Source organism: Tachysurus fulvidraco, chromosome 18 (assembly GCF_022655615.1).
Source record: "Tachysurus fulvidraco isolate hzauxx_2018 chromosome 18, HZAU_PFXX_2.0, whole genome shotgun sequence".
Classification (NCBI taxonomy): Eukaryota; Metazoa; Chordata; class Actinopteri; order Siluriformes; family Bagridae; genus Tachysurus; species Tachysurus fulvidraco.
In genome coordinates, this window is record NC_062535.1 from 7,835,164 (window position 1) to 7,979,342 (window position 144,179).

A 144,179-nucleotide genomic window follows, 5' to 3' on the forward strand; every position below is an offset into this window, starting at 1 on the left:
TGTAAACACAGATGTATACTGAATATGTGTGTGCGTGTGTGCGTGTGTGTGTGTGTGTGTGTGTGTGTGTGTGTGTGTGTGTGTGTGTGTGTGTGTGTGTGTGTTCAGTGCTGAGTGTCGAGGAGTCTGATGGCTTGGGGAAAGAAACTGACACAGTCTGGTTGTGAAGGCCCGGGGTGCTTCGGTACCTTTTCCCAGATGGCAGAAGGGTAAAGAGTGTGTGTGAGAGGTGTGTGGGGTCATCCAATGTTTTTGGCTTTGCGCATGCTACATTTGGTGCATGTCTGTGATAGAGGGAAGACAGACTCCGATGATCTTCTCATCTGTCCTTACTATCTACTGCAGGATCTTGCAATCTGAGACGTTGCAATTCCCAAACCAGGCAGTGATGCAGCTGCTCAGGATGCTCTCGATGTTTCCTCTGTAAAACGTGGTCAGAATGGGTGGTGAGAGGTGGGCTTTCCTCAGCCTACGTAAACATTAGAGACACTGCTGGGCTTAAGTTGATACAGTGCTTACTTAAGATGAATGAATGATTTGTGAGGATGGGATACTAGTCCATTCACAAGCATTCACAGCCTGGGGCACTTCAGTGGAGCCAATCTAATGGCATGTGTTGTGAAGCTGAAGGAAGCCAGAGAACCCAGAAAAAACAATAGACATGGGGTGATCTGATGTATGTGCAAGTCTGCCAAATGCACCACTATTATCCTTTTGCAACAGTAATGGTAGATTCAGCGCCACACGATTTAATTTACTTCATCCTTGCACAGTGTGAACATGTTAGCTGGCTGAATTTTTAAGTCTTGTGTAAAAGCTACTGTTTGCTATGTATTTCATTGCCCGCTCAAAAAACGCAGATGTCTCTGTGGGGGACAAAGCAATTGGGAGACAATTGTACTCCTGGAAGAATGAAACACATTAGTGAATATTTAACCCCTACAGGGAGTAAAATGGTGGATGGGTGTTTAGGCTACTTGTGTCATTTGTTGCACTTACACACATGTCAGCATGTATGAACAATTAGACAATATTCATTGACTTTTTTTTCATAAAAATCCAGTCTAAGAGAGAAAATGAAGAAAAAACAAAGCAAAGCATGTCTAAAACACTCATAGATAGCAGATAGAACATTTCGATCAAGTGGTGATCACAGATAAGTTAACAAACCAAAGTGACATAAGTTACATAGCAAAAAGTAAATTATATGTATGAACAAGAGCATATTCTAGTTCATTTCAATCACTGGCTTTATTGAAGTCAACCTTTTAATTAACCTTTTACAGTAAAACGTAATAGCTATTTTAAGTTTTAACTGTCAAGACAAGATTTGGATATTTAACTCAAGTCAGCTAAATACTACTTATAAAGGTTTTAAAAAATAAACTTAAATCCATCGATAAAACAACATTTTCAGTTTACTCACATTTTAAAGCCAGCGGGTGAATTTTAATTTAAACTTATTGAACCAAGAAGCTTTATTTAGCCAAGATTAGCCATTGTTAAATGTCTTAGTGTGGTCATTATAAGTGAAATGAGTCTCTAAGACATAATAAGCATAATAACAATGATCCAAAAAAAAATAGAAGCCAATTTTTCATAATTACATTAATGAAAATGGTTAGTTTTGATAAAGACATCAGAAAGTTGGAAAAGCATTTATACATAACTTCTACAGGTTTGACACATTTGGGAATTATTTTAATTCAGAAGAGTGAGAGAGGTCTAGAGTGATCATCTCTATCTGCAGTTTGCCCAGTACTACACCATAGCCTATTAATTTTTTTAATACCAATATCTCAGTATTCTGTCTTAGTAACTGGGGAAACTCACGGCTGATTACATGCTTGTCTCTCTCACTAATCTTTTGTGATGAGATTATATCTTAATATGGATGATGTGACTATATTCTCAGTGGTAAAGCTTTATCTAAAGATATATTTAACCACATTTTTAAGAGCTTTCTGACCCTAGTGATGCCCATATTCAAACAGCCATCCTATTATAGTAACATTCCAAAAGAAGAAGATTAAATCAAGGAACTGACTTCAAACTGGCTTTAAATTTCTTTCTTTTTTTTGCTGGAGGCCTTGTTAGTGGGGTGCCTTAAAACACACAATTAGTTCCTAAAAGGTCTTTGATGGCTTTAATTCAGACGTTAAGTGGGTCGGTATTGTTTAAAGAAAGGCGATACCCCGCGGATGTATAGTTAAACGTCTGAAAGCGTGGTCCTTGTGTCTTGAGTGGGGAGAATGGAACCCACGCTGCGCACACGCATTGGACGGGAAACACCCGCGCCGTCCCGCAATGCACTTTGTGCGCGTAAATGTGAACGAATAATAAACATGGCGACTAAACGCCTCAAGGCAGAGCTCATTAACCGACACCAAAGTTCACCTGCTCATCCACTGGATTGTTAGTAAGTGTATGTCATCTTTGCCCCCTGTGGTGTGCACTACTCTAAGGGCAAGCCGACACGGGGTGGATAAATGGTCTCATAAATATGACGGCTGGCGACAAGGAGGGGTGTAAAGCCCAGTATACATAATATATATCCATATACTATGTCTGTATTACAAGGAACAATAATAACAAAACCTTGTAACAGTAAGGATTGTACAGCAGTGTTTTATGACATGTGACAGAAGTTGGAGCAAAAACCCGCCCCATTTGCCGGCACTTAATACTTTGCATAATAATATACAAGGTTTCATAAAATAAACAACAAAAAAGGTCTTCATTCATTCATTCATTCATTCATTCATCAATTCATCCATTCATTCATTTTCAGTAGGAAAGTTATACTGCTCAGCATACACCCTGACTTTTCACCAATGTTTACTTCAATCAAATAAAAACCACACATTTCCTTTGCCTTCCGGGGCATTTAAAGTCATCTTGAAGGTGTGACTCGGTGTGTTGTCATTATTAGATCCACTTACGCGCATTTACAAAAATATTAATACTAACTAATAGGCGATTTCAGAATAGCATACGGATTTGGACCTAATCTTTGCTTTTGTCGGGCGGAAAGAAAAGTGCCCCTTTTTCTAGCTATTCTATAAAGACGTCATGAATATGTCCGCGTGAGGCCTTTCATGTATAAAAAGCGAAGGGGTTATTCATGCAGTAATGACCCACTGGCCTCAGAGAGCCGTGGCAATAAAACGCGCGTTATTGTTCCTGTTGTTGACACGGTGCATTACTGATTTTACGCTCCATCTTGACCAGGGTTCCCTATTGGAACATGTGGACAGAGGGAGAGTGTGTGTGTGCAAGAGGGAGAGTTGCCCCAAGATCTCAGTCCATCTGCCGAAAAAATGGTTCCCATCGCATGGAGCGCGATTTGCATAAGTCCATTCAGTCGTGCAGTTTTCACGAAGCTATTTAGGTCACAGAGGAAACGCAAACGAAGCAAATCGAAGTTAATCCCTCATCATCTGAACAGCAGCAAGTTTATAAGATTTATTATGACTTCTTTCTACCTGGCTTTAAGCATACACACGCACGCGCATACGCACACGCACACACACACACACACACACACACACACACACACACACACACACACACACACACACACACACACAGAGAGAGAGAGAGAGAGAGAGAGAGAGAGAGAGAGAGAGAGAGAGAGAGAGAGAGAGAGAGAGAGAGAGAGAGAGAGAGAGAGTCCATAGTCCAGTCTGCCATCCTGAAAATGTGTCTTGTTCAATTTATAAGCCTTGGTCTGGGATTGTGGATGAACTTTACAGCAGGGCGGCTTTAATAAATACTACTCTGGCCTACATATGCGTCTTAAATTCACAGAATTCAGCAATTTTGTGAGGACATAAAAATTAGACCAAATGAAATTCACAGCATTAGCAAATAACCGATGCAGTTTTGTGCAACATTACGTCAGGTATAGTCGCTAGACGGTATGAAGTGAGGACATTCATCAGGGATGGAGAGCTACATGTTCATGATCTACTACTGATCTGAAAGAGAGAGAAACGTGTAAGGGAACAAATCAAAGTCATGCTTTAACCTGGATAAATTTTTATTAATCCTTTGTGTGGAAAGAAAAGTGTTACAGCAGCAAGTGTTGCAGGGCAGGAATATAAATTTACATATTACAGCAGTAGTGTCAAGAATACAAAATGAATAGTAGCAGCATGGTATGTAGGGCAGTAAAAAAAAAAAGGCAAGCTAAATAAGAAAATGTGCAAAATATAGAATGTGCAGCAGGATTGTCTATGTGCAAAAACAAATATGCCACAGTAGCATGATTATTGCCTATACAATGAAGGACTAATGCAATATGTCCATACATGCAAAAATGACATATGCTTATTATTGTAAATTCTGATTCACTGCGTTAGTTTTGATACTTAAGCCTAAATTAGGCCAAGAGTTATTAAGAAGGACTCATCTATTGAGAAGGAGTCGTCTATTCATGACAGAGTTTTGGATTTTGTCTTGTATGCTACCATCGCGCCTCTAAAGTGCGAGAGACTATAGGCGACGGGGCAGTAGTAGACAAAAAACATGGATTCAAAGGCCTTGTCAAAGAGTGAAAAGATATGAGAAGGCAACGAGACCTCCCTTAAATCATCATTGGAAAGTCATTAGTGATCTGGCGGGGAGGACCGCACAGCTTGCGGTGCATCACACAATACGCGTCGCTCTTTACGCATAAAGCCGCAAATGAAGCGAAAAAGAGGAGGGAGTGGTTGTGGGACAGCTTCCTTGGGGCACAGCAAGCACATAAAGTTTCCTGCGCATTCGCATGTGTAAAGTTATATTCATGAGTTGTTAACTGTTTTGTCCCTTAATGGGGAATTTATTCAAAGTGTTCTTTGGTCTGCTGGAATGCCCAGATGGCTGCGAAACATTTTATGTCTAAACCTAAAGTTTGCTGGGGTTTTATCCAATAAGAAGAATCACAGCGTTGTAATAGTCCCACTGAGCAATAGTGTCAACATTAAAATATGTTCAGTAGGGGATAGCTTAAAATTTGATATGACCTCTAATGGTTCTGAAATAATAAGAATTTCAGAAACATTAACAGGTCACTCAAGATGAATTCTAAGCCTATTCTTTAATTAGTACCAAGGTATAATTGAGGTTAATTGTATTGTGGGTGACTAAAGAGTACACCCTATTATTTAATTATTTGGAGAAGCTTTTGAACATAGGTCACATGTCAGGAGCTGTTGATTAAGCAGAGCTAAACTACTGAGAATGCTTGAGAGGAGGGGAAGCATAAGCTCCCCAGGCTTTTCATTTATCTCCAAACTGTGCCAAATGTCTTCAATCCAACAGATTTCTTTACTGTAATGGTGGAGGGGAGCGTTACGAAGGCTCTGAAACAGTGAATGTCGGACTGATGACTTGTGAATTGTGTTAAGGAGCAATTAGTGGATGGAGTGATGGCACGCGAGTTAAAAGGAGGTTACGGATAGGTGCGTGCGCGCGTAAGTCAGAGTAAGGACGAGAAACCTCGTGGGCGCGCGGACACCCGCCTCCTCACACACACACGCACGCACGCACGCACGCACGCATGCACACGCACACACTCCTGATATAGGGTGTCTCGCTCCCCCATTCCCAGTTCCAAAACGTTGGTGACAGAGGCCAAATCTCCTCGTTATCATACCAAAAGAGTTAAGCCCTTGCTCAAAAAAAACGACTCATACGACCAACTTCACACAACAACGACCAGGCGTTCATGAGAACAAATGCAATCACAATGGCACGGCCACTCTGCTTTCCTCCCGCGCCTTTTAGCAAATGCAAATAACAGCTCACCGAGATGGGATTTTTGCAGCTCTCACTAATTCCACCATTGTTCAGCTCGCGTGCAGGCGGCGAGATTGACACGCAGGTCACGTGAGGGTCCACGGTTAATTCTTCTTATATTTCGATAAAAGGGGTTTAGAATAGATTTGCAATTGTCAAAAGGGTATGACAGCCTGGAGAACCTCTAAAAACACCACAGTCTGTTAGGTGCAGTGCTGAGCATCTCATTCAAGGATCTTTTTGACGTCATCTAAGCCTCGTGAATGTAAGTCAGATGGACGGCGTATAGTGAAGCGTAAAGTTAAAAAAAATATGCCAGATGATCGCATGGAGTGAAGTGAAATATCTCTTTAAGCTACATTTTTTAGTGTCTACACTAATACTAAACTAATGAGTGTTTGTTTACATACGTTAAATCATTGTAAAGACACACATAGATGAACTAGGCATATTAAATGTACAGATGTACCCTCGAGGGTGCCACCCTAGAAACTTGGGCAATGGTGGTTCTCTTCAGGGTGCAGTATGTCCTGCCTTTTAATATGAAACGTTCATCTATGGAGTTAAGATAAATGGATTGTGATTAGTTTTTCTAGTAGCCTACAGCTTAAAAGGTAACCTGCATCTTTCCAAGAAAAAGTGTCTACTGGAGCGACAAGGTAAAAGTTGAATAGCTTTTAATCTGACAGTGCAGCAAATAACCTAATAGCTGGGTTACAACCACTCGCCATAACCGAAATAACTTTTATAAAGTTGCTATTAGATGTTTGGGACTAGAGTGGTGAGACTATATACACACAGAGGAATGTAAAACGTTCTTGTCTATAACGTTATGGTGGCAGATGGATTCAACTCCTTTTGTCCTTCTGTTCAACTGCAAGTGTTTGTCCTGCGGATGGCAAAGTGCAGAAAAGGAGTTGAGAGCAACAAAATCTCTTAAATACCCATGACGAACCTGATCGCTCCCTAAACGCATTTTAATATGAAGCACACCAACCCCCTTCAAAAAGCCCTGGCCGATTCATCGACCATCTTGGTTTTAGTGAAAAGAGTTATATCGGTGATCGTGGCAGACACAAAGGAGCGCATGTGGAGCTGCTTCATTATGGTCCACTTAGGCGCGGTTGTGTGTGTGTGTGTGTGTGTGTGTGTGTGTGTGTGTGTGTGTGTGTGTGTGTGTGTGTGTGTGTGTGTGTGTGTGTGTGTGTGTGTGTGTGTGTGTGTGTGTGTGTGTGTGTGAAAGCGCTGCTGGGTGTCTAATGCCTCCAATGGGAAACCCTGCCATGCCATTATATCCACGGCGTTAACGAGGCCTTCATATGCCTTTGATATAATCTGACTATAGAGATCTTTTCTAAATCTTTTGGGCGCTTGGCCTAAATCCTATTGGTAACGGGGTTTTTGTTCACCTGGCATAGCAGGCGAATGGGTAAGGGAAGGAGGAGGCGCGCAGCCAGTGACATGCATCATGCATGCTAAACGAACACGAGTACAGAGATTTCAGTGGAATTACGATTCAGCTCACACGACATCTCGTGAGCTAAGGGTTTATAGGAAAAAATCATTTTATAGGAAATCTCGTGGCTTATCTGTGTTTGATCAACGATAAACAGCACAACTTTAAACCGCCGCGCATTCGTACACTTAAAGAAGCGAACGTATTTATTACTTCATCCCTGAAACATATTGGGAAACTCGTTCTCCAAAAACAAACAAACAAACAAACAAACAAAAAACAGCATTTCTTCAGCTAAACCAGGACTGAGTCCGTATTTCCCTGTTATTTAAACCCACACAAGAACTTGACCAAAAGTGATACGGTGTATTTTAAAGAAAGCTGGAGAAAAAGTACAGTATGCTAAATTAACTAATTCATGCTGTTTTGCCATCTCCTTTGCATAAAGCAATTTCTAAATAGGCTTAGGTGTCTTTTAAAAGTCCCCTTTTCTCTATTCAAGGCTGGGATTGGTCACACTAGAGCTCATTTGCATGCGCGCGTCTATAAACGTGGCCGCCACTGCAGTTTTCTCGAGTTGCTTTTTTAAAAGCGGGCGCCGTTGTGGAGCGCGCAGAGGAGAGACACTTTGTCCTCTCTGGGTTCAAGAGCCTAATGTTAAGACAATAGGATAGAAAATAAGACTTAATTCGTGTTTTTTTGTGCTTTTCACACATTTTGATAAAGTGAAGTGACAGATCAGACACTATGGGTGGGAATGCAGGCTGTCACCGGTGGATGTTCTTTTTCACCTTGTTGTCATTGCCTCTGCTGCCAGCGCGAGCAGCGGGAAGAACCATGAAATATGAAACGTACGAAGAGGACGCACCGGGCACTATTATCGGAAACCTGGCCAAGGACATGTCTTTAAGTCCGTCCGTCGGCTCCAAGACTAATTTCAGGATGATGAAGCAGGTCAACGCTTCTTTTGTTCGGCTTAGAGAAAGCGACGGGCAGCTCACTGTAGGAGAGAAGATTGACAGAGAGAGAATTTGCAAGCACTCTCATCAGTGTGTTATTGCCTTCGATGTGGTGAGTTTTACTAAAGACCAATTCAAACTGATACATGTCGAGGTGGAGGTGAAGGACATTAATGACAATGCGCCCGAGTTCCCCAGGAAGGAGTCTACACTGGAGATTTCTGAAAACACAGCAGCCGGTACCAGAATACCCCTAGATGTGGCTGTGGATGAAGACGTGGGCACGAACTACATACAAAGCTACCAGATCTCAGTGAATAGTCACTTTAGTATTGACGTGTTGAGCAGAGCGGATGGGGTTAAATATGCGGAGCTGGTGCTAATGAAAGAGCTGGACAGGGAGACACAGGCTTTATACGCGCTGGAGCTCGTGGCGACGGACGGTGGAAGTCCGCCCAGGTCCGGTATAACCAAGATCAATGTCAAGGTGAAGGACTACAATGACAACAGTCCTATTTTCGAGCGCAACCACTTTTCATTAGAAATACCAGAGGACGCTCCAGTGGGATTTTTGCTTTTGGATCTCAACGCAGAAGATCCTGATGAAGGTTTGAACGGTGAAGTTGTGTACGGGCTCGGTAACCAAGTGCCCTCAGAGATCAAGCAACTTTTCCGCGTAGACCGGAAAAGCGGGCGCGTCACGCTCGAGAGCCCGATGGATTACGAGAGCAAGACGACGTACGAGTTCGATGTTCAGGCGTCTGACCTGGGTCAGAGTCCGAGTCCGCCGGCCATCTGTAAAGTGGTCATACAGGTGAAAGACGTGAACGACAACGCGCCTGAGATCACCATCACGCCGATGACGTCCATGGCGGCGGGAGTTGCGCATGTGACCGAGGCAGCCGCCAAGGACACTTTCGTGGCTCTTATCAGTACTTCAGACCGGGACTCAGGAGTCAACGGCCAGGTACACTGCACCCTCTATGGGCATGATCACTTCCGTCTCCAGCAGGCGTACGAAGACAGCTATATGATTGTCACCACATCGCCGCTGGATAGGGAAAAAATAGCCGAGTATAACCTGACAGTCGTGGCCGAAGACCTCGGCTCACCACCGTTCCGCACCATCACACAATACACCGTTAGACTGACTGATGAAAATGACAACGCGCCCATATTCAGCAAAGCCACCTATGAAGTGTCACTTATAGAAAACAACGCACCGGGCGCGTACATCACCACGGTAGTGGCGCGCGACTCGGATATGGGACAAAACAGTAAAGTGGGCTATAAGCTCGCGGAAACCTACGTGATGGGCTCGCCCGTGTCAACATTTGTCTCTCTAGACCCCGCCACTGGCTCTCTTTACGCGCTGAGAAGTTTTAACTACGAAGTTCTCAAGCAGCTCGAGCTGCGCGTCCACGCGAGTGACTCTGGCGCGCCACCGTTGCACGGTACCGCCACCATCAACCTCAGACTAGTCGATCAGAACGACAACGCGCCCGTTATCGTACATCCAGTGCTCACTAACGGCTCTGCGGACATTCTTCTGCCTAAAGATGCCCCGTCAGGTTACGTTACCACGCAAATAAAGGCGCGAGACGCCGACGAGGGCATTAACGCTGAGCTGTCCTACCAAATGATCTCGTCCGAAGCCAGCATGCTTTCTATCAATAAAGTGAGCGGGGAGATCTACGTGAACCGTGAAGGTGTTTATGACCTGGGCGAGACGTTTAAAGCCACGGTAACCGTGAGCGACCACGGTAAACCTTCTCTCACGTCCACAGCCACAATCCGCTTCACGGTAGTTGCAGGGGCTCCCAAAGGTGACCGCAACCTCCTCAGAAACACTGGCAATGATGATGAAGTTCACGAGTGGGATATGTCCGTAGTGATCATCGTCGTTCTGGCAGGAAGCTGCACGCTGTTGCTTTTAGCCATCATTTTAATAGCGACCACATGCAATAAGCGCAAACTAGACAAGCGGCACGACGGATTCGGAGATGACAAGGAGGACGACGTGAATCTTGATGTAGAGAAAAATAACAGTGACCCACTGATCCCAGTTCAATGTGAAAACGTGTTTGACGTACAGCCTTACTCAAACAAACCTGCTTTTAACGGATCCGTTCAAGCGCCTAATGATGAGTGCTGCAGCTCCGAAGACGGAATCGACGCCGCGTATGAGACAGAGGACAAAAGCCACGGAGCAAAATTAGACGTAAGTCTTTTTTCCACGGTTACGCTGTTATAACCTTGTTTTCCCGCACAGTTGGTTGCTTTTTCTTTCCTAACTGTGAAATCAGCCTAACTGTGCTTGAACCTGAGATATGGATCTGTACATGATGGCTTACTTTATGGTTTTTTTGTTTTTGTTTGTTTAAACAGGGATATTTAACACTGCCTGGCTATGGCAAAGAAGCTGTAAGGCCAATCACAATATGGAAGGGCAACTCCTATACAACCATTTCAGCACGAGATCCTCAGTTCAGTGGGAAAGACAGTGGTAAAGGGGACAGCGACTTCAACGACAGCGATTCAGACATAAGCGGAGATGGCCTGAAAAAGGATGGACACCAAAACAGCACCCAAGATGGTAAAACCAATGATCTTTAATACATTCATTCAATTCAATTAATCAAGTCCTCAAGGTGATCCATCCATATCTATATTTTTTCCCACCTGACACACCTGAACCAGGTAAATCACCATTCCCTGGCTTAGATTTGTGCTAGAGTGGAATAGAAATATAGATGGATGAGATATCCCATGGATTAGATTGAAAACTGTTTGGCTATACAGATTTTTATTGTGACTATATTTAAAAAATAATAATAATAATAATTGCTAACCAAGATTTTGTGGTGTTTATTTCAGCTCTGTGGGCATGCACAAGCGAGTGTAGGATCCTCGGCCATTCCGACCGCTGCTGGAGTCCAAACGCCACCAGGATGAACAGCAACTCCAGACAGCATCTGTCTACATTTGCTAAGACAGGCTCACTTCCAAGGGACACACTCAGAAGAGAGAACTATTACCAGGCACACATTCCCAAAACAGTGGGCTTGCAGAGTGTTTATGAAAGAGTGTTACACCAAGAGTATGTCATCGTTCCCCCACCTCAGCCGAGCAGAGTGCAAGATATCAGTGATGTCTCAATCCCTGTGTATTCTCCCACTACAGCACGTTGTTCCACAAATGAAGTCTAAGAAGTCTAAAAAAAATCTATATGGCTAGAAAATGTATATGTATAAATATTTGACTATTTAAAAAACATTTTCAGTCAGTGTTGATCTCAATTTTATGCCAATTTTAGGCAATCATCTGATCTTGTTGGAATTCTTGTATATTATAATGCAAGTTTGTAAATACAGAGTCTATTTTTATATTATTGATAAGTAAAAGGTTATTGGAGATTATATACTTTATATTAAAAGCATGTCCTTTATTTAAAAAAAAGACCCTTTTCATGGTCAAATGCCCTATCAAGTTGATAAATGTGCAAACACTGAACGTGAGATGTAACTTTTTGATTTATTTCTCTCACTGTGTTATAAAAATAAACATTGAAAATCGATTTCTTGCGTCCCTTTCAGGCTCCCTGAAATAAACCCATTTAAAAAAATAAAGAAATAAATCTCAGAAGTATGTTTAGGGACAGAGGATGGCGCTGTTTGTATGATGTGAGGGCAAGAGCACGCTGGATTTGGAAGCAGGGGGCTGAAATAATCTTTATAGCACAAACACCATTCTATTTTCAGTAATGTAAATGTCACAAAGGTAAGGTCAGCAAGGTTTAACTAAGGTAAGCTGTCTGTCTCTCTCTCTGTCTCTCCTCTCTCTCTCTCTCTCTCTCTCTCTCTCTTTCTCTCTCTCTCTCTCTCTCCTTGTCTTTTTCTCTCTGTTGCTCTCTCTCTCTCTCTCTCTCTCTCTCTCTCTCTCTCTCTCTCTTTCTCTCTCTCTCTCCTTGTCTTTTTCTCTCTGTTGCTCTCTCTCTCCTTGTCTTTCTCTCTCTCTCTCTCTCTCTCTCTCTCTCTCTCTCTCTCTCTCTCTCTCTGTTGCTCTCTGTCCGTCTCTCTGTCTTTCTGTCTCTCTGTCTCTCTCTCTCTGTTGCTCTCTGTCCGTTTCTCTCTCTCTCTCTCTCTCTCTCTCTCTCTCTCTCTCTCTCTCTCTCTCTCTCTCTCTCTCTCTCTCTCTCTCTGTAAAGAATCAATATTTCATTCGCACACACAAGCATTATTCTTGTTATGTCCTCTGATGTATGATATGTGGAAAGGTAAGATAAGAGGTAATGTGTTTGACCTTGGACATCTGTGCATGCTGGAAAGGCATAACAGTCAAATTTCTCTCGACCTTCATTTCCATTAAACATAAGGACAGCGGCCAAATTATCATTATCATAACCACTGGAGATGGCTACACAGTGTTTACAAATCTTACTAGACATAGTTAATGCTATGAGATAATTCAGCACTGTATGAGTTCATGTTAATTCAGTGTTTATTCTGAGTAGGTTATAAATATAGCTTATTATTATTATAAAGGGTATCTTGTTCCACTTATGCACTCAAACAGGACATGGATATTTTTTTATATTTCATGTAGTCCATTAGCTAACAAAAGTACACGTGCATTAACATTCTGCATGTTTTTAAAAAGGTTTTGATATTGTTTCAGAGATGGAACCATTAAACGCGCATCCACTAATGTAACACTTACAGCTTAGTGAAATCTTTTCTTCTTCTTCTTTTTTTTCTTTAGCTTTTTAGAGATCTAGTTCTGTACTGTGTAAGCACTTCCATCACAGGGAAATATATAATAATATAATATACATTCGACTATAGACACAAATTAACAGTGTAATCATTTACTTAGACGACTGACTTTCGCCATAAATAAACAAAACCCTCTTTTTTACACTGCCTTCAAACATGTCATTATGTCTTGCAAGAGGACCTTCCCAGTCACCTGTAATCTTACACCCTCACGTCACGAGCCTCATACCAACCTTTTCCCCTTTTCTTGCTAAAACCGAACAAGCGAGCACTGTGACAGAAGTCTACAACCAGCCATGGAGGAGACCTCAGAGAAAATCCCCATTGCTTTGGCTGGACCTGAGGATTTACAACAATTCATGCCACCTGTAAGTCCATAATGCAATAATAACTTCATGCCTTATGCCTAATAAATATGTTTCAGGGAAGGGGCAAGTGCAAAGTTTGCGCAATTGCGCAATTGGTTTGCGCCGTTACTAACGCGTTCCTGTTCGTAATTAATGTGCAGTTACTTATACATTGAATTTGTCTACTAGACATTTTATAGTATATAGTGCATGTGGAGCTTTATATATGTTGTATGGTATTGCAGGCGTATGCTGCTGTCGCCGTGAAGCCCTCGAGCTCTGTGCGCGCTCTCAAGATCGCCGTGGGTGCGCTAAGCATCGGGGCCGCGCTCCTGCTTCTCGGAGCCGTGGGTGCCTTTTACTTTTGGAACGGCAACGACAAGCAGGTAAGACTTTCAAGTCATCCCTCCATATGCTTTCTTCTTCTTCTTCTTCTTCTTCTTCTTCTTCTTCTTCTTCTTCTTCTTCTTCTTCTTCTTCTTCTTCTTCTTCTAATCTACCAGGGTCTAATATATGACTGTATATTGACTGTATCAGTGGAAGGAGGTCTACTTGATGCCCAAGGACCGAGAGGTGGAGGATATTTAGGATTTTACACGTTGTAATATTTACGTTTGAGTTTTCAAAATAGATAAAGGTCACTAAGTAACACTGATACCTATAAAGGTACGTTTAGTGTTCTTAGTTCTGATCTCTTACAGTTTTGCATCAACTGTGTCAAAGCTTTTAGAGCTGAATCAACTTAGAGTCGATTCTTAAAGCACTGAATGAATTCGTTATGAAGTTAAGACTGAAGGAAAAACTCTACAGATAAATAGGGCAATAAAAAGCAGATATCACAACCAGTGTTTGATAGTAGACTGCTAATTATTTTTATTTTTTTATTTTTGTATTAAATTTTTTTTTGTATTCACAGTAAATAAAAAATTTACCCATGCCAGATTTTAAATGTTTCTTTCACTGTAAACAAGCTATTTTTAAAAAAAGCCATTTATTTGTAGTTTTAGGAAGAATATGTCGTGCACTGTTATGAATAAGCTTCTTGTTTGAGAAATTAGTCTGCAATAAACTTCTAAGTTTATAAAACCGATATGAAATACGTCATAATGACACATAAGTTGATGTTTATATCAGGAAGCAAATGTCATGATTGTGTTAAGTGGGCGGAGTTAAACCCTTCATCCAGTTTGCTAATTTTTTAATAATGGAGTGGCTGAGAGTTTAGGAGAGAGAGAGAGAGAGAGAGAGAGAGAGAGAGAGAGAGAGAGAGAGAGAGAGAGAGAGAGAGAGAGAGAGAGAGAGATTAGAGTTACATTATACAGTTTTGATATTTTATATAAGTAAATACAGTTTAAGAATAAACATGCTATATGTGTATTTAATCCTAAAATCTACAAAATAATGGACAAGGCTAAAATAGCCATTTCTGATCTGTAGTATCTTCGATTGAATTTGATTAACCTCCACAGTGTTCACTTCACCCTTACAGCCTTCATTTGTGTCCTTCTGGATTTCCATCTAATCACCGTGGTGCTAACTCAGCGCAGAGAGTCACCTTTACCATTATCTTGACCATTATCCAGCTTCAGAATGTTTTGCTTTCTGCTAATATTTTAACAAGAAAATATTGATTTACTTCATGGCTTTTAGCAGGCTTCCATGTTGTATCCATGCCAGCAAATAATGGCATGATAATTTTATTGGCAACAAGTTTTATCTAGGAAGCAACCATCTGCAATTCTTGCTATATATCATATGGTTGGTGTGAAAGGACCCTTTTATGTAACTACCGCCATCCGTTGAAATAACACATATGCCACCCTGCCAAGAAAAAGGAAATAGACTTCATTCAGTGAAGTTCTAAAATTATAGCATTGATTTTCAAACTTTGGTCAGGAAAGTAGACCGTTTTTAATGACTTTGCTTTACAGTGTTAAAAGCATTCGAACTAAAGATCGTTACCTGTATAATACAGATTGTACACAACATTTCAATTAATGTGATGAAACGAGGAGTGAAATACTGCAACTTTTAACGGAAGCCAATAACCGTTATTTACTCATTAACCTCTGCTTGCGTTGTTTGATTTTGAAGTGTAGAAATCAAGCATGTCTATGTTAATACGCAACAATAACAATTTCAGCATGGAGTTAGCAAATACATAAAACGTGGATAAGCAGCATTTTATGCATTTGCTAATTCCATGCTGAAATTGCTATTGTTGCAAAATTTCATGCTAAAAACCTCAACCCTGTTACTCGTTTAAGAGCGAAATTCAGCCATTTCTAGCAATGAAATCTATGACAGCATGACATTCTAATCATTTATCTAAAATAAATTGTTTATACTGCTAATACATTTTTAATAAAAATGAACATTTTGGTTAGGGTGGTGTCACAGTGACTTGTAGTGGTGAACACCTGAGGGGTTGGGGGTCGGATTCCCTTGCACAGAGTTTGCATGTTCTCCCCCAGTCCAAAGACATGTGTTGTAGCTTGACAGGCATCTCCAAATTGTCTGTCATGTTTGAATGGGTGTGTGCTTGTGCCCTGAGTCCACTGGGATATGAGCCTGGAGCCTGGCCCTCCTTAGATGGATGGATGGGTTGATGGATTGATTTAAAATTTGATCACAATGACATCACCAATTAATATCTCAATATCACTGAAAGCTCACTCTACCGTTTCCGATGTGACTCGGGGAATATTCCAAATAATTTCACAGGAGTAGATGTGTTGAGAGAACACTGTGGAACACTAAAATGTGTAGTTTTTATGAATTTTATGTAGTTTTTATGATTCATGTAACAATGCAAAAAAATGTTATTGAATAAAAGGTTTTTAATAATTATATTTCGTAGAAGGTAGTTGGGGGGGGGGGCACGGTGGCTTAGTGGTTAGCACTTTTGCCTCACACCTCCAGGGTCAGGGTTCGATTAACGCCTCCGCCTTGTGTGTGTGGAGTTTGCATGTTCTCCCCGTGCCTCGGGGGTTTCCTCCGGGTACTCCGGTTTCCTCCCCCGGTCCAAAGACATGCATGGTAGGTTGATTGGCATCTCTGGAAAATTGTCCGTAGTGTGTGTGTGAGTGAATGAGTGTGTGTGTGTGCCCTGTGATGGGTTGGCACTCCGTCCAGGGTGTATCCTGCCTCGATGCCCAATGACGCCTGAGATAGGCACAGGCTCCCCGTGACCCGAGAAGTTCGGATAAGCGGTAGAAAATGAGTGAGAGAGATGAGATGAGTGAGAAAGTAGTTATAGTGGACTAGGATAATAGATCTGTTCTGTTGAAATGTTTTCTTTATGTTTTTACTAATGGATTAGTAAACATAGGTTCTGGAGGAAAAAAACTTGACCTCTTTTATCTCCACCTCTTATTTACCTCTTTTAGGTGTACAGTGTCCACTATAGCATGAGCATTGATGGAAAAATGGAGAAGGGCTCCATGGAGATTGACACACTGAACAACTTGGAGAGGTTCACAACAGGAAGCACAAATGAAGCGGTTGAGGTCTACGATTTTCAGATTGTAAGTTTTCACAAATGCTTTCAGCTTTTTTCTTTAATGCACACAAACGCAATTGAAACTCTCTGAAGCATCTTCGTCACCTACATGAACCCTATTGATTTAAATAGACACAATTCTTTTCTTAAACATTACTCCCATCACACTGAGAACACTATCCTCACAGCGAAGCATGGTGGTGGTAGAGTCACCTCGAAAATGACACCTTGGGAGTCATTCCTTTTCTAGTCACTGACTTTAGATGGCCAACTGCCTCTATGTAGAGTCACGTTTCGTGGATTAAATGACGCTCCAAAAGATTTAGATTAGGATGATACGTTTGGATCAGACTTGCTCATCGGGGATAAATACAAACACATTCAAATAGATGTGCACTGGAAATACTTTGAGCAGTGGAAATACTTATTGACTGTCAAAATCCACATGAAGTCTATGTGAGATCGGTTTGGAATAAAAACTTTCCAATGCTAATCAGTGTCTATCTCATTCTCAGGGAATTACCGGTGTCCGTTTCACCGGAGGAGAGAAATGCTACATCAAGTCTGAGGCCAAAGGTCACCTTCCAGATCTGGAATCCCTGAATAAGGAATCTCTGACATTTGACTTGGTAAATTGAGCCACCAAACATCACATCTGCAATTTCCCTCCATTTGTATTACTTTATCGATCGGTGCACCGTCATCAAGTGTCTGCTTTAGCGTCTTATTTCTAAAGAAGACTCAGTAATGATTCACAAGAAAATCCTTTAATTGGTTTGCAAGACCTTTACGCATGTTCCACCATTATGGGATCAAACCTCCAGAATTGTGCTCCAATCCTACTAATAATAATGGAAATGGTAGAACATTTGTGAATAGGAGATGAAGAATATACACCACTCAAAGGACTGACCGAACCCACAATCGGCATGGATTTCTGTTGGCATGATCCATATGTTATTTTTTTTGTTGGATGAGAAAGACATGAGTAAAAATTGAAGTGATTGAGTACACACATGGCTATCGTTTTTGGCAGCGCGCACCCTTGTATCGGCAGTTAGCGATTCTGCCTGAGGCGCTTTCATCCAGTTTTTCAAACATGAACAAGTCCACAGCTCGGGAGACCCCTAAAAAGCCGCTCACAACTCAATATTTTGGGAGCGCTGCCAAGACCGGGCTCCAAATTAGAGTGCCAGTGCCCCCTCACCTCACATCTGCAGCATTCATTTTGCATGATGAATTTAAAGACGATACTCTCGAAACAGCCGTGACTGTGAAGTTGTGCCGTTCTTTTTTCTTTCAAGCACGCATCCATCTTTAAATGATTTAATGCAAATGGCCACTTGAATATTCATGCGGCGTATGTGTTTTACAACGTGCTTGCTGGGCTGCACTGATAAGGGTGGTCCTGTCAAAAGCGATGCTTTGCAGCATCTTAGAGCTTTATGTGTGCGGCTGAGAGGAAAATATGAAACGGATGGGACACAGCCGACGAAACGAATGAGAGACGACGTGCAACTGTGAGCTACTATTTGCGGTGCTAGACACATCCATTTTAGTCCTTTTGAATACTGAAAGAGAAGAGTTACACAGCATGGTCAAATCTATACAGTCTTACAAACCAGTACTTACTTTCAAAAGTAGGGAGTTAAATAGCAACTAGGGATGCACTGATGCTATGTTTCTTTCGTACCTGTCGATACTCTGATACGAAAATGAGTCATCTATTCATTAATAGTCAATCAGAGCCATAATGTTTAGCAATAAAGCAGCCAAAAAATTGCATCCTTTCAAAGGTACTTACTATTAGCTGCTACTTCTAGATTCTATTACTATCAATCAAGAACTGGTAGCCACTGAAACCGGGCAGGTGAAGGTAATAAATTGGACCGTGAGTGTACCGTAGGACGACGCTATAGTATATTAAGCAAACATCACACATTATTACATCGTATCAGATGTTGATATGATAGCATTTGAAGAATCTGTGAGTATAAGGAAACCTGAGACCCTGCAGGTTTGTGTTGTTTTGTTGAAGCACGAAGAGAAAGACACCTAAAATAGTAAACCCAAATGTAGAATTAATCACATGTATATTTGGATTCCCACACAGGAAGATGAAGTCATGCCTGTCAAGTTTGAAGAAGACTCGCTAATCTGGGTCGCAGCCGATGAGCCTCTGAAAGACAACAGCTTCCTGAGTGACAAAATATTGGACCTCTGCAAAGACGTGCCCATCTTCTGGATGCGTCCTACCTACCTGAAAAGTAGAACTGTCTCTTATTGCTCTGCTTGTTTGTCTGTCCTTTACTCAGTCTATTTTTAGTTTTATTTAGGGTAGAAAAAGACCTGGAAAAAATACAGGACATAAAATATAAAAAGGAGATCCATCGATGTTAAATAATATTACATATGAGAGTGCTATAAAAACTGCTGCCTTGCTCACAAGTGAAGGTTTCTCTCATTGTTTAAACTGCTTAAGGATGTTATCAGTACAGCATAACATTGACTATTTATATATTTAAGCTTTCTTTGTAACTGTACAGTGGGGGGCATGGTAGCTTAGTGGTTAGCACGTTCGCCTCACACCTCCAGGGTCTGGGTTCGATTCCCGCCTCCACCTTGTGTGTGTGTGTGTGTGTGTGGAGTTTGCATGTTCTCCCCGTGCCTCGGGGGTTTCCTCTGGGTACTCCGGTTTCCTCCCTCGGTCCAAAGACATGCATGGTAGTTTGATTGGTATCTCTGGAAAATTGTCCGTAGTGTGTGAGTGTGTGAGTGAATGAGAGTGTGTGTGCCCTGCGATGGGTTGGCACTCCGTCCAGGGTGTATCCTGCATTGATGGCCGATGACGCCTGAGATAGGCACAGGCTCCCCGTGACCCGAGAAGTTCGGATAAGCGGTAGAAAATGAGTGAGAGAGTGAGAGAGAGTGTGAGTGTAACTGTACAATGTCATGACTCCATAAGTCTACTTCAGGCTATGCAATAAATCGCAGCTATTAGGTATATATGCTGCCATAAACGATCGAGGATGCCGAAGCACGGGAAGTTACGTTTATAATCTTGCCCTAAAATGACCTGAGGAACACACGAGAGAACTTAAATGGAGTGTTGAGGAACTACATGCTCACAAAAATGACAAGACAACAGTCCCATTAGTCAGCATTATGAGGCAGAATTGACAACAGGCCATTAATCATTCAACACTGTCTGTCATTTTTACTTAATGTAGAAAGATGATGACAATAAGCCATTGCAGTGGCAGGTCAAGTAGCAAACTATGTGGCTAAAGAAAGCACTAAAATGTTACTAGAATATTATGACTGTTCCTATGAGAAGGACAACGCAATAAAATGAGCGTATCAAGAAGGTTTGTCTTAAAGCTAGCACTACGCTCCGTGCCACTCAACAGCACTACGGTATAATATCATTCATTCATTCATTCACTACCGCTTATCCGAACTTCTCGGGTAACAGGGAGCCTGTACCTATCTCAGGCGTCATCGTGCATTGAGGCAGGATACACCCTGGACGGAGTGCCAACCCATCGCAGGGCAGACACACACTCTCATTGGTATAATATCATCCCACTCCTTATTAACATGACTCACGATGGAACAGCCAGGCTGAACTGTATAATCAGCATGCCGTTTGTCCATAACAATATTCTTAAAATGAAAGAACAATAACACGATCGGTTTAATCGCTGTTTGGGAATGAATCGTGTTCACTGTCTATTCCAGAAGAGCAGAAGAAACCAATCCCGAGAGCCAGACGACAGGCTCCGGAAGACAACCTTCCATTCAACCCCAACAACCCTTACCATGTGAGTGCCATTTGGTTCGAAAAGTTTTCACATCGGTTGTATTCATACAGATGAACGATGACAGAGTGAAAGAGAAAACTGAATTAACATGCTGAAGTCACTTTGGATTTCAAAGAGGGACCCTCGAATGATTGACAGCTCCGATAACAATAACAGTAGCTCTAACGCCTGCAGACATACTTAACATGGCAGTAATTTCAATAAAATGCGAATATCCATTTGGCAAAAATGTCCATCCCAATTGTAATCACTTTGACCCTCGAGGCGCAGCAATATTTCAGGACTGTCAATTCAGAGCTTGCCAGTCGATATTTGTCTACATCAGTTGTGGACCAACAGCCAGCTATTTTTTTTTGGCCTATTTTTGGCCTGTGGTTGTTTTTTCCTTTCTTTAGCAAGAAAAAAAAAAATCATCATGTTGAGAATTGTTCTATTTTTTTTTTTGTATGTGTGTGTTTTTATTTTACAACTGTATATACACACACCACAGTTATTTGGTGTGTTATTTTGTCATAGAATTTCCATACCAACTCCTTGTAACCGCTTTCCTATTGTTATAAAGTAGAAGGCAACGTGCACAGATGCGAGCATGGGCAGATGTTAGGGTCACTGTAGGAGGCCATGCCTGTCACCCTGGATCTAATCTCACAGACCTCTTTCTAAAGAGAGTACCAGAATACCTCTATTGACCCTCTCCTTCGCCCCAAAAAATCCCTTTGTCCAGCCTGCTTCCAAAAAAAAACTAAAAAACATAGCGGTGCATATAGACTCGGTCTTAGAAGTGCTAATTTTCTATGAATGTAAACCTCAGCTTTTTAGCATCCAGATGGTGCACAGCTGCATGATATTATTGTGGAAACTGTGCAAAATGTCGTCAGTATAAATGACACGACGGTTTGTCTTGTACTTACAAAACCGCAGTATTCTTTACACCTGTGAAATACTGTAGGTGTGTTTACTTATGCAAAGTATAGCATTGTTTGCATAAAACCATGGTTTGTTTCACCCTTGGTGTTTAAGTGCATCTGAGCAAGGAAGTCTCCCTGTTGCCAAAAAAAATGCTAGGTATTGTTAAAACTGTTATTTATTTATTTATTTATTTATTTAATTATCCGTCTTGTAGCCATCATTAGATTTCTGACCAAAAGGGTAAAACAAAGCATACCAAAGAGCAAAAGAAAGAGGGTTAGGGTGAAATATCCTAGGGTTAACCACAAATCTCTTATCCTGGGTGAAATACAGGGGACACGGTGCTTATTAGTTTGATTCCCTGCTATATCCCGAGTGTGTGGAGTTTATGTGTGAGTTTATCAGGGATTTCCTCCACCCTGTCTCAAGAGGTGCTTTGTAAGCTGATTGGCATCTTTAAATTTTGTTTGTGTTCGCATTTGTACCCCGCAACGTGTTGGCAAACCATCCAGCGTGTCCCCCAGCTTGTCCCCCAAGACCCCTGGTTTTTAGGCTTCAGGCTGTGTAGAATAAGTGGCACAGAAAATAGAATTCTGATGGTTTGCCAAATTGGTGTGAAACCCAAGTGATCTGCACGGAGCGCTTTCATCAACACATTGCAAAATCTGGTGGATAGCATTTTAGTAGTCTTTTAGTCATTTTGAGCGCCGTCCACAGACACCGTTAAATATTTCACATTCGTTTGTGGATTGACTGTGAAAAGCTATTCATTGTTTAGTGACAGGATGCAAGCACAGCTGGTAGCCCTTAAGTGTCCTGAGATCAGGCTAGCATCTGTGTAGATTCTTCTTGTGTAGGTTTATAAGTTGTTTTGTTAATGATAAATCATGACGATAATCACAATGGTACGTTTATCCATGACTAATGTGCTTGGCCCATTTGCAGCACCGTGAGGAGGGTGAAGAAAGCCCAATGACGACTGACACCATGCTGGACCACACCGGTGCGTGTTGCTCAGAGTGTCGCCGTGGATATACATACTGCGTGCGTATCTGTGAGCCTTTGGGTGGCTACGAACCATGGCCATACAACTACAAAGGATGTAGGAAAGTGTGCCGTCTCATCATGCCATGCAATTGGTGGGTGGCTCGCATCATGGGCCTCGTCTAAAAGGCGCCGCGGTGGACGACGAAAGCTGGTTTCCAACACAAAAGCTTCATAACGAGCGTCACATTGTGCAAAAAAACCCCCAAAAAAACATACCATTTATTATAAGTGTGATAAAGTATCAGATACTGGTTGTACTCAGTATCCAAGTCTGTTATTGAAGGAGGTCAGCATTTCCGGGGAGCAGTATGAAGGAAAACGTTTGGTTCTCGTATCATAAAATATGAACAATGTACATTTAAAGGAATAGTTATGTGGAAAGAATTGGAATCAATAGATCTAGGCAAGAAACATTTCTCCCAAAATGTACTGGTGCTATTTAAGCTAATGAGTAATGAGTGTCTTTCCAACAATAAATGACATGTGAACTCAAGTATAATATTCTTTTCCTTTTGATGTAAATGTGTTTCAAAGCGCAACAGACAAATCTTTGAATAACAACAAAGTAGAAACCGTTACACGAGATATTTAAGATGTACTCGATAGCTTTAAAACCATTTTATTTCTTTGGATGTTGCTATGGATGCAACACGAAACAATCCTGGCCTTTTTATGTTGACTTTAGACAAGGATTGCTGCTTTTAAAGTGCCTTCTCGATACGAGGCCGAAGTGCAATAAAGGTCTTTTTCTACATTAGAAATCTGTGTTAAGCTGTTTTTGTTTCGTGTCGTTCGGTGGTGAAATGCAGAATAAGAAAACAAATGGGAAAAATCTCTAGTTCATAAACCTAGCAGATTTTTATTAGTCTTAATAAAAGCTTAGTGCTTTCGTGGCTTGAGATTATACCCATAATGCAAATGGTTGAGTTCCTTTTGAAGTCTGAGTAGAAGCTTAATAAAAGCAGAGAGGAAATGACTTAAGAATTTACGCTAGAGCTATAAAAGGTTCCTGTTTGATTAGTTTCGGAGATGAATCTTGTGCTGCGAAGATATCATTTAATGTGTTACTAACGAGGTTTAAATGAATGACTTTGTCAGATTCAAATGAAATATTTGCACAACATGACTGCCAAGAAAAGTTATTTTTTTTATTTACAGCATGTTTTGATAATATTCAAGGAAAACACAATTCATGATGCATTGTAAGAATTTGTATACTGATGCACGGCTACTTGACGATTGATGAGTGATATTCCAGAAAGTTGAATGATGTCAGACTGAGACGAGATGATCTAAACAGCTGTTCTTCAGGCAATATGAAAGCAAAGAAAAACCGCAGGTGTAGGACATGTTTAAACGATCAGAAAGTGGTCCTTCGGTGATCTTCGGTGTCGCTGGTGAACGACTATGAGCGATAAACAAGTGCTCACCGTGACTGTTAGTCGTAGCGTGTGATTATGCATTTGGGTCTGAAGTTCAGGGTGAATGTGAAGAGGAGATAATGTGAACATAACAGAGTGAAGGACAAGGCTGTGAGGTGATTATGGAACTGTACGGCTGATGAGAGCAGCGGGACGAGTTCCTTCAATATTGTTTATATTCCAAATTATCGGGGGGATTAACATCTACTTTTCGTTTTCCCACGTCTGTCCAGTTAGTACTGAGAACTGTGCCTCCTGATTCCATCTGTGTAGAGAGTAAGAAGGGATTAAACTCTCAGCAAACTACGTTAAACAAGCCACTGGTTTTCACGAGCACAAGAATCCAGTCAAATCTAAGTAATAAAAAAAATTCTGCAATAAAATCAGATCAAATCAGACCATGAATACACACACACACACATATATATATACACATACATACACATACATATATATATGTTTATGGTCTCATTGAATGGAAACATTGCTTAGCTTCCTCTGAGAAAGTGAACGTGGTCTGATTAAAGGTCTATATATATATATATATATATATATTACACACTAAGTAGGCTAAAATGAATAGCTAAGGTGTTTGGATTCTAGCCTACTTCATTATCTGAAGCTTTCTGGAGATAAAAACCGAAATCTTATGTTAGCAATCCAAAGAGATTGTATAGAACTTAAGCAGCAGATTTGGGGAAAGTATGTGTTGTGTATTGAGACAGTGTTTTTCTAACACTTACTACCCAGCGACGTTTAAAGGTTAATGCAAAACAATGAAAGGTGTTTGTATTCCGAGCCAGTACTTACAAAGGACTTGTTCATGGCTCTCTTGACCTCGTCGGAGCCGTCGGAGTAGATCTGCTGAAACAGCTTGTTCAGTGCTGCATCTCCCTCTAGCTTCTCATTCTTCTCTTCCTCCTTAATGTCACCCACCAACCTGTCCCAGTTGCGGGTGTAGTGGGAGGATGACGGGTATTGGTCTGAAACGAGAACAGGAATAACAGAGGAAAGCAGAAGTTGAGAGCGGGGGATTGTCAAGCCGGCACTATTTCAGAAGAGGAGATATGTGGCTTCTTGATACTGACTCGGCGAGGGAGAAAAGTGCTTCAAGTTGGGAAGGATGCCTTCGCCTTCCAGCTTTTCCCATCGGATGGCTTCCGTCTTTTTCATTTTTATCTCGACCTGTGGGGGGGTGGGAATGAGAGACCAAAGACAGACAATGAGCTATTGTCAAATCCAGCCACCTTGACTTGTTGCCTAAGCATGTAAAATGATCGGGCTTCCCGAAAAGCTTCACAGACACTACAATTCTGCAAACGTGATAGCGGCACATTCCTCAGAAACAGTGGAGCGTGACAGATCTGTGCGTTGTGATGACCAAAAGAAAAGATTGCAAATGAAAGAAGCCGTACCGCGCGGACAACTAGGTGCAAACACCTGATAGGGATTGTTTTTTTACAAAAAGGTCAGCAGAAGATTTAGTGCACACAATTGGAAAAAGAGGGTAGTTTTTGTTTGTTGAAGAAATGGTGAAGAATAAAAATGCTCAAACCCGCTGACACGCACTGACTTTATTTGGAGGTTATTTCCCAGGTGAAATGGCTTGGCCAATATATTCTCTTATAACAGAGCTTCATTATCACCAAGCATCCGTTAAGACCAGGAAAGGAAAATAAATGGGAGTGAATTAAATCAGTTCCAATGGTGCAGCTAAAGCATCAAAGTGCCTTAAATAGTGATTTAGGTGAAGGCAATCAAGCTGTAAATTAAAACCTCTGGCATGGCGGAAAAAAGTCAAGTAAAAATGTGAAAAAAGATGCAGCAGAAAAAAAAAAAAAATAGACAAAACAAATAAGGGTCCTCGGTGAAACAGAGAGAAATTGCCCTCTGAACATCAGGTGAACATTTTTACACTTCTCTTGCTTTTTGCAGCTTTGAGCGGTTGCCATGGATGATGACTTGTGAGGACTGGCTCATTTCCCCCCCTTCACTCTTTGGGCTATGCAACATTAATCTCCTTCCCATATCTGTTGGGGCTGGGTGTAAGGGGAGGTGACAGGCGCTGCACAACTGCTGAGAATCCTGACGGGCACCAGCGAAGCTGCCTGACAGTGCCATTAGGACCCTGAGGGGTGGCAGGGAAAAAAAATAATAAAAAAATTCTACATGCTACCTAAAAACTGCCTGCCTGTCATTGTCACAGCCATTAGAGCAGCCGGTGGCCATCCTTGGCATGTCACATATCCTGAGCTTCTTAAACTCACACCACCCAAAATACCCAAAAGAAGGGGGTTCGTGGGTTCTTACAAAGTGTCAGTGTACAAGACACTGATGTCTGGGCTGTGGATGAGAAGACATCTCATTAAAAAGAAACAAACAATCCAACAGAGACAGATATGGAAATTAAAAAGGAATGAATCTGATTATTTGTGTGTCAGGAAATGATTCGCAATAACACAACAGCTTCAGATCGGGTCCTTAGCCTTTCCCTTCCTTTCTCGTTCGTCCTTTCTGTCCGTTAAGGCAGCTAGTAATTGCTTCTCCCCGTCCCAGCATAGCAAGCAAGGTCAGGCACGTTCACTGAGGAAATTGTCTCTTTTTAGGGGTTAAGACAGTCAGTTTCTTGGGGGGTTGAAACACACTTGCACAAAAAAACACATATGGAAAAATGTCATGGAAAAAACGTATTCTTGCATTAACAAGATTAAGTACAAAAGTCCAACTTTTGACATTCTAATTCACCTCCTTCTCGAGATGCCTTAGGCTCTCTGTTTTTCAGACGGAAAAAAAAAAAAAACAATTTTCCAACGCAGAATTCCATGTTGACATTTCATTTGAGAACATGCACGACTGAAAGTGAAAACCAACCCCAAGGCGCTTTATTAAAAAAAAAAACCTTTTGCTTTAAGAGCCTAGGGCTTCCATCCATTTCCAAGTTCCTGAGCCCCAGAGAACCACTGACTGAGATCAAGGACTAATTACACAGCTGATACACATAATTTACTGTTCGGTGCCAACAAAATCTTGATAGATACCAAAGTCTGGCACTCTGAACGCTGTAGCCAGCAATTTATATTTACTGCTTCTGGGATATTCGGGAGCATGCGGCAGAAGCCTATGAATATATTCCTATAAACTCCTTAGACAAACATAATGCGTTATACTTCCACATACGGCTCTAAACATTTATTGTATGCTGTATAACAAGAAGGTCAATTAGTCAAACTAATTAAATTGTGGTGTACACCGCATCAGTAAGCAACCCGGGCTTCCACAAATAATGAAGTGTTGGGTCAGTCACCTAGAGGTCTGACAACTGCTCCGGTCTGCAGCCGACTCGATCGGTTCGTTCTGCGGGCTCTGTGGGTCTACTGAAATCTACACGGAGTGCAAAGTAAGGAAAAAAAACGGTATGGAGAATATTTCAAGGTTAGAAGGCTGCTGCATTTTGATAAACGAGGCATGCACTTCTAGAGACTGCTTGTTGTTCGTGTTTTAGTGTGAAAATAAAAACACAATATAGGATCTGAGGAAGCAACCGTGTGGCAAAATCTCGAGTAGTCGACAACATCTTTGGGGAAACCGCATAACAATGAAGGCAGAAGGAAGATTTGGATTCGCGGCATGTGCCGTGTTTGATGATAGTGCCGAGCGACATGCCGTGCCAGAGTGTTCGCTAAAACCAGGTGCTCCAGTGGGGCCCAGCAGACCCACGGACAAGTGGGGCTTTGTGAAGACTCAGGTCCAGGGTCCAGGACTGTGTGGGTGTGTGTGTGTGTGTGTGTGAGAGAGAGAGAGAGAGAGAGAGAGAGAGGGGTGGGGAAGGAGGGGTGTTGGTTACACCTCCCTCTACTCTTCCTCACGTTTAAACAGGGCTCTTGTTACACTAGCCTATACAGGAACCCCGGTATGTGTTTCTTTCCACCGTTGCCATGGTGCAAGGTGCAGGGTGGAAGTGAGGTGAATCTGGTGGAGACAGTCGCATATTTAACATGCGTGTGTGTGTCTGCGCTCGCACCAAAACAATCATTTGCTTGCTATTGACCAGGCTTTGCAATGTGTTTGCTCTACAAAGGCTAGAAATTCAACAGCGGGGCAACAACAATGGCTGCCTGTCTGATACCCGCCCAAAACAAGGACAGCAAATATCCAGGTTTCAGTCACTAATTCGGTTTAGAAATTCTATATCCGCATTCAAGCCTTTTTTTTTCCTCCTCCTAAAAGATAGAACAGGATATAGGAGTGTCTATTTGCGGCTAATTGTCTGTTTCGCCAGCTAGTGTTTGCTTTTGTTGTGAGTAGAACTGAACCTACATGGTGCTTCTCAAATCACAAAGAAAACATTTGAATGTAATTAAATCGAGCGCCATTTTAAATCAAGCTAAAAACAAAACCCTGTTAAAAAATTATTTACAAAGTACATGTGATGTGACATTTATAGACCAAAATCTGCTATTTTACCCACCGATAATGTGTTCAATAGAATCAAGAACATTTTCTAATGACGACTGACAGGTTATAGAGTAAACAGCACACAGCCGTGGACAAATCGTACATTTATTAGCTAGCCCACCAGTTTTGTTTCCGCAGAAACTAAAGGCTAAAATGCTATATGTTCATTTGCTCACATAAAACATTTACATAGAGTGAATAAGTCTGCTAAATGAGTGCATTACGATCAACTAAGAAAAATGGGGTAAAGCTGTTGCATTCCAAATAAAAGCGGTAACTTGTCATTTCTATCGTCTGAATAAAAAGCTTAAAGAAAATGTCCCCGACAAACACGGGAAATCTAGACCGTCTAATCACACTCAAGTTAAACAAGTGACATCAATACAATAGCCATATTCAGAGCTGCTCACAACATTAGCAGTAAATAATGTGTAAAACCTGTGTAAATGTGAGCGGTGCCGCATTTCCTTTAGACCAATTAACAACAGACATTTGCTTCTTAAAGGCAGGGTCTCAGATTTTTGAGAAATGCTTCAGAAAACTGTCGGGCCGAATAATAAACAAAAATCAAAACAAATGTTCAGCCAATGAGCAGAAAGGGGCGGGGCTTGTCAATACGGGCGAAGAGTGTGTTCAGTGCGCATGTGTAACGTTAGCAGAAAGCGTTTTTAACATTGACATGGAGGATAAAAACAAAGAAAGAAAGTGAAGAAAGGCTTACGATAAGGCAAGAAGTAGGACGTGTTAATATAGGATCAGCTTTCCAGCGCTGGAGAGAACTGAAGGAGCAGGAAGTTGGTGCATATTCACAGTTTTCCGAGTCAATAACTCCTGAGCTAAACGCTGTTACTACACAAATAACATCTCTTTTCTATCGTAACAGCGTTTAGCTCAGGAGTTACTGACTCGGGAAATGCAACTTTACTTAACTTTTTTCCTTCTCGATAGGTGAGTAACGTTGGTTTTGCTTTGTTACACAGAACTAATATATGCCTTTGTCCTTTGCATGATTATGCTTGTGTGTCATTTTTGCTTGTTTGTTTATCTGCAATCGTATTGTTCTTCCCTTCAGCTATGATAAAGACACATTTCTTTCCATTATTTGCCTGGGTTACGTATGTATGTGTGGGCGGAGCTATCAATACAGGGGTGGGACCCATTTGGGTTAGGGGCGTGTTTGTTTTGGTGATTTCAAATGTCGAAATTGGCTTTCAAAAATCGGAGACCCAGCCTTTAACTCCAACACTGCCACTTGATCTAGTGTATACATACACATACACACACACACACACACACACACACACACACACACACACACACACACACACATAACTCTGAGTTAGCTGGCTAGTTCGTTGCTAACTACTTGAATGTCAGGTCATCGGTTTGTCCAACTGTGTAGCCTGAATGAGGTCAAAAATGATTTCTAAGAGGAGTCGAAAAACATTGTGATTATTCTCACCTTAATAAAAAAAGTTTCTAGTGTAGCGCATCATCTTCCATGGACAAAGTCAACCATCTGATGGGCAATGCATGACATTATCATCATTAGTGAAGATTACCCAATGCTAGCGTTGTCGTATGCTTTCAATATAGTGACAGCGATGTAGTACACTGGAGTGTTATATAATGGCTTTGTGCTGGATTTATTTTACTCCCTTTTGTCAGCGCTTCCTCATACCCACATGCTAATGATTCAGAAAAGATTTGTGGTGAAGGTTTCTCATCCATGGGTGAAGGTGTCACACATGCACGCTAAATTAATCCATCTAGCAAAAAGCGTTCTGCCGTTGGGATGTGACAATACGCCATGAGATGATGCAATCGTCGTGCATAAACGCAATGATTTGAATTGTGCAAATGTGTGATAACTGCATTCTATTAATTATACATCTCCTGCAATTTCATTGTTTGAACACGAGAGGTCCCAATCTGTGCAACCGACAGTACGCTGGTCACTTTATCGCGTACATTTGTGGAGAACACGCGAATCATCTGAAAGCAAGACAAATAGCCTGACGGGGGGTGGGGTGGGGGGTGGGTGGGTGGAGTAAACCGCATCAGCGACAGACCAACAGTACAGTTGTGTGTCAAGCTGCAGACTACACAATGGCAGGGTTAGGGGTTACTATTTAGTACACGTATATTAGTATTGGATTTCCATTACATACATTTGAAATAAAATAATTAAGTCATAATTCTTTCATACATTTTTAAAAATCATCATTTTAATAAATTTTAACAAACCCTTATATTAATATTAATTAGTGTAGGCCTAATTAATATTTAATAAATCGCTATAACTATGGGATTATAGTATTAGATTTCAAACCCAATATAGATGGAGGATTTTAATTCGCAGTAGGGATCTCTGTGGAATTTAGTGGATTTATAATGTCTTGATTAATCCAATTCAATTCAAAATAGTTACTCTACAAAGAAAAAGTGTTAGTCGGTCAATAATAAATATTAAGAAAAATAAAGAAGTAAAAACATCTGGATTTAACTAAGCAAATATTCAAGAGCCTTCCATTGGGAAATTACTGCTGTGATTCAAGAGTTTCATCTGGCAACAAGTTACTAAAGCTGATGTGGTGACTAGTTCGTCGTTTCTTAAGACCATGTCGAAGGACATAAACTGTGGTTGTGGAAAAGATGTTATTCTGTTTGAGAAGGTTCAGACCGAGGGATTGGGATTAAACAGATGTGTTGCCTTAAGAAAACCTGCCTTAAGACTGATCGGGAAAAAAAAAAGTGCTTCAAATTGCCATAATGGAACATTGGGAAGAAGGTCATGTGGTCTGACGAGACCAGATTTGCTCTATTCCAGAGTGATGAGCGCATCAGGGTGAGAAGAGAGGCAGGGGAAGTGCCTAGTATTGTGATCTGAGCTTATTGTCAGAATTCATCCGGATCAAATCGTGACAGAGCATGAGGCACCACTTTCACACACAGGCCACCACAGAGTCCCTTAGCTGCATTAAGAATGTTTACGTTTTGCTGGAGAAGACTTCATGCAGCGGTCCGGCTCTCCCGTCGTCGATACGAGCTCTAGCAGAGAAACTTGTGCCATGCTAATCAAAGCAAAAGAAATATTTCGGACTTTTTTTTTTGCCCATGCAGCGTACAGCATCGCTATAGAATGTGTCATTTCAAATATTTGATGTTTGACTCGATATAGCTGAACTCTCCTGCTACTGAGCACTTTACTGCAGCTTTAGGAGACGCCAAGCCTCGCTACTTGTTCAGAAAGAGTGACATTACATGCAAGCTGCCCATAATACAGGTACCGCATACACACAATACTTCTGCAAACCTCTACATCTAATTCGACAAGAAAACTGTGTGTTCGAACACGATGCCAATTTATTTAAGGGGTAAGAAAGTTACTCAGGAGACAGGCTTTACAAATGCTATCAGCTATAAATCTTTTGAAGTAGTTAAGTCAAATCTTCCTTATCAACACGCACAAGCTAACAAGTTTTTCTAACACCGGCCTCGTCGTATTGTAGCCCTGTTAATGAACAGCAGAACTACAGCACATCTCTTCATCCCCTACACTTAATATACAGAAACGAAGCAGAAAAGCAGACGATGACATACTGATAACTTGGTTTATAGCACAAGACGCTGCTTAGGAATCCACCGTCTGCGTTTCCCTGTGGCGGCGGCACTGGGACCGGCACTAAGCCGATTCGTGACACCGACAATTACTACAAACTACACGGTTATTGATTATGTTGTTAATTATGACAGATTTATTTTTTAGCAGAATTCCATTGATGATTGATTTTATTATGAACAACAGTTCCCGACAACAATCTCTTACAAGAGTCTAAAGTTATTTTATATAGAAAAATGCAAAAGGTTCATGACGTACCTTGGTGGAGAAGATCTTGTATGTGCTCTGCTCGGGAACCACAGGGTGTAGCAGGTGGATATTTAGGCAGTAATCCTCTCCAGATGGAAGTTTCAACGATGCTTTCAACTGTGGAAAGGGGCAAAAATAATTTAACTCGGCAAAAAATTAATTAATTAATTAATTGATATATTTCTAAAAAAAAATAAATAGATAAAAAAAAAATATATTAACATTTATTTATTTATTTAGTTGGTTATTAATAATAAAAATAAAAAAAAAATCACATCTTGTTTTCATTTTGTCCGGCTGGACTAAAACATCTCGAGTTAAAAACATTTTCTCTAATGTGAATCAATGATTTGAAGATTAATATTCAGCAAGACAGGAGGAGAACTTAATATGAACATCTGGCTAAATCCAGGCAAACGTTTAATAAATAAAAATACAAAAAAAAAATTAGTAACTGGCTTTGCTGGCCAAAGACACCGCTGCTGATAAGATCTGCTAAATTATGTAGATCATGAAACTTTGTTCTACTAAGGCGTAGCTGCAGGTGTGGTGAGGGAGAAGCCTGGGGGCAGGTTTGATGCCCTGGAGTGAATCACACAGTGGAAAGAAGGCAGGAAGAGATGGAAGCTCCCCGTTCCCTGAAACTTCTCCTAAGGCTTAGCTTTGAGGCTCACTTCAACTCCAAGTCTCCTGATTATGCCTCCTTTCCTCTCTTCTTCCCTTTCTCTCCTCATCCTCCGCTCCCCACACATATACCAGAGTTTGTGTGCTTTAGAGGAGGATGCTTTGAGCTGGCGAGGACTTCTCATTAATGCCACGCAGACTGCTGGTATATCCCGACGGGAGTCGCGAAAACAGCCTGCGGGCAGGTTCCCCTGATAGCGCTGCATCCATATTTTATCTCATCTCTAGCTCGTTTGCAACCAAATTATTACACTATACTCACATTATACGTAATTAATTTATAGGATCCACATCAAACAAGGGCGAAACTTTGATTTTCTTTCTTTTTTTTTTTTTTAAAAGAAGAGAAAAGATAAGAGAGAGAGAGGGGGAGGCCCTGTACAGATTTTTTCCACACTTTTAATCTGAATGCTTTGTGAAAGGACATGAACAGTTGTTTATCACGCCAGCAGCTCTGACAACACGTCAATATGCCTGTTATACTTTCTGTAACTCTTAATAATAGACTCAACACGTGCTTTTCATTAAAAAATGGTAAATTCTAGATGAACACTGCACTTCCGAAACATGTAAACATCGTGATTGGGAACGAGACCGGATAGATAAGAATGCTGTTATTAAGCATTATGAACACTAAAATACGTTAACATGTACGTTCCACCTAAGATCTGGTGGTTACCTCTTTTTCCTTAAATGTGATGCTGACGTCCTCCTTCTTGACATTTTTTACCATTAGGGTGATGGTGACTTGAGATTCCGTCTGGTACCAGTCGTGTCTGGGGAAAATAGAAAGAGTTGAGCGACCAAATACTAACCACTGGCTCCGTAATAGCCAAATAATAAAAAACAACCGTTTCTTCAAAAGCTCACACAAAATCTTCTCACCCCACGGTGGGACCGTGTTTGGAGCCATTACAAGAGCATTATGTGGTATTTCAATGCATAAGTCAGTAATTCTCCTGCACTTACTTGACATGTGGAGCTGCAGTTTGCTGTCGACATTGAGAAATGTGCGTGTGCGTCCCACATGAACCGAAGGGAAAGACAAACAAGTCACAGATCAATGAAAATACAGCAGAAAATAGCTATGCCATTAATAACCCACTGTATCTGATGTCTTGTGGAGGTATTGTGAAGTGAGCAACAGTGCCCCCAACTGGGCGGATTTATTATTATTTTCTTTTTTTCTTTTACAAAGGCAATTTACACACAAAGAATTTTCTCTAGAGGACGACGATGTAGAGCCAAATAGAACTCGGCTGCTACTCCACCCGTGATAACTTTCGTTTCATGTAACAAAACTAAAAAAAAAAAAAAAAAAGTAAGTAAGTAAATTAAAGTAGACACCATGATGCATAACCTCGACCAAAAAGTGTGCAATCCTGAAGTTAAAGCCATTCGTGTGTTGATGGTGATGTTAGCTGAATTAATTAGGCTCTAATGCAATATTAAAGGCAGGAGTAATTACAAGGGACAGTTTAAAAGCGTACATACCAAATTTGAGGTTCCGTTTTGGTCTTGTGCTGTAAGAACGAAGCAGAAAGTACAAAGCATCAATTAGATAAACCATCTGCAGACTGTGAGCTAAATATAACCTCGCTGTCTACGAAGTCATACTGCATCTGAATGCGAACGGATACCTAATTAAACTAGAAGTCTTCCACGATAAATGGTTGATAAAATAATGCACGTCTGCAGTACGTACGATTGGAAACGCAGAAGTAAATGTGACGCCGTTAGACGTGCTTTAAATCTAGATAACCCACAAAGTTTAAACACTCGTATGAAGGCAAATCTTTACAACAAAACTATAGACTGTAAAACATTTCCCCGCTGGACATAATTCTATAGTTTGAGAGCTGTTTATCATTCCAAGTGGATTTTGTGGCACCATAAATGAGAGCCTAAAAGGTCCCCCAACCATATTACGCTGTTATGTTTCATAAATTATTAAATATTTTCATAAGCAGTATGAGATGGAGCTCGCAAGCAACCGACAGTTCACTAATGGCTATTAAATTGAGGTCGCATTTCAAAAGAAGGAGGAAAATAAGGGGGAGAGATTCGAAGTGGGGAAAAGAAAGAAAGAATGAAAAAATTTAATCTAGTTGTGAGTTTTCTCTATTTCTGTTCTATAGACAAGAGCCAGAGGGCTGCGAAGGAGGATTAAAAAAAGCTAAAGAGCAGACAGATATAGCAAATGTCCCTCGCGACATAAAAGGTCTGTGTAACACTTCCAAAACAAAAGCACCATTTCGATACAGAAGAGAGGAAGACAACCTTGATCGGTCTAGACGCTCCGTGCTACAAACACACCCACAAAGGATAAAGTGCGAAACAACGCAAATGTTTTTTTATTCTTGACAGCTTCTAATTCAAACATTGTAAATATGATTTCGCATCAGAAGTGACAGTGACAGCCAAAGGACAGCATGCTGCTTGATTCTTGAATCATCAAAAAGAAAAGACGCTGCTTTTTAAAAACACCCGTGCGGCTCCCAGCATGTGCTGCGCTGTGTTTTCCTAAACGCACAAACACACACACTTTACTTCTGCTGGTGGCAAGTTCAACAGGGTTGTTTATCATGTACATCAGTGCATTAACAGTTATTTGTTGCCCTCAGGCATTCAATTCAGCATGCTGGGTCTAAGAATAGTCTGTTTTAAATATTGTATGAGTGAGTGAGCTGTTAATGGAGATCTTGGGCCAATAAGCTGACTTTTGACACGTTTAACTAAGGGTCCTTACGACGCAGCAGACGCTGTACTGATAATTATTCTGCCGGCATATTTGCCAGCTGTGTTCAATCCTACTCTCAGAGATCTACAAAGCTAAAATATATCTGAATATCAGGGTTAAGTACATTAGATCACTGCAGAAAAATAGATAATTGCAGTTAATTATTAGTTAATCCTTCCAGTGTGAAGGATACGAACGAAACGATGCACGGCAAATGAAGGACGACTATTAAACGCAGAATATTTCTTAAACCATTTCTGTTCAGGTGATTAGACCTTTTTACATAATGTTCTAGCTAAGAGAAAAGGATGTTGCATAATCAGCATTTCTATTTCTACTATGAGCAAATGTGAGGATTGCTTAAAGCACATCTAAGGAGAATGCAATGTTCGCAATGTTTACAGGCACAGAAAAATACTGTGTGGAAGAAGAATGGAAAAACCTTTGCTCGATCGCTTAGAAATCAGAGCAATCTGCACTGAAAGCAACTCCAAAATGAATTCAGATGTGATTTCCATTAACAGCATCCCACAGAATCGTTAATATGGTGCTCATAATTTGGACCTTTTAGCATGTTGCTCTGGACGTACATTAGACGGTCCTCCAGTATATACTGATCATTCCTTCATCTACATTACCTGCTTTATTCAAGGTGGAACGCAACCCATCATTTACAATCGCACACACATTCCTACTCAATCACCTACATTGACCCAATTGACCCCCATAAAAATATGTATTTTGTAAATATTCTGATTTCAGTTATAGAGCTTACAATTTATTTATTCAGACTGCAATCATCCGATTTGCATCCAAGCAAATGCACTCTGACAAATACGTGCCCCGTTCCAAAGACGTACTTAGTAGGCTAAACCTCATCTCTAAATTGTATGTCGTGCGTGAGTGTATATGCGATTTGGCACTGTACATAGTGTCCCCTGCCTTGTGGCAAAAGTCCCTTGGGAAAGTCTTCAGATTTCCAGTCAAAGATAAAAAGTACAGAAATTCGATGGACGGACTGTGCGGTTTTCCGCGAGCTTTTCCCTTTGTGTTGAAAGGTTAGAATTTGTACACGTCTGCAATCGTACCTTCTCCAAAATCGAAATTTCTTTGACTTGACATTACAAACATTACAGGCTGCTCCGAATGAAGGTCTACGCGCTACCACGCTCGAGTCATCACATCATCTGTGTATGTTACACACTACTGCTGCGGCATATTGTACAAAAAGCATAATATTGCACAATATTCTTATTTGCACTTTACACACTTTATGTACATAACTGATCTGTCGTATATTATGTATTCATATTTAATACTCATACTGTCTATTGTATCACATCTACATTGTCTTGTATAGTACAGTGTTATTTATGTCTGGACTTTTGAGAGTCACAAACAGCTGGAACCAAATTCCTTGTGTGTGAACACAATTTCCCAATAAACCCGATTCTGATAACGTGGCAAACAAGAATTTTAAGATAGTGATGGGTATTCACTGTGTTTCTAACTTGTCCAGAAGGCTTTATTTAAAAAGCTGCTTTTTTTTTTTATTTCACTGCTTCGCGTTCAATCAGCAGGAAGCCTAATGTCCTCATGGGGATTTACCGAAAACGGGGGAAAAAAAAAAAAAATGCTGCAGGCGAATAAATGAGCCACGGCCCAGAGGCAACCCGAAGCATGGTGGTTGGAAACCTGATCTATGATTTCAAACACAGCAAAGTCACATAGGGCAAATTAGAAGTGAAAATACTACATGGTTCAAAACCAATTCTATAAACTCTGGGCTACATTATTTAGCCGGTCTGCTACACTACGACTGAGAAAAAGCTTCCCATCTGATTTCCTGTTTCTATATAAACACAGTACAGACCAAACGTTTGGACACACCTTCTCATTCCTTCAAGAGTTTTCTTTATTTTCATGACTATGAAAATTGTAGATTCACACTGAAGGCATCAAAACTATGAATTAACACATGTGGAATTATATACATAACAAAAAAAGTGTGAAAAAATGACCCCAAACACACCTCCAGGCTGTGTAAGGGCTATTTGACCATGAAGGAGAGAGATGGGGTGCTGCGAGAAATGACCTGGCCTCCACAGTCACCGGACCTGAACCCAATCGAGATGGTTTGGGGTGAGCTGGACCGCAGAGTGAAGGCAAAAAGGCCAACAAGTGCTAAGCATCTCTGGGAACTCCTTCAAGACTGTTGGAAGACCATTTCAGGCGACTACCTCTTGAAGCTCATCAAGAGAATGCCAAGAGTGTGCAAAGCAGTAATCAAAGCAAAAGGTGGCTACTTTGAAGAACCTAGAATATGACATATTTTCAGTTGTTTCACACTTTTTTGTTATGAACTAAATGTTTTCTTTGAATGAGAAGGTGTGTCCAAACTTATATATATATATATATATATATTAACTCTCACCATATATTTTATTAAGCACATCTAGACACCTTCATGCAGTTTTTTTTTTAAATCAGCTAATCATGTGGAAGTAATGCAGTGACACTTAATGTTCACGTCAAATGTCAGAATAAACATTTCTGAAGCTGCAGATCTCCTGGGATTGGGAGCAAACCTCACTGTGATTATTGGCTTAAATAACCACTCTTTACTACATGAGCAGAAATGCATCTCAGCACTGGCTAAAACATTGCCAAAAATCTAGAGGTTGAAAAGCTACAACATCAGAAGCCATCAGAAACTGGACTCAAATCCTGTAAGACACGAGCAGGAATCTGAAGCACAGACTCACTGAAACTGGACAGTGAAGACTGAAGACAAACCAAACCTGGTGTCGGATCCCAGGTGATCGGCAGTTCCTGAAACTCAAAACTGTCCGATTCTGTTTAATTTCAGCGTGAACTTAAGCTCTTGACTTGTATCTGCATGACTTTTTCTTTCGCACTGCAGCCAAACGATTGGGAACAGAATCAGAAAACTGCAGGTGATCCTAATAAAACATGTTTATATGATATATGATATATGAACTCGCTGCCCAGTTTATAGGGATGATGTACAGTAGCGTGGAAAGGGTTGTTGGTTCAATGCAATGTCAAATAGACGACTGAACAAATCGATGACTGAACATTGTTAAAATGTAAAAATTACTAAGTCTAAACTTACTTGCCATTTTCTCTTCACATTTCTTGATCCACGTTTGAAAGTCTTCATTAGCACCTGTGGAAAATATTAACTGTAAAAGTAAACTGGAACAAACCAATTGCGTAAACATCTACAAAGTGTTGGCGGTTTGTTGTTTTTCATGCCGACGACCAGATATGAAGCTCGCGTAAAAATTGGCCACGCTGCTTGACATAGGAATGTGTTCAATGGCAGGTTTTCAATTTTGGGGAACAGAACCCACTACGTTCTTTAGTATACTGAGAACAAGTATAAACAAATCAGTAAAACTGGATGCCAACAGGAATGCCTCAGACACCAAAAGGTCCAATGCTTTTTTTTTCTTTTCTTTTTTTATTAACCTGTATTTCTGAAATCCTCTTAAATTGGACTTCAATCAGAAAGAAGTGTGTTGAAGAAAAACAATTTCAGCCAGTTGACCTTGACCCTGTTCGTTCAAAAGTGTAATAATCTCGAATGGAGAGATTAACTGAAAACATAATGCTTAAACCATAAAAAAAAGTTGGTGAAAAAAAAAAAGTAGTACTCATTAAAATAAAATTATATATATGTATATTACTCATTAACAACGATGTTTCGGTTGCCTTCGCACATAAACTGGCTCACCTTCAACTCCTTTTCCAGCTGTGAAGGCCTGGTGGGCAGCACTGATGTTGTTAAGATGATATTCTGCAATTCTACGAAACGAGAAAAAGAAGCAGATGCAATAAAATCTAATCGAGTAACTTTGGCGAAATAAAGCCGACACGGCAGCAGTTACATAACAGAACTGTAGGAGGTGGACTGCTGCTGTTCTTTCTCCATGCGACAATGTTTCAAAAAGACCAATTAATATTCAAATGTATGTGAATAACACATGACAATTTGAAATAACACGATCAATCAGTACTCAGTATTTAACAAACAGCCATGGAGGGTATGTGGGTGATCACGTTGTGTAGGAACTCACCCTGTTCTCAAAAATGCAAGCGTCATACCAGGCTGAAGCTCCTGTGCTTTCTTAGCATCATCAACTGCTCCTAAAAAAATGTTTTATAGAAAATTAATAACTAGGATCAAAAGGTCCTTAACCAGGGCACCTGGGAATAGCACATTTGTGACCAAGTTTAGTTAGGTTTTTTTGTTAGTATAACAATAATAGGAAGAAAACAAATGCTATTTTCTAATAAGTTTTTCCCCCCATGTGGTTCTCTCATACAGTCGAGCGATATGATAATCCGGCATTCACTAAATTCCAGGGGTTTCGTCACCACGTCGTAAAGGGGTCCTATTTCTGGAGGTCTTGGAAAAATGCCCTCTTTCAAAAAAAAATAAATAAATAAATAAAAAAATAAGAGCGTAATAATGAAGGACAAAACAGTCATACAGGTAGATTTTATATCTATTTTGCTTTATTATCTTACAGTCAAGCTGTTTTCGAAAACAAATAAACACCCAAAAATTACGGTTAGGGTTAGATTATTAAATAGGCCACGCCTACCTGATGACACAATATCTGTTACGCTGTTCTGAAATCCCTGGATATAAGTGCATCCCATGATGTGCCCATACACCCAAATCGCACCACCTGCTATGCCACACCCACTGGGCAATTAGACTAATTTGACAGCATTTGACTAATCAGAGGTCTGCACTATATTTTACACACACATGCATGTCCCAGCACATAACAGTATATAGAGTATAACAGCTCGGTTGGCATTGGTAAAAGCAGTAATGGGTGGAATCACAGCAATTTCATCAAGCCTAGCTGCAAAATGTAGTGAAAAATGGACTACAAACTAAAAAACAGCTAGACAGAGTCCACATTAGCACACTTTGTGAAACAAGGTCTATTGCAACTGCGTCACAATGTTACTGACGAGTCAAAAAAAAAAAACATTACTTCAATGTTATTATTTCATCTGAATTGTATTTCATAATTTTACGAATGAGCCCAAAAGTGAGCACGTCCATCCTTTCAGAGTAAAGAGAGCGTTGCAATACCACTGAGTCATAATCAGCTGAAAGTCTATAGCAGCAACGGCTGTGAAAAGATTAGGTGCACTTCGCAGGAATGCTCAGTAAACTGTATCTATTTTAGATCAAAACCCTTTTACAGATCGCTTGTCTAAGATCCACATAAGCACCATTTCCTGTTATTCTGCTGCTCAAAGTGTTTAAACATGTTTGCAAATTTAAACTCAATCGCTTCATTTGAAATCTCACATTTCACTGGAATCTTTTAAAGGCAAAACGAATATTTTTCGTTTAACAGTGAATTTTTTAGTGGAAACTAATAAATACAGTCAACTGACAATAAATATATACCTGTCAAATGTTAGCTAAATCGAATCCACACTGAAAGATTTTTTTCTTATATTAACAAACTAAAAACTTTTTCCATTTACAGCTTAGCCCATGGATCCACAAACCAGTGAGCTGGAGGAAAGGGGACGAGGCATCCAGGCCGTGTCAGGTCATATCAGAGCATTTAAAACACCTGCACCAAATCATTAATGATTCATATCTCATATTTATTCGGTGGGAAAAGATTAGTGGCATGGCATCATGCATGTTTGATATCGACTGGGAAACTAGGACTCTTTCGGTGAGTATTCCATGTGAGAAGATACTTACAGTAGAATGTACTGCATGTAGTGTAGTACGTCATTTTGTACACAACTGTAGTTATGTTCCAGACAATATAAGTTATCAGTCACAGCTGTCATCCTGCTATATTTGAAGTACTTCACTGCATCCAATCCAAGCATTTCGAATAAGACAACAAAGATCTACTGTCCAGGCTAACAAACATCAGCATTAAAACACCCATTAAAACCTGTTTAAATAAACCTTTGGAGCACCCAACATCATTCTGGAAGAACATGAGCAAAAGGACTTTAATAATAACAACATGAGACTTAGAGAACACACAATCACTTACTGTTATAGTCTTTGAGCAAGATATGTGCATATGCTCGTTGGCACAGCCATTCCGCATGGTCCGCCTTCTCACCTAAAGCCACGTTCAGCTCCTGGGAAAAAAGCAGAAAATAGATACATGATCGATATCGATAAAAAAATGTGTTCGATAAAACGCTAAGTTTAAGAGAAAGGTTAAGTTTAAAATAAAATTGTTTAAATGTAGTATATTTTTTCTCCTGGTCCTTATTTTAAATGGGTCATAAAAAAAATCAATAATCTATATCAACCGATATGAAACACTGATATCGTGATACAGTTTTCAGCCATATCGCCCAGCCCTAATACTGCAGAGGCTAAATATTGCAGTAATAAGAAAAAAAAATAAAGTGGATAGGGTAGAAAGCGGAGGTGGATAAGGAGACAGGCAGATAAGCACAGGGAAAGATACTAGGGTGTCTCGGCAGGAAAAACATAAAACGACAGAATGAGGCGATTAAAACCATGGCTTTAATTATGAATAATTAATGAATAAGACATGACAGGGCCTGTTGTTATAGGAATATAATCATTGATGGAGGGTTGCAGTGTGGCCTGTTACAAAGCAGAGTTAATTATAACACTTTGAAGTTGATTGGTTTTCCCTTTAATTCTGAAGAGTTTTATTCCTCTTATACCACAAAAAGTAATCAACGGATAAATGAACAGCAAAGCCTACTTTTTAACAAAAAATACTGCAAGGTTTTACCAAAGAAACGCATGTCAGATAATAATTTGCATAACTGATAGAGAGGTACAAACCCAATTTCCAGTGACCAACTAGCTCTGTGTGTGTGTGTGTGTGTGTGTGGCAACAACGTATAGCAATGGTCTGTTTACACAAACAATAACAGTTAATATGTATGTCCTTTACTAAAGCCTTTCTGGTGGCAACATGTCAACAGATAACAGATGTATACAATGGATCAAAATCAATGGAATAAGGACACTTACTCTGAATAAGAATATGAGAGTTTTCCACAGATATCAAAACTTTTATAGAAGTGACATCCTGATGACATCCTGATGCATTATTTCCTTTTCCATTAAGTGCACGGTTTGGAGTGTTATTCCGCTTACAATACGGCAACTTGCCATCGATTACAACGTTTATGAACGAACAGCATGTTGTGAACTGTAATGGTTTATAGTTAGATTTCGTGTTACCTCTGAGAGACTAGTCTTCCCATCCACACTTACATATTACAGAAACAATCATTCCCTCCCACACGTCTCATTTTCTTTCTATCTCCACTTGATCACATCTCGCTTCTTCGTATTCGTCTTCTCCTCTCAAAAAGCGAAGCTTGTCATTTTTATAAATCAAGCTTAAAATTCACTTTCCTGAAGACTTTCCTGTGCTGATAAAACTTTGCACAGCACTTTACAAAGCACTGTTACAAAGCACACAAACCAGAGACTCCTATAATAAAGGTTAAATAAACAGCCCACAACAAAACAGTCCAACATATCAACAAGTGTTTTACATTGTTAAACATAATTTTTAAAATCTGGTCATTATTAGTCTCAAATTATTAAGTGATAATAGGAGCTTTTTATTTATTTATTTGTTTAATTTTTAATGATGCTCTATAGCATTAAACACAACTATAAATGATTAAAAAGCACAATGTGGCCCAGCCAGTGTCGTATATTATCTCTAACTTAAACAGATCCATCTGTACGTTAAATCATTTCAAGCACATAACCTAGCAACACGGCTAGTTAGCTACCACACAGCTGTGCTAAGCTAACTTAGCATATCACATCATTTATATTAGCTTAGCTAACTAGCATTCTAGAGTTTGTCATTATATGGTTAACATCTTAAAATCTAAGCTGATTAGAAAGCAAATGACCGTCACGTTATCTTGTCAATGAGGACATATTAGTGTGTAGACGTCAGCTGTTAAGAGAGTTAGCTAATTCTAATAGCACCCCAAAGCTAACTGTTAGCTAATAGCATTACCTCAAGAGCTCGCGCTGGGTCCGCGTCTATAAAGCTGTCAGTAAAACTCCTGCAACGAGAAGATGTCTGTATTACTAATATACCTTTAAAAAAAACACACTTTTAACACAAAACATTTCACTTTAGGATGCACGCACTTGTCGCTTGCCATTACCCCGCTGTCTCTTCGAGAATGTCTAGAACGTTCTGGATGTGAGCTAGTGATATTTCCCCCTACCTGTATTCCGTAAAGCCCGCCCTCTTGCGCTACGATTGGCTGACTTGTGAGGAGATTGTGTTAAAGGCCAATCGTAGCGCAGGGAACTGTTTCCCTTTATGTAAATCTACAGTAGGAGGAACGTTTGACCGAAAACGGGTGGTTTTAACATATTGTTCATCGTAGAGACGGCAGTTGCTTGGCTTCCGTGTAAACACGAGGAACCGAAAGCGTGAACATTTCGGCTGTAATAAAACAACGAGGAAACTCTTGACCAAATAAGTGCTTTTATATACAGCTTATATGTGTAAATAACTATTTTAAGGTCTTGGTGTCTAAAGTTGTTGGTGTTTAAAAAAAAGTATCCCCTTTATATATATATATATATTTAAAATATATATATATAAAATAATCTAAACTAATAAAAGTCATTATCTCACCACAGATATAATGTAACTTATCCACCAGACAACCATTTCATTAAAAAAAAATCAACATAGCAAATATGAGGTTTGTAATAAGGCATTAACATAAATAAATATTATGGTAAAACATATACAATATGTATAGTTATCTGACCACCATATTACATCTACAATAGAAAACCTTTTATTTCTTTCTTTTTAATTTAGCTGAAAATGGCTGAAAAACATGTCTTCTATAAAAGGAAGCTGATAATAAAGCTAATTCAAAGAAGAATAAAATGCACAAGACCAAGTGCAAGGTTTACTGGTTACACCCTGTGGTCACATGCCTATGTCATGACACAGCTATAAACGCTACAGTACAGCATTCATGTTATATTCATAGCAGTATTCATGTCCCGTCCTATAAATAGCATATAACCTATATACAATTTCTACTTTGTTAATTGAATTAAATGCTCATAAGATATTACAAATGTTACTGTTAATGATGTCTGTTTCTCTCTCTGATTCAGTTTTATTTTCCCCATTGTTTTTCACTTGAATTCTGTTGGTTGCTCTATTACATTAAATGTGGGGGGAAAAAAGATCTCACCGTTAATGAAATTTTTTACAGCATTAAAATTTTAACAGGGGTGTGTAGACTTTATATCCACTGTTATGGAGATTATGTAGTATGATGCTGAGTAAATCAAAAAGCAAAGTAAATCCAGCACCCAGCTGATAGATAGATAGATAGATAGATAGATAGATAGACAGATAGATAGATAGACAGATAGATAGATAGATAGATAGATAGATAGATAGATAGATAGATAGATAGATAGATAGATAGATCCCATATCACATTATTCCAAGTGGTCAAAGTAAAAAGTGAAAAAAAAAAAGGTATTTTATCATTACAAATTATAAAAACATTTAGGGCCAACATTAATCCAACGATTTAAGGGTATAAAAGACTTTCAGCTTCAAATCAACTTTGCTAACATGAACAATCACGTGAATGCTTTGCTGAAGGTAAGTCTTTCATTTAAAATGGCCTTTATTCATCAACAGACGAAGCGTATTCCACATTTTTATACCCAAAAAAATCTCCTGAATGTAAAATAAAAAATATGGTCAAGAATATATGTATAACTTGCCAATAACAAGACAAACCAATACGGTATTCTTGAGGTTTCTTTAATCATGTCAAAGAAATTCATCTAAAAAAAAATTCCTACTGAAAGCAAAATAATTAAGGAAAATTGAAGCCATTTTCAATTGTATTTAATTAGAGACATCAAACAGTATGGCTTTGATATCCAGAAGCATTGTACAGGCTTTTTCAATAAAAAAAATGTAATAAAAAATTGGGAGTCACATTCAACCAGAACAGTTATCAGTCCACGGAACACAGAAGGAACAAAAACAAAAGCGCAAGATTATAGATTAAACAGCTGGCATATACAGAAAAAAAAAAAAAAGACGATCCAATATTAGCAGGTCATGCCGGAAGAGGAATTCATCTTCTTTTCAGCCAACATAGGCTCAATTATTGGCTAGTTATGTCAAAAAAGCTTTAAACTACAGCATTTCTGATCATCGGTTTGAAACATGAAGTCATTGTAATCAAAAATTTGGATGGAACAAAAGACGCCATGTTAAATAGCTTAAAAAAAGAGTTGAAACATGCATAAACAAATCCATCTATGCTTCCACAGAGTTCCAGATCAGGTTCCTTGTTTTTGAAATCTAAATATCGAGCCCAAAGTTTTAAAACCCAATTTTTAAATTCCCATTTTAACACAATGCTAGAAAAGTTCCTAGGTAATGAATGCATATAGAGGCACACTTGTTTTTCCTCTCTCAAATATAATTAATCTCAAACCAGGCTACAGTGCATCATTAAACTCTTTTGAATATAACGTACATATATTCTGAATAAAAGTAATATGAAATGATTGTCACTTGGACACAACACCTGATTTTTCAGCTTCTTTTTCGGTCACATATATTTCTCAAACAACATTAACAGCAATACAGTCAACAGCACAGGATAGGCTTTTTAAAACATACAGTATTTTTTAAGTAAAGATATTTATTTGGTCAATAAAAATACAGCATATTTTGTTAATATTTATAACCAAGTCACACATTTGATCCAGGTATGAATAAGGTTAAATATGAACGAGAGGTGTTTGTAAAATACAGATTTAACCATCGTCACGATGTGCATCTTTACCAAGGACATACGAATTACATACAGTATCACTAACTCATCATATCTTTTATGCTTTAGTAATAGATTTGCTAAGGATGAAGTCCCTATCCATGAGATCTCTCCTGTGAATGATAAAGTGGTTGTGGTTGGCCTTCTGTTTCATAGCGACATCACTGACACATTACCAGTTGTGTCAGAACCCTGAGGAACATTGTTGAAGTATATGATTTAGGGCACTTAAGTAAGGAAAATAGGACTTAAGCTCAGAATAAGCTGCATAAGAATCATTGGTCCTCCTAAAAAATAATAATATTTAAATGGCATAGCAAGGCAAAGCTGGTGCAAAACATAAGACACAAAGAAAAAGGAGTGCCTGTAAATTCCAGTGCATGTGCAAGTCCCAAAGGAATGTGATGAGTAAGGCTTTAATGGCATTCGACAATCTGAGGTTTCAGTCTAGCCTGAGTTTAGTCAGACAACTCTGTGGACTCGTTGGAGGTGTAACCCACCAAGGGGTCATTAAAGATGACCACACTTAAGGGCTCCACCTTTATTTCCGACAGGTTCTTCTTATCCATGTCTGGACTTTGTGGGACATCATGGGAGTATGTTAGAGCTTCGCAGACCTCTTTGTGGTCTGGGTCACTTATCTGACCTGATATCTTTGGTTCTGTCGCGGTGACTACAGAATGGATAACGGTACCAGAAGGTTGAGAAACCAACTGTTGCCCACCAGACATTGTCACTACTGAGGCACTACTTGACGCAGTACTGGAGACGATGGATCCTTCGAATTCTTCCTTGACATCGACTTGGCAAGGATCAGAAGAAGCCTTGTCCAAGGTGACGTTCTGTACTACGAGGGTTAGCTCCTCCGAGATGGTCTCTGGAATGGCTTGCATGATGAACTGAGGTGAAGTTACGGACCCATCCATTCCTTCTTCGGTGGAAGACACAGGTACCAGTTGAAGCGTAACAATCTGAGGTGCCTCCAGCTGTTCCTTTGTCTCCAAGGTCTCTTGCTTGTCACGGAGGCTTTCTAACAGCTGAGCTGTGCGGAAAACCGACCCGTGCTGGCCTGGTTGGAGAGACTGGACATTCTGAAGAGTTTTAAGCACCTCTGCTGAAACAATGGGTAGATGCTGCTGCTGGATGAGACCTAACGGGCGGGCTGATTTGTTGTCTCCTGTAACCTCGCCGGGGTTGTTAGCTGGCTTCCGTTGGCTTCCGTTCACTGCCTTACGGACTTTGGTGACCATTGGTGTTTTGGAAGTGAGCATTTTTGACTGAGAAGATGGGGTAAAGCTTAAGGATGTTAGTTCATTGAAGGATGTCTCATTGGAGTGATCATCATCATCTTCATTTGAAATGTTGATGTTATTGCCACCTGGGCTGTCGTTGTCATCACCTATGTAGACGATGTTCTTTGGCATCTCTGCAAACTGATACACGAGTCTCTGACCCTCGACTTTATTCAGGATACCACGCTGGTAGTAGTATCTGTTAGAAGGGACAATGAGGCAAATCATTAAAAGCATGAATATACTCAACTGGAGTGAAGCATGGCAAGAAAACTTACCGAAGTGCTCTTCCCATTGTTTCGTAGTTCATGTCCGGTTTGTTTTTGTGTTTGCCCCATAATTGAGACACAGCCTTGGAGTCCACAAGCTTGAATATGCCCTTTTCCCAGTTGGTCCACTTGATGTATCTAGGACAAGCATTCCTGTCCTGCAGCAAAGCAATCAAAAACTCCCAAAGGTACAATGTATTTCCTGCAGGCAAATAGATAAGTGAGGAAGATTAGAGTCATGAGCTGAACAATCTATAAAAATATCATTAGTGCAGGAAAATGTCTCTCACCTTTGCTGTCCTTGCTCTTCTTAATAGTTATGTCAGGCATTGGGGAATGTTCCCTTGGTCGCTTGGGTCTTCTACCTGAGGGTCATAAAAAGTACCGAAGAACAATGAATATAATTTTACAATCCAGTTCAGGAAGAGAGTTAACTATATATTATGTGCCATGTGTTTGGCTCACCCTTTTTAACCTTTGGTTTGTCTTCTTGTAAAGATCCTTTTGGAAGTTGAATCCATTGTTGCTGTCCAACAACACCGTCCATTAAAAACTGGTTCCCTTCTAACAGAGACGACGTCAAAAAAAACATGTGAGCTATAAGATTGGAGGGAAAGCAAAAAACATCGAATAAAGAATGGCTGTTTGGAGTGAATAATAATGCAGTCATTGTGACATGCAGGCATTAGAATGGTCATGGTTTGCAGAATGGAGACAAGCTTGAACATTTAAGGAAATTAAAAAAAAAAGGAAAAAAAAAAAAAAGACTAGCGTCGTAGTGGTTTGGTCTCTCAAATAGTACGATTAGGCTGTTACCTGATTAACATACAGTTCTAACTATTACCATCTACCCTGTCATATTTAACCACGTTCCTTGTTCTAGTGGTTCTCATTCCTTTCGTTGTGTAACGTTCCCTAACCTCCGACATCCTGACTCCTTTTAAATAATACTAAAGCATAATACCCCCATTTCTCCGTGCAGGGGAGGCAGACTGCACTGAAAGCTCTTTGCTCTCTAATTTTCTACTGTGTAAACATTACATTGCCACTTCTGCCATTCCTAGCATACTTTATTATACACAATAGCTATCAACCACACCAGAACTGGCCAGAACTAAATGAAACTGTCTATTTTTGGTTATGCAGCACTGCACACTGCTCCACCTTACACTTCTGCAATGCAACTTCTCTCTTTGATTGGAATGGCATTATAACACCCGACACCCCCCCACACACACAAACACACACACACACTATATATATAGCCAAAGGTTTGTGGCTTACACCAACATGCGCTTATTGAACATCCCAGTCCAGATTTGAAGATCAGCCCACTTTGCTGTTATTACAAGCTTTACTTTTCTGTCAAGCATTAATGAGGTCAGACACTGATGCCAGGCGAGGAGGTCTGGGGTGCAGGAGGTCAGTGTTCCAGTTTATCCAAAAGGTGGGGTTCAGTGAGGCCCATTTTAATCACAACAAAAATCCTTTCTGTGAACTGGTACTTTTAATTCCCACAATGCACCACCAAAACCAGGGAACATCAATGTACACTGTGTTCAGTTACCGGAAATGATGTCACAAAAAAAAAAAAATTTGCTAACAAATGTTCTACAAATGTTGCATGTTCTCCCCGTGCCACGGGGGTTTCCTCCCCCGTTCCAAAGACATGCATGGTAGGTTGATTGCCATCTCTGGAAAATTGTCCTTAGTGTGTGTCTGTCAGGATTCAGTCCGGACTTTTGGCCATGTGCCTTTGTTTACCTTCCTCGTCACGTGTCTGCCCCGCCTTCTTCTGCTCCTCCCTGTCTCCACACCTGTTCCTAATCGTGTCTCATTGTCTTTTATATTTAAGTGAGCCGCGTGGAATCATTAGTTACGTCTAGTCCCTGTTAAGTGTCGTCATTTGTCTTTATTATTTATTAAACCCCTTTCATTTGAAGCTATCCTGCATATGGGTCTGTCTCCTTCCATCCTGGTTGTAACAGTGTGTGAGTGAATGACAGTGTGTGTGTGTGTGTGCGCCCTGCAATGGGTTGGAAAGGGTGTATCCTGCCTCGATGCCCGATGACGCCTGAGATAGGCAGAGGCTCCCTGTGACCCGAGAAGTTCGGATAAGCGGTAGAAAATGAATGAATGAATGTGTATATATAAATATATATATATATATATATATATATATATATATATATATATATATATATTAATCTGCTAGTCTACTATTTAGCATAAAGTACCATGACATATAAATTTCCATAAAATATTTAAAACCTATGAAATGTAATGTCAGGTATATCAGTCTTGCCTGTTGTTGATAAATGCCCGTGGTAATGATTTACAATGCTTAGTCATGTTGCCAGATGTCTCAATGTATTGTGAGCCAGGGTCTTTACCAGTGCTCCAACTTATGTACATGTTATACTGATTCACGGCCTAGGGAGCTAGAGAGCTGATTGAGAGACACACCCATTGTCGTGCTTGAACAGGTTTGCACCCCATAGCTCTAGTTAAGTAAAATTCTAACACTACAGCATACAAAGACTTACATTTTGTTATCTTTTGAGGCTGTGATGATCATGTGTCCACAAATGTTTCATGACTGCGAAGATTTACCCCTATTTTTATGATCGTCAATTAATACCAATAAGAGCACGAAACTTTAATGTTTCCCCATCAAGTTATCAGACTGTAAAAATCTCAAACCCTTTCTAGGGATGCATCAAGTCATCATTCATCACTGGCGTGACCTGATGGGTTGTACCATATTGCTCAATGACTTATTTCTTCTTCTAGTTCACACCTGTAACAGTGTGCATAATGTGAACAGAATCGAGCGGAAAGTCAGCCTTATCTATACACTGCAGACACTTACGTATCTGTTTGTCATCTAGTGCAAGTGGAGTGGAGGAATCGATGTTCATCAGCGCTTCAGCTGCTTCTGCACTCTCCATCATGACATCTTCATTACCACTCTGATAAGCGTCCACTGAAAGACAAACAAAAACATTACATCAGCTATCCATCTTTCTGCATTATTCATTAATCTGTTTTTGTATTTATTTAATTATTTTATATAATTTTTGCACGTACATAGTCTCTCTGTTTTCCTTCTGTCCATTGTATTTTAAATCTCACACAATACCCTAGCCTTTATATTTATTTGCTGTTACTGTATGTTTACATATATGCTGTTCATGTTTACATATTTTTTTATATCTATCTATCTATCTATCTATCTATCTATCTATCTATCTATATATACATACATACACACACATTTACATACATATCTATGTATATTACATGATATATGTTTACACACACAATATTTATATTTATATTACATGCTGTACATATATTTACATGTTTATCTGCACTTGTCTATTTGCACAATTGCTATCTGTCTTTGTGCATTATTCATTAATCTGTTTTTGTATTTATTTAATTATTTTATATACTTTTTGCACGTACAAAGTCTCTGTTTTCCTTCTGTTCACTGTATTTTAAATCTCGCACAATACCCTAGCCTTTATATTTATTTACTGTACATATATCTCTATATATATTACATGCTGTACATATGTTTACATATATCTATATATCTATCTATGATATATGTTTACATGTATATAACACATGCTGTTCATGTTTACATATATTTTTTTATTTATAATGTAAACATGCTATACATATGTTTACATATATATCGATATATATGCAAACATATGTAATATGTATGTGTGTGTGTGTGTGTATATATATATATATATATATATATATATATATATATATACACACACACACACACACATATTACATATGTTTACATATATATCGATATATCTATGTATATTACATGCTACACATATGTTTACATATATATATTACATGCTGTACATATGTTTACATGTTTATTTGCACAATTGCTACTCTTTGCACTTCTGGTAGATGCCATCCATCTACATCCATCTACATCCATCCATCCATCCATCCATCCATCTAATAAACAGTACAGTAGGTAGTTTTAAGCTTTTAGAATGAGATAAGTATCAGCTAAGTGGCTAACAAATATTAGCCCACTTTAGTCAACAACAGCAAAAGTTCCCTGTATGTTTTATAAAGCAGTTAAATGACAGCTACACTTACTAAGAGTACTTTTAATGGCTAATGTGGCGTTACATGACGTGACACGACACAAACATTCAAGCATAACACATATTTACACCAAACTACTCGCTCTGAATTTTACTCACTTTTCTGAAACACTTAAGTGCGTATGGCGTGAGTTCCTGTCCCAAAACTGTAACTTTAAACCTGTATAAACGCTTACATTTTTACACGTTTGGCTTTTTTTTGCGAGTTGTCTAATCTGTCTGTCGGGCAGCAGCGCAGACGTCAACATTACGCTCCTGGCTGCGTCCTTGTTAGCCGTTCACGTGAGAACTTGGCCTGGGGTGGGGCCTGGTGCCGTGTCCCAAATATACTCTTCATTATCTAAGTAGTGCACTAGATAGCGTGCGGCCTGATGGCTTTAACACCTTTTGAAGTGTACTAGGCGGCAAAAGGGAGCCGTTTTGGATTGAGCGATAGAGTCGTAATACAATCGACTCACTGGCTGACTCGTATTGTTTACTATGTTGTAGTTGTAGGATTAAGTGTTTTTTCTGAAACATCTCAACAGCAAAATCCAACATAAAATTAAAAAAAGACAAGCTTTTTACACAAACAAACAAACAAATAAATAATTACATACTGAAAAAATATGACATGAAGGCTAACTATTATTATTATTATTATTATTGTTGTTGTTGTTGTTGTTGTTGTTGTTGTTGTTGTTTATTATTATTATTATTATTATTATAAAATTTATTTATCTAAATTTTTTTAAAGAACAACACATTTTTAATCTTTTTAAATATATAGATGTCCCCCCCATACAAGTCCCTGTGTTAACTGTTGCTATAGAAAGCAAACATCGTTAGAACAAGCGTATTAATATAAACCTGTGAACTAATGTGTTTCATTGTTCCTGATATAAAAATTAATCAACAATCTAGACCAATCAAAACTGATCATTCATTGTGTGTGTGTGTGTGTGTGTGTGTGTGTGTGTGTGTGTGTGTGTGTGTGTGTGTGTGTGTGTGTGTGTGTGCAGGGCTTTCAAGTATTGAAGACAGGCAAGAGTGAAATTTCCAGTGTGTGTGTGTGTGTGTGTGTGTGTGTGTGTGTGTGTGTGTGTGTGTGTGTGTGTGTGTGAGAGAGAGAGAGAGAGAGAGAGAGAGAGAGAGAGAGAGAGAGAGAGAGAGAGAGAGAGAGAGAGAGAGAGAGAGATTATGACTGGTGTTGTTTATTGTAAGTGTTTGTTGCCTTTTTGGACTCCTTTATCATTTGTAATGTTGCTCACATTTAAAACAGTTCAGCACAAGCCCAGCCATTTTTAGGGTCATGATTGAGGACAATGTCCCGTCCAGAGACAAGCTGTTTCGTGTTGAGGTTTTGTTCAAACCGACCATCGAGAAATACGATCGCTAATGAATATGTTTTTTTTTTCATTGGTTGTTGCGTTAAATCTTACCCATATACAACAGTGCTATTTTCTGATTGGCTATTGTGTAGCCTCTTTTTCTGATTGGTAAGTCAAGGCTCGACGGCGGTGCGGACAGATAAGTTTTGTGCGCTGCGGCATATTAAATATATGATAAATAGTAAGTTTTTCTGCATGAGAAATACAATGTGTGGTGGGAGATCGTGACAAAAGACAAAATACGTGACTTTCACGCTCAATGCGTGACATTTGACAGCCCTGGTGTGTGTGTGTGTGTGTGTGTGTGTGTGTGTGTGTGTGTGTGTGTGTGTGTGTGTGTGTGTGTGTGTGTGTGTGTGTGTGTGTGTGTGTGTGTGCGCGCGCGTGTGCGCGTGTGCGTGTGTGTGTTTGTGTTTCATTTGATGTACTTCCAGTGCACTTCCTATTTGAATGTCTTGTGACTTTGTACTTACTAATATTAAAAAAATGGTGTATCTATAATTATTAAAAAAATGTTTAAAATATGTTTAAAAACACAACATTGATAAGAGAGAAAAAGGATTGTCACCACAAATAGGAAAAAAAAACAGTGCTGTTGATAATTAAACTAAACTACTACTAAACTTTGTTATCTACAGTATGAAAAATGTAGATAGTTCTCTCTCCAGATTAATTTTTTTGAATTAATTATATTATTAAGTATGAAAATTCAGTGTATATATGCATTTTTGTACATATATATGTATATATATATATACATATATATGTACAAAAATGCATACGTATATATATATATATACATTTTTACTTATTTCCCCTCACTGTATAAACCCAGTCTCACTCTTAAAAAAAAACTGAACAAAAAGGGAATGAAAGACCCTTCAAATTTTTGAGGAAACCTGAGTAGGAAATATCTTCTGACCTGTCAGTTGTGCCATGTCATCAACAGTATCGCGATCCAATCCCAGTCTTAATGGCTGGTCACAAGTCAGACCCGAATAATTGAGCATGTGACTATGTGGCATTTGCTCCACGATTACTGCGGGGAAAGATGATGGATCTTCCAACTGGAGGAAAAAGGAGGGAAAAGAAGAAGAAAATTTGTGAATTAGGTGTCGGACAGATCTTCATAAAGCAGTGAGTGACAATCCTCCCTGTCATCAGCATTAGCTTGTTCCATAATAGAAGTGGGTTGAGTGAATCAAGGTCATGGCAGCTTTCATTATGTTGCCCACACAGTGAAGCAGCACATGAATAATTGACAGTGAAATGGGCTTTCAACCCTCTTTTTAAAATGGAAGACAACTAGTTAAGTATCACTTAGAATTTGTGTATATGAAGGCATTGTAAAACCTAGAAAACAGAATACTACTGTACCTGCAACGAATCGTCTTCTTCTTTGCATGCGCCATCCCAGGCGCTCTCGGTCTGCTGAACCACAGCGGCCATGTTAAACACCGATAATGGGCCTAAGAAGTCATCACAGTGAACCTTTTCTGGCTTACAGACGATGGTTTCAGTTCCAAAAAGTTTTAGTTTGACTCAGAGAACACACCAAGCTCTATGAAAAGGCAACACTTTTGAACATCCATGTTTAAATAGCAGCAAAGAGGCACAGGCAAGTTTCACTTCATTGCTGTTTTCAGTGGTTAGGCAGCTGGAAATCTGAAAAAGAGGAAACCAGTAAGTTAGCGCTTCTAACGTTGATATAGATTGAGATTGATGTTTGCCATCATGCTAAGTTGTATTAGCTAAGACATTTCATAGCAATAGCGCATTTCAAGTGAAAACAATCATCCACCACTGATTTTGTCCATATCTATTCAATCAGCAGAGTACAGAGAACGTTACATTACAACTCGGGTTTGCGTCTCGTTCCCTCCGATGCCTTACATCGGCCGTGCTGCTGTAGCAATCTGTAAACAACTTTTTCTCTCGTCCTCCATGACTGCTCTAGCTGCACTCGCTTATCTTTTTTGTAGACACACCACACGAGAAACAGGAAGGAAATGTTCTGCTGACATCACGGCAAGTAAGAGCGGGTTAAAACAGCAGCTGCAAGCGTGATGGTTGAAAATTACTAACCAATACAAACCAAAAGCCCTAGCTTTAAACAGTATTAAAAAAAATAATAATAATAATAATAACTAAAAGTTTATAGTTTATTGCTTGGAGCTTTGGTGATCGTGTTAGATAAACAAACCCCTTTTGTGGCTGAAATAAGAAAGTTCAGTTCCAGTCAGCAGTGCAGAGATGTTCACATAACAGGTGTTAATGACCTTATAAGGAACTAATGAGCAGTGTTTAATAGTATGTACAAAGAATAGTCTAATACTTCACGTAGGAACGATGCAAATGTAGACACATCACCTGATGTAGTACAATGAGTACTCTCAATATTACTCAGCTCATCCAGATGAACAACATACTTTGTTTATTGTAAAACATGACATCCTATGTCCACTAATGAAACATCAGAATACATACAGTCTACATTCATAGGTCGCACACTAATATCATGCTCAAATTTTACACAAAATTAGAGCTAAATCTATTTTATAAATTTGTAAAATATAAATTTATAAATTTGTAAAAATGTACAGTGACTTATTATTATTGGATCTTAGCGTTACCTGCCGTAGAACCGACTGCTTCATTGATGGTTTTGATGGTTTTGTCGCCTTTTCCATGAATGTATTTGTTTACCGGTGGCTACGTGATCACTACATATTGGCTCTGATCTCTCTTTTACCCTTTGTGTAGTGTTAACAGTCTGGAAACACTAGGGCATCAGTAAATGTTTAAGGTTTTACCTGAAAATCCTGTTTCGGGCTACTTCATAGCTGTTGTCCTATGAAAATCGTTTTCTCTCTCTCTCTCTCTCTCTCTCTCTCTCTCTCTCTCTCTCTCTCTCTCTCTCTCTCTCGCTCTCTCTCTCTCTCACTCTCTCTCGCTCTCTCTCACTCACACTCTCGCTCGCATGCATTTCCCCTCCCCCCTTACCTTACCGCTCCCTCATTCGGTGTCATGTTACAGGACGTAAGCATGGTGACAGCACCTTGACAACCGAGGCACACCTGGACTACCGAAGCTGCTTCTAGCTTCAAGGCATTTAACTCCCTAGGGTTATGTTTCTCCCATAGTTCTCCCACCTGTGTCTGTGTCTGTGTGTAAGGCTCACTGTGGTCTAATTATGAATTCTTTGCCTTGTTCTCTGGAAGACCCGTAGACAGAAAATATTTGGTTGTTGTTTTTTTTTTTACATTATAGTAGGAACTAAAGCAAGCAGTAGTGCTCGGAGCAAAGAGGCCTCACGGCGTGAGCCTTCTCATCATTGTCAAAACTATGTAGTGCTCCCTTCTAATGAGCGGCTTTGCTGGAGATTCTACATTCTGCCTTCCTTTATATAATAGACTTTGAACATATTCATTGCGGTGTTTCGTCTAAGTTACGGGGAGCCTACAAGTAAAACAGCCACAAGAAAGGGCAATATTAATAGATAGCACTTTTAATCTATTATTTAATAATAATAAGGGAATACAATTTGTATACTATGATATCGTACTATGAGGCACACGTTAGAACATTTTCTGGCATTCAACATCAAAGACCAACTACTACCACCATCACGTTACTACTATCACCACTACCACCATCACGTTACTACTATCACCACTACCATCACGTTACTACTATCACCACTACCATCACGTTACTACTATCACCACCACCATCACCGTTACTACTATCACCACCACCATCACGTTACTACTATCACCTCCACCATCACGTTACTACTATCACCACCACCATCACCGTTACTACTATCACCACCACCATCACGTTACTACTATCACCTCCACTATCACGTTACTATCACCACCACCATCACCGTTACTACTATCACCACCACCATCACGTTACTACTATCACCTCCACCATCACGTTACTACTATCACCACTACCAACAACATTACTACTATCAACACCACTACCATCACCGTTACTACTATCACCACTACCATCATTGTTACTACTATCACCACCACTACCATCACATTACTATCACCACCACATCACGTTACTACTATCACCACCACATCACGTTACTACTATCACCACCACATCACATTACTATCACCACCACATCACGTTACTACTATCACCACCACATCACGTTACTACTATCACCACCACCATCACAGTTACTACTGTCACCACCACCATCACAGTTACTACTGTCACCACCACCATCCCCGTTACTACTATCACCACTACCATCACGTTACTACTATCACCACTACCATCATGTTACTACTGTCACCACCACCATCACCATTACTACTATCTAAACCACTGATATCAACATTTCTACTGTCCCCACCACTACCAACACCATTACTACTATCAACACCACTACCATCACCGTTACTACTATCACCACTACCATCATTGTTACTACTATCACCACCACTACCATCACATTACTATCACCACCACCATCACGTTACTACTATCACCACCACCATCACGTTACTACTATCACCACTACCATCACCATTACTACTATCACCACCACTACCATCACCGTTACTATTATCACCACTACCATCATTGTTACTACTATCACCACCACTACCATCACATTACTATCACCACCACATCACGTTACTACTATCACCACCACCATCACAGTTACTACTATCACCACTACTATCACGTTGCTACTATCACCACTACCATCACCATTACTACTATCTAAACCACTGATATCAACATTTCTACTGTCCCCACCACTACCAACAACATTACTACTATCAACACCACTACCATCACCGTTACTACTATCACCACTACCATCATTGTTACTACTATCACCAACACTACCATCACATTACTATCACCGCCACCATCACATTACTATCACCACCACCATCACGTTACTACTATCACCACCACCATCCCCGTTACTACTATCACCACCACTACCATCCCCGTTACTACTATCACCACTACCATCACGTTACTACTATCACCACTACCATCATGTTACTACTGTCACCACCACCATCACCATTACTACTATCTAAACCACTGATATCAACGTTTCTACTGTCCCCACCACTACCAACAACATTACTACTATCAACACCACTACCATCACCGTTACTACTATCACCACTACCATCATTGTTACTACTATCACCAACACTACCATCACATTACTATCACCGCCACCATCACATTACTATCACCACCACCATCACGTTACTACTATCACCACCACCATCCCCGTTACTACTATCACCACCACTACCATCCCCGTTACTACTATCACCACTACCATCACGTTACTACTATCACCACTACCATCATGTTACTACTGTCACCACCACCATCACCATTACTACTATCTAAACCACTGATATCAACGTTTCTACTGTCCCCACCACTACCAACAACATTACTACTATCAACACCACTACCATCACCGTTACTACTATCACCACCACTATTACTGCCAGCATTACTACCACCACAACCATAACTAATACTACTACTACCATCACCACTACAACTGTCACTACTACTACCACTACAACCTCTTCCACTACAACTGCTGCCCCACTACATCTACCACCACCAACATTACTATCATTGTTGCTACTATCACCACCACTACCACTACTACTGCCACCATCACTATTACTATCACTGCTACCAGTAGTGGTAGTACAGTAGTGTACATCTACCACTAAAACTTTTACTACCACTACCACAACCAATTAACATTAGCTATTATTACCACCACTGCTACTGTTACCACTACTACTGCTATTATTACTATTACTGCCACTATTACATCTATCACATCAATTTACTCTACTATCTATAGATCACTAGCAGTACCACTACAAAATGTACTGCATGTTGCATTGTGTACTAATAAAATTTCTTATATAATAATAATAATAAGAAGAAGAATAGGAATAATAATAAGAAGATGAAGAAGACGAAGAAGAAGATGGTGCCACAAAAGGTACAAGAAATATATCAGATTTACAAATTTTATTTGGTCGTATAAGTAACGATCGTATAAGTACTTTGCAGTTAGATCTGAAGATTACTGAGTCAAATCAACAAGCATCAGCACTCTACACATTCTCCGAATTTGCTGAACATTTTAAAATAGAAATGCACACTCCAATTATGACCACTAAGAGCTTTCACATCTTGCCACAGTGTAAAATCCCTGCCTCAAGTGTGGAACATTTTTTCATCTTTCTGATTTGCAGTATGTGGAAAAATTATTTTCTGATTGTTTGCAAGTTTACTTGTTTAACTGTATACTGTTAGTAGAAAAAACAAACAAAAAAACAAAACAAAAAAACAAATGGATGCACATCAACCCTTCAAGATTTCTATTCTTGTATCTTGAACATTTATGCCAATAATGTGAAATGTAAAAAAAAAATCAGCATAAACATCAAATAAAACAAAAGCAACACCTCCAGTTGCTAACGGATAAAAGAATGACCTTGAACTGTCCGTACGAAAAATAAAAATCTACATGCTATCAGTAATCATGTTACGATACGTAGGAATAGTGAGAAATGTAGGATATTCGTTCAAGCCTTCAACACATTCAATTCGATTCGATTCGAGTTGATTTGTATAACGCTTTTAACAATTGACATTGTCTCAAAGCAGCTTTATAGAACATGAACATAAAACAAAAGGTTATTATAAAGAATAATATAAAGATGAATAGAATACAAAAATTCAAGATTAATATTAGATATATTTAAATATGTTTGTATTTATCCCCAACGAGCAAGTCGGAAGTTAAATGAGTTCAGTAGGTCTGTTAACAACTTGATCAATATGACTCAAAGAGTCTCCCACAGCCACGTGTAACATTTAGAGGAAGCTGAGAGGGAACTTTTACACTGAAACAAACATAGATGAGGTTTTTGTTAAGTTCCTCCAACCAACTGTAATGTTCAAAAAGAACTCATCTTAATCTTCTGCACTGTAGGAGAGGCGAGTGGAGACGTTATCATCGACATAATTAAAATACGTGTTTTGTAGAGGAAAAGAGTGTATATTTTCTTGTGACAAACAGTTAATTTGTCGTAACGGAAACGGTGGGTGTGAAATGGTCTACAGAGTTTAACCCCTATGTTTCTGTGTCATGTTGAAGCATTTCAGCTCTCTTTAATGCTCGAGTTATTGAAAATTGTGCTTTAGGGAGCTCAGGGATCCACGAATCATGTATATTTAAAGAGGTAATTATTGTGGAACAACTCAAACTCGAGACAAATTGAACCTGTGTTTTGTTAGGATTTAACCCTTAGGATTTAACCCTTAGGATTTAACCCTTAGATATTGTTTATATACTGTATATATATATACAGTCAATTTTGAACCTGCTTAACATGTCTCTATATCAAATTTTAAACCACAGATCTATTTAAGAAGTATAAACAGCCTATATGCCATTAATAAATGGATAATTAATCCTTAATTGATGTTTCATAGAGCAAAAAAGCGTATGTTTTTGTTTATGCTTCAACACTTGTTCATGGAGGAATCTATCAAGCAAATCATCCTTTTTTTATTATGTGGAAACATAACGGATGATAACATAATGATTTAAGTAGATTTTACTGAGAATTAAAATGACAAGAACATTCTGGAACTTTGGGGTTAAAAATAAAATAAAATTATATATATATATATATATATATATATATATATATATATATATATATATATATATATATATATATAACTAAGATTTAATATTAACCACCAAACAAAGCAATAAAATAATTTTAATAAAAGGCTCTCTATAGTCAAAATATTACATTTGTGTACATTTAAATAATGAACCTAATATTTGAATAAATGGATTACGCTTAGGAACGAAATATTCAGTGGGAGTCCATGGATTTTATTTTAGCATTAAATCAAATTCTGGCTAAAAATTGTTAAAGAATCGCTCCTTAAATTAACATGAACAAGTGTGAGGTTACATTCAGGTCAAGTTTTCCTTGGCATTTCCTTGTGAAGTTCAATCTTCTTTATACTATAAATAATTGAAATAATAGAAACAACTCAGAGTATTTTATGATAGGTGATACAACCGCAATGTGATCGATCAGAAGACCCCAGGCAGAGGGATATTTAAGACTCTGAGCAGTGCTGTAAAAAAAAAAAAAATAGGGCAGATCTTAAACAGACTTTGCCCCTGTGCTACTGAAGATCTTGTCTCACATAAATCCTGGTGTTGGATTTTCTCTGCCCTGCCTCTGACATAATGTTTATCAAGTTCTGTCCAAAACTCTTGGCAAGAGGCTGAACTTCTTCTGCCTATCATCACTGGTGTTGTTATGCAGAGCAGTGACTCTTCATCCCCCACCTTACACACACACACACACACACACACACACACACACACACACACACACACACACACACACACACACATACACACACACACACACACACACACGCGCGCACAGAGCCGACGCCACAGTATCCCTCGTGGAAACACATAACAGACACGCCAACGGCATTGCAATACTATACAGTATATCAGTACTGGTTTCTGTCTCGTTATCAACCTTGGCCTATTTTTGGGAAGGGTTGTTGGATGTTTTGATTATGATGTTGAACCTATGCAATAAGTCATCATCCCCCAAGGTGCTGGTTTGATCGAGATTCGTGTCTGGTGATATACATATCAAACACATTCAACGATGCATAGAGGCGAAGCCTTGTCACACAAAATTAGCACTGAAGTATGGCCAGGTGTAGATGATGCATTCTTTCCCTCACTCACACCGCCGGGCCCACTTTCCACCACCCCCACACAAATCGAGAGAGAAATTAAGCCGGTAAGAACTGCATTAGGCCTCTAATTGACTTGGTGTCTCTCTTTATTGATTTCAAATGGGAATCATTACACGTTCATAGTTTTCTTTCTCTTGCACAGAACGTACCGTCTAATCTTATGTAGACTCTATTCCAAGAATTGAAAAAGAATCAAATAAGATGATTAAAAAAATAAGAGCCATAGAGAAGCAAATACTGTACACCATTCAGTACTAAACCGTAGATATGCACCAAAGGTCAGCTAGTATTATGTTTAACAAACACCAAATCGTTTTTTTTTTGTACTCAAGATTTAATCACAATCCTTTAATCCTTCCCTTGACATTTTCTTTGCAAAGTAGCATAAGGTTAGCAATTTTTGAAGGCAGAATAACACAGATTCTTTTAATTCTAACCATTCTACTGTAGTGTGCAGATAATTCAATGGAAACGTAGTGAACCGAGTGCTGAAATTTGAACAACTATTTAGTAACATAGCAAGTTTCAAACTTTAACTTTTATAAAAGCAGCTCTAACTTCGAAACTAATAACAAAAAAAAGCAGCTCTAACTTCGAAACTAACACCAAAAAAAGCAGCTTTAACTTCGAAACTAACAACAGGATTATACTGATTGCTTTCAGTTATATGGCGGATACAGCGGATAAATAAAACTAAATGTAGTCATCGAAATGCTGCAGTTTTCTGCAAGGTGATATTTCTTTACAGAAGGAGTCTCCAGAGTCGGTATTTTGTAAAAAGTCGTTATATTTTCCATCACAGACCAGTCTACAGGTTGGAAGGCTTTGTGCTTTCAGTAACGTGATAACGTGATAACTGCATTTTTTTTTCTTTTTCAATTCAGATATAAGACTGTAAACAACTAAAGTAACAGGAACTTGCTTTGTTGCTCATCCATAAAATGAAACTATAAACAGGTAAAATGTCTGACAAGTTTTGATAAGGAATAAATTTGTTTAGTGTTGGCGACGTGCTAAGTTATAAGAGAGGAAAAAAATACAGAATGTTCTGCTGTTTAGAAAACCTTCAGCAGTAGCTTTTCTTTTTTTTTTGAATACCCCAAGGGTTTTATCCTTAACACAAAAAAAGTTTTAGTAATGCTAAACAATAGTTTTTGTATGAAATGTATCGGTATAGTGAATGTTCAAATCCCAATGTAAGAATCTTAGGTACAGACGTACTGTAATTATATGATCAAACTCTTCCAACTGAATATAACATACTGTACTTCAACTCTAAGCCTGATTTGTTTTCTGAACAAAGAAACTTTTTGCACAATGAATGCTATTCCTTGTCTGTTCAACACTTGTTTTGTCTGTTCAAAATGTGTTGTTTTGTCTCTACGTACCTTGCCCTAGCCTGTTTTGTAGAACGAGAGTAGAGACTGTAGTCACTCATTAACCGTCATGTTTCAGCAGTGGAAAAAAAGGAACCCACTGAATTAACTGACAGCTCAAAATGTCCCCTGTCAACCACAACCTTTGAAGCGCTTTCACTTTCTCCATTATCTTCTCTGGGTCACGGCCATAGACGATTCTGCACTTTTTTAACCTGTAGTTTTCATACCTCAGCATACACATTCTCTTATCTTATTATTTCTTAAGGTTTAACATACCTCAGTATTCGTTTCCACAGAATTTGCGTCCCAACCCCCTGGTCTGTGGTATAAGGCTAACACTTGTTGTAATGCTTGTTTGCATTGTAAGGTGAGGTTCCTCCTTCTGTTGCAGAGAGTCACGCCTACTTCTGCTTTTCTGACTGACGTCAAACAGTTCGGTGAAAACCACATCACCCATGGCAACTGTGAGCTCAGCCCTCATGGTAGAGGAACAGAGATAACATGTTGCTTGTTAACAAGAAGACAAGTGCAAAGAGCATGTTCAAGCAGGGCGTGAAAGACGACCTGAGCTTGTCTCTGCTGACACCCAATGGCTGCTCTAGAGCTCTATGTTAACCAGGTCAATGTAACTGTACTTAAAATGCAAACTATTATTGATAAGAAGACTTCTTCTTCTTCTTTCGGCTTTTCTCTAAACGGGTTTAACTCATATACAGTACCTCAAAAGAAATAAAATCTCATCAAACAAGTGCCAAATATGCTAATAGAAGGCATGCCTGGTTGTATCCAGACCAAATGGTATGTAGAATTAATAAATGAACTAAATAAATTTTCAATAAATTACTGAATTATATGGATAAAAGCACATAAGCAGTAAGATCGATTATTACACCAGCCGTTTATGATAGCTACGGTAGCTTAATGACAATATATAGCAACCATTAACTGAAGTGAGACATTTCAAGCAACAAGAATGCAAAAATGGAGGGATCTTAAAAGCTAATGCCTTATTATGTTGTGCCTTATTGTACCTGTCTAGCCAGTACTTCCACTGTATGACATTCAATGCATCTCTGGGCAGGTTTTGTAATCTGTTTTTTTTTTTTGTTTTTTTTTTTTGATAACATCTCTGGTACAATTTGAAAGCATGTCTAAATACCTCAGGGATCATATGACTATGACTAAACATATTACACTTTGAGTTTCTTTGCCATAACAGGATAATGTGTTAATGAGGACAACTTATTTTGGATTAGACGCATCGCTATATAGCGCACTGTAATATATTTCCAAAATAATAATAATAATAACAATGTATATGTGCTGTTCCTATGAATGACCATCAAGCGGAATTAAAGCCTTTATAATGCGTGTTATTACCACAACAGTACATTCAGAATTGCAGAATTTGGTTGGCTGACAATCTTATATCTAAAAACAGCTCTTATAAGATAAAATTATTATTCACAAAGGGGAAGGATTTGTTGCTATTCATATTTGACGAGTTTTTTGGTGACTAACAGGTGAATTATTAAGAATAGATCTGTCAGACTGCCACAATTGGACCCTTAAACAAGGCACATAACCTTCAACTCTTTCTGTATTTCTGTATAATGACTGACCCTGTGCTCTGATTATAGCTTTCTCTTTTTGTGATCCACATTTTATTGCGTTTTACAATGGGACAGTATACGGATACATTACATGCAGTGGGGTCCAGATGTCTAAGACCACATCTGGGATAAAATCTGGGATTCAATTTTTTATTTAAATTGGAAATGAATAGATGTTTGTAGAATTTTGTTTTTAATGTATAAGAAGAAGGATTCTACACTATTTTTACGTTCATATTTAAAGGTAAGCAGATGTGTTATATTGACCATGTTATCTGCTTTGTATTAAAGGTCAGTTAGGAAGACTTTTCCTCACACCTAATCTCTTCTATTGAAGCGTGTGTTTAGACGATACTCTTCTGAAGGATCTGCTCAAAAATGGATCATGAGGTTTCACACAGAGCTCAAGCATGTCATTAAAGTCATTAAAGCAGAAAAAAGGGGACAAAGCAAATACTCTGAAATTATAACTTTCATGTAAAATATTTCAAAGTCTTGTCAGTAATGTCATTTGTAATGAAAATTGTTATACTAAATAAGAAAATACATGAAAAATACAAGCAATTGTTCTCAGAAAATAACAAATAAACAGAGAGTCCACATGAAAAACCAATGTCGATCCATCAAGTGTTATTACTAATCAATCTCTGTTCCAGTCAATCATATGAAGGATACCAACACTGATGCTGATCACTCATAGGTACTGGTAATAAAGCTTTCTAAGTTCACTGTGGTCCACAGGCCAGGGACACAAATGGTACTAGCTATTTTTTCACCATCTGGAGAGACCCAATAGCTCTCCGGGCTTGTCTCAGGTGGTGAGGGTGCTGTGGAAGGTGGAGACATGGTGTATTGGGAATCTGCACTGGGATTTGGGGGAAATGAGCAATTTAACTCTCTCAAACATTTGTGTTTGATGGATGGACTTTTAAAGGTTGTCTCTGATGAGATACAGTAAGAAATTGAACGAATTCAAATCTATTTGTTTAGTGCTTTTAACAATGGATATCGTCTCAAAGCAGCTTTACAGAACATAAGAAACGTACAGAAAGTTTGATATAATAGAAATTTAAATGCGTTTGTATTTATACCTAATAAACAAGCCTGAGGTGTCTGAAGCAACCGTGGCCAGGAAAAGCTCCATTAGATGGAAGAGGAAGAAACCTTGAGCGGAATCAGACTCAAAAAAAGGAACCCATCCTCATTTGGGTGACACTGGAGGGACTGCAAACAGTAAGTCACATGAAAATGACTACAGTTTTACCAGCCTGATTAGGGTTCTGAAATAAAATCCATTTCATGTTTATTGCATTCCTTATCTTGTTTATACAAAGGTTTTTGTTTCTAATCTGAGAGCAAACATCAGCCAATTTAGTGGCTGTACAATGCACACTATTACAAATGACAACGTTAGTACCAACAATAACCGATAAATGTCAGCATTTAAAAAAAATGAGAGAAATATATTTAATCTGGCAGCAGATCACATAAACCTCCAACCCGTAGTATAGGTAAAATTAGAAAAAATACCCGTATTACCCAAATGAAATCATGGCACTCCAGTAAGAATAAAAAAAAATGATAGATGTGAAACTACTTATATATTGAGCTCGAGTGCACGTCTCAGTTATAAACAGTCTGAATTGAAGCTGCCGAAAGACTCTCAAGTCATCACCGCCATTATTCCATATCGTTGTCATATCATTATGTCATATCACTATGCCATATCATTTGCAACAAGACACTGATATCAATTAGAATTATCTTTATCTATCAGTTGCATTCTCCTGGTTCAAAATGTGTTGCATGACTACATTAGAGCAGTTTATTTTCAGACGATGAATAGAGATGCATGATACGTCATGCAGTCGATAAAGCGAGGGAAAATAGCCTGCAACTATTTTCTTTAAAGCATCAGTTCAGTAGATGGTCCATGTCACTCTTTTATAATCAACTTAGCATATGTTCTAGTGGTCATGTGATCTGCTATAGCTACAGTGCATGAACAATGAGAAATGGCTAATAGGAGCTCCTTTGACAGACAGTCTGCACCATGAATTTACACATTCTGACTAGCAGTGCATCGGTTTGTCAGCTTCGTCTCAACTCAAAGTTAATTGCTTGCAACTCTCTCTCAGCTCTACCCTTGACACCTCTGTGATAAACATCCTTTTAATAAGCAGAGTAAGTCTGTTAGATCTTTCAATGTTTAACCCTGCCTGCAGCTTCAAGCTGAACTGGATGTTGGCAGAATGTGAGAAAATGGCTAGCGTGCTGTGTGTGCTAAGCACCCTTTAGCAATCTGTGCTACTTAGATAAGTGTTTATATGATTGTCTACTTAGGTGTTGTTATAAACCATGCAGTTGATATCATCTATGCCACTTATTTTAAGCTATGGTGCTGAACTAGTTACAATCATGTCATGAGGTTTGGGACATGGCATGTGGTCATATAGCTGCATCTGCTTGAATTTTCTGTGCATAGATCTACAGAACATACTGAGTGTGATTCTTACTGCAACAGCACAGATGTTCACCGACCAACAATCATGTGTCTTAGTCAGATGACTCATAAGGGTGAAGTGCACATAAACACATATCTGGCTGCAGCTATTGGTAAAGTGGTAAACTGGAGCTTCAGAAACACACACAGCTACATTTATAGCTACAGATACAGCTACAACCACATCTAAATATGTAGTAATTAGAGTTACAAATACAGATACTGATGCATTTACAACTACAGCTGCATTTGTACAGTTAAAGTATTAGCCACAGTTACTGTACCACTTCAATATAGCTAAAGCTAAAGATACTGCTACAGATACAATTCCAGATAGAACTGAAATTGTATATACAACTACAGTAACAGATATTGCTATTACAACTGTAGCTACAGACACAGATACTGATACAACTATAGCTACAGCTACAGACACTGACACAACTATAGCTACAGCTACAGACACTGACACAACTATAGCTAAGGTTACAGACACCAATACTGATACAACTATGGCTACAGACACAGACACAGATACTAGTACAAATAAAGCTACAGACACAGACACAACTATAGCTACAGACACAGATACCAACACATCTATAGCTACAGCTACAGACACAGACACTGACACAACTATAGCTACGGTTACAGACACCAATACTGATACTACTACAGCTACAGACACAGACACTGACACAACTATAGCTACGGCTACAGACACCAATACTGATACAACTATAGCTACAGCTACAGACACAGATACAAATACAAATAAAGCTACTGCTACAGACACCGACACAGCTATAGCTACAGCTACAGACACAGATGCCAACACAACTATAGCTACAGACACCAACACAGCTATAGCTACAGCTACAGACACAGATGCCAACACAACTATAGCTACAGACACTGACAAAACTATAGCTACAGCTACAGACACCATTACTGACACAACTATAGCTACAGACACAGATACTGATACAACTATGGCTACTGACACTGACACAACTTTAGCTACAGATACAGACACAGATACTGACACAACTATAGCTACAGCTACAGACACAGATACTGACACAACTATAGCTACAACTACAGACACAGATACTGATACAACTATAGCTACAGCTACAGACATAGATACTAATACAAATAAAGCTACAGCTATAGACACAGATACTGATACAACTATAGCTACAGCTACAGACATAGATACTAATACAAATAAAGCTACAGCTATAGACACAGATACTGATACAACTATAGCTACAGCTACAGACATAGATACTGATACAAATAAAGTTACAGCTACAGCCACAGCCACAGATACAAATGTAGTTACAGACACCACCACAGACTGATACTAATACAAATATTAGAGATTGAGACTTAAGCACTTTTGTACATCGCTGTGGATTAGTGCATCTGCCAAGTGATGTAAAAGGAAATGTAAATATAGTTACAGCTACAGCTACAGACACAGACACAGACACAGATACCGATACAACTGTAGCTACAGCTCCAGTCACAGCTAAAGATACTGCTATAGCTAAAGCTACAGACACAGATACAATTGTAACTACAGACACAGAGACAATTACAGCAGCAGCTGAAGCTCCAATTGTAGTTTACAGATACAGTGGCATTTACAAATACAGCCACAGCATGAAAACACACGCTAAAAAATAACAATATTCTGTGTGCTTAATATTGCAATACAATGTATAACCAAGTATTTACATTGGGATGTACTGACTGTGATGTTGTATGATCATCACAGCATGATTTCAGCCCACCACAACATCACTGTACTGTTAGAGAGCCATTACTACTAAACTTGAGTGTTCAGCTATGTGTTGATAACACCAGCGAGATTTAGCTCATTCTTCAATGCTACATAAATAGAACAATGCAACAGGGCTTCAGGCCGAGGTCTAGCTCTCTCACTTCCTAATGTGACATCTCCTAGATCACTAACAAGCTGTGCTGAGACTCTGCTGTAACTTTGTGCAACACTCTATAACTATGCAATATCGTATGTAACTTTGACTCCGACAGTTGTTGTCTCTACTACTTCTACTTTGGATTTCTCACTAATATGATGTTGAATGGAACAAGAAATTGGTGAATGCAAAACAAACAAACAAACAAAAAAAAACAGAATTGTGTTCTTTCTTGAGTTTTTAGGAGATAAAGAAGACAAACCCTGACCATTATCACTTATGTTAGAGATCAGAGAAATGAATTGAATTAAAGTGCTAGGTTTGTTGGTGAATGTTTTTTATTATTATTATTTAAATAATAATAATATGATTACTTATCCTTCATATTCCATATTCACATTTTATATATTTTATTCATTCTACATCTACATTTTATACTCATTCTGTCCACATTATATCTCATTGTCTGCATTGTTTTCTTGTATAGTAGTATATTTATATCTGTACCTTTGAGAGTCACAGTCTGCCAGAACCAAATTCCTTGTGTATGTCAACACACTTGGCCAATAAATCTGATTCTGATTCTGATTCTGATAATGCACGATAAAAGAGACAGCAGAGGAGATTCCCAAAAACATTTTGGCTCACCCTTGCTTCAGTGGATAATTGAAACAGTCATAATGCTCTATTATCCATGCCTATGAGTCTTGTATTTAGTGATGGAGCATGGAACTGGTTTGCTTGAATTATCAGATGACTTGTAAGAGATCCACATATGCTACTGTACATGCACACTCAACACTGCTGTCCCACAAGTTTCAGTTCCAAGTTCTCTTCTGTTCTCTATCTATCTATATCTACTCTTCAAGTGAGGTCATATCCTCACATGGGTTCTCATAGCACTGCTGTGCTTATGACACTCAACTCAACCTTCTCTTTCCTCCCTCAGACACACGTTTCAGTATGGATCTAAGCATGTCCCGATGGACAACTCATCATGGATGATGGTGTTCCAGCTCATCAGCCGAAACTAAAACCCAACATGATCTCCGTGGATCACTGTTAGATCTCACCATATGTCAAAGCACACATCCCTGGAGTAACCATGGACAACCAACTAGGAAGTATAGGAATAGGAGGTATCTGGTCATTTCAATCCAGAGAGGTCTTGCAGGACATTGTTCAGTCCCTTGTCTTTTCAAAACTGGAATAGAGTCTGCCTCAACGCATCTCTGCAACTGATCCAGGATACAGCAGTTGGTTTCGACCTCCTCAAGTTCTCAAACACCACCCAAGTCATATGCTCCCATAACTAGCTTCCTGTAGAGGCTTGACTTCAAAGCACCTCTTTAAGTTGCACTTGAGAAGGTCAAATATATATAAAAAACAAAGTCCACCAAGTGTACCATTCTGGGCCCCTGGGCAAGGCCCTTAACCCCAATTGCTCAGATGTAAATTTGTATATTTTAAAAAAAAGTAAGTTTTTTTTTATGTCATTATTGGAAATGTTATATTTCAATGTCCATATATCTTGACACACTGTGGCAAATGATATATAAACATGACTTGACCTGATCTAGAGCTAAAGGACCATAGTCTACATTATTGAAAAATAAAAGAAGATCAGATCACAATGCCTTCTGACTGAGCCTTGAATTTTAGAGTTAGAATTTCAGGTCATCTAACGAGTTAAGCTGTTTACTGTATAACACATGGAACTAATGAGTGTAATTCATGGATAAAATTAAGTAATTTAATATGTCTAGGGGAAATAACAGAATCCAGGTAAGAAAAAGAAGCTCAAAAACAGTAACTATATGCAGACTTCATGACATACTAAAAGGGAAAACCTGTTGATTGCCCAGTAGGGGTCACTATGAGATTTGTTCATAACCTAGGGTCCTAGAGGTTCAACATGAGCTTCTGCCTTTTGAAGACCTTGTAATGACATTTTCGATTACATCTCAAACGTGAAAAACGTCAATATTTTTCAACTTTAAGTAAAAATTTGCACCTAATTAGAGAAGGCAGATCTGGATCTGGTCTTTAATTGGGCACAACATAGATTTTTCTTACAGTTGATATTAATAACATAGTCTAGAATGAATGATAAATTACAACAGACTTACAGTAACCAGCTCAATTATTGTTTAACAGTTATAGTCTCATCCCTGAGTCCTTATATCCAAAGATTTCTGTATTTGACATGTGCTTATGTATTGTGTATTTATTATTTAACTAACATAAAAAGTAAAAAAAAAAAAAAAGTGCATGTTGTCTCTCACATATCACCCAAACAGAGGCAAAACTCGTTATACCATCCTTGATGTCGAAACCTTTCGCACTTGTCGTCATCGCTCTCGTTCTGAAGGAATATGTGTTGAAATGTTTTCAGCACCTTTAATGATGGCATGCTTGCAAACCCTTTCCTTCTTGGCCTTTGTCTTGAAACCGTAACAAAAAAGGATCTCACATCTGCGTCAGTTTCACCTTCGGTCTCTTCTGGACTGGCTGACCAGAAGCCAAGAGACATTAAAATCCTCATTTTAAAGGCTTAGTGTATCGTCATTCTGAAATGATTTAATTTTTCATTTACTGTAGCCCTGGGTAGCTGCCGATGAAGCGGATGAATAGAACTCGTTTGCCATGTGTGTAAATCAAGCCAATATACCAAAAAAAAAAAAAAAAAAGAAAGAAAGAAAAAAAATCCAGAAGCTTGTTTTGATTTGATCCTTTTCCATCCATCTGTAAACGGTTTGAGTCTGTCTGTCTCTCACAATCTGTCGTCTAACACCTTTTTTTTCCTGACAGAAGGGAAAAAAAATAAAATGCAGACCTGTATCAGTGGAGAACTCACGTTATTTATGCAGAAATAATATATTTATTTGTTGCATATTATGCATGAGAGCTGTCACAAGAAAAGCAGGGCCTATTTATCATTTGTAGTTTTCCCACCTGATTCCAATTATCCCAGATAACCCATAGCTGCTCATCATTCTTTTAAAATATTGTTGTTGTTGTTGGGTTTTTCTTTGTGTGTGTGTGTGTGTGTGTGTGTGTGTGTGTGTGTGTGTGTGTGTGTGTGTGTGTGTGTGTAACATCCTCTGCCACAACCTTCATAATCTTAAAATATTTTTGTGTTCATGTCGAAGCTGTTGAGATTGTTTTTGTTGCTTTAAGCATTTATTTATCTGAGAAATCTTACAGATGATGCTAATCTTCATCATTTCTATCAAATATACTGTACTAATACAGTGCAGTACATCCCTTTACTGTTGTTATTTTTTTTTTAGAGAATTAACATTTACATTTTTTTTAAAAGTTAATTTAAAAAAAAAATTTAAATTTGTTTTATTATTATTATTTTATTTTAAATGACATTTTTTTTATTTCTTTTTTTTCTATTAAGACCAGACCTACTGCAGAAATTCTTATTGCTTCCGTCCTCAGGTCCTCGGGGAGCTACTGCCTTTTCACCTTTAAAGATATTTTAATAAAATGAAATTGATCTCAGAGCCCTTTCTCTGTGCCCTGAGCACTTTGCAGTCTCCGGTATATGACATTAGAAACACAACTAAAAATAATTTCATTGAAAATGCAGTCAAAATGTCTGATCTGTTTTACCCCAAACTAGACTTATTTTCAAAGCTGAATTATAATAACCAACAACCTGGCTTATCTATATATGTTTACGGATTTAAAAAAAAAAAAAAAAAGGAATAACAAATGAGAGAATGCCATTTCTCTTCTTTCTACTCTTTCATCTGGCAAGCAGAGATAGTGAGTGCACATCCAATTCCTCAGGTTCCTCAAACCTTTCTCTGGCTCTCTTTCTCTTTCCCACCACAGAGCTTTTCATTATTTCAGCATTTTTTTTTCTTTTTCTCCCAAATGTTTGAACGGCTAACCCAGAAGTATGTGCGAACCCATTTTTACTCCCCTTCTGCAAATATTAGTGCAAGTTGAACCGTTTGCTGAACTTTCTTTAACAGAGGTAAACTCTGTAAAGCAATCATTTTGAGAAGATAAAACATATTACACCATGATGTGTCCTCAGGGAATTTCTGCTTCTTTCTCCTTTTCAGATAGATTCTGTTTTGGAAGTTTTTTTATTTATTTTTTTTACAGAAATGAAAACATGACCATGTATTCCATTGTAATGACATTTACAGTTTATGGTCTTACTGATTTTAAACTCTAAAACAGGTAGATGACATGATTTTTCACTGGTCCTCCCTAGTCATAGTCTCATACGAGCACAAAGACTTTCAGTCTTATCTACAAAGGGACAATGTGGCTGTAGGGTTCCAGAAAGCCTGGAGTTTATCCCAGGGGACTCTAAGTGAGGGACATGCTGGTCATGGTGCCAAGCCTTCGTAGGACACGATCTCACACACCCCCGCACTCCCATTCCCACACTATAGGCATGTCTTAGGCATGTCTTAGTCCATAGGCATCTGGGGGGAGGAAAGCGGTGTGCCAAGAGGAAACCCCTGAAAAGGGTGGGATTCACCCCTACAACTATGCTAAACATGTGTGTTATGAACATTTAAACCACTAAGCCAATGGGCAGCACAAACGTGTTCAGTATTTGTTTTACAGCAGAAGACTGGTTTATTATTTTACATGATTAAATGAAAAACAATTCGATCTGTATATGGATTTAGAGCAGAAACACATCTCACATTCTCGCCATGGGTGAGAATGACCCTGAGGAACGGGTGATCTGGTTATATGCTAGCAAAACCTTGACATGAATCAGAGAATGCCATGAGAGAATGGTTGGTGGTTGTGATGGCTCTGTAGCTGAGGTTTTGAGTGACAGATCAGACAGTCGTTTACTCAGGTTTGTAGATAGTGGAGTGGCTGGTAATCTGTCTTCTTTCACTCCACCCTCTCTCTCTCTCGCTTTCTCTCTCTCTCTCTCTCTCTCTCTCTCTCTCTCTCTCTCTCTCTCTCTCTCTCTCTCTCTCTCTCTCTCTCTCTCTCTCTGTCTCTCTCAAGCTACTCCTGACTGAGACACCAGTGATTTTGACCCCTTCCGTCAAAATCATTCCCTGCTACAAAAGGACACCCCCATATATAAAGCATGAACATCACCATCAGTTTATTGTAGATGGAACCAGATAGAAACCATAAAAATGGCTGTGAATCATCATCCTTGGATTAGTGTTAGGCTAAGAACAGTTTGCATTCAAGTCTCCATCGTTGAACAGATAATAACATCAGTTTGATATAATAGATTTTACGTTAAAACTTGAAGCTTATAAGTTCCTTTTTGACAATATCACACACAGATTTAGAAGAGAAATTATTTATAATTGCATTATCCGATGTCACATAGATGAAGATGAGATCTGGTTCCTTTCAAGTTTCCTTCCTCAAATCATCCTTGCTTTGCTTCTAGCTTGTTAATTATTATTATTATTATTATTATTATTATTATTATTATTATTATTATTATTATTATTATTATTATTATTATTATAATAATAATAATAATAATAATAATAATAATAATAAGAAGAAGAAGAAGAAGAAGAAGAAGAAGAAGAAGAATAGAGGCCTTTATTTTGTCACATTATAGCTCAGTGAAATTCTTTCTTTGCATATCCCAAAGTTGGAAGTCGGGGTCTGAGCACAGGGTCAGCTATGGTACAGCAGTGAGGGTTAAGGGCCTTGCTCAAGGGCCCAACAGTGGCAGCTTGGACCCTGATCTGCTGATCAACAAACCAGAGCCTTTACTGCTTGAGCCACCACTATCCACAGAATTTTATAAGTTTAAATATATTATATATTATATTACTAACTTCTCGGGTCACGGGGAGCCAGTGCCTATCTCAGGCGTCATCGGGCATCAAGGCAGGATACACCCTGGACGGAGTGCCAACCCATCGCAGGGCACACACACACACACACTCACACACACACACACACACTACGGACATTTTTTTCAAGAGATGCCAATCAACCTACCATGCATGTCTTTGGACCGGGGGAGGAAACCGGAGTACCCAGAGGAAACCCCCGAGGCACGGGGAGAACATGCAAACTCCACACACACAAGGCGGAGGCGGGAATCGAACCCCCAACCCTGGAGGTGTGAGGCCACTGGAGGTGTAAACACTAAGCCACCATGGCCCCCCTTATAATATATTATATAAAATGTATATATTTCTGTAAAGCTGCTTTGTGACATTGTTTAAAGTGCCAAACAAAGCTCTGTATTGAATTAAATTGAACCGAAGGCTGAAGAGAAATTGAACTGAAGAGTGTTAGCCTTCTTCTCCAATGTAATGCATCATGCTTTATTTTATACTTTAATTACATTTATAAGTATTTATCTTCCAGAATTTGCTTTATATGACTGGGGTCATACAGTAATAGACTGTAAAAGTAACAGGAAGAATCTGAATAAATCTTAGTGTAAATTTGTGGGAATAAATCCTACAGTAAATATTTTAAAGTGTAGGATACAATGATAGAGAACGTGAGTGTGGAGAGAGAGGGAACGTGGGTGAAAATTCTTAGGTTGTTGTTTTGTCTTAAATTTCAGCTAACCTGCGTGGAATCTTGGCTACCCTTTTGAAAAAACAAGCCAACTATTTTCATGTTTTCTTCAGAGGCAGGGAATGCAACACTCGACGCTCCGCCAAAAATCTCCTTTAAAGCTGAACTGTAGTATTTCATTTTTGGCATTACTGTATGACAAATGAGAAAAGATTAAAGACTGGAATTTAATTAAGGAATCCTAATTGACATACTCTATAAACAGTAACAGTTCCTCTAGAATTTCGCATGAAACCAAGCAAACTCGAAAAAGCTTGGAAACAAAGGAGCTTGCTTTTAGATTTTCCACATATTTGGGCCGAGACTCATTGTGTGACATCATCGCAACGCTCATTCACCCAAAGCCCTCTTCTGTTAACGTGAGCATGGCCATCAAACAAAGAAACCGCTGGTAGGAGTTTAAAAGAAGAATCTTGTGCTTGAATTTTCACAATTCACGTAGATTTTTGCAAAAAAGCAGCAAAAATTCTGCAAGATTTGAAATTTTGATGTCAGCCAAAAAATGGAGAAATTTTTCCATAATAATTACAGAAAAAAAAACACAACATCCTGCAGTGACTGATTTATATCCGGTGTTATTTTCTGTATTTGTATTTATTTAGTGCTCAGAATATTTGGATCTGTTTTTGTGTTTTCGGGTTCAAACCAAAAATTCCTTTTCTTTTCTTTTCTTTTTCGTTTTTTTTTTTAGCACTTTAGTGTTTTCCTTTCTTTCTTTCTTTCTTTCTTTCTTTCTTTCTTTCTTTCTTTCTTTCTTTCTTTCTTTCTTTCTTTCTTTCTTTCTTTCTTTCTTTTCTTAGTGTTTTTAGCGCATTAGTGTTTTTCTTTCCTTTACCTTTTTTGTCTTTTCCTTTTTTTCCTTTTGTTTTCTTTTCTTTTCTTTTTTCTTTCAGTGCATAAACATTTTTCTTTTCTTTCCTTTTCCGTTCTTTTCTTTTTTCTTTCCTTTCCTTTTCCTTTCCTTTTCTTTCCTTTTCCTTTCTTTTCCTTTCTTTTCTTTTCTTTTTTATTTTCTTATCTTTTCTTTTTGTTTTCTTTTCTTTCGTTTTCCGTTCTTTTGTTTCTTTTCTTTTCTTTAATTTCTTTTTTTAACTTAATGTAATGACACACAGCATTAAGAAGAAGCTGAACAGTGCAAGTTTTTAAATCAACATCACATTACTGGAACAATACGTCATGAACTAGTATCATTCACATTGTACTGTAACATCCAATTCAAATTCAGTGTCTGCCTGGAACAGCATTGTCCTCCTTTACCACTCTCCTAGAGGTTTATGTTCCCTCATGCAACCTACGTCTAGTGACGACCGATACGTTGTAGTACCTACACAGCAAGAAATCTCCTGAAACTGACTTTCCCTCAGTGGTGGAATCCAAACAAAAGTCCTACGTCTTCCATGAACACTTACAGTAACTGAAAGCCAATCAAACAGGCAAATCCAGCCATTAATAACCAAAAAGTGAGAGATCAAAAACTAAAAAAAGGCTTTTAGTCTAAAAAAGGCTTGTTGTGTGAACATTTAAACACCTTGGAATATGCATGCGTATTGTCAACGTGTATTGTCCTCTGCTTGATATACACTGTAGCTTTGCTTGTGTTTCCTCATTTAATTATTGAAATATATATCATGCATGCATCTTACATTTTCTTTAGTGTAGAATTAATTGTTTCTGCATCTCAGTGGCTGAAACAAGTTTTTTTTTGTATATGTTGAATGTATTGATGTTGAATAGAATGATCAGTGAAGCAAAACAACAGACAAAATAACGCTCAATTTTGGATTTTATTTTGCATTTCTTCATTTTACATGTTTTATAACGAAGAAATATAATTCCACAACATTTTCTATGTAACAAAATAAACATTTATTTAATAGTAAATTTAGACTTTTGGACCTAAATGTAAATGTATTACACCGTGGTGCAATGCCCATGGAAAGTAATCTACTTGGTCATTTAAGGGCCTTTGGCCGTTCTGATTTGACAAGGACCATGAAGGGAGACTGCTGCTGATCAGTAGCACCACTGATGCCAATTTCACAGCCCCTGAGGGAGGACAAAAGTATCCAAGTGAGATTTCACAGCTTTAATGTGCTGTGTGTGACCAGAGAGTTAAACGAAGGAGTCATAAGAAGTGGCAGTTCAGTCCTTCCTTTCTCTCTCTCACATGATGTGAACTGCTTCCTCTGCAAACCGCGTGACCTCTGAATAGACAAAGGCAATAAAAACATGACAAAGATAACACCATTTTGTTAAACCAATTCTGTTGAATCCCAAATTGGCTGCATGTGTGCGTATTCTAGTCGTAACCCAATTGTACATCAGACTACTCGCTTCAAATTCTTTCTATACATATAAACAAAGGCAGAATGTTGAAATCGTTTCAAAGTTTAGTTTGATCGCTTGACAAAAAAACAGTCACTACACTATTCCCTCAGAAGCAGCTTTGCAAAGCTGGAAAACTAAATTACAAAAGTTTATTTTGGTCCAGAAGTAAACACGGAAATGAAGCTGTATGGGTTCAGGCTCGGTTTTCATCAGCAGAGATGAAGTGAGCTTTGCCAACATTGAACCACCTGCTGATACTTTTGTGTCTGACCCAGATCTGTCATGTCTTTACTCAAATTCAGTGCCAGCTACAGGTTAAAGATTAAAGTATTCCACATGCTAACAATAAAATTAACTTTGTGTCATAGCAAATATGTCACGTGTGGCTGTTACAAAATGCCTGTTTATACTTAATATACACTTGATTTTATATAGATTTATATATATGATCAGATAAGATCCCATCCATCCATCCATCCATCCATCCATCCATCCATCCATCCATCCAGCCAGCCAGACAGCCAAACAGCCAGACAGCCAGTCATCCATCCATCCATCCATCCATCCATCCATCCAATTTCTGTACCACTTATCCTTTAAGGGTTACAGGGGCAGTGGTGGCTTAAGTGGGTAAGGATAGGGGTTCAAGCCCCAGCACTGCCAAACTGCCACTGTTGGGCCCTTAACCATCTCTGCTCCAGAGACGCTCTATCATAGCTGCCCCTGTGCTCCGATCCCAACCTCCTCAGTTGGAATATGCGAAAAAAAGAATTGCACTGTGCTGTAATAGATTTATGGCGATAATAAAGGCTTCCAATTAATTCAAATACAAAAAAGCCTGGAGTCAATCCCAATGGTGTCAACACATTGCAGGCCACAATTACACACACTCACAACCTTGTTTACACACAACAGACAATAACAACTCATGTCTTTAGACTGGGGGAGGAAACAGAGCCGGAGGAATCCCCTGACTCACAAGGAGATCAAACCAACCCCAGAGATGCGAAGCAAACACGATGGACAGTTAGAATTGCTGAGTAACACCAATAACCTATATAATATCATATCAAACTTCAAAATACATAACATTCCTGAAAAAAAAAGAAGTAATAACAAAAATATCATAGTGGCTCATTTACATACTGTATGCGATACTAAAGTAAGAGATTAAATAATAACATATTGAAACATGAAACATTTCACACACAAAGCTTTGAATATGCAATGTATAATGTATGAGATGATGTATAAGATATAAGAAATAGTCCTATAGGAACCTATAGGTTGAATATTATATAACTCTTATTGAATATGATTGGTCAGTAGATTTAAATATATCTATATTTCTAATTATAAATAAGGACCTTTTTTGTAGAACAGCAGTTATGACACTAGCTGCAATGTTTATAACAACACCCTCATTAATGACTAGTATGCTTTTATTTGTAAAGTTACAACTTACACTAGAACTATAACGGAAGTATAATTTGTAATAGACAGAAACTGTAAAGCCGTAAAGACATCGCAACAGAAAGATTCGTGGTTTCGATGTAACATTCTATACCTTATATACTGTTACAAGGTCTTATAGATACAAACATTTTTCATCAACATTCCACAACATAAAATTTCACTATGAATGAATAAAATAAATGAAGTGTTTTGAAATAAAATGAATTAATTAAAAAAATTATTAAACAGCGCCGAAATCCTGGAAGGGCTGTGTAATGGTTGGCAAGTTTGCGGTGGTATACGAGATGTGGTAGCTCAGTGGTTAAGGTGTTGGGCTACTGATCAGAAGACCATGGGTTCAACCCCCAGGTCCACCAAGCTGCCACTGCTGGGCCCCTGAGCAAGGCCCTTAACGCTCAGTTGTAAGTCACTCTGGATAAGGCTGTCTGCTAAATGCCATAATGTAAATGTATAAGAGAAATAATCCACTTCGGGATGTGGCGTTATTGGGGAATAATAAATTTTACATGGCTCCACTTTATATCGAGCTTGTCGTTGATAATTTTTCTAGCACAGCACACCCTAAGATGTTCTATCACTTTACCTACAAATACTACTCATTTGTGACATCATTTGTTACATATTTATAACAGCACAGTCACCGAATCCTGCGTGGGATCAACATTGTTAAGATTTGTTCAGATGACAATACTAAAGATCATTCCATCCTCATTTGGGATTATCAAGCCATCTTTCAAGAAAACAGTGACAGAAGCTGTAGTATATGAACGCTTTGGCGGATCATGAGAGCAAGTCAGCATCATGGTGATTGTAACAGCATGGTGTGTTTCATTTGATTTACTCCATACGAATTAGATTTTATTCTGTCATTTTTATATGCAAATAGAGCTGAGAATGTTATTCTCAGCTCTATAAATGTGCTTTGACCGTTAGACAAGACGAAATCATTCCACGCTCTGTCTGTGGCACGACAGAGTACACTTCTAAGCAGCGATTCAAAGTCAGCAAGTGTGAATTACAAATAATATTCTTTGGCTCGGCTGCTGCTGCTTCTGACCCGCGCTCTGCCGATTTGAGCTTCATGCAGGACGGCTGTTCATCCACTGCTAACACCTCAGGAGGCAAACACCAACAACACAAGCAAGACTGGGAACAAAATAAAACAAAAGTTAAAACTTGGACAACAGATCTGTCACAAAGGATAAGTAAGAGGACACTGAAACATCTATTGTGTCACCTACTTTTTTGATCGCTTACTTGATACACATACACTATACATATGGCCCAAGGTTTGTTGACACCACAAAGCTGGAAGCAAATATTCACTGCACTATGGCAGATGCCCTAATCCAGAGCAATTTATATGTTTATCTCATTTTAAACAACTGAGCAATTGAGGGTTTAGGTTCTTGCTCAGGGGGCCAGGTTGGCAGATTGGTTGGCCTGGGATTTAAACTCACAACCTTCCTATGTGTAGTCGGGGTTCAAGTCCCAACACTGCCAAGCTGCCACTATTGGGTCCTTGAACAAGGCCCTTAACCCCTCACTGCTGTAGTGCCCCTTTTCCACCGAGGCAGTTTGAGTGCTGTATCGACAGCCAAAGCACCGGCTCTGAACCAGGAAAAGTGGTAATTAAGTAGCACCAAAACATTGCTGGTCTAGACTTAAGAACCGCTTGCGTCAGGGGCTGTGGGCGGGACTGTTAACGCATTTGATAATGTACGTAAAGTTTACTAATGTTTAATACACTTTTACTTTACAGCAATATGATACATTATCAGCACACATGATAGTAGGTAGCTACATGCTAAGGCTAAATTTGTTTCTGTGTTAATGATAAAATAACGTTATATACTTTCTCGATTACAACCTCCGTTTATACAGATTACATGGAGCTGCACGTACACGTTGGAATCGCCGCGTTTGGATGCTAATGTAGGTTCACAAAGCCATGAGCATTAACAGTAAAGCAACATCCGCCATTGTTGTTGTGTTTGTGTTTGCCGCTGCTGCGCTAACGTCGCTGCGCTGGGTAACCTGAGACGTATACAGTGACGTCAGACTCGGCTCTGTGATGCTCTCTAGCCGGTGGAAAGGCAAACCGGGTCTTAGAAGGTTCGCCAGTGGAACCAACTTTGAACCAGCACCAGCACTAGCTCTGAACCAGCACCCGGTTATTTTTGGTGGAAAAGGGGCATCGGGGTGCTGTATCATGGCTGACCCTTTGCTCTGACACCAACTTTCAAAGTCAGGATATGATAAGGAAAGAATTTCAGTGGGCTGTAATGTATATGTGACAAAATAAAGGCTTCTATTTTTTTCTATTCTATTCTATATTTATTCTAATCTATTCTATTCTATTTTATCAACTACTAACATACCACATCCCCCAAATAATTGTATAAAACGTCTTTGTATGTTGTAGCATTATAGTTTCCTGAGAGGCACAAACCTGTTGCACAAAGCTGAAGAGGAAGAGTGTTAAATCTCACCAATGTTCTTGTAGCTGAGTGAATACAAATCCACACAGCTATGCTCCAAAATCAAGTGGAAAGCCTGAAGTTACAGTAGGAAATTAATCTAAAATGGTATGTTCAAAAAGCACATATGCTGTGTAGGTGAGGTGTCTACATTCCTTTGGCCATATGGTGTACTTACTGTATCTACTCAGTGTACATATAATGGAAAGGCTATTATATGAAAATAGATTATTCTATCCACTAAAACAAGGCTAGTAGGTGGATTGGCTTGTATAAGTTACCCCTAGGTATGAATCATGGATGTATGTATAAAGTAATGAGTTTTCTTACCTTGAAGCAGCTCTTAAACCGTTTGCTGACTATATATAAAGCTATAGGGTTGATGCATGAGTTCACTGAAGCCATGTTGATCCCAATGTAATCAAGGACCAGGAAGAAGCTGGAGAAAACACACCATACACACTTTGATAAAATAGAGAAACGTACTGTATAATTGATATACATACGTGTATTTTTCTATAAAAAGATTTACAGGCATGTTTTTCATTGGCAATAAGAAAATCTGAACAAACATTTCCCAGATTTATTGCATAAAAAGCAATTCATGGAAGTGTTTTCCAGGCTTTTCATAAATGTGTGTCTGGAGCTGCTCGGCTGCTATATGGAAATCAGTGTAATTCAAATCATATCAACTGGTGTGTGTGTGTGTGTGTGTGTGTGTGTGTGTGTGTGTGTGTGTGTGTGTGTATTCGTGGTTTACCTCAGAAGCTCACAGCGGTTTGGATCGTCCTCATTATAAAGGGTGAGCTTGAGAATGCGGCTCAGGTGCAGAGGCAACCAGCACAGAGCAAAGACCAACACCAAGCAGAACACGGTCTTGGCCACCTCACGTCTCTACGGTAGAAAACACCACATTCTGATACCGAAGTTTTCAAAGTAAAATAACTTTCACCATATAAACAAGCACAGAGATGAGTGACTCCATCATAATATGTTTCCCTTTGAGAATTAGTTTGTACCTCAGAGAAATTTTTTGTGGTACCTTTAAACTAAAAGTAGACCTAATGCTGAGAAAAAGCAGATTATGTTTTTCAGCTCGCTAACGGGTAACATAATAACCGCTTCTCCTGCCGTTTCCCCCGCGCTTCCCGCTCCCACAGGAGCATGCGGAGAAACACACAGACGCATGAGACGAGTTAATGAACCAGTGCTTTTCTCGTATATAGAGAGCTGGGAAATGGATGATCATTTGAAGCTATCTCACTCCATTCTCTCCATTAACTGACAATTTATCAAAGTGTGCTATATGCCAAAAAAACTTCACAAACACAAGAAAATCGGCTACATAAAGAGCGTGATTAGCTCAGGCAGGCGAGATCAGAGGGGGCGAAAACACAGAAAAATGAGTTTGGGAGACGTTATACACATAATATACTAACGTTATACTATTTTATGTAATATTATACTACACCACTGTTGGATTTTGTTACGGTGTTAAATAATTTCTGGAACAGCAGCTCAGATAGTAAATTTGGCTGCAAGGTTTTATTTTTTTATTCTATAGTAACAACTTCATAGGAATTTTTTTTATGACATTAAAAAAAATGTTGATATGTTCATGCTTTCAATTTTCCACCATGAAAAAGTCTTATTATCAATTTCAGTAGAGTAAACATGGCTGTTTAAAGCTACTATAATACAAGCTTGTTTGTATGCAACTAGAAATGGATTAATAGTATATGAAGTGAACGTTGATTAATAAAGTATAAGGAGAATAAAGCACTCTGTGAGATGCTGTTATTGGAAATCAATTACTTCACGTCAGTGATTATTTTCTTATAACAGCGTGCCTATTTCATTCCTCTCTCAAATATATCTGAACACTGAATCAGTTGACACTGAATCAAGAAGAGAATCAGTTCTATCATAGATTTTCGTAGCTAGTGCCTGATTAAAATTCGACATCTCATATGGCTATTATTATGTAACACTATTATGTGTATTAAGTGGCCTAAACAATGCTTTGCCCACACAAGGACACTGTGGAAAGAGAAAGAATATTTATTTTAACTCGCTCAATATTTTCAAAGACATAAAGCAAGAGTTGTTGCATCGAACTTCCCCTTCAAAGCTTTAAGACATTAGGATCAAAGATTCAGATTTCATGAACAGTTATAGAGGACACCAACGTGTTTCAAGTGATCGTTCAGAGCAATCTGCACGCTGTCCTTCCTTCGCAGCATTTCACAGGTCATGAGGGAGTAGAAGATGGCGGTGCAGGCCAGTGGCATGCAGAAGTAAAAGCTGAAGAGCCACCAGTCTTTTGCTAACTTATAAAACTAAGAACAGATAAACACCATGTTAATAATGTGCATCAAATGGATATTTGATACGTTTTTTATGTTTACATAATATAAATTTATAGTCAAATTAATTCACCTTGTTACTAAAAAAAAACAAAAAAAAAACAGCAATAATATTTGACCTAAAAAAAATCATGAACTATGAAACTATTTGTAAAATTGTGCAATAAAAGTTTATCAAATGAGTTTATTGTGCATTAAAAACACACGCGTGCACACACACGCACGCACACGCACGCACACGCACGCACACGCACGCACACGCACGCACACGCACGCACGCACACACACGCTGACCTTCATGACCTGGCTCTTTTGCAGGGGATGCAGCAGGCAGATCCTCAAGTGATCTCCTTTATAATCCATAGTGATCATGTCAAAGGCAATGATCTCAGGCACTGCCAGAATGATGGACAACAACCATATCAGTATGATCTCAATGGTCGTGCACCTGGGCACTCCGATTCCTTTGATACGGCTCCACGATGCTACCGCACGGTATCTTGAAGAAGTGAGACAGGTTGATGATGTTTACAAAAAAGTACACCACTACATTCACACTGCACAATAATCATTTGACCTGTACTTATATTTCTCATTCTTCTTTCCATGTGATAACTTATTTATAAATGCTACACTGCACAGTGTGTACGCACAGCATGACAATTACGTTGACTGCTTCGTGCTTTATCTTTATAAAGTGTTGTGCGTTAAATAGAGTCGCAAAGAATTGCGCTCAATTGAGCAACATACTGGACACAGGTTGCTTATACAACATATGTTCATTTGTTCATGCTCATATTTAGGAAACTCTCTGTTCTGGGCAAGATCACTGTATTTAAATTGCTCAGTTGTTTATGTTTAGCCTGTGAATGTTCATTACAAAATACTGCAGACAGATAAGACTATGCCCAAACTGGCTGTTAGTTAAAGGGAGGAAGGGTCAGTGGTTAAGATTAGAGGGGTATGAGTTCAAATCCCAGGCCCACCAAGCTACCACTATTGGGCCCTTGCCTTTCAATTATATGAGATGAATGCAAGTTGCTCTGTATAAGGGTGTCTGCTTAAGGTTACTGGTTGTTTGACTGGACTCACTGATGCTTTATACTACAGCAATACAAATGATCTCATTCATTCTGTGTTACTAAAATTATTATTATATATTACTGGGTAGCTCTGACATATCGGCAAACTCGATATCCTGCTCATCATGTAGTTCTGAGGATATACTAGAGAATACTACAGCATGTCTAATAGTGGTACCGTATGTCAAAATGCCTGCAGTATTCTCCAGTAATTCATGCAACTAATACACAGAAAAACCATTTATAACACAGCACATGCACAAATGGCCAATAATGACACAACCATCCTCAAAATAAAACAATACTCAATTATTTGTGAATGATTTGTATTATTGTACCTGTCTATGCTTAATGCACACAAACTCAAGACTGTGATGCCAACAGAAGCCTTCTGCACAAAAGGAACCAGTTTGCAGACTCCAACACCAAAAGGCCAGTCTTCAGCCAGAAGCTAAAAGAGGCAATTCCAGTTTGCTTGATCAGATTTGACATTATATTATATAACAAATTAAAAAAGATATTTAATTAGTCAATAACATATACAGTGAAATGTTAATAATACCCGCAATTCTATCTGCAGTCTCAGCTTTTATGAGGTAGATACAACTGGGCTGTTGTACTGCAATCGATGACTTCTATCTAATTTCCAAAACTAACTATATTAATTGAACAAATTATGAAATTATGAATTTTGATAAACGTGTTTTTGGGGCACATTCAGAAACATAAAAACAGGGAAATACAAAAATCATAATTTAATATTACTAATTATACAATTCAATAACTAATTATTATTATTATTATTATTATTATTATTATTATTATTATTATTATTAGTAGTAGTAGTAGTAGTAGTAGTAGTAGTAGTAGTAGTATTATCAAAGTATTGGGTATTAATTAATATAATTAACGAATATAAATTACTATATTATTATTATTATTATTATTATTATTATTATTATTATTATTATTATTATTAATGTATTTATTTTTCTTCACTTTTTAAATATTTAATATAATCTTCAGGCATAAATAATTAAAGAGTTATTAACAAATTCAAGGAGGCATTTTTTTTTAAACCAGTAAGAACAATAATGAATAAACGTTTCCTTATCTTGTAGACAACAAGAACAAGGCACATCATTATGTAAGTGGTTAGTGATGAATGATCTCACAGGGAAATCAGTGCTGTTCTCACCTTGTACACGTTAATAGGGATGCCGATTACGATGTGCACGAGGTCACCAAGCGCCAGGCTCGCGATGAGCAGGTTAGGCCCGTTGCGCATGCGCTCATTTGCGTAGATGATGCGCAGTAGTGCGGAGTTCCCCACGAGCCCAGCTACGAACACGACACACGACACGGCAGCGTTTATGTACTTAAACGCGTCCCGAATCTCTGTGGGTCCGGTGCACATGGGCGGCGGCGCGCGCGCATACCGCGCAACCGTGATGTTCAGGTCCTTGGCTTCTGTGCAGGATAACAGCAGCATCACCAGCGCACAAAATACCAACTTAGTCTCCGATGTATTCATTTTATTATTCTTATTTTTTATACATATATTAAAATGATGTAATATTTGTCACTTTAGAATATAATATAATATTAAATAAAATATATTATCCGAACGCCAGCTAGTCAGAGTCTCCAAGTGGATGTGAGAAAAATTGGATATCTGAGGCTGATAAATGTTCTTCGTCGTCCTCGTGTTTCTGTTACCTCTTCTGAAATTAGACATTAATTAAAAAAAAAAAAAAGAAGAAGAAATAAAACAAGCTTCCATGTCCTTTCCTTTCAGGTGAGTTGAAAGGCTCGATCGTCCATCGCTCTTCTTCTTCTTCTTCTTCTTCTTCTTCTTCTTCTTCTTCTTCTTCTTTGTGTTCTTCTTCAGTTCTACTTCTTGATGGCGTTTGTCTTGTGTTATGGAGTCCTCTTACCCAAGTAGTGTTTTAGGTAAGCTCCAACCCACATGGCTGACCACAAACAGTGGCTGCTGAGGGGGAGGAGGACGAGGAGGAGACAAGTCTTAATGTGTTCGACGCCTTACGGAGGTTAGAGGATTTATCATTTCATTAAACAACGTCTTGTAAGAGCTGTGGGTGACTATTAAGGAAGAATATATCGGATATGTTCGTTTAAACGAACTCTGTGTTAAACAAAACAAACAAACAAACAAACAAACAAACAATAAACATAAAACACAAAAATGAGCAAACACAAAAATGAATGAGTTAATATTATCCTACTTGATCTTTATACCAACAAATAGGGCAGGATAGTGACTGTATATCAGTGCCTTGATTTCCGTAAGGTTGTGTAGCTTCTAAAAGCAATGTAGAAATCTGTTTATTTTAAAACTGATACTGAGCCATGGCTTGAAGTGTTTAGATCTGTCTCAATGTGTTTGGTTGATTTTTATAGAAAAGCCAGATCTGGGCTTTTGGCTGCTTAAATCTACAGCACACACTCTTTATTTCTTAAGTCGGCTTTAGACTGCAATTACAGTGGCGTTTTACGATTACTACATGTCACGCTGTGTGGGATGGATGGAATAATATCTTGGCTGAGTTCTATAATTGACTGTGAAACTCATGTCAGATTCTACAGTGAAGATGCTTTAATGATAAATGTAGAATAAAGGAAAGCCCCATAAACAGTTGAGCTTGAGGTTATAAGGATATTTTTCAGTTTAGAATGATTCAATTAGTCATGCCATTGCCAGGGCATTATTTGTGGTTATCCTGTGAATTTCGCATCATCCTGTGCTGCTCTTCTACTGGCTTTAAGACAAGTGACGAAGCAGAGGATTTAAGTTAAATGTTTTTGACATGACCAGAACTTTATCATAAGCTCTCTTTAGTCAAAATGGTATTAAAGCAGCGGCAGGAAGATGTCAGATTATGGCAATCTCCAGTCATGGCCAAATAATTATTTAACAAAACATTTTTTAATTTATTTTTTGCAAAATCAGACCAAAAAAACAGTACAGTATAAAGCTGCCTTTAGTAACAGTAGCATTTACTCTGGTCCTTGATCCTTGCCTTGAACTGCACAGACCATATTAGAAATCATATATTTTAATTAAAATGCAAACAAACAATAAGATAAGCCAGCTAAATCGCATTGGCCATTTTCTTAAAACAAATCAACAGTTCCACTTACTGTTTATCTTGAAAGACTGTTTATCTTGAAATACTGTTTATCTTGAAATACAGTTTATCTTGATGGGATATCTGGAATTCCACCTTGTAGTGTTTATTAAACAAACAAACATAAATAAATAAAAAAAATACTTTTCGAATGACCTTATCTAATACACTTTTTAAATGTGCAGCTGATTAATAAACATCTATAAAGGTTCCTGGATCAGCCGTCTGAGCTTGTGAGACCTCCACGTTCACGTCCACCTGTTCCTGATTTCTCATGGCCTCTTGGATGACATTCCAGGAATGTGCTGTCTTTTCACAAATTCCTCCAAAAGCATCGTTTCCACCACATGTGGCTGAAAAGAGATATTAAATCAGTGGCCCATACGAGCTGTCTTTGCTTTGGACTTTGTTCACTGATTTGCACGCAAAGCCTGGGCTCCATTACCATTGTCTCTTCCTGGTGGGATGTTTTGGCTGCGTTCGCGTGCTCCACCTTATTATTGACCATCGCCAAGGTGATAAAAGAACTTGAAAAGCCCCTTATGTGTTCTTAAACATTATCGGATAGTACACGAAAAGGCAAACAATTGGAGTGAATTATTTTCTTTAATTATAGCCATAATTTAGTCACAGAAATGAGTTGAATAATAATAAAAGAAATGCAGTTTGGGTCTCCATTCATTTAACATTGTTCAAGTGTTTTGTGTTGTTCCTATTGTCTGTTCCTCTAAAATGAAGTTTTATATAACTAATTATGCTAAAAGAAACCATAAACAGTACAAAAAGTTTGTTTTAGTTAGATCGTTCGGCCATTTATTGTCGTCTACTAGCTGGAAAATAGAATAGACGTGACAACAGAGTAAAACTTTGACATAAACTATGGCATAAAATTAACAAAATAATACTGTTTGGCTAAATGTAAGTGGTACAGGATTGGAATATATAAATCTGTACGCTTGTAGACTGATTGAATTACCAAAGTTAAGTGCATAACATAAGTAACTCCCAAAGATTATTCTATTATTATTATAACTCATACTTCAGAGCCAAGTATAAGTACACCATATGACCAAAAGTTTGTGGATAGTTGACAATCACACACAACTCTTTTCCTTTCATAATAACCTCCACTTTTCAAAGAAGGCTTCTTAGAACCTCTAAGTTTCAAGAGCATTAGTGAGCTCATGCACCGATGATGTGTGGACGTCCACACTGAGGAGATCTGGGGTGCAGTCAGCATTCCATTTCATCCCAGAAGTGTTCAGTGGGGAAGAGATCCGGGCTTCTGTACGGCCAAACTTACAGTAGCAAACCATATCTTCATGGAACTCTGACTGTTAGTTACAGTGAATGGAAACAGTAACTCTAATGCAAACAAAGACATCTTAGATAAATGTGTGCTTACAAATATATTACAAGTGTTTGGGGAAGGCATACATACAGTATGGAAGTGAATGTCAGGTGTCCACAACCTTTTGGCCATATTGTGTACAGCATTACTGTAGACACTGCGATTAAAACCTTGGTTTTGGAGTCTGTAAAATGAAAATGGTCTTTTTGTTATGAAGTTGCCACTAATAACACAATGATTTACTCATACTGTCATCACAAACCTAAATAACATCTGGTCGGCTGTAGTCCGGCTTTTATACTTCATCACTGAAAGATGAGAGCAAGAGCAGCAGACAGAATATTCTAGCAAACTCTGAAATGTTATACTGATGCACAAATCTGCACAGCACAACACCCTGTAAGCAGCAGTTTGTTTTTTAATCTATCTCTTTGTATTAACCAGGGCTGTGCTAGCATCCATGTAAACAATGCCTCTGCATGCAGGTCATGATGAGGTTAGACTATCATTTCTGATTATCAGGATATGGTTCAGCCCAGAGAGAATATCAGAAGCTCAGCGCGTTATGAAACACAGGCAGCAATTTGATTATGGGTGTATGGGATGAATTAACTCACTGTTCTCCACCAGTTCTCTCCCTCTGTTCTCCTTTCCTGTTTCAGCACATCTAACACCATCTCTAAACCATCTGGTTTTCTAGTCTACAGCGTACAAGCATGTTTTCAGAAGATGTTTTCTGTCAATGTTTGTATTTCACTGTTACTTCTGCAATATGTGGCCATTACCCAGACTACTATTTACATTGCATCACACCAACATGTCTTTAAATTTTGCTTACAACAACATGAAAAGTTTTTTTCACATCTTATTACGTTGCCCAGGACATTTTAGCTCTCACACCTTGGATGGATATGTGTTGTTTTCAAAACCTCAGGCAATCAGAGAAACATTTCATTCTCAGTAATAAACTGTATGGGGGCACATTGGCTTAGTGGTTAGCACGTTCACCTCACACCTCCAGGGTTGGGGGTTCGATTCCCGCCTCCGCCTTGTGTGTGTGGAGTTTGCATGTTCTCTCCGTGCCTCGGGGGTTTCCTCCGGGTACTCTGGTTTCCTCCCCAGGTGCAAAGACATGCATGGTAGGTTGATTGTCATCTCTGGAAAAGTGTCCGTAGTGTGTGAGTGTGTGAGTGAATGAGAGTGTGTGTGTGCCCTGCGATGGGTTGGCACTCCGTCCAGGGTGTATCCTGCCTCGATGCCCGATGACGCCTGAGATAGGCACAGGCTCCCCGTGACCCGAGGTAATTCGGATAAGCGGTAGAAAATGAATGAATGGATGAATAATAAACTTTATTTCTGTCTTTTAGACATTGCATATCGAACTGCCTAAAATATCATAATAGGTTTAGTTGTCAAGTCTAACTGATGTGTTGCATCTCTGTAGCATGTCCAGCTTTCTAAGATTTACTCTCTTTTATCTACTAATCATCTTTACAAGTATTGACCTCCTAATTGACCCTTCCCTTTTAAAGCTGAGTGTCAACTGTCACCCTTTTAGTGGTTAAACAGAAGTACCTCAGTGTGAGGTCCAGCCTGCAACAGCTTACCTACTCTTGAGCCCACTAATGGTCCATTGTAGAATTAATCTGCCTTCACTTGACATGGTGACACCGTCGAATCCCCTCAAGGCTTCCTAAGAGCTTTAGATGCCACAGCGGTTCCTTTATATTGATCTCAGACCATTTTTTTTTGGTCTTCCTAACAATAGTTTTGCTTAGAGTCTGGTCAGCGGGGCCTGCACTTAGAGCTGGATGAAAGCAGTGACATGTCGGAATGCTGACACGGTGAACATGAGACAAAAAACAGAGTGGATTTGAAGACACTTAGTCTCCTGCAGCCATTGTTCGAGTTAATGATTATGCATGTTGAGACGTGTGGTCACGGTGGTCAATAAGAGTAAATAAGCCAGGTCTTTAGTGAAGTGGAGAGAAGCCCGTAGCCTGTGGCTGTCTTTTTCTCCCTCTTTATCACATTTGAGTGTGAGACACTCAAACAGACCTGGTCTTTATGAGATCAAAGGAGCATTTTTAACAATACCTATGTTTTTTGTGTGTAAATGTATGACTGTGTGGGTGTTTACGTGCAAAGGCTGAGGGTTAGCGACTATGTAAAAGGTTATACTTGTACCCGGTCCTTATAGCAAAAGGCAGACTGGAAGAATTTTGACTAGAAGGATTGTGGCAGACGGATTTTTCCCGCATTAGAGATCAGAATAAAACACAACATAACAATAATCTTTTAACTCCTCGAGGGTGAATATAAGCAGACAGATTGCTTAAAGACAAGTAGGCTTCTTTCCAGCCCTTGTGAAATCCTTTTAAAATAAAAATAGATTTTGAAATGCCCAGCATGTCACAATTTGCCTTCATATATATATATATATATATATATAATTTTGCAATTTATTAAAACCACTTCAGACTAGTGCACGCTCCCAGATCCCTCCAGGGCTTCCTCCTCTGTGGGTAACTAACTAGCGCAAGGATCAAGCTGAGCAGATAACAGTGAAGCGTTCTTATAAGTGGACAATAGCATGAGTTAGGATAGAAAAAAGGAGAAGAAGAGAACAGGATAGAACTCTGTCTTCTATTCAACTCTGTATCATTAGTGCAGGTTTTAGATTTGGGAAAGATATGGTAATTAAAGGATTTCTAGACAAGAACTCGAGTCCAGAATTTTCCCTAGAAAGCCATAGAGAGAGTTTGTTAGGCCAGTTGATGAGCCCATACAGACACTTCTATGTTTTTAATAAAGCACAGAATTTTGTCTCCATGCTTCGTTGACGGCTGGACCGCACGCGTATCATTAATAAAAGTAAAAACAGAATTCGCCACCTTATTTTGTCGCTGTGAGGAAATAGGAGTTAATGGAAGTTTCTGTTTGGTTTTTGTGTTCTGATAATGTTGTGGTGGTTTTTTTTTTTCAGATATCTAGTCATTTTTGCCATGTTATACTTTTTTCAGACACTTAGAAAACTACATAATTGTGTAAAACTAAGCACACCCATCACAATGATCAAACTGAATCACTCATAACCTTTGTGCTCATAACCTTACATCATAGCAGACGGTCCGTTTCTCGACAAGCTTGTGTAAACTGCCTGGATCGTACGTCCTGCTTTCTAAAAATCTGCTTTGTTCCAATGTCTCTTGATTATATGATTATGCTATATGATTAAAATTGAATTGAACTAAAGCTAAAGTGCTCTACAATCTAACTATACTACTCTGATGCTAAGGTTTTAGCAACACCAGCATTGTGAGAGAATGATGGAATAAAGATGGCTATACTGTACATCTTTGGGAGCTTACAACATCAATGTCAGTATTTTTTACAATTTACAGAGAAATCTAAGCTTCTAAGAGACTAATCGCTTCAGACGCTGGATGACTATCGAGTCCAAGTGCTCGGTGACTAATGGTAAATCAGATACCACTAATTACTCATCTCGCAGTGATATTTCGTGACTTGTCTGATCCCTGCTTTTGAGAAACACTGTCTACCTTTGTTGCCTTTTCTTTTTACACCTTCCTATTTTTTTGTTCTTCTTGCACGCTGTCACGTTCTCTCACCCATAAACTCACTTTTATTGTGTGGAAATCCATTAACAAGCAATAATTTAACCGTGAAGCATTTGTGAAAAGGGCACAAGGATTTGTTTACGGTGAGAAAATGATTTAGCTGCCAATTTCCAACCCACACATCCGACAAAACTGTATTTAACTTGACTTCTACAGACATGAGAAACTGACTTTGTGTCTGTGCAGTTGTTCATGTTAGTAACATTTATGAACCGTATGTTGTTGGTAAACAGGTAAGTATACAGTAAACTAATTTCCTTATTATATAGATGGTACAGTTGCCTTCAAAATGGCTTTTTATTGCAATTCATAGAAATCATTAGTCCACATTATGCACTAATACGAACATCTGAACATTTGCTAATTCATGCAGTTCTCCACTCAGGCCGGTCATGTAAACGTTCCCATCGAACATCACTATAATCTTACTGACATGTGACCATGGCATGCTAGTCAGTGTCAGACAGAATAGTTAGAGTGTGTAGAGTTTTATAAGCTATAAAAAGATAAGTTGATGATTTTCAACCGTCCAATTTTTGTGAGTCTCAGCTTCCGCCTCATGTTTCTGTTCTTGGCTGACAAAAGCAGAACCCAGGGTGTTTTTTCTGCTGTTGTTGATCTGCGTTAGTCATCTGACGTGTCAGGTGTTGTAAACCTCGTCCGCTCATACCAGTCTGGCTGTTCTCGTCTGACCTCTTTCATCAACAAAACTGTGGCTCACTTACAGCTAAAACTCTGTGTGATTTCTAAAGGCTGTTACTCTTCTGATATACCTAATTCTGGCACTTACATCCATGTTATCATCAAAGATCCAGAGATCACATTTTACCCTGTTCTGATGTTTGACGGTAATATTAACTAAAGCTCTTGTCTTGTACTTTGTTCCACTGCCACATAATTATCTGCTTAGATAATGATAAGAAGCAGTAAGCCAAAAAAAAAAATAAAAAAATAAAAAATTCATACCACTTAGACCTAATTTTTAATGGGAATCTTACAGTAAGCATGTTATTATATGATTGAATCAATCACAAGTCCGAAAGAGAAAATAGGTTTTGGAGCCAAGTAAATACCTGAACCAGTGAATTCTGTTCTTTGTACCCAGTAGGCAGTATTTTTATTACACTTCTTAAAATAACTGTAATAATGAGACACTGTAATGCATACAATGTAAATCAGCTGATTTGTAAGGCAAAAGTTATATGTTTTATCAGATGACTTTAATTTGTAACCAGTTTTTTTCCCCAGATATACAGTAATGGTCTGTTTGGATTAAGGGGGAAAAAGTTAAAATGATAGAAGTTGGCACGCATATTTTGTACAGTACATTCGTACACCAAGCTTACATCAAGTAATTTGATTCAGAGAAATTGTGTTTTATTTTTTTTTCTGGTTGCCTTCTGACACTATATTAATCACACACTCCCTCCTGCATGCACTGAAAGTAATACACTACATACAGATAGTGGGAGAATGCTGTCCTGCAATCAGCTGCCTCATTTCAAAGAAGCCGAACTGTAATTGCATTAGGGGTTTAGTGGCCTGGCTTTTATTATCCCCTGTACTTGCACCCCGTTACTCCTAACTGCCACTTTTTGCAGTAGCCAGAGAAAAGCTCTTTGCCCCAGTTAATGTGAGCTGATGCCATGCTAATTCACCATTAGTTGCTTAAATACTTGCTTTAATTCACTTTGTCATACATGTTTCTTAATTCTCTCTCTCTCTCTCTCTCTCTCTCTCTCTCTCTCTCTCTCTCTCTCTCTCTCTCTCTCTCTCTCACACACACACACACACACACACACACACACAGACACACACACACACACAGAGCGTCAGTTGAGCTTTTTCATTTATCTTGAATGTGTGTGTGTGTGTGTGTGTGTGTGTGTGTGTGTGTGTGTGTGTGTGTGTGTGTGTGTGTGTGTGTGTGTGTGTGTCTGGGTGTGTTCAAAGTCCTCTGCGTGAAGAAGATGAGTCTTAAAGCACTTCTGCAAGTGTCTTGGTGTGCTCCTACTTGTAAATATTGCAAAAAGAAACAACAAAAAACCCTCAAGTGTTTTATTCATTAGAATGTAAAATATGAAAAATAATAACAGCACTATCTTTTGCACTATTTGTTACTTAGTGAACACTTCTTTCTCTACAAAACAAATGGTAAACATGTTTTTTCTGACATGAAATGCCAGCAAAATTCATTCCTATGGGTCCTAATATTTTACATCTGACTTTTCAAGCTTGCACCTTTCTGTGCTACCAGTGCTGGAGGCTTCATATCGGTTTAAACCTTTAAATAACATTTATGGCTGCACAGTACTGATGAGGAGATTTTGACTCACTTCTACATAGCATGAATTATGTCTTCAGGTTATGCAAAAGCACGAAGCAATTGCCAGAATAAAAAAAATCATTATATTAGAAACAGTTAAGTACTGTTTGGGTTTCTACTATTACAATTTTCAGCATTATTTGTCACTTTGCTTTTACTAATTAAACTCTGTTCTAAGCATTTTGTTAAGAAACACACACATACACAAACACAAACACAAACACACACACACACACACACACACACACACACACACACACACACACACACACACACACACACACACACACACACAGTATATTTACAGGACCGTTGGTCAGAGGCTCAGGGTTTAAGTTCCAGCACTTCAAGCTACAACTGCTGGCCCATTCTGTCAGGACTCAGCCCGGACTTTGGCCACGTGCTTTTGTTGATGTTCTGGGTTCACGTGTCTGCCCCGCCCTGGTCTCTTCCTTCCCGCCTCTACACACCTGTTCCTCATGTGTTAATTGTTGTTATTATTTAGTCGGAATCCTGTTCTTATTTGTCGTGTGTCCTTCATTCATTCATTCATTCATTCATTCATTCATTCATTCATTCATTCATTCATTCATTCATTCATTTAGTTATTCATTCATATTTTGACTGTTATTTATACTCCTTCTAGCAGTAATAGAACTGAATATAATTGAGTTATACTGAATGTAAATTAAATATACTGTTATTTCACAATGAATGTCTATACTGTATGTCTGTATGTACAGTAAATGATTGTTCCATGCTGCATACAGGCTACAGTGGACTCTTACAGGAATATGATCTACCTGTAGGATTAAAAAAAAGTATTGCAATGTAATCATGGTGGCTCACGTTGTTAAGGCTCTGGGATGTTGGCAAAGATCTGGGTTCAATCACCAGCATTGCCAAGCCGCCACTTTTGGGCCCTTGGGCGCTGTATCATGGGCTTCAGGGGCACTGTATCATGGCTGACCTTGTGCTCTGAACCCAACCTCCAAAAGTTAGCATTTGTGAAGAAAGAATTTTTATAAAGTCTTCTATTTTGTTGAATGTTTATATTTTTGTATGTAAAGCCAACCATACCACAAGAACAACAATAGATTCATTAGATTGTGAGAAAATTGTGGGAAAATTGTGGGCTTTCTTTATATAAAGTCTCAAAAGTAATTCTGCATGTAGGTGGGATAATATAAGGTTATTGAGAGGTCTTTACCTCAGTGCTCCAAACATATTCCATTCACTTGAATTTCTTTCTGCAGATGTCACACAGATAAACCCACAGAATCACATATAGTGGATCTCATTAGTCTGTCTTATTCCTGACATTATCTAATCCAAATGTGCAAGATAAGCATTTCTGTTCTACTTTTAGAACACTACATTGCTTTAGGGGATTTCTTCCTCTAATTGATGGTAAAAATTGAACCGTGAACTAACACATCCAATTATAGTTTTTCTCCAAAAATTCACTAGCAGTCCAGCTGCTTCTAGGGTCTGAAGATGGTAGAACAGCACTATTCCGAGGGAGACAGGGAGACTTTTTTTTTTAGTCATGCCGAAGAGTCACAGGGGATTGGGAATCCAGCTCGCAAACAGACAAATGGACATCACACATTTTCTGCAACCCCAAGCCTAAACCCCAGACAATTAATATGTAACTGAACAGCAACGACTGGCCTCTCTGTGAGTTTATTCGGACGACATTTGAGTGTACATGCGTGACCATCGAGTACACTCTAGCACAAAGTTAAATGAAGACTTTTCAGAGTGCAAATAAATTGATACAAACCTATAGAGTACAATTAAACTCCTAAATAGAATTGATTCGATTAATAACCATTTCATAATCTCAAAAAATCTAAAACACTCAAACGGTTTCAGGTGAAAACAAACAAACAAACAAACAAACAAAAAGATAGATAGATAGATAGATAGATAGATAGATAGATAGATAGATATATAGATAGATAGATAGATAGATAGATAGATAGATAGATAGATAATAATAATAATAATAATAATAATAATAATAATAATAAAATAAAAACACTCAACCTATGCGACAAAATATTTTTAATATAGATTTAGAATCTGTCGGTAACATATACGTGTAATGTGTTTTTAAAAAGCAAATGAATCCTGCTGTGAATGAAGAGTCTAGTGGAAAGAGTCAGCTTTTATTTCTAAACACAGCTTTAGAAAAAGTCAGAAGGTGCATTAGAAAGGTCAGATCTCATTTTCTCATTTTCACCGTCACACCCAGGTTTGAACATTTTGTGGGGAATAAAACACGACTGGGCTTGTTGCTATAGGAAAGTAATCCTTACAGGCACGCAAAGGAATAATGTTGAAATGACGTTGAAATGTATCACTTACAAAGCACCACAAACACAGCATATGCAGTGTTTAAAAATGGCCTAAGTGTGTTGTGCTGCCAAAACACAGGATTATACTATGTGTCGTGATAGAAACAAAGCTGCTGCCCCTAGCGGTTGATCTCTGGTATTGCATTCCTCCAATGCATAGCTGTCTTTGTGCTCCTACTTCACAACATACAATATTTTTGCTGCTTATGTCAATGATGCATTAAATATAGAAATACGCTTTTTAAATAATCAGTGTATTCGATTATTTCGACTAATTTCTGCAGCTCTAAAAGATACTGTATTATTCAAACAGTTCAAAATAATTTTTCTTACACTTTGTGGAATATATTCTTCTTACTTTACGTTATAAGTATACAGGTGAATTTTTTTTGTAAATAATTTTTATAATAATAAAAACTGAGTTTTAAAAATGGAATATAAGAATGAAATAAATTAAATTCAATTGAATTAGCTGTACAACAAGAGGAAAAATAAATGGACATCATACTCAATCTTAGACGTATTCAATAAGAATAATTTCCGGAATCTATTATTAATAATCAAAACACCAACACTGAAATCGACAACTACGTTGTTTCCCAATTCCATCTAAATTGTTATTATATGAGCTCCTAAAGAAATGTCTTTCTTAAAGAAATTTGGATGAATTATAAATCATGTCTTAATGTGTTGTGACTCTGAGTGGTTTAGAATAATATCTTACATGGCAGACGCTTCACACCGTTCACAAACACGTGACAAACATCTTGTGACGGTCTAACACAAGCTGAGCGTCACCACCCGTTTATTTTTCTCAGCTCTGTGTTTTTTTTTCCCACCTGTAAAAGTGGGTTATTATTTCACCAAGGGTGAAAACACACAAACATATGCTACTATCTCAGACACACTTCATTACATTTCCAGCATTTAGCAGACGCACTTATCCAGAGCGACTTACATTTTTATCTCATTTTTTTTTATACAACTGAACAATTGAGGGTTAAGGGCCTTGCTCAGGGGCCCAGCAGCGTGTAGCTTGGTGGACGTGGAAATCGAACCCACGATCCAGCATCTTCACCACTAGGCTACGACATTAACTCACTTGTTAGTCAAAGTGGAAGCCAAGCCTAGAGTTTTTATTTTTTTATTTTTTCAGCTTTATTGTTCCCGTCCCTCCTTAATCCTTTTGTTGTGCCTAATTCGCCAAGATTTTTCTCATCTTACAGTTTTCACTTTAATAAAATGGCCTTCTTTGCAGAAGATGAACTGAAATGCCATCATTATCAGATCAATCATACTGTAGAAGCCTGGTGCAATTCTGATCCACCGATATTGAACTTATGATTCCGTGACCTATAGACCTCCACAGACTGCCATAGATCAGAACCAGCAGAATGTGGATTAATATTGAAATGAAATAAAAATCTGCCCGCATATAACCGATTCTCCTGGATGAGTTGCACAAATCTAAAAGGAAATTGACCCTTAATGATGACTTGATCACTTAAGCTGAAGGAGGAGCTCCTTGTCTCTGCTTGAGCTTAGACAAAACTCATTGTATTTTTAACAAACAACTGTTACCTTTGCTCCTTACACTGACCTTTTCTATTAGTAACCTGGCTAGTATGAATATTATCCAAATATTTTGATTTTGACAATTCTAATTAGAATTTTGCCCCTGCAGCTGATTTACGCTGACAATCATTATAAATTCAGCTTCTTCACATCCTCCTCAACGTCATACTCAAAATGATGCGGCAAAAATAAGCAATTTTTTTCAATATGTGTTTTAGGTTTCCATTTTCGTATCGATTAAAACATTCGTCTATACACAGCTACAATAAATATATTTTACTGGGGTTTAGGCTTGGGGTTGCAGAAAATGTGTGATGTCCAGCATGTTAGACTTAGGTGAAGCATGCTTTTTTTTGTTTTGGCCTTTACTTTTAATTGGGATAAATAAGACGCTATCTTAGGGACACGGTGGCTTAGTGGTTAGCACGTTCACCTCACACCTCCAGGGTTGGGGGTTCGATTCCCGCCTCCGCCTTGTGTGTGTGGAGTTTGCATGTTCTCCCCGTGCCTCGGGGGTTTCCTCCGGGTACTCCGGTTTCTTCCCCCGGTCCAAAGACATGCATGGTAGGTTGATTGGCATCTCTGGAAAATTGTCTGTAGTGAATGAAAGTGTGTGTGTGTGCCCTGTGATGGGTTGGCACTCCGTCTAGGGTGTATCCTGCCTTGATGCCCGATGACGCCTGAGATAGGCACAGGCTCCCTGTGACCTGAGAAGTTCGGATAAGCGGCAGAAAATGAATGAATGAATGAATGAATGAAGACGCTATCTTTTGAAATGAGCTTGATTAATATAATCTAATCAGAGATTTATTATAAAGAATGTAGTGACAGGTTGCAGAGTGACTTCTGTGTTGGTCCCAAGCCCAGAAAAATAGAGAGGGTTGCATCAGGAAGGTCATGTGAATCGTCATTGGGAATTACATACCGGTTCGGTCAATGACCGCCAATGACAATGACCGCCACCGGCGCTGTTGACCTACAGGGTGCTGGCAGAAATTGGACTACTGTTGGTCGAGGAAGGAGAGAAAAGGGTTCATAGACAGAGAGAAGAGGAAAGGCAGGAGAATAGGTCTGAGAATAGGGTCGATTCATGTTGGTAAAATGACAGGGAAAGTAGAAAGGTAGATATACTGTGTGTGCTGAGACCAGGTGGAAGGGAAGAAACGTATGTAGTGTTGGGGGGGGGAGGGTACAAACTGTTTTATTATGGTGTGGATAAGAAAAGAAATGGGGTAGGAGTGGTCCTAAGGATGACTGTTTCAGACAGGGTAGTCAGTTTAATCATGGTCATCAGACATTGAATGGGTAATGTTGAATGTTGTCAGTGGTTATGCTCCACATGTAGTGAGTTAGAAGAGAAAGAAGAGATTCTGGAGTGAGTTAGATTAGGTGATAGAGAGTATTCCCAGATGGCAGAGACTAGTGATTGGAGAAGACCTCAACAGGGCATGTTGGTGAGGGACACGGATGTGATGAAGAGGTGATGGGAAGGTTTGGTGTTAAGGAAACAAACCTAGAAGGACAGATTGTGGTGGACTTTGATAACTGAATGGAAATGGCTGTAATTAACACTTATTTCCAGAAGAGAGAGGACCATAGAGTTACCTGTAATCGTGAAGGTAGGAGTACACAGGTAGACTAGATTCTATGTAGACGATGCCATCTGAGAGATATTAGTGACTGCAAAGTCGTGGTAGGAGAGAGTGTTAGCCAGACAGCATTGGATGGTTATGTGTAGGATGTCTCTGCTGGAGGAGAGGAAAGATAGAATAGAAGACCGAGTGGTGGAAGTTGAAAAAGGAAGAATGTTTTGAGGAATTCAGACAGAATCTGAGACAGGCTTTGGTGGTCAGGAAGAGCTTCCAGATGACTGGGAAACTACAGCAGAAGGGATCAGGGAGACAGGTAGGAGGATGCTAGGTGTGTCATCTGGAAGGAGAAAAGAAGATAAGGAAACATGGTGGTGGTACAGGGAAGTACAGGACACCATTCAGAGGAAGAGGATAGCTAAAATGATGTGGCACATAGAAAGGACAGAAGAAAATAGACAGGATCACAAGGGGTGAATAAGGACGTGGCAAAGGCCAAACAGAAAGCATACGATGAGTTGTATGCCAGGTTAGACACAAGGGAAGGGAGAAGGACTTGTACAGATAAGTGTGTGTAAAGATAGAGATGGAAAGGTACTAACAGGTGAGAAGAGTGTGCAGAGAAGATGAAAGGAAAATTTTGAGGAAGACTTGAGGAAGAGGTGAATATTATAGAGCATGGAATAGCAACGATTAGAAAGAATGATTTGAGGAAGGCTCTGAGGTGAATAAAGAGTGGAAAGGCTGTTGGTCCAGATACCTGTAGAGGAAGGTGTAGAAGTGTCTAAGAGACACAGCAAAGGAGTTTCTATCTAGATTGTTCAATGGGATTTTTGAGAGTGAGAAGATGACTGAGGAATAGAGGAGAAGTGTTCTAGCGCTGGTCATTCAGAACAAGGGTGATGTTCAGAGTTGTAGCAACAAAGGTATAAAGTCGATGAGCCACACAATGAAGCTATAGTAAAGAGTAGTAGAAGCAAGGCTAAAAAAGGAAGTATGTCAGAATAGTTCAGGATATGTATGAGAGGATTATGAGTGCAGTGAGATGTGATGTAGGTCACACAGAGGAGTTCGAGGTGGAGGTGGGGATACATCAAGGATCGGCATTGAGTCCCTTTTTGTTTGCTTTGTTGATGGACAGGGTGACAGATAAAGTCAGACAGGCATCTCCGTGGACAATGATGTTTCTAGATGACATTGTGATCTGTTGTGACAGTAGGGAGCAGGTGGAGGAACATCTGGAAAGGTGGAGGTCTGCTTTAAAAAGAAGAGGAATGAAAGTTAGTCATAGTAAGACATAATACTGTACATGTGTATGAACTAGGGCAGAGGTCAAGAAGGTGCAGGCGCTTAAATATTTGGAGTCAACCATCCAGTGTGATGGGGAGTGTGAAAAGAGGTAAAAAGGCAAGTACAGGAGGGTTAAAGTGGGTGGAGAAAAGTGTCAGGACTGTTGTGTGACAGAAGAGTGTCAGCAAGAATCAAAGGAAATGTGTACAAGACAGTAGTGAGAGCAGCTCAGCTGTATGAGTTAGCAGAGTGCAGATAAAGGTAGCAGAGATGAGGATGCTGAGGTTGTCTTTAGGAGTGACGAGGATGGACAGGATTAGGAACGAGCACATCAGAGGGACAGCTCAGGTTGGCTGTTTTGGGGACAAGGTCAGAGAAGCTAGGTTGAGATGGACATGTACAGAGGAGGGAGATGGTTATATTGGTAGAAGGATGTTGGAGATGGAGCTGCAGGGAAGAGGTCAAGAGAAAGGCCAAAGAGGAGATACATGGATATGTTAAAAGAGGATGTGAAGGTAGTTGGTGCGAGAGTAGAGGAGGCTGAAGATAGAGGTAAGGGGAAACAGATGATTCACTGTGGTGACCCCTAACAGGAAAAGCAAAAAGTAGAAGAAGAAGGACATTTTATTATAAAGAGTCTACTTTATTATACAGCTGCATTGTTTTATATGCAAACCAATAGAATCGAAGAGACTTTTATAAAACAATACAAAAAAAAAAATCGCATCACTGTTGTTTAGACGAAAAACCTTTAAAGTAATCCCACTTCATTAGCATTGCCACGGTTTCTTATTGCTGTCTCGTTTAAGAGCCGAATAATAAAAATTCGGTCTAACACGTGACGCTCTATTATTGTTATTGCACATCCACCGAGGACATTGTGTATACCGCCTTGAAGAATAACTGTTCAAATGACGGCAGTCGACCTGATTTTATTTCATTTTTGAAATAAGGCACAAGGGACACGAACAAGTGACAGCTAGTAAATATTTGCCCTTATCAGAATATCAGAGACATGCTTCTCTGTGAGGAAAGCATCAGGAGGCCAACAGCAATCATTTCTCATTCTCCCTGATGTGACTAACAAGATAATAAGCTGTTCATGTTAATAGGCTGTGATTCTCTTGCATCCCGGTAAAAGGCTATCCACCTCCCCCACTCACACAACACGTTCAATTCTCTCTGCTTCCTCTTTTTCTTTAATCTTGTCTTTGCCTGGAGCCTCGCAGCTCCTGATATATCCTCTAGAGTCTTCCCATTTGTTAGTATTTTCCTTCTTGCTCTGCTTCTTTTTACTTTTCTCTTATGCTTCCTCTTATCTTGTTACTTTGCCTCTCCTCCTTCTCGTCCTCTTTGGTCTCGAGTCCTTCGCTCTCATTCCCTTCCCATTTCCCCAGATTACTTTTACTCCTCCTCTTCACCTGTCTGTTTTAATCTATTATTAAGCACTAGCATTATACATTCCACCCCTATTTGTTCACCTTGTTGTGGAGTATGCTCTCTCTCTCTCTCTCTCTCTCTCTCTCTCTCTCTCTCTCTCTCTCTCTCTCTCTCTCTCTCTCTCTCTCTCATGGCAATATCTGCGTTACACACTGAATGTTTAATGCCAAGGAACAATGTCAAGCAATATCGCAAAATTGCTGACTGCTGCTTAAGTAAAAGGTGAACGAATCCTCTTTTGGGTTAAGTTGGCATTTAGCAGGTGGGTTTTGTGTTAGCTTGTGATGACATTTGGTTTCACCAAAAGAACAAGAAGTTGATTATTCAGAAACAGCTATTCCATTACTTAAGAGAAATAGTAAATAGTGTTTACATTTTCACTCAAGAATAAAATAAAGGAATGTGTCCTTTTTCTCTTCACCCTGTTATGTCTTTTCATTTTGTAAAGTCAGTCATGTATTGGATATTAAGTGACGCTTAACGCTAAAAATTGAGCTAAGCCGACGCTAGTGACAGAATAGCAGTAAAAAGTAAAATGCGCACGTTGTGCCGACATACGCTGTCTGTATAACTCAAGTGGGTTTGACTGTTAGGTCTAAAGGGAAGTCACTAATGGAACAAGGAAATGCAGTCATTTGCTCACTTGCTCAGAGGCAATTTAGAGAAGATGAGTTAGTGTAGCGTAGCACTTCATACCGATCACTTAAAAAGCATTATTTACACAGCAGCTTTCGGTCTACATGACATCTCCCTGTATTCAATGAGCCATAAAATTAGACCTGGCTTTGTGTAGCCCTGTACCCTGAACAGCTAAGCTATGCAGTATTGTTTTTAAAAGAGGGTCACTATATTTATTGAATGCAAAACTCTATGATTCGCAGATGAAAGTCAATACTGTAAATGTTAAAAATCATGTCAGTATATGGAAAACGGTCATTTATTGCGATTCAAAAAAACACTGACAGACTATAAATTCATAATGTAACACTGACAGACAGCTATTTCTATACTTTATCACCTTTAATGGTGTAAATATGAACTCATTTTAGATTAATTCGATGGGGTTGCACTATTTTAGTATGAAATTGTAAGATATTTGCTTGCTCTTTATGAATACAACTCTGTCTACACAAACTGCATACGCTGCAGATTCCCTCAGCGTACAAATAAAGTTAATAAATGGAATTAAACATTCATTCATTCACTTTCTACCGCTTATCTGAACTTCTCGGGTCACGGGGAGCCTGTGCCTATCTCAGGCGTCATCGGGCATCGAGGCAGGATACACCCTGGACGGAGTGCCGACCCATCACAGGGCACACACACACTCTCATCCACTCACACACTACAGACAATTTTTCCAGAGATGCCAATCAACCTACCACGCATGTCTTTGGACCAGGGGAGGAAACCAGAGTACCCGGAGGAAACCCCAAAGCACGGGGAGAACATGCAAACTCCATACACACAAGGCGGAGGCGGGAATCGAACCCCAAACCCTGGAGGTGTGAGGCGAACATGCTAACCACTAAGCCACTGTGCCCCCAGCATTAAACAGACTTTGGTTATTTATTTTTAAAGCCTAAACCATTTCTAAAGAATATGACAGGTGCTAGCTACACTTAAATGAATATTTCATACGGTTGTTCAAATCAAATTGCACAAAACATTCAGTAGTATTTTGACAATGAGATAAGAGAAAATATATACCGGACTTTTATTATGAAGGAAAGGCTGAGACAGCTGCTGACTATTACTGACTATTACTATGATGAACCAAACTGGTCTTTCTTCAGTTCTTAAGACTCCTAAACATGAGAATGTCTCACTCTACAGTGGTTAACTTATCCTACATGTTGGCTCAGCATAAGACTTAAGGTTATTCCTTGAGTTTTCTCTCTCTCGACTACAATTACAGTTCCTTTAACTTCAGGATTTATAGCGGATCATTTTAAACACACTGGAAAACTTTGGGATTACTGAGTAAATCCTGTCATCGGTCTTTGCTTACACATGCCACATTCAGCCAATGTTTTTGGGGTATTTGCCCAGATTCTGAAAATATGTCAGTAACAGGAAAATCTAGTGTTTCACAGGGATATTAAAAATCTGTGAAATTCTGGATCAATGCACATACAAGGTTTTATTTGTGATCAGCGATGTTACATGAATTGAGTTGCTCAATGAACATCCCAACAAATTCTGAATCAACGTTTCTGAACATCGCACTTTTATTCTTTTCCCTTATCTTCACATGACAAAGTAATCAAAACGTCTTAGCTGAGAAGCTTCACCTGTTTCTCTTTTTGAAAGTTTAGGACTTTTCTAGACACCATTATATTCTCTTTTTGACATTTCATATTTTCCGTTATACTCAAACTTCGATGTCAAACCTATTTAAAAAATGGGTGTTTCTGGTCCATATCACTGGGTTTTTCTAGCTTGCATTTTTGTCTTCTTCGGAAGACAACATGGCTAAGTTTCTCAGAGCCATCACTCTTCTTTTCTTTTAATCATTTTTAACTCATAGTTACTTAATATGTCCGTTGTTTCATGTCCTAGTTCCATGTCCTGAGCTGGGACATATCTAATCATTACTTAATAGGCTTCAACACAGTGTGGATTCATTCAAAGCTCAGTATCAACGAGCGGTCTGGAAGGCCTTGACCACAGCCTGAACTCCAAGCCATACTAAAGATTATGCAGCAGTTTAAGCTCCATCTACTTCTGAAAAAGCTTGTCAGAATTTATTAAAACTGCTAATACTCCTATTCAATCAGCTCAAAGCTTGTAAAAAAAAAAAAAAAAAAAAAGTCAATAAACGCACCCAAACATCATGTCCCTCTTGTCATGTTAAACTACATTGTTATATCAATAAACAGAGGTGGTGTCTGATACTACACATAGTGCCTTCTCATTTTTGACACACAATAATAGTGCTATCACTGTTTGTCAGAGAAAAAAAAACAGAAAAGGTACAGAAAGGTAGTTAAGGGGTTATATTCAGTGTTTCAGAAAATAAGTGCAATTTTATATTTAGGGAAAAAACTGAAAAGTTTACATATCCACATGCTTTATTGAGGGCAGGTGCAATTATTTAGTGTAAGTGTTAAGCCTATACATTATACCTAAATAAACTACAGCTTGTACTAGCTTGTATCTAAACTGGTCACGAAGTGACATGGTGAGACAAAGGCAAGTGTGGATCCAAACGCAGTATAACCAATTTAATGAACAAAAACGAGAAGCAGACAGGCCAAGTCACAGGCCAAGTCACAGGCCAAGTCACAGGCCAAGTCACAGGCCAAGTCACAGGCCAAGTCACAGGCCAAGTCACAGGCCAAGTCACAGGCCAAGTCACAGGCCAAGTCACAGGCCAAGTCACAGGCCAAGTCACAGGCCAAGTCACAGGCCAAGTCACAGGCCAAGTCACAGGCCAAGTCACAGGCCAAGTCACAGGCCAAGTCACAGGCCAAGTCACAGGCCAAGTCACAGGCCAAGTCACAGGCCAAGTCACTGAACACCAACAACAACTCACAACAGGGAAATGAACAAACAGTGTATATATAGTAAACAGGGACCAATCACAAAGCAGAGACAATCAGAGACAAAGACAAAACACCTGGGGAAGAGATGGAATGCAATTAGTGTCCATGGTAAGGAATGAGTGGGCGGAGCAAACAATTAACATCAGGGAGAGACGGCAGACAGAAACAAGGGGAAACACAGACAGACTCGTTACAAAACTGTTTACTACTTCTAATTTTACTACTTGTACTAAAGTACAATTTACAAAAAACACTACCTTCACCTTCATTTATAAGACCCTTCTCGGCCACTCAACTCCTTACTTAGGTCACTTGCTGCAGCTAAAGCTTGTCACGTATAACACCCGATCCTCACTTCATTTTCAATTAAGCATTCCTAAAAACCAACTCTGTGTTTGGTCTTGCATCTTTTCAATCTGCTGCCACTCGCGACTGGAATGCTTTGCAAAATCCCCTCAAACTGGATAAATGAATTCCAATTTCATCCTTTAAAAATATCATATCATATTTGTTCACGGATATATAGAGTTGCTTCTCTACATAATTTTTTTAAAAATGTATTTATGTAATTGTTAACCTGTATGTATTTTTAATGTTTTGTATTTATTTTAGCCCTACTTCCCTTTCCCTAAGTGGTTATTCCACTTGTCAGGCCACCATCGTACTGTAAATAAGAATCTGTTAAGAACCTTCTTAATGACTTGCCTGTAAAAAAATAAAGGTTAAACAAACTACTCCACGTGTTGAAACTCTAACTCAGTGAGGGTTAAAAACCAATTCTGAAAAATAACAACTCATATACTTATGTTTCAACCTGCATATTTGACCGACAACATGGGAAATTACAATGGATAAAAAATGTCCTTGTGAAAATGGCAAGTTTTTGAGATGTAAAACATTGAATCCAAAATAAAATAAATCATATTAGAACTTTTTCCATCATCAGTGTGAATCTAATTTTGATATTTATTTATTTATTTATTTATTTATTTATTATTATATATATATTTTTTTACAATAACATAGTTTCGTAAGCGTACTTACATTCATAGCAATCTATGGTCAGTGTTATAAATTTTATTATCTAATATGCCATTATGTTATGTAATTCTAATTTAAGCAAATACTTATATGTCATATGTAAGAAAGAGGTATTTTATATTGCAAGCTGAAATGGTAACACATACCGAAGTACTGAGGGCTAAAGAATGGAATAGAATAGAATAGAATAGAATAGAATAGAATAGAATAGAATAGAATAGAATAGAATAGAACGGGGCAAAGAAGCCTTTATTATCGAAACATATACATTACAGTACTGTGGAATTCCTTTCTTCAACTAAGAAGGTTGGGGTCAAGGGTTTTCACATATCCCAGATTATGGGGTCAGAGCGCAGGGTCAAGCCATAGGATGGCGCACCTGGAGCAGGTGAGGTTAGAGACCTTGCTCAAGGACCCAACGTTGATGCCTCAGCAGCTTGTGGACTCGAACCCCGACCTTAACCGCTGGACCATGACGTCCTCACACGTCCTCACATGTGAATTCCCAAGTAGAATTCCAACCAGAATATTTTACAACAAGGCCAACCCAGTCGGGCTCAGCCCTAAATAGCAGTGCAGTGGCCTTTGGGAACATGTAATGTCACATTGCTGGTGGGGCAAAAAGCCTGACTTTGCCTGTGTGATGGAAAGGTATAGGCTAGATATAGTTGGCCTTACATCCACACACAGTATGGGATCTAATACCAAAATTAGGGTAATCTTTCTCCTACTCTGGAGGTCTCACAAGTGAACAGCCTGAGGCAGGTGTGGGGATATTCTGCAGTCCAAGGGTCTTGAGGTGGGCAAGGGGGTTTTCTCTATGAGGAAGAAAGATTTAACTGTCGGTGGTGCAGATGCATCAAATAGCAGTTTGGGTGTTCAACCAAATAGTTTGGAGTATTTAGGAATTAGGAAGAATGGGACAGAGTTATTACTTTTTGTTTTGTTTTTATTATTGTGATGTTAATAGTTATTAGATGTCTGTGAAAGCCACGTATAATCCATTGCAATAGCCAGATATTCAATTGCAAGAATTTTGTTCAAAAGTGGAACATTAGTGCATTTGCTCACAGCCCATTGGGCTAAATTGGACTTAAAAATTTTAATAAAATCATTGTACTTATTTTCAACACTAGGGTAGATAGAGGAACAGAGCTGTTACCTGTTACCCAACTGATTACCACTTGAAGGAGTTGGAGCCATTGTGTTAGCTGCTGGGATGATAAACCCAGGAGAGCCTTGCAGGTTGCTTGGGAGCATTTGTCAGGAGGTGCAGTAAAAAAATTAAAAAGCACTTGTTCTTGTATGGAAGGAAGTTGAGGGTTCTTCTGAATCATCTCAGTATTATAGGAGAGCCAGGAAGGATGCAGTAAAAGCCAAGGAATAGAGGGAGTTTGGAGTGGCCATGGAAAAAGAATATTTGAAGGACCTAAAGATGTTCTGCATAATTGTTCAGCATCGTGAGAGGGAGAGGAGACCACACAAGTTATATAAGTGCTGAGCAAGAATAATGACCTTTACTGGGAATAGGGTTGAGCAGCGGAAAAACCACTTTGAGGAACTCTTTAACCCAGTGAAAATGCCTTCCTGTCAGCAGCCAGTGACAGAAATCTCTGGTGTATTAGAGTCCAACATTGTGGCCAAGGTTACTATGTCAGTTAGCCAAACTTTCATAGCGACAAAGCTACGGGGATATTTGAACACAAGGTTCAAGGTTAAGATAGCTGAGAGATTTCTTCAATGTTGTATGGATAACTGGAGCAGTGTCTTCACTGTATTTATTTATTTATTTATTTATTTATTTATTTGATGTCTATGCCAGGGTTCTGGAGAACTTCTTCCAAAGCAAGTATTAAGGATTGAAAATAAAAAATACTCTTGAATCATTTACAGTTTTGTGAGGGGTATATTGTGTAAAATATGCTAATCCAATGTTATTCTGGATTCGGAGAAGGTCTATGATTATGTACATTTGTAGGAGAAGCTGGAGACATTTAAAACAATCCGTACCTGTAAATGAGAAATGCTAATATACTGTAGCGTGTTAAACCTATTATATTCATTAGCCTGTTGCCGTTATCACAGGCTCAGATCATAATTAGATCATATTTAAATAATTAAATGGAAAATCACATAAAAAAAAAAAATAGTGATGAAGGCAAAAAAAAAAAAAATAGTAATCAACAATCCCTCCTCTCTCTCTCTCTGATCTGGGTGAAATCTTTCAACATCTGCTAGCATCTGTAGTCTTTCTGTAGTCTCAGCCAATGCTTTTGCCAGACAGAACGTGCCAGTGTTGTGAAACTATGGGATTGTACCCATACCCTAGTTTGTAGGACAGCATGAAAATGGAACAGACTTTGTCAAACTTGCTGTGGCATACAGTATTCAGGTTCAGAGGAAGATACCGTGCAATATACTGTAATGCTTATACATACTGTACTGTATATAGAGAATACGATTTAAATCTGGAAGCTTTAAGTTATTCTGGAACTTTTTAATTGCTCTTGCTCAGACCCTACATGGACTACAGGGAATGAGTGCTTTATTAACGGCAGGTAAGCTCATTAAGATAAGCCTAAATATAAAGCACTCATAGACAGCACTAATATTAACTGTACAGTAGAAACACAATCGATTAGCGCCAAATTAGACCGTTAAGGATTTTTGCTTTTTCCAATTATATTAGATATACAGGGTGTTCCAGAAGTTTCCATATCAAGGGGAACTTAACACTTTTTTAGCAAAGGTCTTTCAACAGGTGTTAGATTATATGTGCGTATTTCATATGTACTAAGAATGCCTTCAAGAAAAGAAGAACATATTGAAATCATTTCCATGGCTGGATTTTACAGTTAACATGGCAAGCACATCAAACAAGACATGAGCTGCCAAACCTGTTAACAAATTCATTATGACTGGATGTGCTGAGGACCAACCGAGAAGTGGACGTCTAGGAACATTGTGACTGACATTGTGAAGGCACAACCGACATGGTGCTAGTATACATAATATGCTGTTTATGGAGATGTTTGGGATTGTTCCAATATAATTGTTATTTCTAACGTTTATCAATTCACAAAAAAAATAAATAAATCTGTATTAAAAATGTGTGTTTTTTTTTTAAATATTATTTATTAATAAATAAACCTATTGAGCAAAAACAGTGCCACGGATCAGTGAAACTCAGACTTTTCTGGCAGGCTTTTCACAGCGAGTGCTTCTGAATATGAATTTAAAAAAATTCCAAGCTGGCAAAAGCATACATTTATTGACCCGAACAGATCATAATGTGGATGTGTAATAATTGTTTCTTTCCCACAGAATAATCAGGATTAATAATCAGTAGGGTTTTTTTTTTCTTTATTTTTTTTCCCATTAATTTTTTTTTATATATGATCTTATTATATATAGTTTTCACTGATTAATACAAAAAGCACTAAGGATTCATAGGCCAATTCCCAAGACCTTCTCCAAAAAGAATCTCAGCATTCCAAAAAGAATAGCTGAGAGTTCAAGACCATAGTTTTGAGTCCTCTCCAGGGTAGCCAGTGCACTACAAAGAATCCTTATATAGAAAACTAGGGCTCTTTATCAAAATGGAAGAAGAAGATTTCTTAAAAGCTTTGAATAATTCATAAATCATTGTTTGAGGGGCTGTCTTTTGAAACAAGGCTTGCTCTAGATACGGTGTGTTATTTGCGAAAGTGAACACAAAGCTCCACTCGCTGGCTTGCTATGGCTAACATTTCCCATTAACCACACAAGAAGATTCAGATGACGTCCTGTCAACTTCCATTAAGGGAAGAACATAAGTGACATAAATAAGAAAATTTGTATACAGATATTTCTTAGAAAATACTTTTGGGAGACGTTACGATATGTTACATTTCACATAGTATATATTTTTTTATCTAGTTTATTTCATTTTTTTTATCTAGTTTATTTAGTTTATCTTTTTTATGATAGTTTATTTGGTGAATTATCAAATAAATAAATAAATAAATAAATAAAAGTCACTAATCAATCAAATAGAAGTAAATAGATGAGGAATAATTGCTTTTCTCAAGGACTCAGCAGTGGCTTTCTGAGGATGTGAACTCACACAGTTTTAACCTTGATTGATACTATTCACAAATGTACTTTACTTTGTTTATACTCCTAAAACATGCTTGTTCATTGAAGCCTGCTTTGTAGACAACCGTTCTAGCCAATGTAGAAATCTTTGTGTATCAGTGCCACCTGCAGTCATAGTTGTGTAAAATCAGTATACACTGCAACAACACTGTTACCTCCATCTTATTATATACACCAAATATGTCATGCACTATCATTTGCAAAAGACTGATTTAATATTCTCATTTAATATTTAACGTCATTTTAAGCATGGTGGCTTAGTGGTTAGCACGTTTGCCTCACACTTCCAAGGTTGGGGGTTCGATTCCCGCTTCCGGGAAGGTAAGTCTTTTAAGAATTACATGCTTTTAACGCGATTGAAATTAAAATCTCATTCATGAAATTATAGAATATAGTACATGATACCTCATTATGTCTGGCATAAACTAAATCAGTTATAATTAAATTTAATATATACTGTATCTAGTAACAGGGGGCATGATGCCTTAGTGGTTAGAACATTTGCCTCACACCTCCAGGGTTGGGGGTTCGATTCCCACCTCCGCCTTGTGTGTGTGGAGTTTGCATGTTCTCCCCATGCCTCGGGGGTTTCCTCCGGGTACTCCGGTTTCCTCCCCCGGTCCAAAGACATGCATGGTAGGTTGATTGGCATCTCTGGAAAATTGTCCCTAGTGTGTGAGTGTGTGAGTGAATGAGAGTGTGTGTGTGTGTGTGTGTGCCCTGCGATGGGTTGGCACTCCGTCCAGGGTGTATCCTGCCTTGATGCCCGATGACACCTGAGATAGGCACAGGCTCCCCGTGACCCGAGAAGTTCGGATAAGCGGTAGAAAATGAATGAATGAATGAATTTATCAGATAAATTAGGATATAAGTCAGATAAAGGACTTTATTAGGCTATTTAACAGATAAATTAGGATATACGTCAGCCAGATCTAAACGATTAGCTGTATCTCTGAGAAAGAATTAGACAAACTATTTTGTTATTGTTGTTGTTGTTTATTCTTCTTAACTTTATGGAAACGTAGATGAGATTAATAATGGATGGATTACTCAAGTCTTATAAGCTAGTTTGTATGTAAGACAAAGCAATGAACGTAAAACAGGAAGATATTAAATATACCGTATAAATTATAAATGATAAAGAGGCCAGCAAATTGGCTGTAAAGTACTGTCTGGGCTGGGGAGAGCAAAAACAGTACAGAATGAAAGTACAGATAGAAACTACCTTTCTTTCTTTTGTAGGAATCAGTAATATTCAAGAGTAATTAAAAGTCCTGCTAATTAAAGACCGGATTCTTATAGCTCTGAGAGGATGTTTTTTTCATGCATCGTGTTAAAACGTGAGGGGAAACTTACATTCATAATTAAACGTGGGTGTTTTATTAGTGTTATAAATAAATGGTATGTTTTTTTTTTCAGTCTTGAGTGTAGAGTGTATACTGAGTCATTCCTGTTTGTAAACTATTCATCTGTCAATCATGTTCCTCATAGCCTTTCTTGTTCAAGGCTAGAACTGTTATTCATGTTATTTCAATATTTAAAATATAAGTAGAGAGAAAATGATTTATTTGTAGGCTTTAGGAAAAAGTGATGGACGGATGACAGACATAATGAAGACTACCCAGGTGAAACGTTGCAATGTGCAGGCGTATAAAGCTGCCTGCCACTGATGCCTTCAGATTTCATTTTCTTACAGCTTTTATTTTCCCTCATGTGTGCACACTAAATTGCCTCTTGCTGGGATTTGCACCGCTCTCATTAGGAGAGTGTCGGTGTAACCTGCAAGATTTCTTATCTAATAAATGAGAAATTCGTCACTGATTCAAGTACAGTGATTCTCAGTGCTACTGGGACATGTGTCCGATGTCATTACGTTGTCACAGTCGATAAAATACTAACCAATGAACCAACAAACCCATCCATTCATTTATCCATCCATCCATCCATCCATCCATCCATCCATCCATCCTGTTTCCCAACCATGCATCAATCCAACCATCCATTCTTCTGTTTCTCCATCCATTCATTTATATATCCATTCATTTATCCATCCATCCATCCATCCATCCATCCATCCATCCATCCATCCATCCTGTTTCCCAACCATGCATCAATCCAACCATCCATTCTTCTGTTTCTCCATCCATTCATTTATATATCCATTCATTTATCCATCCATCCATCCATCCATCCATCCATCCATCCATCCATCCATCCATCCATCCATCCATCCATCCTATTTCCCAACCATGCATCAATCCAACCATCCATTCTTCTGTTTCTCCATCCATTCATTTATATATCCATTCATTTATCTATCCATCCATCCATCCATCCATCCATCCATCCATCCATCCATCCCGTTTCCCAACCATGCATCAATCCAACCATCCATTCTTCTGTTCCTCCATCCATCCATCCATCCATCCATCCATCCATCCATCCATCCATCCATCCATCCATTCATTGCTCTCCCACTCCCTCTCTCCCTCCCCTAATTCCAAGCTCCACCAAACCATACCTATCCATCCATCCATCCATCCATCCATCCATCCATCCATCCATTCATCCATCCATCCATACATCCATCCATACATCCATCCATCCATGCATCCATCCCTTTCTTCCTTCTTTCCTATCCTCCCTCCCTCCCTCCCTCCCTCCCTCCCTCTATCCACCCATTCTTCTACCACTGATTACACAATGTTGTTGTTTTTTTGCCAAAAAAACTGAAACTCATTTAATCCCATAGTATGTTTTGATTCCTTGCCTCATCCGCATCAGTGTGATTTGTGAAGTATTACATTACTTACACACTCTACCAGGTTTCTATGTATATATGTAAATCATAGCCTGCAGTAATGGATGTTGTTAACAAGCTGCCCCTGGATGGCTACTAAGCAATTAGAATTCTTATCATATTGCTATTTTACTTAACTAATAAATCTATTTACTGATTACCGACTAACACTGCAGCAGTACTGGATATGTATTATGTAGAACTGGATATAAACATCTCTAAATACAGCCGGTTTAAAATATACAGTGTGAAAGAATTGAAAGACACTTGTTTGCTGAATGTTGCTTCGATTTCTGTGTTATTACAACACTGGAAACTTTTCACACCTGGTGCGTATCGCATATGGTGCATACGGTGTGGGGCACGTCGTGGCCTAATGGTTAGAGAGTCTGACTCGTGATCCTAAGGTTCGAGTCTTGGGCCGGCCACAACTGTGGTGCCCTTGAGCAAGGCACCGAACCCCCCCAACTGCTCCCCGGGTGCCGCAGCATAAATGGCTGCCCACTGCACCGGGTGTGTGTTCACGGTGTGTGTGTGCACTTTGGATGGGTTAAATGCAGAGAACAAATTCTGAGTATGGGTCACCGTACTTAGCCGTATGTCACATCACATCATCATCATATGGTAGCCTAATGGTTAAGGTGTCGGGCTACCAATCGGAAGGATGTGAGTTTGAACCCAGGTACACCAAGCTGCCACTGTTGGGCCCCTGAGCAAGGCCCTTAACCCTCAATTGCTCAGTTGTACAAAAATGAGATAAAGTAAGATGAGGTAAGGATGTCTGCCAAATGCTGTAAATGTTAATATAAGAAAAGATGATCCAACTCTAAAAAGCACCAGATTAAATAGAACCCAGTCTGAGGGTCTTTTATTGGGGACCCAGTACTGGGTGGATATACAAGAATGTTGGCGTGATCATATTGGATTACATACAGAGAACATTGTGTATATAATTGTCTTAAGGTTACAATGTCGATGACATGGAGGTTTAATTGACATTAAATGGTTTACAATTGAGTACACAACGCAGTAAGTTATAAGCTGCTTCACTTAGAGCCTGAAGTCAGCGTCTTTACAACAAAATGCAACGTATTGTGTATAATGAAACCAAAGATATGTTATAGTGCTTTTTAAATTCTGAAGAGATTCACTATATGGTCAAAGGTATGTGGACATCATACTGAATTATTGCGTTTAGGTGTTTCAGCCACATCCACCCTGCTAACCGGAGAGTAAAATTAAGGACAAAGCCATGAAGTCTCCACAGACAAACACTGGCTTTAGTCACACTGAAGAGCTCAGATGCCACCTTTGCTACAAGCCAGTTGGACACTTGGACACCTGTAAGTGCTATTACTGTAAACTGAAAGCATGTACAAGCAACAGCAGAGCTCACAGAGCTTGGCCACCAAATGCTGAAGCACATAGCATATAAAAATTGCCTACCCTCTGTTGCATCACTCACTGTAGACTTCCAAACTGCATCTGAAAGCAATATCAGTACAAGAGCCGTGTGTCATAGGCTTCACGAAATACAGTTCCTATGGCCGAGCAGCTGCACACAAGCTTTAGCTCATTATGCGCAATGCCAAGTGTCAGTCGGAGTGGTGTAAAGCACACCACCGCTGGACTCTCGAGCAGTAGAAACACATTCTCTGATGTGATGAATAACACTTAACTACCTAGCAGTCTAACAGACAAATCTGGGTTTGACAGTTTCCAGGAGAACACTACTTACCAGAACGCATAGTGCCATGGGTAATACTGTATTTGTTGGAGGAAGGATGACGGTATGTGGCTGTATTTCATTGTTCTTAGTTCGTTGTTCTGACCTCAACCCAGGCCTTCTCATCCATCAGTGAACAAAAGGTGAAGGTGTGATGGTCAGGTGTCCATATGTTTCTGGCATTATAGTGTAATATATCTGAATCTGTTTTGTAATGCATTACAGGGTTACACAAACACACACAGATATATATGAATGTACTAGATACATTCAGTCATTTATTCTCGGGTCACGGGGAGCCTGTGTCTATTTCAGGCGTCATCGGGCATCAAGGCAGGATACACCCTGGACGGAGTGCCAACCCATCGCAGGGCACACACACACACACACTCTCATTCACTCACACACTCATTCACTACGGGCAATTTTCCAGAGATGGCAATAAACCTACCATGCATGTCTTTGGACCGGGGGAGGAAACCGGAGTACCCGGAGGAAACCCCCGAGGCATGGGGAGAACATGCAAACTCCACACACACAAGGCGGAGGCGGGAATCGAACCCCCAACCCTGGAGGTGTGAGGCATACGTTCTAACCACTAAGCCACCGTGCCCCCCTGTTACTAGATACAGTATATATTAAATTTAATTATAACTGATTTGGTTTATGCCAGACATAATGAGGTATCATGTACTATATTCTATAATTTCATGAATGAGTTTTTAATTTCAATCGCGTTAAAAGCATGTAATTCTTAAAAGACTTACCTTCTTTTTATGCCTCCACTACTAGGTGAAGAAAGCATTACGATTTCATGTCCATCTCTGCATCTGCCTGTCACTCTGTTACACCATCCACCTGTCTGTGTGTCTGTCTCTCTGTTCTAGTTCTACATGTTTAAGCCTACATTTTGAAATGTGACTGCATTGTCAGCTTATACATTTTCATAGCAATTGCATCATTTTGGGCAAATGAATGGGATCTGTCATCTTTCTATGTCTGGTTTTATTGCACTAGACATAAGACAAGATGCACAAAGCTTTTTTACTCACTGTTATTATATGTTATTATGCCACAGCACCATTGCCATGAAAAGACCATGATAGAATAACTTTTTAGGGACAACTTTTTAGGCTTCTCGGCCATTGTGACATCGTCGTGATTCAAACTCGAGATCTTTTTTAAGATCCCCTGGCAAAACAGCAAATCTGTTGCAGCACCTAATGCTATGTGTTTTAGTACTGTAGATGTACTGCTAACCCGGGTCATAGCACATCGATCACAAACACAATCTGCACAAAAGTTCATACACTAAATAAAATCACACATGAAGCAAAACTTTACAGTTCATCTAAATGTTATAGAAGCTGCCGGTCAACTACATTCCGATTGTTTTATACAGAGATATTATTCTATATACAGTCATCATTTCATTTAAATCAGTTTATTATAGATTGCCATGGGGGGACGGAGGCTTAGTGGTTAGCACATTTGCCTCACACCTCCAGAGTTGGGGGTTCGATTCCCACATCCGCCTTGTGTGTGTGGAGTTTCCTCCGGGTACTCCGGTTTCCTCCTCCGGTCCACAGACATGCATGGTAGGTTGATTGGCATCTCTGGAAAATTGTCTGTAGTGTGTGAGTGAATGAGAGAGTGTGTGTGTGCCCTGCGATGGGTCGGCACTCCGTCCAGGGTGTATCCTGCCTCGATGCCCGATGACGCCTGAGATAGGCACAGGCTCCCAGTGACCCAAACAGTTCGGATAAGCGGTAGAAAATGAATCAATGAATATTAGCCATTTTAATGTCGCGCACACTGTTTAGCGTAAAGACTTTAATTTATCTTTAGTCCAAAGTTTTTAGACTGCTCTATAGTTCACTATATCCACCAGCATTTAAACTGCAGATTGTGCTTCACACATTCGGTTGGTGGTTCGAATGATTAACTACAGTACTGTATGTTATTTTCAGCCACATCAAGTTGTGCTGCGATTATGTTGCACGCCATTTTCAATTCCATGGTGATGTTGCATTTCTCTGAAAGTGCTTCCCTTTTTTAAGCCTAAAAGGATTTTCTGTGGATATTGGCAACTTGACTGCGACTCAGTAGTAAGATTAATCCTGTTTAACAAATCCTCGGTTTGCTTTTGTGAACTGAAACCTAACACATGCTACCAAACAAGCGGCTAATACATGAACTGTTGCGATATATAAAAACGAAATAAAATGAAATAATACAAAAAAATGATGTGATACAAGTCTATAAAGCAACTCTTTTTAACTCAAACATTTTACCCTCAGCATCTAGACACAGACAATTTATATACACAACAGAGATGTAAGGTTATAAACTGCCAGATTATAATATGTACATACAGGATTAAGCCTCGAAATAGAATTGATATTTTCTGCTCTTTTAAAAATTTTACACAAAACTAATAGATACATTAATAATTTACTATAACAGGCAAGTGTTTTAGTCCATGTGATAATCTACGCTAATGCGGAATCTGTGCAGAAACATTTTGGATTTAATGTTGATTTAATGAGCTACGTTTATGTCAGTAAATGAACTTAGTGCCTCTGTTGCTAATGATACGTAAACAAACAAACAAACAAAAAAAAGACTGAGAAAAACAAACTACAGGCAACCTTTGACAAAAATGCTAATGCTATACAGAATACAGGATGTGTAACTTTTTTTTGTGAACACGCAACATAGACTGTGTATTTAAAATACAAATTTGCATTTCGTTACTGCTAATGTGTTCAGGAACATAAACAGATGCATATGAACAAGAGAAAACTAAAAGTAAAACCAGTTATACCGTAACAGATATAGCTTGATAAATGACAAGGAAAAGGTTTTTTTCATGTAGAAATGTAATCAGTCCTGCTGCATCGCTGAAATGTCCTTTTTATAAAGTAAAAATAGTCCATCGCTCCCTAATTTTTTTATATATCTGCACATGAAGTAAGATTGCACTAAGAGACCTAATCACACGGTCGCACTGATTTATAAGACATTAATGTGATCTTTCCCCTTTTCATAAATATAGACATAACATACAGATATGTGCAAAATTCCTCCAAAATACCTGATATCAAAGAATCGTGGTCTTCACTTCTAAAAATGTCACCACTTATTATACACTAAGACCAAAGCTAAAAAATATTTTGTTACTTTTAATTCAGGGGTTTCAAATCAGTCATGTATTTATTTTTCATATAAAGGTGGAATTTTTTGTTAAAACTTTCTCTGCATGCTTAAAAAAAATGAATGAATTGAAAATATGGTGCAGCCAAAAAAAAAGGTCATGGCTGAAGCTGAAAGCGAACTTAAGTAGCCCAAAGTCCAACAGCTTCAGTCGAAAGCCTCTACACCTTCCAGATGATCTGGGATTGGCAGACCTGTTAGAACTGTAAGACATTTGTTCCAGACATTAAATACAGGGCAAACAGGTTGGGTGAAGGTGATATGGAAGGTGTGGAGGTGCTGAGAGCTCACGGCATCGTAGAACGCCAGAGAGCCGACGTCGTAATCCAGGAGCACGCCGACTCGTCTCAGGTGTGGTGAAGGATCAATGGCCATCTCTTTGCTGTTGTGGCGAACCACCCAGGAGTTGTTACAACGACAAAGCACCCACGAAAAAGGGTTCTTCCCAATCCACTCATGCTTGGGTGCTGACTTATAGGCGATGCCCACTGCATACCTGAGACAAATAACAGTCCGGTTTTGTGAAGTCAGGTCAGTTTAAATGGCATTGGTTTATTGTCATTGTCAATCATGCAATTATCCAGTCAACCAATCACGTGGCAGCAAAGCAGCACCAACAGTCATGCAGATACAGGTCAAGAGCTCCAAGTAGAGGTCTTCACGGGTCCACTTAGATCTGAAAACCCGAGGTCCGACCCGAGACCCGAGCGAGTTCGGGTCTAAAAGTGTCACGTGTACCTCGGACACAGGTCGGGTATAATAATAGCGGCATCGGGTCTCGGGTAATTTAAAATGAATGTGTTTTTACCGAACCGACCCGAGAAAACCCGAACTACTGCATCTCACGTGTGTGTGTGCATCGACTCGAGTCCTTTTCCAACCTCTCCTCTGTTTGCCAAGACCGCCTTGAAACAGACCTGTCAATCAATTTTAAATCCACGCTATAGCGGTTACTTTAGTGTAGAGTTATGCAACATTCGGGTTAGTCGGGTTAAAAAAAATTTGCCAACGGGTCGGGTCGGACTCGGGTCTAATTTTTACGGGTTTGTCTCGGGTCGGGTCTTTCTTAAAAAAAATAAATCATGCACGTCGGGTTCAGGTAAAAAGTGATTCGGGTCACTTCGGGTCGGGTACATTTCTTTAGACCCGAGAAGACCTCTAGCTCAGGGTAAAGTTCACTGGGGCTTGATGGTGCCACCGGGGCTAGATTGAGTATTTCAGAAATCTCCTAGGAGTCTCTAATGTTTACACAAAACAGGGTGAGAAACTAAACAACTGGCTGTTCTGAGAATAAAAACATCACACTGATGAGAGAAAACAGAAGAAGAACAGAAGATCGTTATGAACTCAGCACACAATCTACATCTGTGGTGAACAGAAATGTACTACATTTAATTAAGGAATTTATAATAGTTTGCTGACTTGCGTGAACACTGACTGAATGAAACTGAACAGTTGCAGTCTGTGAAAACTCATCAGTATTCTTTTTCCAGTCTTCAGTTTCCATTTAGTCTATAAAGTACTGTACAATTGAAACTTGGCTGAGTTCCTCTCAGGAACATGAAAAATAAGGCTCAGTCCTTCATATTATTATGTTTGTCTATCTATTCCAGTGTAGGCCATATAAAATAATTTAGTCATTGTTACATGGAGTCCGTATCGTATTAACATTCACACAAGTGCACTTTAAGTGTACTTTAAATCACTCAAATGTAAAATAGAATAGCTCACATTTGTCACATCGGCCTTGTGTATTGTGTGTGACGGCTAGGAATCCAACGTAATTACCATACTTCAATTTACAAAGCAACTATTATTCACTACTGAACAGTGTGAACAAAAAACTCTTACTGCTTCGACACATTCATAACTAAGTTTATTTAAAAAACCTTCTAATGCTCTCTTGTTGCGATGCCAGCATTAGAAATATTAAATCCTTCCTACTTTACTTCTGAACAAATCATGCAATGACCTGGTTATAAAGCTCTTTGGTAAATAAGGTGATATTCATATATGCCCCTTTTCCACCGAGGCAGTTTGAGTGCAGGTTTGGAGCCTGATTTAGAACCAGTTCTTTCTTTTTCGACAGCCAAAGCACCGGCTCTGAACCAGGAAAAGTGCTTCTTAAGTAGCACCAAAACGTTGCTGGTCTAGACTTAAGAACCGCTTGTGTCAGGGGCTGTGGGCGGGGCTGTGGGCGAGGCTACGGTTAGCGCATTTGATAATGTACAGTACCTTAAGTATACTAATGTTAATACATTTTTACTTTACTGCAATATGATCAGTTATCAGCACACATGATAGTAGGTAGCTACATGCTAAGGCTAACTTTTTTTCTGTGTTAATGATAAAATAATGTTACAGTATGTACTTTCTCGATTACAACCTCCGTTTATACAGATTACATGGAACTGCACGTACACGTTGGATTCGCTGTGTTTGGATGCCAATGTAGGTTCACAAAGCCATGAGCATTAACAGTAAAGCAATATTGTAGATGTTGTGTTTGTGTTTGCCGCTGCTGCACTAACGTTGCTGTGTAACGTGACACATATACAGTGACGTCACACTCGGCTCTGTGATGCTCTCTAACAGATGGAAAGGCAAACCGGTTCTTTGAAGGATCGCCAGTGGAACCAACTTTGAACCAGCACCAGTGCTAGCTCTGAACCAGCACCCGGTTCTATTTGGTGGAAAAGGGGTAATAGAGGTATTTGATTATCCACTAGTAAGTAATAAAAAATGACTAACCAAGTGCTGCCTCCGATCAGAGCCTCCCAGTAATGGCGTCCACTGTCGATGTAGACGTTTCCTACGACACCGTAGCTGCTATGGCTGCTGAAGCGCTCCTGTCCATGGCTCTTCTTTGAGGATATCTCGTCCCGCTCCACCGTCAGGTTGTCGTGAGACACTTTTAGCTTCCTGTGTGCAGACTTTGGGTCAAGCTTAAATGGCTGACCTGGGGAATCAACAACACAACATATAATAAGAGATCTTATATAATAAGCACTCCTGCTATGACACCTTTGTATTTAAAATGTATGTATTTTCAATTACCTAATGATTAAAAAATAAAGAAATAATAAATAACGTATTTATATTACAGAGAACATATATAAGGCTGGGTTCGGTTGATGATGGTGCATGATCAAATATCAGCTAAATCAAATATATCTTTCTCTGAATAATTAAGAAGGATAATTAAAGGATGACAAAACAAGCGAATGCAGCTTATTATAAATGAGTTAAACAAGACTAAGTCCTCTATCTTTCAAAGATAAAATACATTAGTATTTAAATATAAATATTAAATATTAAAAGTTTTTACGGTGAATTTTGAACTCATCCCCATGACTCTGAGAGGTATAAGATGCAAAATAATGCCAAACAATGTAGGTATACAGTACAGTATGTGTGTATCACAACACTGCCACACCAATAGAGGGTGCTAGACCGCTCCTGTGACTAACAATAAAGATTAGTTTTCTCTTAATTGCGATCGTCAGAATGAAATTGCTGCACAGAGGGAACAACGCTTTTTGTTTGCCAGTTTATTGTCTCACAGATAAAGTTATACACACTTTTTAACATTCTTCTGTTGTTGTTAGCATGATTGTAGAAAGTATTCAAAAGTAAGCGTGAAGCATGAAAAGTGACTAAAAACTGCTGAGCGTAATGTGTTTTAAATTTAGCCGAATGCTAACGGTATGCCGTATTTAATTTAGGTCGCGACTGCAAAATATTAACGTTGTATTAAGTGTATTTAAATATAAACAGCATATGTGTAATGAGTCTGTCTGTGTTTTGCTTTGTTTCTGTCTGCTGTCATTCCCTGCTGTTAATTGTTGGCCCCGCCCACTCATTTGTTACCATGGACATTAATTGCACTCATTCTCTTCCCTCCAGGTGTTTTGTCCTAGTCTTTGATTGTCTCCGCCTTGTGATTGGTTCTTGTTCACTATATCTACTCTGTTTGTTCACTTCCCTGGGGTTAGTCGTTGTTTGGTGTAGTATGTTGGCTGTTTATGTCTCTGTTCTCTGTTCTGCTCAGTGTTTTGCCTGCTTATCCATTTCTTGTTTTTGTTTACTAAAAGTTCTAACTGCATTTGGATCCTCACTCGCCTTTGTCTCATCATGACAATATGATGATATTTTTAGTGTGTTGGTAATTTGTATGTTCATTATTTCGGTGTGTTTTGTTGCGATGTGAGTAATGAAGGACATTTGAAATGAGTTTAAATAAATGAGTTTAGTTTAGTTCATGCTTTGTCCTGTTACTTCTGAGTTTATTCGTGTGTTCCTTGGTTTTCCTCTTATATAAATTTGTACATTGAAATCCTCTGTGTATTCAGTATGATTACATTAAAGGTGAGGTCTCCGATATTTGAGAGATGCTTCAGAAAATTAATTGGGCCGAAAAATAAGTGTAGCCAATTAGCAGAAAGGGGCGTGTCTTGTTAATATGGGCGGAGAGACCGTTCAGTGCGCATGTGTGACATTAGCAGAAAGCGGTTTTAACATTGACATGGAGGATAAAAACAAAGAAAGAAAGTGAAGAAAGGCTTACGATAAGGCAAGAAGTAGGACGTGTTAATATAGGATCAGCTTTCCAGTGCTGGAGAGAACTGAAGGAGCAGGAAGTTGGCCACATACTCACAGATTGGAGTTTCCCGAGTCAATAACTCCTGAGCTAAACGCTGTTACTACACAAATAACACCTCTTTTCTATCGTAGTAATGTAGAGAGGCAGCTACAACCGCGTTTTGTGTAGTAACAGTGTTTAGCTCAGGAGTTATTGACTCGGGAAACTCCAATCTGTGAATATGTGGCCAACTTTACTTAAGACGCCGAGGCACTTTTTTCCTTCTCGTTAGGTGAGTAACGTTGGTTCTGCTTTATTACACAGAACTAATATATGCCTTTGTCCTTTACATGATTGTTTGTGTGTCATTTTTGCTTGTTTGTTTATCTGCAATTGTATTGTTCTTCCCTTCAGCTATGATAGACACATTTCTATTAGTTGCCTTGTGGGCGGAGCTATCAATACAGAGGTGGGGCCCATTTGGGTTAGGGACGTGTTTGTTTTGGTGATTTTATATGTCAACATTGGCTTTCAAAAATCGTAGACCCTGCCTTTAACTGAATCAATAAGAATCTCACTTATCTTTTCCTTTTCCTTATTGATTATTTTTTTCGTTTCTGAAAATAATAAACATTGCATATTTTAAAAACATGCATATTTTAAATTTCCAACTATACTACAAATTTGAACAATTTACAGGACATCGTATTTCTTAATATTGAACAGTTTCTTATTAAAGGATAAGCTGATGCTGTGTTAAAGGACTAAAAGACACTGTGTATGGCCTTACTGTTGGTTTTGAGTGTTCCAGGTTCACTGCTGCGACTTCCTGCCTGATTAATGGCCTTGACGATGAAGATGTACTTGGTGCCGCTCTGCAGGCCGTGAACGGTGTAATGATTCTGCTTGATATTAGGCACGATCATCCAGCTGTCAGCGGAGTTGCAGAGACCTGGATAGGGAAGTGAGATGTTTAATGTTCAGTGTTATATAACCTACACTAAATACTCATTTCTGTTCATCTGAGCAAAGCGTCAAACTCAGCGAGAAAAACAACACTGAATTCAGACTGATACGTTCCATTACATAACCCCAATTTTATCATCTCTACACTGGCTACCTGTTAAGTTTAGAATTGACTACAAACTGCTGCTACTTACGTACAAGGCTCTTAATGGTTTAGCTCCCGTGTATCTAACTAGTCTTCTAACACGTTACAATCCTTCACGCTCTGAGATCACAAAACTCAGGACTTCTGCTAGTTCCCAGAATATCTAAGTCTACTAAAGGTGGTAGAGCGTTTTCTTATCTAGCTCCAAACTTTGGAATAGTCTTCCTGATAGTGTTCAGGACTCAGACACACTTTCCCAGTTTAAATGTAGATTAAAAACTCATCTCTTTAGTCAGGCGTACACATAATACATCCCATAATATCATGCACCAGTACATCAGACCTGCACATTTTTATGAACAGCAGATATGTTAATCCCTTTCCACTGCTTCTCTCTTTGTACCCATCCTGAGGCATCCAGACATTGTACCAGCTCCCAATGTCCTCTGTGGGACGAAGCCTTTGGACGTCCACTGAACCGAGGCCGACTCTAAGAATCCCGAGACATCTCCAGTTAGACCCTGTGATACTAAGGAGATCCGAAGACCATGACCCTTACACCAATACAACATTTATCTGACTGTATATTACAATCACACCCCCAGTGTCACCCATATGAGGATGGGTTCCCCCTTGAGTCCGGTTCCTCTCAAGGTTTCTTCCTTTACCGATTTAAGGGAGTTTTTCCTTGCCACTGCTGCCTCAGACTTGCTCATAGGGGGATAAATACATACACAGTATGATGTGTATGATGTGTGACAGGACAAAGACATGTAATGGACACAAATTTAACCCTAACCCAAATTTGTAACCTAACCCAGGACAAAGACACCAAAATAGACACAAATTCCATTTTTTGGCCTCCAGTGGCCTCTTTATTTGATATGTTTAGCAACGTTTAGCGCTTTGATGGCTCAGGTGGTTAAAGCTCTGGCTTGGTGATTAGTGAATTGTGTTTCAAGCCCCAGCATTGCCAAGCTGCCACTGTTGGGCCCTTGAACAAAGCCCTTAACCCACTCTGCTTTAGGGGTGCTGTATAATGACTAACCCTGCGCTCCGACCCTAACCTCCAAAGATGAATTTCCTCTTTCTCAGAAAAAAGAATTTCCATTGCTATAATGTTGGTGTGACAAAAAAGGGCTTCTATTCTATTTATTAAAAATATATTTATAGTTTAAATAAAGGGTTGGAAAAGATTTTACAATTAATTTTTAATAGTCAAACAGTCAACTTAATGAAAAAAAAATTAATGGAAATAAAAAACTTGATTCATCATTGTGAAAAATTTCATTAACGTATAAGAAAAAATCTATATAATATTACCCAGTTTTCCAGTGGTGTAAAATAATGCCACAACCGTTTTTTACACAGCTTCTGTTACATATATTGCACTAAAACCGCACACGTCTACAGATTCATAATACTCCTACTGTGTTTTTACCTTCCCTGCGTGTATAACTTATTCTACTCCATACTTATTGTAATTTCATGACACAGACGGTGAAAAAAAAGCATTATTAAATATTCAGTCTGAAATTTTTAGAGAAAGTCGTAATAAAGATTTGTAATAGAATCCATTCCTCGTTCCAGATTCTATTCTGTGTTAAAGGTTTAATGAACAGTGCTAATGCACATCCTGCTCCAGTGACACTGAATGCCTACTGTACGTCTTATGGATATATATATATATATATATATATATATATATATATATACAGTACAATGCTTATAATATCTTTCAAGAATTTCATGCCTTACTTACTGACAATGTTTGACTGGCCAGTAAAGATGGTATACTGAAGCTCATAAGAAACGACCGAGAATTCGTCATCAGATGTCCAGTGCACGGTTATAGTGTCGTAGGAGGCCGTGCACAGCTCCTCTCGGATACCTGGAGGACTGGGTGCTGAATAAAAAATAAATAAATAAACAAATAAACATGTTAAAAGGTGAAAACACACAATAACACACCTATTTTTTCTGAAATAAGGAAAAACTAATTTATGCTATAATGAGATCTGCATTATTTTTTTTACTGACAGGTTTTTTTTTAAGTATAGGACAGAAATGTGACTTTACTTGGAATGGAATTAAATTAATTATGGCTCCATTAAACCTTGGAGCACTTTGTAGTTACAGATAAAAGCGTCATTTAATCATTCGGACATTTATTAACTTTGAGTGTCTGAAGAATGATGATCCTTAATTGAGTCTCACTACTTGTTCTCCGCTCGTTCTCCTTTGATTACTCTTAAGGTGCAAGAATGTGTGTTTTATGAAGAACCAGCCGCGCATCTGAATAAAAAGTAGCGCATCCTTATCATGCTCACATGTCTAGCTGTGTAACGATACACATGAATGTACCTGTGAGGTAATCAAGATTTTCTAGCATCTTCTTCTCTCTGGTAAAATCCAGCGCAAAGGTGTCAAACGTGTCCGTCAGATTAATCTCAGGTATCAGGACCTGGGAAGACGCCGTCGCCATCGAGACTCTGAAATAGCAGAGGGGATCGGTTATTATTTATCTTTAGCATTTACACAGATTTCTGGATGTTGGATGAAAAATAAAATCATCTTAAAGGTCTCTGAGGTTTCTTTGCTCACCGCTCGGAGATGCTCTTGGCAGTCTGGAGGAAGCGAGCGTGATCGGTTTCTTTCAACGTCTGGTCCGCTTGAGTTATGAGAGCGGACGATCGCTCTATGCACTGCTTGCAGTTGCCGATTTGTTGCGCTAGCTTCCGCAGACGAACCGCCTACAGACAAAAAGCATAAATGTATAGTTACTGTAGTATAATTTGTGGAATAAAGTGAACATCTACTGTAGATTTAATGAATCTGGCAATAAAATCAGTTAACCGTATGTAGGCTAGTTTACGGAAATGTCGCATGTTTTAGTAATACTAATAGTATTATTATGTAGTAGTAGTGCTACTAATGTAGTAGTAATACTAATTAACTAATACAGTAGATTTAGTCATGATGTTAACTTCTGATCTACTTGCCTTCCCCTCTTTGATTTTGGATCCAATAATTTGTCTCCTGTCCTGAATTATGCTGATCAGGATGTCACATTCGTCCATCAGCTTTCCTTCTTGTCGTGATGCGTTCACCTGATAACAAACATACACCCAGACACGCAATTTGGGCAAAACATTACACACGAAGAAGGAAAATAAAATCTAATATTATTATTAGAACAAACACATCTCAGAATAATTTTAATAAAATTATGAGTAAAAATACTGTAAATTCTAAAACCTAATCAATACAAAACTGTCAAATTTTCCTGTGCAAACTTGTCAAGCTAATGATTTAAGCTGTTATGCTTTGGAAACTCAACTAATTGTAAAGGTTTCTTTTTTCTTTTGTTGCTTTTTATACCAGATAAAATGGGACAATTAAAAAAAATATATATATATATTTTGTTCCCTTCCTTTGGTGACCTCTACTGAGACAAAAACATCAATATGCTAGCAAAAAAAATTAATTTAAATAAAAAAAATATGAATATTATTTGTTAGTTATGAAGTGTATTATACGGTGGCCAAGAAGTGCAAAACAAATGAACAAATCCGAAAACAAATTAACAAATCCGAAAAAAAAAGAAACAAATCGGTTAATGTTTTTAATTTGTTAATGTGTTTTGCACTTCTTGGCCACCGTAGTATTATAATATAATACTTCAAAGTACATCTAAATTAAATAATAGAAAACAATACTCAAGACCATGAAATAATGAGATTTTCCAAAGTATCCAATGTTGTATGATGTCACCCGGATATTTTATGCTTTTGCGTAGTTGTTATATTTTTTAAGTTGGAAAATGTTTTTGAGAGAAAAAGCATCACGTTACATATAAAGAAATTCTCTATAAATTCTAATAGACTGTGGTTTCTTACACAAACCTATACAAAAGTGTTTCGTAGCTTTTTAAAATAACTCCCCATCTGGGAACACCCTTTGTTTTAATTTGATTTATTTATTTTTTTTTATATATATAAATGTGCTTGTTATGATAAGAATGAGGTGATTGTTAGGTTGAAGGTTTGGGAGACCTTTGAGGTGTTATAAATGTTCACTGGGCCAGTTTTTATTACTGTGGGAAAAAACTTATTCAGTCATGCTTTAGTTTTTTCAACACGCTAATTAAGCTTCGTGACCTTCGATCGCTAACATCGACGGTTTCTTCTCCGAGTGTTTTTTAGTTTTTGTTTTGTTTTTCCTTTGAGTTGTTCTTTTTTTCCCCCCAGTGTCTATCAAATAAACTTGCTCGAGTCGTCTTACGGTTACAAAAGAGAACTTTAAACGACTTCATCGGGGAGTAAAATGGAGTAAACTGCGATTTTGGCTTGAAAATAGGAGTTATAACGTGCTGCTGGGTGTCTGTTTGTACAAGCTAGTCTCTCATTTCTCCCTAATTTCTTTTCACCTGTGTGCTCATCCCATTTGTTTTATAGCAAGATCGAATTTCTTCTTTTTTCCGACACACACACACGTATAAGAAGACGTTCACTACAATGAGACTGAGTCAGACAAAGAGATGTAGGTCATCACTAATCCTTAGTGTGGTTAATGTGATGAAATGGTGCTCGACAGAGCCAGAAGAGATTTGTTTAACCCTGAGGAGATGCGGCTTGACAAAAGGCCACTTTAAAAGGCAGGCAGAAAGGCACAGAAAGCGTTGGGTCACTTTTTTTTTTTTAAATTTGTATTTTTTTTGTATTTTTTTATTTATTTAATATTTAAAGACTGTATCTAAATGCACATCTCTTGTCTGTGATATTTCTTACCATAAAATTTTAAGCACTTCCTGCTATGTTGGTCGATTGTACATTTATTATACTGGGCCAGAGGTAAGGACAACAGTTTATAAGAAATAAGCTGCAAAGAGGCAAACCAAAAAGCTTTAACCCCAGTTTTTCCTCATTTAGCAACTATCAACGTTTTCAGACCACTTCTCCTCCGATGTCACAGGGCAGTGTAACACACTCTCTACAGATACTCATGATTTCCTGTGATTGACAGGTGAACGAAAATGTCTATCTCCTCTAACATTGCCAAATTTGCCAGGATTTTCCCACAGGCTATGATGCCTACAGCACTGTGAGGATTAACGACACACTTTTAAACCATCATGCAGTTAATTAAATTATATTAAACATCGATTCGACTCGGTCATTTTATCTGCATGGAGAATTACTGTTATTATTGATACCGATTGTCTTCTAGCAAAGTATTCTGCAACACACATACTGTAACTGAGATATTATATTAATTGTTCATAGTATTCTGTGAGCGATCTTCCTATTTATTAATATACTTTTGACCTGAAACGATACAAGATTTCAGTTTAAATACAAGAAAATGATTTACTGATCTTCATGTGTATGTAGAATACCTCTTAAATCCTTTTTATTTTTATTTTCATTATTTTGAAATAATATGGTATGGAAACTGAAAAGTATGACAGATGAGATCTAGTCATGTATTTTAATCTGACACATAAATCTGTAACAAAGCCTTGTATGTATTTATTGTTAAAAATTATTTATTTATTTATTTATTTATTTAAATCCCATTATGCGGCTTTGCTTTCCTCATCCTGTGTTTTATCGTGCTTGTAATAACGTAACAATGTAAATCCTCACTACGTTATTTCATTGTTCAGAACGATGACAAAATCGAATTGGACTCTGAACACGTAAAATAAAATAAAATAAACTACTAAAGGCCAAAAGACGAGACTCACCTCCACATGCTGACAGGTCTGAATCAGCTTCCCCATTAGTGACTCCAACTCACTGCTCCTCTTGATCAAATTGCTGAGGTTGGAATCCAATGTTTGCTGTAAAAGGGAAAAAAAACACGAATGATGTACATTTCCATACAGTAGGTTATCCCTGAAATCTGTGCATTCTCACTGACCTCCAGGTACTCTCTTTCTGCCCAAGATCTCCTCATCGTGAAAGCTTGTCTGCAGTCTTAAATAGAGACTGGAATGACCGCAAGAGGAAAGGAGACGGAGTAAATAATAAAATAACTTGGCCCACTCAACTGTTAAACACGGACAAAAGAGCCCACTCCTGACATCCGTGTCCACCGATCAAGTGCAGTGCCTCTTACGTAATATCTCTGCCCAGGAACAAGCATTTATTTATTTATTTATTTATTTATTTATTTATTTATTTATTTATTTATTATTGCAAATTTCATAGATATTCCTTCGATGCCAAATATTGTTTGAGAATTATACGGAACAATTATATAGGATTATAACTGCAAAAGCATATTGTAACAAAAGGGACCCAGGAGCCGTCACTTCATTATTTTTATTCAAGCACCAGGGTCGTAATCCTGTGCATCCAACTAGCCACACAGAATAAACCAAGACAAATCCTTAATATTAATTAAAGCAGATAGACAGAGGTCCAAACCAGAAATGACCTAAAACATGAAGGAGTAGGAAACTAAGCAATAAAAATTAGAGGACAATGGACAATTAACATTAAACCCTCACGCCCTAATAAGCCTAGACGCGAGCAATGATCGCTAACGACACTAATACTTTTACTGCTCATACTTAACAATGAATATCCAAGACACACAAATATATATATATATATATATATATATATATATATATATATATATATATATATATATATACACACAGTACATAATGGTAACGTTCAACCTGAATAGATTCAAAGCAAATAACCGGATCTTCCAGCTTCTGCCTCTAAAATGATCCATTATTCAGAATAAAATATTGATTTATTCATTCGTTATATGTTCTAGAACAATTCTGAAATCCTTCTAGCTGTCATCTACCTGATATAAAGCAGAATTCAGTTCAATCTTGAAATTGATTCATGTTATCTTATTGTCAGGTTTCTGTTAGACGAGTAACGTACATACGGTAAGAGCTGCCATTAGCTCACATTGCATTGCATGATTCATTCAGTCTGTCATCCAGTATCTGTTTTTATCCATTTTAACATCGGTCGTGGTCTTTTTTGTTTGTTTGTTTGTTTGTTTGTTTGTTTGTTTCAAATGGCCACTGGGTTGGATCTCTGATTCCTGACTGTGCTTTAATCTACTTTAATCTCTTGCGAGATTGAACTGCCCTACATTCTGTACTGTATATGCAGTCCTAACACTACCCAGCTGTCTTTGTCTGAGACAAACATGTTGATTAAGCTTGAGACAAGCAGCTTTGAGCGATCGTCAGCACCCACGCGAGCGACATACATCTCAGAGGAAGGGTTGGCCATAATCATGTGTGAGGATGATGATGATGATGATGATGATGATGGTGAAATAGGAGTGGATTAAAAAGCAAACACAAATAAAAAAAAAATCTTTTTTTTTTTTATCAGGATCCAAATTTCAAAGCCATTACAGCTGCAGAACAAAGCATACAAAAACCTCCGAACAAAACCGCTAACACGAAGCCTGGATAAACCTGCTCACAGGATCGGAAACTGGCTGAAATTATGGACATTGTTTGTGCGTGTGTCTGTATTTTAGAAAGGAAGCCTTTATCCTCAATTTTTTATGGAGCTGGGCCAGATGGGGAAGGAAAGAGAGCTGTGTTTCACTTCTAAATTTCCAGAATTTCCTGTAAGCTTTTCTCTGCACACCTCAATCGACCACAAAATACCCATAACAAAATGAGATATTTTGTGTGTGTGTGTGTGTGTGTGTGTGTGTGTGTGTGTGTGTGTGTGTGTGTGTGTGTGTGTGTGTGTGTGTGTGTGTGTTGGGGAGATACTGTATTAAGACGGCGACGTTACAACACACCGAACGAAATAACATGACACATTAAAAAAATGGATGCAATCATAGCAACAGGATTAATCAGGGATCTAAAACCATGAGATCACCAAGAAGAGACTGTTCTATTTTTGGCCACTTCCTTTTGGTTTCCTCCCTTTCGAGCGTCATTGTAATCAAATCTCAACACGACAAGAAGTGTGTTGGGAGAGTTTGTGTGGCGTATTTAAAAAAAAGAAAAGAAAAGAAAACCCACATAATCACATCAGTAAACTGTATATACTGCAGTTTTTTTTTTCTTTTTAAAATCATAGTACATCTTTTACATCATATTGGCACGGTCTCTACTGTAGCATTAACCAAGACTGATTAGTCTGCGTGTAGAAACTAGTTCATTACAGACTTAGCAGGTGAACATCAGCTGTATTATTATTTATTTTGGCTAAATGCAAGTCTGAAATTTCATTTAAAATTCTCTTATAGCCAATGACTCAGATTTGCTATTATACTGCATGTGATAATGGAGAAGGGGATAATTATCAAGGAGGCCCTAAATGTTTGGCCACCAAATATATTCAGACTGAAAATAACAAAAATGAGCACACCTGTGTTAGTCAGCGATGAATAATTTGTGCCAATCTGCTTTGTTGTTTTTTGTTGTTCTCCTTCCTGTGTTCCCACAGGCAATGACATAATGTGACAAAGAGGCGGGAAGTCATTCATTCGCACCGAGTCTCGGTGAGTTACACACTCAGAGAATTATAAGGACATTAGGTCAAGATAAGTAGGAGTTTTTTTTTTTTGTCTGCAATGAAGTGGAGCAGAATTGATGCAAATGAGAAGCAATGTGTTGATCTGAGGAAAGGGGAACTTTTTTATGTTAGTATTTCTTTTATTATTATTCATTCGTTCGTTCATTCATTTTCTACCGCTTATCCGAACTTCTCGGGTCACGGGGAGCCTGTGCCTATCTCAGGCGTCATTGGGCATCAAGGCAGGATACACCCTGGACGGAGTGCCAACCCATCACAGGGCACACACACTCTCATTCACTCACACACTCACACACTACGAACAATTTTCCAGAGATGCCAATCAACCTACCATGCATGTCTTTGGACCGGGGGAGGAAACCGGAGTGCCCGGAGGAAACCCCCGAGGCATGGGGAGAACATGCAAACTCCACACACACAAGGCGGAGGCGGGAATCGAACCCCCAACCCTGGAGGTGTGAGGCGAACGTGCTAACCACTAAGCCACCGTGCCCCCTTTTATTATTATTATTATTATTATTATTATTATTATTATTATTATTATTATTATTATTATTATTATTATTATTATTATCCTTAACAATATATTGTGTTTTTTTAGTGCTTTAACAACCTCGAACGCACTTCAGAGTTAATTTAAATCACCATGTAAATCGGATGGATTTGTTGTTTCTATCTGGTCCATTTATCAGCTCACAAATACTAGCTGTTGAAATTTTAATTGGTTTATTCAGTCTTTAAATAAACACCCATTATTAAAGGAAAAAAGATCATCATGGGTAACATTTTCCATGAGTGAAGAAAACCTAACACTGGCCAGCATATAACAGTTTGGGTGACGTGAAAGAAATATGGGACTCACAGATGAGCTGCTGTCACTATTATACAATAAGGCAGTAACCCTGACTCACTGGCTTACACAGACACTTGCTTTGGCGTATCATTAGTCTCATTAAAATCAGAATTTACAGATCTTGTGTGTCCAAGCTATCACTTCGTGCCAACCAAAGTGGGGCAACTATAAGTGTTGTCATGTTGACTTTACCTGATCCAATTTGCTAGAGGTGTGCCACCGTAACATAGACGTCTGTTTCGAGTATCTGGCCTCTTCATTAATTCATTCATTTTCTATCGCTTTATCCAAACTACCTCGGGTCACGGGGAGCCTGTGCCTATTTCAGGCGTCTTTGGGCATCAAGGCAGGATACACCCTGGACGGAGTGCCAACCCATCACAGGGCACACACACACACACACACACACACACACTCACACACTCACACACTACGGGCAATTTTTCCAGAGATGCCAATCAACCTACTATGCATGTCTTTGGACCGGGGGAGGAAACCGGAGTACCCGGAGGAAACCCCAGAGGCACGGGGAGAACATGCAAACTCCACACACACAAGGCGGAGGCGGGAATCGAACCCCCAATCCTGGAGGTGTGAGGCGAACGTGCTAACCACTAAGCCATCATGCCCCCCCTGAATGCTTTTCAGTCTCAGATTATTTGTTAGTTTAATTTCCCGTTCTCGGAACATAGCCCTCAAGGTTTCTTTATCAGCCTTGCCACCAGAAAGCCTAAGTTCTCATCTCCTGCTGCCAGAAGCTGAGGGACACTGCTGCATCATGAGTTACTCTGTCATGAGTAACATGACAGATGGATTCCTGTGATACATTGCCTTTAATATTGAAGAAGAGCAATTTTTTAGTCACTTTGCTAATGAGTCATAAGAGCAGATGAGGGTTTGCCTCTGAGCCACAACTGAGTTGTCATTTTCATGTTTCACCACTACCACCTGATGGGTGTGTGTAGCCCATAATCCACACCAATGTAGTGAAAGAGACAAAATCACCCTCGAGGTTTCATTTTCAATGGGAAATTCACCGTTGAGGGAAAAAAAGTGGAAAAAAGAAACATTTCACAGCTATTTTGTAGTAGTGGTAGCTCGATGGATTCCTCCTCATTAGAAGAGCGCCAGCCCTTTCAAGCTGCCACTGTTGGGCCCTTAAACAAGGCCCTTATCCCTTTCTGCTTCAGGGGGCATTTCATGGCTCTGTGCTACAGTACAACCCCAAATTCCTAACAGGAGCGCTGAAGAAAAAAAATTCTCTGCGCTTTTATTTTTTACAAATGTTCTCAGAACATACAAGGCAGATGTAAGTACCCATGTCTGGTTTTGATTTAAATGATACAGTTTTCTTTATTTTTTCATTTTTCCTGCTTTTTTTTTTTTTTCTCCTTTGCGGGCGACCAGGGACACTGTTTTGTTTGTGACTGCGGTGTTTCTCTTTAAATAAAATGTACATCCTTTTCTTCTTGTATTGACCTGGAGAGCGCTTCTATACTTCCTCGCAGCCTTGTATCGGTCACTCTGTACTTTTTCCTCATTCTTAATATGGCTTTACAGCGAAACATCTTGAGATTCCTCCTGACTTCATACTGTAGGTATTCACCTTCCATCGATGCTTACAGCATTGCCTCTGGCGCTATGGTGTAAAAAGGACTTTCGGCTCTAAGACATACATTATACATCTCAGGGTTACCACTCGTTTTTTTTTTTAAACACTCGTTTCTTGGTTAAAGCACAAACACAACATTTCCACCACTGCTCTTGGCTCTTGGCACTCAGAAGCACAGTTGCACTTATAATGAGCGTTTTGAGGTCAGAGAAGATAAGAGAGACATAATCTCTGAAAAAACAAAAGGCCAGATGGTTGGCCCGAGCACAAGCCCCGACGAGTGTCCGATATGCTCTCGTTATTCGTAAATGAACCAGGTGATGACCTTAATTAGAGAAATATAGTTTGGGGAAAAATGAGGAAAAAAATAAATTCTCTCAATAGTGTCTCATGTTTTAATAAACTAAATTGCACTTCTTTCAAAATGATGCAATTTGGCTAGGAGAAATTTTAGCACAGATTTGCCTTGACCCTTTATTTCTCCCATTACACACACAGTACCTGATCTTCTCAGTAATCATTCGATCAACTCCGTTAATGTGCAGTACCTAAGGCCAGTTGTTCTAACTAGAAGGATTTATTCCATCTATAAACAGTCAAAAGAGCAATACCTCAATAAGCTTGCCAAGTTTGTCATATTAGCTTGACTAGGTTTGTTTTCATTATTGTGTCTCATTCTCAGAAGGAACCCATACAGACACAGGGAGATTGGGCACAGGACATAGTCACCTAAGCACAAGATCGATCTCGAGATCATGGAGCTGTAAGGGAGCTACCGCTGTGCTAATCGAAATAAGAATTTTTACGAATAGAAGAAGCTGTTGAACGTACCTTCAGTTTTTCATAGCGCTCGTTTAGCGCTGCCACCTGGTGGTCACGGTGACGTCCCACCAACTTGCAAAGGGAGCAGATGAGCTGCTCATCTGTGACACAGTACATGTTCACTTTCTCCTCCTCATGTTCAAGGCACTGCAGGCCTCTGAGGTGCGAGTCAGGCAAGGGTTCGATAAGCCGATGTCCAGTGAACGGTTTCTTGTTGGGGTGGGTGGCACGCAGGCACTCCTCACAGTAAGACACCTCACATGTTACGCAGGTCTTCACAGCACACTGCGGCGGTTCCTGCTCACAAAACTGGCACTGCACCAGTTCAGCAGGTGACGAGGGTGCAGTGGCAGTCGTCATGGCACCTAGGGGGCTGTCGCCTGGGGAACTGTGCCCGCTGGAGGACAGAAGAAGTGTGGCAGAAGTCGAAGCCCGTTGGACACGGTCGATGATGTTCTGGAGGGTGACGTTGCGCTTGAGTGCGTCCAGGCCGTGTTGTGGGCTCAGTGAAATGGCATAGCGGCACGTGGGGCACTGAAAGGCGCAGATGGCGTCGGCTGGCTCACCTGTGGTGCAGTGAGAGACCAGGATTCGGCGAGCACAATTGAAGCACAGACTGTGGGCACAGGGCAATAGCAGGGGGTCCTCAAACAGCTCCAGGCAGATCGGGCACGTCAGCTCCGACTCCAGGGTTTCCATCCTCTTTAGGTGAAGCGAAGAAGGAATGGCATTAGCAAAATCCGGGAGAACCAGGCAGCTATCTGGAAAAGAAGACATAAAGGCTTTAAATGAAAGACTTCAGTTACTGGGTGTTCACAACTCAGGCTGTGATAAATACTCCAGCGTCCTAGTATAAATTAATTCTTAGCTATTTATTTTTGGTTATAAAAAATGTAGATTTTTTTATATAATTTAAATTTATTTTTGGTTATAAATTAACCTGTAAAGTCATTATGTGATTAGAAGAGGGGGGGAAAAAGCATAATTTAAATTCAATTAAAAAATAAATTATTTTATCTCTGTTTAACAAATATGTCCAAAATATATTCATCTAAAAAATGATCGATTTTAGTCCTATATATATTTCCAATGAACTTTTTTTTTTTTTTTTTTAATTTACACTATATTATAAGAGCTATAAAAAAAAATAGGTAAGTAATGTGTGTCCTATGTTGGTCTTAAGTCAATACAAAGCTATGACACTTTCTCTCTCATCACTATGAAACATCTCTAACACCCCCCACCACCGCCACCCCCAAACCAAACCCCAACCATCAGCCCAGATGTCCAAACTCTTCAGAACCTCTTAACCATGCCACTGATATTGAAATGTCTCTCTCAAATGTTTCAAAAAGCTACTCTGACACACACACACACACACACACACACACACACACACACACACACACACACACACACACACACACACACACACACACACACACACACACACACCGGAACAGACAAGTTACATTATAAACCAAACACACTGCTTTTTTTTCTGATCATTTGCTAGCATTTTAAACATTTACTGTAAATAAAATACGGAGAGTTAAAGAGTGTCTGTTTAAAATAAAAAAAATGACATGATCAATGACCGACATGTCAGATGAGCCACCCTGGCCTTCAACAACCTCTCTTTATGTCTATCACGTCAACGAAACCCTAAACAACAAAATAGAATGATATTGCTAATCTCTTAATGGGCTTTAAATGCATCTATTATATTGCATTCATTTCAGTTTAAATCACTAATAAAAGCAAAAAAAAACAAAAACATTTTGCACAGTAAACATAGCCACAAGTGATAAGACAATCACTTCAGTCTTGATATAAAGAACTGATTGATTCTTTCTGTTTGCAGTACAGTACACACACGTTTGCAGAGACAATAATAAACACACACTTTTCACATTTTATCAGTACCCACCAACGGATTTCTCCCGAGACCTGGCGGCAGCGACATGTCTCCTGATGATCAAGCCCAGCGACCCAAATTGAGAATGAGGCGAGCTTCTCACCATGCAGAGCCTCATGTAGACAGCTTTGTATAAATCAGTCTAACAGCTTGCATCGGTTCAGCCCCACTCAGCACGCACGCACTGACTTCCATTCTAATTGGCTTAGTTCTGGGATGGTAGCTGTGTCTAATGTCTGTTTCGGCCTGTCTCTTATTTCACCTCTGAACAGGAAAAATAAGCTTTATCCCGACAATTCCAGGAAAGTCAGTTTCCTCCACCCTGTGGCTTGGGCAGCCAGAGGTGTATGCATGGTGGGGGTGGTATGGAACAGAGGAACTGACAAAGTCAAAGATATGTGAAGAACTGGAAGTGCATTCCAGCACAGAGTATAGTTCACTTCGACATACAACATGCGCAGGGAAATCTGTTTGTGAAGGGGAAGAACGGAGCGAGGATGAAAGATTTGCCCTCTTGTTGCCCGTCGTGTGTCAATGACGGATTAAAACAGAGAGGAACAAACACCGAGGAGTTCAGACTGGCATGTAAACACACATACATAACTCATAAGTGTGTGTGTGGCTTTCCTGCGTTCTCAACTTTTCAGAGTTTTATTTAAATGGGACTTTAACCCTTGTATGTCGTTCAGGTCTGTGGGACCCATATTCATAAACATCAATAGTTTTGAAAAACTTTGCTTCCTTGTAAATTTGTTGATTTTTTTTCCCACACAAAACTCGATTAAACTTGATTTTCTTTTTTTTTTTTATTACATTTTATTAAAAAAACAACAAAAAATGAGCAGCAAATATTAACCGTATATGCTGTTTATATTGCTTGTAATTGGGATGAAGTTAACATCTGTAGAGTATTTTAACATAAAATTTTTGATTGTGTTGAATTAAAAACCCAAAAAATGCAGCGGGTCAAACAGACCCACGATCACTGGCTGAGTAACAAAAATACAAACAACGTACAAGGGTTAAAAATACAGAAAACAGTGCGGAACAATTAGGCCACAGAGCCAAAGGAAGGAGCTCATAAACACAAGCATATGGATGTACCGAGGCTCGAATATAAAGTCAAATGAATGGAAATAGAATATAGAGTAAAAAAAAAAAAAAACATTTTAAGGAATAATTTCTAACTTCAACAGTTGAAATTTAAACCTGAGAATAAACTTTCAGCATTTTGCTTGTAAAATAAAACACGTTCGATAGCCTTTGAATCAAACATTACTGTAGCAGACATTATGTTCTCATACCGTTTTCCCGTTAGTGTGAATTAAACCGATTGTTTTGCTGAATCTATCTAACTGAGAGAAACCATAAGTCATTTATTTATCCAAGCCAAGCTTAAATGATTTGATGTAATTATTATTGTTCCATCTGTAATCACTAAAAAGAAGTCGTTGTGCGACACATAAAATAAAACAGACCTTCTTAAAAACATACCTATGTCACTTAATATTAACTTATGCATCAACTATGACCATTCCATTATCCGCATTATTTGGCATTATATAGAATAAACCCAGTGACATTTCTCCATAGCAGCCATCAGAAGCCTTGTACAGTAACATAACCTGCTTTTGACTCCTGTTGGATCTTCTGAATGACATTCAAGCCTTTCTTCCTGCTTGTTCACATGTGCCAGAATCACAGGGCACAGGAAGGTCCGACCATGAGTCAGAGCTTAGCCTGTTACCCTTCTAAAGGGCAAATATATAATCGTGAAACCAATCTTGCACTTTTAAAATTTAGATTCAGAAAAATTGGATTCAGAACACAAACATGCACTTAATTCCTGACTTTTCCTTGCGGATGCGAGGAAAAAATTCTGACTAAAATATTGACAATTATACGTAATATCCACCTTTTATACACAACTGCTATTTTGGCCATCTCTGTAGAAGTAGAAAGCCTGGCCATACCATGTCATTTAAATTAAAAAGTGCTAAAAAAAAACAAAAAAAAACACTTTTTTGTTCAAAAGTGTGTTTAACCCTTGTACGTTGTTCGTATTTTTGTTACTCAGCCAGTGTTCGTGGGTCTGTTTGACCCGCTGCATTTTTGGGTTTTTAATTCAACACAATCAAAAATTTTATGTTAAAATACTCTACAGATGTTTACTTCATCCCAATTACAATCAATATAAACAGCATATACGGTTAATATTTGCCCTTTATTTTTATTACATCACATTTTTTAATTAAGGTGCTACTCGTTTTTTGTTGTTTTTTAATAAAATGTAATAAATAAAGAAAATCAAATTTAATCAAGTTATGAGTAGGAAAACAATCAACAAATTTACAAGGAAGCAACGTTTTTCAAAACAATTGATGTTTATGAATATGGGTCCCACAGACCCGAACGACATACAAGGGTTAAGGGAATTTCAGCAATTTGAGTCCAAACCTTTTGACCCCATTTGGACTCCATGCTTTGTACATTAGCTGACCCTTTTTGTATTCGGCTTGCTTTATTTGGCAACAACATTTTGTACTTGTTTCCTTTAATTTTTTTTTTTAATCTTTGATTCTCCCCATTCTTGCCTGAAGCATGTGTCTCCCTGTCTCGAAGCCACGAGTCTCCTTTTGTGTGTCCTCTAATTTCCTAGTTTTCCCTAGTTTCCTTATCCTCAGTTTATACGGTTCATACGGTTTCAGCCTTACTCTGCATTTTATTTGTTTTATTCTATATATTTCTATTTCTTACCTGTCCTGATCCCTGCTAGGTTTTGATTATTTAATTTTATGCTTAGACTATGAACACATAACAAAATCCACGCAGGACATATCCTCGCTTTCTGCCCTCAGACTCCTTGAAGGACTGACTGAACATGACTGTTGAGTACAGAAACCGAGCAAAAGGTATAACTTTGTCAAAAATGATCTTGACATAAAGTTAGAACAAAATGCCATGTAGTTCTTTACTGTCTATATGCCTTACATATGTCAAAATGTATTAAGTCAAAAAAGAAAGGATGAACTCTTCTGTAAATCTTAAGGAGTCACCACCAGGTGGAGATGTCTAGGCATATAGTACTGTATGTCGATCTTAATCTATATTCACATGTAATCCATAACTTCTCATTCAAATGCATTTGGTAACATCCTAGTTTGGTTACATTCAGTG

At 38.8% G+C, this 144,179-nt stretch overlaps 6 protein-coding genes across 19 annotated transcripts in view; 2 read left to right on the forward strand and 4 right to left on the reverse strand.

Annotated features, from left to right (window-relative positions):
* Positions 1-7,834: 7,834 nt before the first annotated feature.
* Positions 7,835-11,660, forward strand: si:ch211-199f5.1 (protocadherin-8). Its single transcript, XM_027156095.2, has 3 exons — positions 7,835-10,420; positions 10,588-10,795; positions 11,077-11,660. The coding sequence occupies exons 1-3, from the start codon at positions 7,988-7,990 to the stop codon at positions 11,406-11,408; spliced, it is 2,973 nt and encodes a 990-aa protein (XP_027011896.2). The 5' UTR covers positions 7,835-7,987; the 3' UTR covers positions 11,409-11,660.
* Positions 11,661-13,055: 1,395 nt separating this feature from the next.
* cnmd (chondromodulin) lies at positions 13,056-23,099 on the forward strand. The gene is made up of 7 exons (XM_027156191.2): positions 13,056-13,342; positions 13,567-13,707; positions 16,711-16,848; positions 17,339-17,452; positions 18,937-19,090; positions 20,565-20,647; positions 22,502-23,099. Exons 1-7 carry the CDS (start codon positions 13,271-13,273, stop codon positions 22,724-22,726), a joined length of 927 nt encoding a protein of 308 aa, XP_027011992.2. The 5' UTR covers positions 13,056-13,270; the 3' UTR covers positions 22,727-23,099.
* Positions 23,100-23,737: 638 nt separating this feature from the next.
* On the reverse strand, positions 23,738-44,086 carry sugt1 (SGT1 homolog, MIS12 kinetochore complex assembly cochaperone). The gene is made up of 13 exons (XM_027156190.2): positions 43,978-44,086; positions 43,841-43,889; positions 41,855-41,945; positions 39,878-39,947; positions 39,535-39,605; positions 38,911-38,964; positions 34,529-34,557; positions 34,004-34,026; positions 33,714-33,810; positions 32,360-32,467; positions 25,113-25,209; positions 24,835-25,007; positions 23,738-24,289 (listed from the first exon to the last, which is right to left on the reverse strand). Exons 1-13 carry the CDS (start codon positions 43,989-43,991, stop codon positions 24,188-24,190), a joined length of 978 nt encoding a protein of 325 aa, XP_027011991.1. The 5' UTR covers positions 43,992-44,086; the 3' UTR covers positions 23,738-24,187.
* Positions 44,087-45,627: 1,541 nt separating this feature from the next.
* Positions 45,628-70,587, reverse strand: LOC113648806 (ETS-related transcription factor Elf-1-like). Of its 12 annotated transcripts, none has more exons than XM_027156181.2 (8): positions 70,569-70,587; positions 55,136-55,423; positions 54,681-54,825; positions 51,107-51,220; positions 48,700-48,831; positions 48,525-48,599; positions 48,244-48,436; positions 45,628-48,164 (listed from the first exon to the last, which is right to left on the reverse strand). In XM_027156181.2, exons 2-8 carry the CDS (start codon positions 55,205-55,207, stop codon positions 47,132-47,134), a joined length of 1,764 nt encoding a protein of 587 aa, XP_027011982.1. In that variant the 5' UTR covers positions 55,208-55,423; positions 70,569-70,587; the 3' UTR covers positions 45,628-47,131. The 12 variants fall into 12 exon arrangements, with proteins under 12 accessions (XP_027011982.1, XP_027011986.1, XP_027011979.1 ...); XM_027156185.2 differs by lacking the exon at positions 70,569-70,587 and adding an exon at positions 64,273-64,410 and having other exon boundaries at positions 48,700-48,798; XM_027156178.2 differs by lacking the exon at positions 70,569-70,587 and adding an exon at positions 64,273-64,410.
* Positions 70,588-79,531: 8,944 nt separating this feature from the next.
* On the reverse strand, positions 79,532-88,321 carry ednrba (endothelin receptor Ba). Its single transcript, XM_027156459.2, has 7 exons — positions 87,562-88,321; positions 86,702-86,814; positions 85,576-85,780; positions 85,105-85,254; positions 83,676-83,809; positions 83,246-83,354; positions 79,532-81,581 (listed from the first exon to the last, which is right to left on the reverse strand). Exons 1-7 carry the CDS (start codon positions 87,895-87,897, stop codon positions 81,345-81,347), a joined length of 1,284 nt encoding a protein of 427 aa, XP_027012260.1. The 5' UTR covers positions 87,898-88,321; the 3' UTR covers positions 79,532-81,344.
* A 32,270-nt stretch (positions 88,322-120,591) lies between these two features.
* Positions 120,592-144,179, reverse strand: part of LOC113648947 (E3 ubiquitin-protein ligase Midline-1) — a 50,250-nt gene continuing 26,662 nt past the window's right edge. For 2 of the 3 annotated variants that reach the window (XM_027156484.2, XM_027156483.2), the window contains exons 2-10: positions 139,094-139,845; positions 132,998-133,093; positions 130,251-130,358; positions 129,853-130,001; positions 129,613-129,740; positions 129,011-129,154; positions 126,928-127,089; positions 124,307-124,514; positions 120,592-122,051 (exon numbers count right to left, since the gene is read on the reverse strand). In XM_027156484.2, the coding sequence (XP_027012285.1) occupies positions 121,703-122,051; positions 124,307-124,514; positions 126,928-127,089; positions 129,011-129,154; positions 129,613-129,740; positions 129,853-130,001; positions 130,251-130,358; positions 132,998-133,093; positions 139,094-139,783 (2,034 nt within the window). In that variant the 5' untranslated portion in view covers positions 139,784-139,845 and the 3' untranslated portion in view covers positions 120,592-121,702. Of the gene's footprint in view, positions 122,052-124,306; positions 124,515-126,927; positions 127,090-129,010; positions 129,155-129,612; positions 129,741-129,852; positions 130,002-130,250; positions 130,359-132,997; positions 133,094-139,093; positions 139,846-141,014; positions 141,341-144,179 lie in introns of those variants that run through there. The other variant, XM_027156482.2, reaches the window with a different exon arrangement.

Excerpts from the sequence above, each read along its gene's own strand:
- si:ch211-199f5.1 (XM_027156095.2), top strand. The coding sequence starts at position 7,988 with ATGGGTGGGAATGCAGGCTGTCACCGGTGGATGTTCTTTTTCACCTTG. Across the intron at positions 10,421-10,587 it reads GCCACGGAGCAAAATTAGAC|GGATATTTAACACTGCCTGG; the intron begins GTAAGTCTTTTT and ends TTGTTTAAACAG. Across the intron at positions 10,796-11,076 it reads CCAAAACAGCACCCAAGATG|CTCTGTGGGCATGCACAAGC; the intron begins GTAAAACCAATG and ends TGTTTATTTCAG.
- cnmd (XM_027156191.2), top strand. The coding sequence starts at position 13,271 with ATGGAGGAGACCTCAGAGAAAATCCCCATTGCTTTGGCTGGACCTGAG. Across the intron at positions 13,343-13,566 it reads TACAACAATTCATGCCACCT|GCGTATGCTGCTGTCGCCGT; the intron begins GTAAGTCCATAA and ends ATGGTATTGCAG. Across the intron at positions 13,708-16,710 it reads GGAACGGCAACGACAAGCAG|GTGTACAGTGTCCACTATAG; the intron begins GTAAGACTTTCA and ends TACCTCTTTTAG.
- sugt1 (XM_027156190.2), bottom strand. Across the intron at positions 39,606-39,877 it reads CTTGCATTTTTGAGAACAGG|AATTGCAGAATATCATCTTA; the intron begins GTGAGTTCCTAC and ends CTCGTTTCGTAG. Across the intron at positions 32,468-33,713 it reads TCACATTTAAGGAAAAAGAG|TTGAAAGCATCGTTGAAACT; the intron begins GTAACCACCAGA and ends CCCTTTCCACAG.
- LOC113648806 (XM_027156181.2), bottom strand. The coding sequence starts at position 55,207 with ATGGCCGCTGTGGTTCAGCAGACCGAGAGCGCCTGGGATGGCGCATGC. Across the intron at positions 51,221-54,680 it reads TGACATGGCACAACTGACAG|TGGACGCTTATCAGAGTGGT; the intron begins GTCAGAAGATAT and ends TTTGTCTTTCAG. Across the intron at positions 48,437-48,524 it reads GAAGAGCAAGGACAGCAAAG|GAAATACATTGTACCTTTGG; the intron begins GTGAGAGACATT and ends ATTTGCCTGCAG.
- ednrba (XM_027156459.2), bottom strand. The coding sequence starts at position 87,897 with ATGAATACATCGGAGACTAAGTTGGTATTTTGTGCGCTGGTGATGCTG. Across the intron at positions 83,355-83,675 it reads AACCGCTGTGAGCTTCTGAG|CTTCTTCCTGGTCCTTGATT; the intron begins GTAAACCACGAA and ends TGTTTTCTCCAG. Across the intron at positions 81,582-83,245 it reads GGTTTAAGAGCTGCTTCAAG|TCTTGCTTGTGTTGTTGGTG; the intron begins GTAAGAAAACTC and ends TTTTGTTCCCAG.